This window comes from Patiria miniata, unplaced genomic scaffold (genome assembly GCF_015706575.1).
Source record: "Patiria miniata isolate m_02_andy unplaced genomic scaffold, ASM1570657v1 HiC_scaffold_2, whole genome shotgun sequence".
In the NCBI taxonomy this organism is placed as follows: Eukaryota; Metazoa; Echinodermata; class Asteroidea; order Valvatida; family Asterinidae; genus Patiria; species Patiria miniata.
The window spans coordinates 2661230-2805408 of record NW_024037058.1 but is presented as its reverse complement, the minus strand read 5'-3'; the positions used below and the strand labels follow the sequence as shown (position 1 = coordinate 2805408).

General features: G+C 39.5%; 5 protein-coding genes across 13 annotated transcripts in view; 2 read left to right on the top strand and 3 right to left on the bottom strand.

Moving 5' to 3' along the window:
* LOC119727006 (mitochondrial RNA pseudouridine synthase Rpusd4-like) overlaps positions 1-969 on the bottom strand; it is a 10859-nt gene extending 9890 nt beyond the window's left edge. The window contains exon 1 of one of the 2 annotated variants that reach the window (XM_038198881.1): positions 503-969. In XM_038198881.1, the coding sequence (XP_038054809.1) occupies positions 503-950 (448 nt within the window). In that variant the 5' untranslated portion in view covers positions 951-969. The remainder of the gene's footprint in view (positions 1-502) is intronic. The other variant, XM_038198882.1, reaches the window with a different exon arrangement.
* A 77-nt stretch (positions 970-1046) lies between these two features.
* LOC119727007 (developmentally-regulated GTP-binding protein 1) lies at positions 1047-9879 on the top strand. Of its 2 annotated transcripts, XM_038198883.1 has the most exons (11): positions 1047-1151; positions 2548-2668; positions 2812-2856; positions 3596-3726; positions 3900-3969; positions 4269-4368; positions 5193-5448; positions 6185-6297; positions 7015-7137; positions 7757-7852; positions 8367-9879. In XM_038198883.1, the coding sequence occupies exons 1-11, from the start codon at positions 1113-1115 to the stop codon at positions 8371-8373; spliced, it is 1101 nt and encodes a 366-aa protein (XP_038054811.1). In that variant the 5' UTR covers positions 1047-1112; the 3' UTR covers positions 8374-9879. The 2 variants fall into 2 exon arrangements, with proteins under 2 accessions (XP_038054811.1, XP_038054812.1); XM_038198884.1 differs by having other exon boundaries at positions 7757-9879.
* A 3706-nt stretch (positions 9880-13585) lies between these two features.
* On the bottom strand, positions 13586-36673 carry LOC119727005 (eukaryotic translation initiation factor 4E transporter-like). 6 transcript variants are annotated; one of them, XM_038198877.1, is made up of 18 exons: positions 36351-36673; positions 32300-32426; positions 30963-31036; positions 29331-29446; positions 28116-28460; positions 27562-27696; positions 26475-26641; positions 25938-26091; positions 24875-25072; positions 23309-23574; positions 22252-22577; positions 20346-20653; positions 19307-19559; positions 17996-18149; positions 17208-17352; positions 15757-16481; positions 15257-15473; positions 13586-14910 (listed from the first exon to the last, which is right to left on the bottom strand). In XM_038198877.1, the coding sequence occupies exons 2-18, from the start codon at positions 32420-32422 to the stop codon at positions 14558-14560; spliced, it is 4059 nt and encodes a 1352-aa protein (XP_038054805.1). In that variant the 5' UTR covers positions 32423-32426; positions 36351-36673; the 3' UTR covers positions 13586-14557. The 6 variants fall into 6 exon arrangements, with proteins under 6 accessions (XP_038054805.1, XP_038054808.1, XP_038054806.1 ...); XM_038198880.1 differs by lacking the exon at positions 36351-36673 and adding an exon at positions 36272-36344; XM_038198878.1 differs by lacking the exon at positions 36351-36673 and adding an exon at positions 36184-36332.
* An 18501-nt stretch (positions 36674-55174) lies between these two features.
* On the top strand, positions 55175-115299 carry LOC119727004 (beta-adrenergic receptor kinase 2-like). 2 transcript variants are annotated; one of them, XM_038198873.1, is made up of 20 exons: positions 55175-55903; positions 63379-63455; positions 65805-65878; positions 79919-80020; positions 81847-81921; positions 82541-82602; positions 85630-85681; positions 88772-88863; positions 89530-89626; positions 91341-91422; positions 91962-92187; positions 93152-93259; positions 94007-94073; positions 94782-94949; positions 95154-95249; positions 96081-96234; positions 97085-97230; positions 98277-98390; positions 100097-100196; positions 111201-115299. In XM_038198873.1, the coding sequence occupies exons 1-20, from the start codon at positions 55791-55793 to the stop codon at positions 111251-111253; spliced, it is 2058 nt and encodes a 685-aa protein (XP_038054801.1). In that variant the 5' UTR covers positions 55175-55790; the 3' UTR covers positions 111254-115299. The 2 variants fall into 2 exon arrangements, with proteins under 2 accessions (XP_038054801.1, XP_038054800.1); XM_038198872.1 differs by lacking the exon at positions 111201-115299 and having other exon boundaries at positions 100097-100906.
* A 474-nt stretch (positions 115300-115773) lies between these two features.
* LOC119727002 (SEC14-like protein 2) lies at positions 115774-141553 on the bottom strand. The gene is made up of 14 exons (XM_038198871.1): positions 141345-141553; positions 138387-138491; positions 137614-137720; positions 134870-134939; positions 134272-134315; positions 133702-133761; positions 132578-132671; positions 130599-130693; positions 129508-129603; positions 127455-127599; positions 125360-125466; positions 122849-122991; positions 121997-122148; positions 115774-117882 (listed from the first exon to the last, which is right to left on the bottom strand). The coding sequence occupies exons 3-14, from the start codon at positions 137665-137667 to the stop codon at positions 117734-117736; spliced, it is 1209 nt and encodes a 402-aa protein (XP_038054799.1). The 5' UTR covers positions 137668-137720; positions 138387-138491; positions 141345-141553; the 3' UTR covers positions 115774-117733.
* Between the last annotated feature and the right edge of the window lie 2626 nt (positions 141554-144179).

The following is a 144179-nucleotide window of genomic DNA, read 5'->3' as shown; positions in this document are numbered from 1 at the left end:
AAATTTTGATTTTCACATTTAGGCTTAGTTTGTAGTTTATTTTTGCTTTAGAAGCATGCTCACCCTCTTTATACAGTAGGCTAATCAGAAAGTGCTGCCTTTTTCAGATGTCTAATTTTCGTGAAATTTCATCTTAAAATTTTGATACGCAAATGTGTGCAAACGAATCTGGAAATTTCACGAAAAATAGACATCTGAAAAAGGCAGCGCTTTCTGATTAGCCTATAAAGAGGGTGAGCATGCCTCTAAAGCAAAAGTAAAATACAAAATGTACAAACTAAGCCTAAATGTGAAAAAATAAATTTGACAAAGTTCGACATGTTTTTGTACATGGTGGAATTGTGGCCTTTATTTACGGAGGTAGTCCAGTATATTGGCCACATTTATGGGGCTAATACAATACCAACCAACAGGTATCTCATTCATGTCATTGCTGTACATTTCACTAATGTAGTTTAATTACCTAATGAAAAATTGAAAGAAAGAAATACAGGCTTTATACCATGATTGATTTGTTCAGGTTTTTCGGATGAATTTGAACTCGATGTTTCCTCCGTTTTTCTGTTTAACATCTGTTCCTTCCTGATTTTCATTGCCACTGTTTTGGCTGTGACTGGTGCATCATCTGGCGCACTCCACACCTCTTTTTCCACTCGCCTCCTGAATGGCACACTCGCCCCTGTACTGTCACCGTGAATTCGAACATCGTCCGTTGGGCCCGCCGCGGCACGTTCACGTTGCAGTTTCCCGCCACTAGAAACGTCATTGTGGGCGTAAGTTCTTGGAGACATAAGGCGCCACTTGCTTACAAATGTTCGAAATGGAGGACAGAAAGTTGGATCATTTTCTTGACTTATTTTTCTTGGTGGAATCTGCTTCGAATATTTAATGTTTTTGAGGAATACACTGCAGCAATTTAAGACCGACATGCGTGTCATGGGCGCTGCCATTTTGAAACAATGGAATTATGGGAAATAAAAAAGCAGGTACCCCCACGTACGGCCGGATGGCTTAAATAATGATCCTATACATCGTCTGGGAACTAGATCATACTCGTGGTGTGAAGAAATTTCACAGCTTTCTGTTGTTTGCGTCAATAATTCCCATTAAATATGGGGATTCTCGAGAAAATTTCGGAGATCGAAGCCGAGGTTTGTATCAACTAACACTTCTGCAATATATTATTGTAACATTTGTTGTAGAAATCGTATAAATGGCAGTAAATATAAAGTTAATCAACGACACTTCAACTTCAATCCTGATCAGCCTGTGCCAAGTGTGGTTGGAGCATTGCTGGAATGAACTGGAATTACGCACAAACTTATGCTGCGCGCTAGCCTAAAAAAACCCGCTATACTGCGTGAGAGACAATAATAAGAAAACAGTTAAGAAAGTATTGTCAGATGATGTAGGATATAATTAACATAATGAATTAAATTGGAAACTGTCCACTATGTATGGACATTTTGCTTTTATTTCAATGAAATCTCAAGAAACACTGATTTCTTTTTATATTGATTGATGTGTAGGACACCTCCATGGTCATGATGGTAGGACTAGGACAGTCATTAGCATGAATAATTAATAGGCATGTTAGGGTGGGGTTTATTTTTTGGGGGGGGGGGGACAGCTAGAACCCCCCCCCCCCCGAAAAAAAAATAGCAAACATAGAAAGATGTGTCTGAATATTCAGGGAACCTTTGAATATTTGGTATGTTTATGGGGGAAAAAAGAACTAGAGATAGTCCAACTAGTATTAATGATAGTAATTTATAGTATGAAGACCAAAGCACTTGGAATGTAAATGGATGCAAAAAAGTAATGTAGGCCCTAACTGTGGAATTGCCCTCATATTTTTTCTCTTAATCTGGCTCAGTCATATCAAAGCTTTTTGGGGCAATTTTAATTGTCATTGGCTTCATCAAAATTAACCCTCCTATGGAAACGTGCATTCTGAGCCATGCTGTTACTTGGGTTAAAATTGGTCAAGTGACCATTGGTGTTAAAAGTATACCAGGGGAAGTGGAAGGAAACTTTGACTGTTGGTGACCTTTTAAACAGCAGGAGGGTGTCTTTAACAAATGACCTCTGATGGGTTTTTGTAAATTGAGCAAGGTTAATTATTTATATCAGGTTAAACTTAGAAGATGATTTGAATTATGTCCAATCTAGTCAACTTGTGTTTAGCATATTTATATTAATATCAATGAAGCCAGTACGTTTCCTTTTTGTGGTTTAACCCTGCTACTGTTTGAACAGTCACAGACAGTCAAAATAACAATACACTTCCCCTGCCATGCCTTTTACACAGGCTAGTCACCAACAGTCGGATAATATTTGTAGCAAGCACTGTGACAAGTCAAATTCAGTCAACAGACAAAAGCAGAATAAATCCCTGCCTTTTTTTAGCAAACCCCCCCCCCCCCAAAAAAAAATTAAAAATAAAATGGTGCATTGAAAGTGTCCACATTTTTCTAGTCATTCCATGTTTCATTCCCTTGCATTCATATGATTGGTATTTATTATATGCATGTATTGTCTTGATAGATGGCTCGTACCCAGAAGAACAAGGCCACTAGTTCACATCTTGGTCTTCTCAAGGCTCGTCTTGCTAAGCTGAGACGAGAGTTAATCACACCCAAGGGAGGAGGTGGTCCAGCAGGGGAAGGTGAGTTGCTGGATTCAGCTCACTCAATCAAGCGCTGGTGTAGCGGTCCCAACAAACTACATGTACACATGAAAAACTTGTTTATCCGTGCTGCCAAAGGTTAAAAAAATCCTCATTGTTTTTGTGTTTTTTTTGTTTGTTAGGTTTTGATGTTGCAAAGACAGGAGATGCAAGAATTGGTTTTGTTGGTGAGTATAAAACATAACAAATATGATGCGAAGTGTTTGCTCTGTACATGGAATCAAACCCAGTGGTTGCTAATACATTTTTACCTACCTAAAAAAAATCTGTCAAACCATCTGGAAATATTTAACCCTAACCACCCCAACTCTTCAAAATCCAACTGCATGTTTTGTTGGAATCTGTTGGATTGAGTACTGCACTAGTAAACTGATTATGGGGTTAGGCATACCGCCATAATCAGAGTCCAACAGTTTGGGTGTTGAGTTACCATATGGTATTGGATTTTGCAAGATTAAGGAGGGTAAATCACTCAAGGGGTTAAGATTAATCAGGGGTGTGAAATCTCAGCTTTAAAGCTGATTTCAGCTTTTTTGTTTTGGATTTCAGCTTTTTTCCGTCACTTGCTGTGTGCAAAAGTATAGGAGATTTCCAAAGTTCAGCTTTTTTACAATGTACACCTTTTTCAGCTGTTTTCAGCTACTTTTATCAGTGGTCACTCACACCCATGATTGATCTTCTGTGTTGTTCATTGAAAAAGAGGCCCCAATGTCGGAGGCCAGAAATCAAGATTTCTGTATTTGACAGATTTTATCATTCATGTTGAATTTTCAAAGTTTCATTTTTTGAACAGTGGGAGATATTGTCACATATTCTCCAACAAAAAGGTTTTCAAGATAAAACAGGAGTCTATTGTCGAACTGCTTTGTTGATGTCTGAGGAGATTGTCTGTTGTATATTTTGTAGGCTTTCCTTCTGTGGGTAAATCCACACTACTGAGTAACCTAGCCGGAGTGTACTCTGAAGTAGCTGCCTATGAGTTTACTACACTCACCACTGTGCCTGGTGTTATCCGATACAAGGGAGCTAAGATACAGGTAGGTGTGGTATTGCCCTGGTGTGGATATCAGCTTGTCAGGAACTCTTGAGGGTGCCATGTTGCTTTTTCACTTGAGCAAAATAAGGACACTTTTGTTTTATGATCAAGGACCGATTTCATAACGTTGACCCTTATCACTTTGATAATTGGAATTGTTTGTTTTCTCGATAGCTCCTGGATCTTCCTGGAATCATAGAGGGCGCTAAAGACGGAAAGGGCAGAGGTCGTCAGGTCATTGCTGGTCAGTTAGTACATTCTCTTTTGTTATTTAAATTATGAGATTTATACCAGGCTTTGCGTACTTGAAAAAAGTTATGCATCAGTTCATGTTACTGCAGTCTTTGCCAGAATGTTGATGGAAAATTATGTTTAGACTTCAAATTTCAATAAGCTTGATTACACATACAGCAAGCGCAACCTTTCAAAATGTTCTAGATACACTAGAAAGCATAGCACAAGCTTTCTATAACTGTGTGTATACATTCTTGCAATATGTATGGTTCTGTAACGATATCCATTTTATTTCTTTGTACTTGACAGTTGCCAGGACGTGCAGTATTATCTTCATGGTTCTAGATGTCCTCAAACCCCTCAAACACAAGAAACTATTGGAGCATGAACTGGAAGGCTTCGGTATCAGGTAAGGTCTGATGGTCCACCAATCATAGAAGAGAAATATCCAAACTCATCCTGAATATGATCCTGATTGGCTCAAATGTGTGGCTGTACAAATGTATCCAGCAAGCACAATCACAAGCCATCGTTGAGATGTATGGTGGTGGCACACACGTTGTATCAGCACACTCGATGCTTCATTGACCATTAGGATATTGACAACTTGTCAAGAACATCGGGATCCCAAATTTAAGAATGTGTGTTACCTGTATATGAGCATGTACCACCACACTAATGTCTTTTAACCATGGTCGCTGAGTTAGCATTGAATTAAATAAGCCGTTAAGTAATACCTATGTGACTAGTCAGCCACATTGCCTTGTCTATTTGTTGTTAGTTTACTGTGGCCATTTAGACAAGATATCCTAACTGCAACTCCCCCAAGTTTAAAATAGTTGGAAATCAACGTAGAACTAAGTTAAACTTGTCAATCAAACAAGCTCAGCCATGTGCACCCTTTTTTATTAAAAAAAATATTTCACTGAAATGAATTTCAAATGCAATCATCTGGTAGGAACCTTCTGTATTCAACACTGAATTCCACATCCATCTAGCCTGAGATATCCTAGGTGTGGGATCTGAATGTTTGAAACAGAACCCAGGATATCCGAGGTGTGGAACCGAAAGAGTAAAACTGCATTAAAATATAAAACTCCAGCAACTTGGAAACAACATTCAAATGCTGACTAAAGTCCTGACCTTTGCATGCTTCGATACCTAACCGATTTGAATCGCTTTCATTTGTCTTTTGTCCCATCCTGATTCAATGGCTTGAAACGAAACCCACAGGTTGAACAAGAGTCCCCCAAACATTGGCTTCCGCAAGAAGGAGAAAGGAGGCATCAACCTGACCACCACCTGTCCCCAGTCCACGCTAGACTCAGACATGGTCCGTACTATCCTGGCTGAATATAAGATCCATAATGCGGACGTGGTCCTACGTAGTGATTCTACCACCGATGATCTAATTGATGTAGTAGAAGGCAATCGTGTCTTTATCCCTTGCATCTATGTGCTCAACAAGATTGATCAGATCTCAATAGAGGTGGGTTAACGACAGAAATTCATTACATTTAAAAACAGGAACGACTCTTCAGTATTCCACACTCTTTTAATCATTGACCTTTTCATTCAGCATTCATTAACTTGATTTTACCCATTTTAACTTGCATTTGGATGCATGGAAATCACAAGCAGAACATTATTGTGTTGCACATTCTTACATTTTATTAAAATATGAATAAAGAAGGATAACTATTAGTTCTATATATTTATAGTTTTTGAAGTTTCGGTACTGTTTCTACTATTTAAAATTAACATGGTATTTCCTAACATCAAAGTACACTGTTGCTATGGTGTCACTTTAGACAATGTCTATACAGTTTAAGGAGTTGCTGAACAAATTATGAACCTATTAAAATGGAGTACATTCAAAGAGGTTTGTTCAGAAATGAATGAAAATGTTGTGGTAAGTGTTCTGAAGCAGGTGTAACACTGAAACATCTGCTTAAGATAGTTTCAATGTTTTCCCAATAAATACTGAAATTCACATTGGCATAAAACCAAAAGGCCCTCAAAATTGGCAAGACAACTTCAAAATTGGCAAGACAAGAAGTAAAAAAGGGGTAAATTGCACAATTTCAGGTAGTTCATTGCAAACTATTACTTAAATACTGTGAGACCGACATGTAAGTTATAATTTATGATCAAAGTTTTTGTGTGTGCCAATTTAAGTTGACAAATTCAACACGTAGTTGATGCGACATCTTTTGGTCTTTTAGGAGCTGGACGTCATCTACAAGATACCTCACTGTGTGCCCATCTCAGCTCACCACAAGTGGAACTTTGATGATCTACTGGAGAAGATGTGGGAGTACCTGCAGCTAGTCAGAATGTAAGGCACTGTGCTTAACATGAATCGTTGTGACAGGGCTACAAACGTATGAGTTGGAAAAGCAGTAGAAAGCTTTTAGAGTTTTGAGAAAATTGTGATGAAAATTGGTCAGTTTTTCAAATCGTGATTTGTGTACATTTCTCCAAATAATTTTTTTTTTAAGATATAACTGATGCAATAGCCCAGTTGTTAGATAGTCCTTATGTGTCTCCATTTTCACAAAAGCATGTTTGATTAAGGAGTTATTGATTAGTAAACAGATTTACCGCCGCAACTAGGCTGCATCGATTGTTTGTGGTCCAGTTAGTAAAAATGCCAAAATTCGTGGGGGTAGGATAAAGTAAAATTGGGGTTAAGGGTCAATAAAGTTGGGAAAAAAATTGTGTACAAGTCTATGAGAATGTCTCCCTAGTGACCCATTATCAGTAATTATTATAATTTTTTTTATTATTTGAGCACCATTTGTATTATGTTTGCACTCTTTAGTACAGTCATTGTTCACACTGATGCTATGTGTTTTGTACATTACATTGTAACCTGATGTTTACATTGTAACCATTCATTTCAAAAACACAAACCAATGTGCAGTGTGTCATTCATTGAGTAGACCCTACAGTTCCTTGTATGGTTCTGCAACAAGAAGGCAGCATTCAAAGGGCATATAGTAGACAACTAGAAGTAATGGATGTTGTTAATCCCCATTTCTCTGTGTACTAGATATACCAAACCCAAGGGTCAGTTACCAGACTATGAGGCACCGGTCATCTTGAAGCTAGGTCATCTGGCCGTAGAGGATTTCTGCAACAACCTGCACAAAAGCATTATGAAGGACTTCAAATAGTGAGTCATTTCATCAACAACATTGAGGCTGATCACAGTTAAACAAAGTCTAGGTTACAGTTCAAAGGTCAATGCATGTATGGTCGGTTAGAAATAAAAAAAAAGAATTGTGACATACTTTGTAAAATAATCTAGATGTCAAACAATAAATTTGTCGTAGTATGAACCACGCAAACTGAACTCTTTGTAGGTCATGGCCTACCACCTTTCTCGAGGATTCAGTCAGTTGAAAGGGGTTAGGTATGAGATTTTTCAAACGCTTGTCAAAAATCAGAGTTTTTGGATCTGAGACAAAGACATTGTAATCCAGTTTTCAGCCTTTTTTTTTTAAATTTGACAATATCGTCCCTAATGCTGTGTGTCTCAATTGGAACTCAATGGGAATAGCGTGGGGGAACCAAGTCTACCCATTTTGAAATGGCCAATGCATGTATACGGTTGCTAGGAATGGCTGGTTCTATCTGTGAATATTACTTGTACCCACAGGGAACACACTATGCTTGTGATGTCCCGTGCCGAGGGTTGGCAAGTTATCAAACATAAGGTAGCAATCCCAAAGTCTTTTAGTTTTGTCGTGACTGGATCTGACATATATGTATTTTGTACTCTTTCTCTCCAGTGCATTGGTGTGGGGATCATCAGTCAAGCACAACCCTCAGAAAGTAGGCAAAGAACATGTACTGAACGATGAAGACGTCATCCAGATAGTCAAAAAGTGAGCCTATGTGTTTGCATATAGTCTTGCACATTTGCAGTCACATTGCTTGATAAACAATAAGCCTACAAGATCCTCCACAGTTCACTCAGCGGTATGGGAGGATGAGTCAGGCAAGCTATGGAAAGATTTGCCGAGAGCGCATCACATGTTATTGGCTATTTTTACTCTCTTGCTGTGCATGTCCACACTGACCAAACAATGAACAAAAAGACTCTTTCAATGGCTGAAAAAGTACCGTGCTCATAGATAGTGCTTGAAAGAACATTCCTGTTGAAGTAGCTTAAATATAGACCATTCCGAGTACACTATCACTATACAGTCAGCACTGTGCCTGCTATTGTACAAAGCAACTGCCTGACTATCTGAACACTAACTTGCACAATGCCACCTCCATTGAATGGGGCCTTCGTGAGAGTACAATGCTAGTGTGCTCGCAATGGTCTATACATGAAATATGAGGATATCATGAAACTGATCATTAAAATCTGTTTCTGTCTTCATCTTTTCGCAGAATTTAATATCACAATTCGGACTTTGCTGGCTTCAAATGGTTCTGCAAATGCTCCAATCCTCACAGCACCACAAAGAGTTTTGTCCTCTCAACTCTCTCATAAGCATAGAACATGGTGTAGATATTAAGAGGTTTTAGACCAGGAAGGTAGACATGTCTGTGAATGTAGATAGGAAGACATTCACATCTACATTTTGATGAATTTAGGTTACTGAATCATGGTGTGCTATAGCACACTAAAGTGGCTCAAAGCACTTTCTAGCAACCATCCAAAACCCATAATATTGCAGCATTTCACATATTTATTACTGTGTACTGTTGGAGCAATGTTGCCATGGATTTTCATTCTGGCTTGTATTCAAACACATCTATCACAAGTCATCCGTCTTATAGTTTTCTTTTGGAATATTTCTGTGCTTGTTTATTATATTCAAACCCCCGGAATACATTGATCCATGCCATGGCTGAGTTTAAGTCAAGTTGTTTTTTTCCTGTGTTAATATTCTAAATTGTACATTCAATTTGTAAATTAAAAATTTATTGAACTTAAAAGGACAGGAGTTAAGGCCTGTTACTTCACACAATTGTGATTGATCATGATGCGACATGTCATTTGCAAAGAAATAAACCAGAGTTGAAGTGCACATAATTACCATGATGTCACAAAGTTGCATTTGCATTGACATTCAAGCGAATACTAACCAACCATTAGATATATGACTGGCAGTGCTGAAACTAGACCAATTTAAGAATTTGAATTCTGATTTTGACATCAGCAGACTGCATACCTGACAGACTTCAGAAAATGGGGAAATTGTACGAGGAACTGTCTACTGATAAAAAGTTGAATGGCAATATCCATAATGCTGATTGTTTGGGTCCTATAGACTACATGTTTGCCACAATGCCCACAGGCAGCTGACAGGCAACCCAAACATTTGTGACCCATCACCACAAAATGAGCCTAAAGTTACACTTTTGAAGAACTGAGATATTTATATATCTGGATTATGCAGAACACAAGCTTTCTAATGGTATACAACATTATGGGGTACTGAATTCAGTAATGAAAATATAGACCAACTTACTTGAAGTTGTAAAACTGATTCTCAAGAAAATGGCACTTAAAAATCCTGCAGTTGTGTTACAGTGAATGTTACAGTGAACATAATAAAATTGGGAGCTTATATTTTAAGGGATACATGTAGCGTAGAAGAGAATGGTTTACTGAAATTTGGGATCACGTGACCACAGCATCCAATTTTGTAATCACAGGTGACATGGTGTTTCATGCTAGAGCCATGACTGACTACCCATATCATACAGTGCATATTGTGCTACCTCTCCCAGCACGTCAAATGATTTCATGACCCCATGTGTTACACACCAAGTGTTTGAAGGCCCCAAAGTAAAATGTTTCAAGTATTGTCACTGCAAATTAATAATTAAGGGAAGATGCTGATGAACAAGTGTACATTGCAAATGCTAATAAAGACTACTAGATATTGACAAATTGCTGTAGCTAGAGTCATTTTTATTGACTTATATTGGGCGCTTTTGGAAGAATAGTAAGTTGCGGATTACTGCATCTGTAGTGGCTTCTAGGGCTTTTAACTTGCAAATGAAAACGCAGCCAAGTCGAACAAAATGTCTTGGTCTACCGACTTCCCAAATCTTGGCAAAATGTCCCAAGACATACCGAATCAGTCACGTGATGCTTTGTTTACATGTGTGCTTTCTTAAGGGATCCAGGTGGGGACAAGATCCACCAAGCTCCGGTAAGAAAGCACACATGTAAACAAAGCATGACACCATTGTGTCTCGGGTCTATTCACCTGAGTTGAATATGTCCAAGAATGCAAATTTGCAGCTAAGAAGTCACAACTTTGCACTCGCATTTGCTGCTATCAAGCCGCTTTTACTGTAACAAATGCCAAATATTGTGCATCAAGTTTGCTTTCAATGATCACTGATTGCTTTCAAAACATTATTTGAATAAACTATAATGGCAAATGGTTCCGAATACAAAAGGCAAAACAGCATTCAAAGAAGAATTGCTGATCAAATGTTATGTCCTTTTATTCTTGAAATGTCCAGAAAGCATGATAAATACACACAAGTCCAAAGACAAGGGTAAGATGTACGCTTACCCATTCCAAATGCCTGTGAATCTGTAAGCTACAAAATTCATCAAGATACCTTAAGACACATGTATTTTTCAAGATTTTTTACACTTGCTGTTATACAAGAAATAGTGTATCCTTCAAAAGAAGCTTAGAACTGGAAAGTTATACAAGATGGAGTTCAACGTTTACTGGACAGTTCCACATGCAGTCAAAACAAAGCGCATGAAAAAAGGTTCATTTTCCCCCCACAGTAAGATATGAAGATTCTCATGCTTCGCTTTTTGATACAAAAATGCAAACTTGACCTATGACTTTGTCTTGAAGGGACAATTGAACATTTAACTTTACAAGAGGATGCACTTACTCAAAAGAAACGACTTTTCAATCAATTGGCTATTTCCTAGTATTTCATGCCATAGATACTGCATAAGAGTACGAGATACAGTGTCAACAAACTACAGTTTAATACCTGATATTCACTGATTCAAAACAAAGAACTCAACGATAGACCTGACCTGAGAACTAAACAGCAGATGAACCAAATACCACAAATTACTAAAAAGCAAAACAGATAATGGCATTATATACTCTATGCAGCATGCCAAAATAGGACAATCATTTGCGGCGCCTTGTTCTGATGTTTCCATTTTTTGACAAAGGCGTCATTTTTTTCTTTGTAATTCAAAGATGTACATTTACATTTGTTCTTTTTATTCCTAAGATATATCCCCTTTAATTTCCAACGAATATTACATGTGTAGCCTGTCTCACAGACCCTACAAACAGACAAACAAACAAAAGTCAAAAATAATGCACAACCACAATGTTTGACAACAAACAACACTTAGAGCAGTGTGTTCCAAATGTCAATTACACACAGGAGCCACTGATAAAGCAATTGTTCTCAAGACAACATACAAAGTAACAAAGACGTGACCTACAACTTCAAACGTCACCATTGATCAACTGGAAATATCTATTTCCATTCAGTTTTTGTGATTTGAGGAGATTAAGTGGGGACAAAAGGAATTTCGGGGACGATGACTTTTTGCCAGCCATCCACTCCCATTTTATTATTTATTTTTATACTACTTTTTTTTGGCAGTGCAATGTGTTGTAATAAGTTACTAGTAGAAATGCCTTTTTGTAAAAAGTGTCTCATTTCTTAATGCATGTAGATAAAATAATGCTGAAATAAGAAAGAATCAATTCAAAAGGAGAACTACAAGTGATGTCATTTAGACTAAAGTTAGACAATCTGATTTAGGTCACATGGGACAAAAATAACACAACAAAATACCACAGGGAAACTTTGTTAACTTATTTTTCAAACAAAGTCAACTAGCACAAGTCAGCCCAATACAAAGAACACATGAGCCAACCTTAGGTACAAAAACAAGTGATACCACTAAGCTTTTCACATTATTACACTAATAATCATTCAAAATGAAACAACTTATTAGCACATCAACTCAATCAGGCTTTGTTCTTTTCTTGTCCTTCATAAAGCCATTACAAAAACAATAACTGTATTTCTTTTGTACAACCTTCTTTTAATGACGAAAACATAATGAGACAAAGAATATAAATGGTGAACCTATGCAAAGTTCACTATAATTACTGAATAGAATTTTTAAGCGGAAAACATGTTGAACAATACAAAACGTGATTTATATCACGGAAATACTTTCAATATTTAAGTTTCCACAAACACGTTTTTCCATTCTTTGTTAAATACACAGAGCTGCATATGTGTCTTGGCAAATTGTGAAGAAGTTCAGAGAGTTTCATAGCAAAATGTTCTGGGACATCATATATTACACGTTGATAACAATCATTTCCTTTGGTACAAACTTCAAAATAGTATGGCACACATTCATGATGGCAATAACAACTACTGAAAAAGACGATTCAATGAATATCCGAACAGTAATGTCGGAGTGACATCTTGGTGAAAGTATTTCAATAAAAGCTTTGACTCCTTTATCTTTTATTTGTGTATGCTTAACCCTAACCATCCCCAACCAGCCAAACTCCAACACCATGCTTTGTTGGAATCTGTTAGGATGAGTACTGCACTAGTAAAATGACTCTGCTTTGAGTGGGATTAGGCATACCACAAATAAACAGAGTCCAATTGTTTTATGTGCACAGTTTACCATATGGTGTTGGGATTTGCAAGGATGAGGAAGGTTCCTAGTAAATCACCCCAGGGAGTTAAAGTTAACTCATATTATGTGAACCCATCTCCCAATACATTTTGTTCTAAACATGGTGCGATTGCCATGCTGTACTCAATTGTATTGAGCTCTTGGCATAAGCACAGTAGTTGCTCTAAATGGCAAGCTTTATTAGTTAAACAAAATGCATCCAGAGTAGCCTGCAATTGTTCAAATATTTTCAAGCAGTTCAATTCACTTTCCGCGCCATCAAGTATCTGCACGTCATTCACTCCCCATGATGCGGATGGGAGAGAAGTTAAAATGTTTTGCAGATGTATTTCAAGGTGTGAATGGCATATATTTATCCATTTTCAATTGGCTACCTTTTTTCATAATGTGCAAATGACGTTCTCATCCACAAACGCATATCTACATCCATACCTCCATGCATTCCATGTGGTTCATGATGGCTCCTGGTACATTCATCACTATGACGCTACCATGTACAAGAATTTACAACCAAATGAACGCAACAAAAGTTAACAGTAATTGAAATCTAACTTACCTCTGCATACCTTCCCTGGATTGTTTAAATTAAAAGTTTGACATTTCCACAATGTGTTGAAAAAGAACCACGAATACAAATGAACCATCACTTTGTGATACAAAAAGCAAGGGCCCAAACAAAATGTATCGTTATGCAATCATTTCAGTAAGACAATCACATACTTAGTGTTGAGATAACCACTTTAAACAAAACAAACCTAAACAGCATTACAGATTGCAAGAAATAAACATCAAGTTCAACTTAACAAACACATACAACTACTTTGACTACATTCATTCTTTCCCCCTTTAAGAGAGGAATTAATCTTTCACTTGTCTTCTTCAAGGTACAGCTTCTTTTGTAATTATTTCTCTCTTTCAAAAAAAAGAAGACAAAAGTAATACAATATTTACAACTGTTTGAACATTGAAATCTTTTTGCTGTTTATATACATTAATGTTCACTTTTTTTTCTTTGTATAAACAAATTGAAGTTATAACGGCAATGACCAATCTCACATACAAAACTATCTGATCTTGCTTGGACATCAGGAAACTTACTCAACTTTTGCGGATTTTCCGTAGTAAAGCAACTTTTCTCTTCTCAAAAATTCTTTTTGGAGTTTCAACACACTTTTCAATAAACGATAGAAACTACACATAACTGAACATAAAGGTGCTACTAGTACACACTGAACATCAATCTAAACTACTGCACTACAGGAACACTACACTTTGATTTCAATGCAAACATTCAGTGAAGAATTTCTTCTGCATTAACGAAAACAATCTTCTTATTTTCAGCGAAAATTATCATCATCTTAAAAAAACAAGGACATCCTTTCTTGAGAATCACATCATTTCACTTTTAACATCAAAGATAAAGAAAACAATTTGATGCTTCAACTATTTTTATTTGTGTCGACAATGAATATCAACATTTCCATCAACAACACCAAAAAAATGGAAAAAAATCCACCAACATGGAAATAAGGGGGGGGGGGGACTTGCACAAATACAATAATTTACATATTTTACAAATGTGTACATGTTATGTTTGTCCAACAGTGAAAATCGAATGAGTGAAAGATCATTGTCCTAAAATGCAATAAATGTCCAAGTCACTACTGGAGTGACTGCACCTGTGCATGCAAACACTTGTATTCTGTCATTTCAGACTACACCAGATATTAATGACTCCTGACTTCAGGTAACCTTTAACCAGATGACCTTTAACTCCCAGCTGTATCAGGAACTGAAATATTTTTTACACAACTGAAATACTCTCTTGATTGACCCTCACCTCTTAAACTAGCCTACTACCCTGACCTAACCGCTGACCTCTGATCTCTAACCTTCAACCAACCACCTGCTGTTGGCGTTCCAGCTCCTCTACCGACATGACCTTCTGTCCCTGAGGCAGCACGGCACCCATCTGGGGCAGGGGTTTGTTCAGCACGTCAGCTCCAAACCACTTGGCAAGTTGGTTGACTGGGGAGTGTCTGCCAGCGTTGCCGTTCATACCAATACCGCTGTCATCAATGTGGTTGTGGGACTGGGGTGGGGAGGCAAACTGTGTGCGATGCTGGGAAGGGTGGGGCTGATGCTGCTGTTGTTGCTGCTGATGATGCTGCTGCTGCTGCTGCTGTTGTTGGAATTGATGAGACTGGTGCTGTCCTGTTGACATCTCTGACATGTGCTTGAACATATCTGAAAGAGATATAGAAATCAGCTCATCAAAGGATCCAAGTATAAAAATGCACAACATACTGTGTCCAAGCTCTTCCATGCTCAAAACTCAGTCCACAAGCGGGTAAAGATACCTATTACAGTTTTCTTTTCCTTTGATATCATGTCACTGAAATCTTTGAAATATATAAACTGTTATCTTAATCTTATGGTTAAGATGACCACAGGCTTTGTGACAGGAAGCTTCCCGAATCCTCCAAAATCCTCCACTGTGCAGAGTCACTGGCTAGACTGCAAATCTAATAAAATATACTTCCTGGTGAATGTGGAATGATCTTGAAGGGTTGTTCACTGAATTGTCACAAACCTTGTTGGTTGAACTGCTGCTGGTTACTATGTGGCGGTCTGTGTTGAGGCTGCTGCTGCTGCTGTTGCTGCTGCTGCTGCTGCTGCTGTTGCTGTTTCTGCTGCATGCCAGCTGCTACTAACGCAGCCATCTGGTTGGCTCCTGGGAAGGCATTCATCTGATTCAGCAGCATCTGCATGGAGGCCATTGGGGGAGGGACGTTGGGACGGGACTGAGCCTAGAAGGAAAAAAGAAGCAAACCGCTGGAATGAATCCATGGATGGACATGATACCGCAAGATTCATCTTTTCAATATGTGAGTGCATTTCAGTTTTCCAGGTGATCACATATACAGTGATGTGGATGTGACACTGTCTTGTTTCTTGCAGGTTCATAGGTCAAAACAATTAAAATACATCGTCAAGAGCACTGTGAACAAAAACCTCCAACTGCCTGTAATGTTTGTTGCTAGCATGATTGATTATTCAAGTTTGGAAGTCTAGAGATGTTAGAGTATGTACCTGTTGTTGCATTTGTGGGAATGGTGCTGCACCTCTCATAGGTGGGGGCATACCACTAGCTTGTTGGAACAGCGCTCCACGAAGCAACGTGGCTTGAGCCAGGGCTGCCGCCTGGGCATGGGCTTGAGCTTGGGCAGCAGCAGGCGATGCCATCATGTTAGGATTCATCCGAGGGGGTAAGCCCCCAGGGCCAAATGGTGGTCGAGGGGAGACCCCACGATGGCCACCCATGCCTGGAGGGATTGGGGAGTGACTGTTAGGTCTGGCCGGCTGACGTAGGGGCCGGTTTCTATCCCCAGTGAAGTTATGGTCTGATGTTGGTTGTTGGTTAGTCTGGTGTTGGTGTTGCTGTTCTGGGTGCTTGATAGCATGTCTAGATGGAGAGGAATGGGGCATGGGCTGCTGCGGTTGCTGCATTCTCTGCTGTTGCTGCTGTTGACTTGTCAGGTTCTCCCCTTGCTGCATTGGCGGTCTTGGTGGGGTGCCATGCTGCTCTCCTCCTTGCTCACCACTATGCAGCACTCTGGCCTTGTGCATGGGTGATAAGCCACCATCGTGCTTCATAGCATTGCCGTCCATGCTTGAGGAATCCCCACCGACTGTAAGTTCTGAGGATGCCGATGATCGTGGGGGCGTAGCAGTGGTCAGAGTTACCGTTGGGGTCAGGATGCTGGGCGTTGTTTTGTCTCTGGAAGGGGTACGCTGAGGTGACCCTGGCATCATGTCTACGAAAAGGATTCAAAAGAATGGGCAGTGCTTTAGATCAGTGCTTTAATGAATACAGTGAGATAAAATAAGCAACAGATTATTTCCTAAGAATCCATCAACTTGTCTGTTTCATGAAAGAACTGCACATAAATCCTCCATAGCAAACATAACACTATTAAGTCATCCAAGAAAGAAATCCAAAACTTTTAGAAGATGAGAAGTTATCAGAGAGCAGGTCTTTTAAAATGACATAGTCCAATTCAAATTATGAAAAGTTGATGTCATGTCCCCCCTGAATGCTTTGCCAATTATAGTATACCAATACAGATACTTGACAGTTTCAACTTGGGAATGTATACATAGTATAGATACCAATTGAGACCATGCATGGACAGTTCATGAAGCTGTGTGGCTGAGTCATGATAGGCAAAGGTCACATCTGATGCTCAAAACCTTTGCACTTGTGGACAGAGATTAGCATCTTGCCAATTTCAGACTAAACGTGTTCAACGTGCAGTGTATTAGCTTGAAAGCCACCTGTGCAGTCCATGTTGTGTCAGCTGCATATACTGGCCTGTATTACACTATCAACGTAACTATGCAGTGGAAAAAAATGAACTGACAACATGCACAACAGAAGTAGCACCAAATTAGTCAGTAACAATACTGATATACACACTGATTTACTGCTGAAGACATAGTTATGCACAGAATCCACCAGAATCTCAAATGTGTAGACTCACCATTGGATTTGCCCTCAGCATCCTTCTGTTCACTATCTGTCTTAGCTTCAGGATTGCCAGCCATCTTAGCCTCAGCCCGTGTCTCATGCCACTTGCGAATCACTGACGTGGGCGTGAACGCAGTGGCATTCATCTTCGGCATTGACTACACAAACAACAAAATACAAACATGTTTCTTTTGAATTGCATATACACTTCTATTACACCAACTACTACCTCCTTGGCACTTTTGCTAGGCACCTTCCCCCCCCCCCCCAAAAAAAAAAAAAATCCTCCACTGTGTGAAAACCCAAATAGCACATACTAAATACTTGTAACTTTTACAGAGCATTGAGTTATGTGTAACTTTACAGTGGCTCAGCTATGTTATTAAGTAGCTTATATAACAATCAATCATTTCCTAGTGAAAACTTTCAAGAAAATGGGGTCCTTTTAAATGGTTTTGTCTTTATATTCAATGTGCAATCACAATTCACAGCCAGTGCATGGACATACCAATACATGAGAACACAAAGAGCCCAACTTCACTACTCCCTTCTCTTGTGACAAAGGTCTCAAATGCTTGTACTTATTTAATTGCCTGCACTGTTTGATTGTTTCATGCGTATGCTGGTTAAATGCCTGAGAAAAGATTGTATGGAGAATGGTTTCAAGCCTTTCTTTTCGACAGAAGGAAGCCGGAAGCCCTTTGTGTCAGTTGTAACATTTGATCACAGGTCACAACATGGTGAAGTTGGGCCCATCTTGAATGATACAGTATCCAATAGATTAGATTGTCTAGGCCTTACCTTTGTTGGTGTCTGTGGAGGGTTGACGTTGCTAGCAGGTATCTGATGTTGTCTATCAGACCCAAGTCCTTGACCCATGGAGCTGGGTGGCATCTGGCCTGGGAAGGCTGGTATAGGACCCTGGTTAGCTGGTCCTGGAGACTTGGATCTGTAACTAACAACCAAACTGTAAATGTTACCACTTGTGTAATCTTCAATTTTATCTATTTATAATTTTATCTATTTTTACGATCCAACTTCGGCCGATTACGCACGGAAAACGAACCTGTGAGTACTTGCAGTAGTCACTGGTTCCGGTCCTTCTTCATAGCATTGATTCTGTTAGCACGCGAAGGGTACCAGTGTACCATGCTGCACTCGTCTGCACACCTGACCAGCGCAACACGTGCATCTCAAGTACCGACACAGGAACTAGACCTACATAACCACAACCTCGGGCCCGAGCGAAAAATCACATAATCGCACTAATGGCAACGCATGGTCTTCAACTTCGTTCTCACATTGGGTGTTCAATATGTGCGTGCGGCATACATATCGATCAACAAAGTTTATGTCCGTAAGTAAATTTCGGATATTTCGGCAAGCAAAACTCATTATGAATAATTAACTAGCACATTCTACCCCCCTATTTTCTCAACGGATTCACATGATTCACGTTGGTGGACTTTTGAGGCCCAAAAACCCGGATTTCCGGAAAAAAACGGAGAAATCACATCCCTGTTTCTCGCTTCCCATGAGAGCTCCATGTGTACGCGAGCACGCGAGCATCCAACCACCTGCATATGGCGCGAAGTACGCACAACTAATTTTTATTCCGAATGTGCACAAAACCATAGCATCTTCACAACCAAGCATTCCCCATTACTCTCTTTATAAATGTTGAATGAGTATTTGTACCCAGACTCTGTACAGATCAGGAACCTCCTCAGAATGGCTTAGAAGGATCATATAATTTCTTACACCTTAAAAAAGTAAGTAGCGAGCTTTGACATATGTGGAGTGGACACAAAGTCAGAGGTAGATGAGCTGTACATCAAAGGAATGCATTCACTTGTCTCTACTGCCCTTCCCAAGGGCACTCCTGAAATTGAATTTCATAGATCTTATAAATTTTAATGGTCAGCAATGCCATGTGCACATGACCCATGTGCATGAAATGTAGACATGTACATTGTTTATGACAAGTGACCTACGCACAATGCTTTGTGGAAGTGATTCAAACTGTTGTGGAAGGGATTAGCAGTCATCAGCACCTTGGATAGGGCATTGGAAAGTGAATGAAGTGCACATGTGTAATTGAAAGCTTCTAACCTTGCCGACTCTCTGGCCATGAATTTCTCCTTCTGTAACTCCAGTTGTCTCTTGATCAATGCCTGCTGCAGGATGTTCTGGGTGTGCTTAGCCAGCTCCTGTGGGGAGGGTACACGTGGGCGGATCGGGGTGGCTGTGGGGCTAGATGGTATGACCGGGGAACGGGCGTTGGGTAAGAGGGGTGATGTGGCCCCGGGCAGGCCAAAGGGAATGGGGCTACGGCCACCAGGGAGGGGTGACTGCTGTCCAAAAGCTGTAGGGGGGTTTCAAAATGAAGATATGTGGTGAATAATTACTTGAGGGAAAATACGCTTACCACATAATGTCTGGATTAAGATCATTGAGCTGCTCAACACATAAATTTGTTAAAAGCAACTAAAAGGCACAAACTTTATTGATCTACTAACCACAGAATTCTGCTCTAATGAACATCATTCTGTGCTTACAGTAGTAACACAGTAATTCCATAGAGGCCATAAGCATCGAATCCTAAATAATACAATGTATGCAAAGACAAAAGCGAATATTCCTAGCAAAATTCTAAGAAACATTCTTACCATTAGCGAAGATTTTCTACTGTAGCAGAGATTCTCTGCTTATTGTAAGTAGAGTCATCAAATAAGACCCAATTGTGCTAAGCCAAATTGGGTTGCCAAATAAGGGCATATGACTGATTCTTTAATGCTATTTCTAAGCCCATTTATTGCATCATGTCGCCCTAAAATAATAAGGATCTTAACCACTATCAAGTCAAGGCTGCTGCATGAGACATCAACTTTTAAATGCAATGAAACTACACAGACATTAACCATTACTCCATTGAATATTTCCTTGAACCCTACCTGAATCTTTCCATATCTTCCACCATGCAAGAACCTAAACTCTACATTCTTGATACTTTAATTTTCGTGGGGCATCAAGCCTCATAGAGAGTAACAGTAGCTGGGCTCTACCTCCCTCAATCCTACACAAATTCCAGCAAGAAACTGTTGATGATTTGGAAGGTTCTAGAAGGATTGGGGTTAGTTAACTGACTGACCTATCGGTGAGGGGGTTCTAGGCGTGTGTTGCTGCTGAAGTAACGCCTGATGCAACAAATCCTGAGGGACTGCCGGTGACGGAACCCGACCCACAGGGCTGATGACCCCCTGGGGTGTGACCCCACCAGGGGGGCGTAATGCAGCGGCCAGGGTGGGGTTTGTAGTGGCTTGCTGCAGGAGGGCATTCATGACCTCTTGCTGGTTGGTTGGTGTAGGCTTCAGGAGATGAGGCTGGCGGTCATGGGAGGAGGGAGGGGCTTGGGACATGAAGGTGGCCATGACTTCCTGGTCAATGGGGGAAGGGACTCTGCAGGCAAAGATTTCACAAATCAAACAATTTTTAAAACCAAACTCCACTTTTAAAAACATTTTGCCAAATAACAGATATTTTTTTTTGTAAAGGGAGAATCTTGTTTTTAATGTTACAATTTAATTAGGCCCCTTTAACTAATAAATCACTCCAAATGTGTATTTTAGTATTCTGTAAAAGTCAGTGTTGTAGTCGAGTCACCAATGTCGAGTCCGAGTCTGAGTCACAAGCCTCGAGTCTGAGTCTCGAGTCACAAGCCTCGAGTCGGAGTCCGAGTCACGAGTCACTTGTTCTTAGTTGTTCACCAAACTAATCAATTTTTTAAAATTATTTTTTAATCATCCATTCTGTCTTTTAAGTAAATCCCAGTGTATATAGTTTACCTTATGTGTGTACATGTGGTTGTACACTTTTTGGCATGACACCGGGCCCTGGTGCTTGTCGTGCAGGCGCAAGGCGTGCATGCGCAGCCCCTGGATATGATTTTCCGTGTTTTGTCAATGGAGTAGAAAAGAATGCTACGTTCGTCGCACAAATACGTAATATTATGTTTTTTCTTTTGATGAAAATCATGACTCGAGTCACGAGTCACCAAGTTCGAGTCCAAATCATCATGGTCGAGTCGGAGTTCGAGTCAGAATCATTTTCCAATGTGACTCGAGTCGAGTCCGAGTCACGAAAAATGTGACTCGAGTCCGACTCGAGTCCGAGTCCTGGACTCGAGTCCTACAACACTGGTAAAAGTGTTATCTTTAGATCACCATTATTTTTTCATTTGAATATAAATAATTGATATGCAGCCTCAAGTTTGATTAAGGCCTATTTATAAGAGTAAATGCACTATCTTTGTTTTAGAAAATGAAAATAAACCAAAGATAAACACAAAAAGGCATGCTCTGAACCATGTTAATCCTAGCAGGATCATGTACTTTGGGTCTCCTCAGGACCAGTGAGGGGCACGCTGTGCCCCATTCCCCCTCAGAATTTCCTTTTTTGGGGCCGGATTTTTCTTAAATTTGACAGAAATGTTCATTTGGCTGGCACTTTATGATACAACTTCATGTGGTAGAGCTGTGGCCACCACAAGAGGGTGCTTTACCAAAACCAGTGTTTTTGGCATAATAATAAATTCTTTTATTCAAATGCTTGGAAATATGGCAAAGATGTTGAGTATTTATCCATCAATTATGTCCACAATTGGCTCTCAAGGCCACCGCTAGGGGGCTGTATTACCCTTTTTAGGGGTGGCATGTTTTTGAGTGACAAAAATGCGTAATTCCCTTATTTTATAAAATAACTACAATTTATGATGCTAAGTTTAGTTAATCAGTTACCATGGCATGGGAAACCAAATGACTTTGATACCAAATGCAACCCCAATAAAAAAAATAGGAAATTGTTACTAAATTTCATGTCAATCTGCTGAGACATTCCAGAGATATTACATAAAGTTTCCTTGTTGGCCACCCCCCCACCCCCTCCAGTCCTGATAGGATTAAGGGTGAATCAGTGATACTAAGTCAATGTTATTGTCATATTAAATCTTGATGTACACAGAATAGAAGTTTTATAAGAAGAACATAATATCTGTATACCTGTTGACAATATCAGGCACCAGTAGGGTCGGGGGTAGCCCCTGCGCTGGTGGCCGTCTTGCCTGGTTTCCCATCACCATCCCATGCTGTTGTTGCATCTGTTGTTGTTGTTGCTGATGCTGTTGGCTTTCAGCCATCATGGCCACCATGCTAGCAGCTGCAGCAGCAGCGCCAGGGTCCCGGGGGCTACTGATGCCATGATGAGGGGAGGGCTGGTGGGAGGGGCCATAGAGCATCTGGGAGGGGGGCTGAGGGGAGGGGGTCAATTGCTGACGTAGGAGTTGTACCTCGATGGGGGATAGGGAACGACCCTCTACTGGGTGTGGCTACAAGGACAGAAATGGAACCAAAGGATGGGAGATTTAATAACAGGGGCATAGTGACAATCTAGCTGTTTTGAAAGATTGATTCACTCTGTAGGCTATTCAATTCAATCTGACGGGTGCAAAAGCTTTTTGTAGCAACAATTAGTATGTCTTTCAAGTCACTCAAGTGCAATGGAAAAAAAGATAATGCAGAATTAGATGCTACTAGCAAAGATTAAGAAATATTTTGGGCTTAGTTAATTGTAAAACTCAACTGTATTATTATGCCAAACTTTGAACTTGGATCTGCTTGGATATAGTCACATACTGACAATTTGTTTCACATTTTTAAATCTCCTTTAACCAGTTCACGTTGGATGACAGATAAACATGCAACGAGCAAGGCCAGAAATATCTGTCTGCGACCCGCTCGCAGCGAGCAAGACCGGAAATATCAGGATGTGCTACCCGCAGATGACGGCCTGGGTCTGGTCATGTCAAAATAATCCTAGCGCAAACTGGTTATATAGTGCAAGGATTTGTTGTGTTAAGCCTATAAAAGATCCACCCAAAAGGCAGAGCAAAAATCACCACAATTTAAGTAAAGGTGTTAAAATGCTCACTTTAAAAAGAAACAATCTTCAACAGATCCAACATGAGGGAATTTGTTTAAATGTCTTTCAAAGATAAACAGAGATTTCAGGAAGGATGCAAATGTTGCAATGCCACCATATGATAACCTGTCTACTTACCATCTTGCCTGCAGGCAGGTTACCTGAGGCTCTCATGCTAGACACCAATCGATTGAATGCTGTCTGATCCTCCTTAGCTTGGCCTCCCATCATGGCAAACAGTCCCCCCACACCTCCACCACCAGCTCCACTGATAGGGGGCCTTGAGGGCTGTACCAGGGGCACATTGGGCGGGGTTGACCTGCCACGGGCTGGCTGTGGTGTGATTGAGGTCTGCTTTAGACTGGCCTCAATCTCAGCCAGGCTCTTCACATGGCCTGCAGGGGCTGTCAAGAGAAAAGACAGTTGATTATATGTAAATACTAGCAGGATGCCATGCTTAGCGTGTCACCCGCTAGCTGGGTGTCTTACAAATGATCAGTGTAATATCAAATCACGGTTTTTTGAGTCAGGTTTCAAAATGCATATTTAAATCGTACAAATTTGTATGATCGATAATAAAGGATCAACGTTATGTTTTACGTAATAGCAAAAGTGTAATAGTGAAATCGGAGCATATGTATACAACCATGGAGATTTATGATAAAACTAAGCCTCTCCATAAACCCTTGCATTTTGCCTTTTACAAAAAAATATGTGACACACAGACATCAGACAGACATCAGACAGACAGACATTAGACAGCGTAGGATCTTTTAATATAGGAGTTTGACCAATTCATTCCAAATGACACGTGTGATTCACATGACCACATAGACAAAATAATGTTAAATGTGTATTGATGTTTGGAGTATGTGTTATGAAATAGGTCAAATGCACAAAAGACACATGACAACATTCTACATGACATCAACTTCTTATGCAAGGCGAAAGAGTCACAGAGCAGACAAGTTGTCAAGGCAGTGCAAATCCTACTTATCATAGTTACTTTTATTAAGACTCTTTCAGTCTCAAGTGAATAGCTGTTCAAATAAAATGTAATCCAATGATGACCTGTAACCTGACGTGTGATGGTACTTGAGATTGATTCAAATACAACTCTACTCACAATGCGTCCTGGACAAATTGACATCCATTTTAAGGTGTTGTCCAACTGTATTCCTTTGACATAAGGCATCAAGGACTCTGCAGGGTTTTTTTTAGTGTTTTTGTTTTGATGCACACAAGTTTAATTGGAATTTATTTGTTGACATTGTTTTAGGTACACAGCTCCATGGCACATCTGTGATTTACTGAACACCAACATAAGCAGGACGTTAATTATTGAGATTATAGTGGCTTCATTGGGTTAAGCACTTGTTGGTACATTGCGTTGTCAATCTCTTCTATAGAATTGAAGATTGATGTACATTCTCTCATTCCTACCACCTCCTAGCCTTCAGTACATCCAACCAAGACAAAATCCCATGGTGAGAAACAGTGCTGTAGTCCAATCCAGCACAAGTAAATCACTAGTCTGGTTACAAGTACATCACAAGTCACATCATGGGTATTAGGAATGGAATGCTATTGTCGAAATTCCTTTGGATAGTTTTTGGCTTGAATTTAGACTAGATGACTTGTGATGGCCTTGTGAGGCATTGTGATGCACTGGACTACAACACTGGTGAGTAATTGATGACTTACCAGGGTGACTCTGCTGCATGGTTCGTCCCTGGCCACTCTGTAGAATATGTAGCAGAGAATGCTGTGTCTGGCCAGACATGTCTTGTTGATGGTTGTGTTGGCGGTGATGACGGTGGGGGGTGTGGTCACCCATAGGCTTGATAGGAGTGAAGACAGAGGCAGGGGACATCAATGCTGGACTACTACGACCAGTCAACTCTGTCAAAGAAAACAAATAGGAATGGTCCTGGATATTACACACGCCATTTGCATGCACAACATAATCGTTTACACGATATTATTTCATCTTGACACGCTAAATCTTGACGAAAAGGCCTATAATTCTGACCCATTTGTGATGCACGTCGTCGAAGCCATGCCGCTGTACGATGTTCCGTGCGGCAGCAGTGCCATCAGTATTCGTTGGTTCCCATCGCATGCTTACAGAATCGAAGCTATGATGTGGGCCAGGAACCAGTGACTACGGCCTACGTACGGTACCGGACCATGATGTTCCGTGCATGACTCAGTAGCGTAACAGGACGAATTTGGATCGTAGAAAATAACATACATCGGTGGAGAAAGAGACTTTCCGCAATTTAATTCTCAGAACATGATCTCTCTTCTCTGTGTATGTATTTGTCCGTTGAAATATATATTTTAACGAGATTTTACCGCTCGGACTTGATGATACACCGCAGCGTGTTTCTACAAAATTTTCGGCCACTGCACGTGCAGGTTCGTGCGGTCTCTGTATGCATAACAGGGCGCTCGGGCCGGATGTACGCTTTCCTGAGCCGCTTTTACCGATACTGTCCGCACTGGACTTATCGTCTCGGGAAAAGTGACCTGGTCAGTTTTCCTGGGCGCGTGGGAAGTTTTCCTGGGCAGCAGTTGGCCAGTAAAAGTAACCGCTGGACTCAGGAAAAGTAACTGAGAGGAAAACGTCCCAGGCTGTCCGCACTGGACTTAAAATGGGAAAAGTACCCATTGTCTCGGTTAGTTTGACCAAAAAAAGTCCAGTGCGGACAGGGCTTTAGAGTGTCTCACAACATCATGAACATGAACAATCTCAAACCCTCACCATTCAAGAAGTCCAACTCATCCTCATGCAGTGAGGATTTCCTGCTATTACTGCGGCTGTTGCTGTTGCTCCTGCTGCGATTGACCGTGGATGTGAAGAGATGGCTGAAACGGCTCTTGCCTGATCGCTCGGTCTCCTCAGGGCTTGCTACCATCTGTGACCAGCAGCAGGAAAAGTGCCGTTACAAACATGAGACAAATTTACCCTTACTCTCTCAGGCTTGAAGTTTACTTGTAGAGTTGTTTGGCAGGCAGGGATTAAGTGGGCTTTGACGGAAACTTGAGGGGCACAAGAAAATACAGCACAAATATGTCGTCTGCAGGGGAAATCCAGTAATTGCAAGTGGGCGTACAACCCTGGGCATGCCTGCTTAACTGTGTGTGTGTGATAAATTACAAGTCATGTGGTAGTATAGGATATAAAATAGATTAAGGGTCTGTGAGTAATATTCAACTCAGATGCATGTTTGCTTGTGTTCTTTGTATCTTGAATACAATGATAGATGCATCTCAGTATGATAAACCAAGACATACTAACCGGCATGGGGATCTGATCTGCAAACTTGAAGAAGTCATTGATGTCAAACTCTTTGCTAGGTGTGGTGGCCCTAGCGTTGGGCTTGTTCTCTGATCTCTCACGGGACAGGTCTGGGGAGCTGGAGCTTGCAGTCTCTGTGCTGCCTTTACGTTTCTGAACCGATGGTCCTGGTGAGGAAGACGAACATCATTAAATGTGTGTTCGGGAGGTATTATAACACTCTGTTTAAGACCGGTGGGAGTCTGGATGGGTAATTATCACCCATCCAGACTCCCACTGGTCTTAAACAGAGTGTTTAATACTGACCAAACACATATTTATTCACATTCACAAATACCTTTTCGGTAAAAAAAAAAATCTTTTCGGTCCAAAAATCAAAAAAGGCAAAAACTAAATGCTGCCAACCATTTTGTTCAACAATTTTACTTCATGTTTTACAAAACACCCCTCTGACTATAATATAGAATGCCCCTCCACAACTCGTTACCTTATAAGGACATTGGCGTGCGCGTCGAGCGTACTTCATGCAAAACGCAGCTGGGCTTGGTGTAGTGTGAATTTCTGACTATGAAATACTGATTCACATGGTGGTATTGCGCATGCATATGTGAGGAATGTGAACGTTCAACCAATGAAACGTTAAAAGGAACCGGATTTCATGGGAGTCCAAATTTCATGTGACACTGGAAAAGTGTTTAAGACCAGCTAGCCATGTCTTTATCATCCGTTTAAGACCGGCCATGTGACGGGCTCTCGACCAATAGGAATGCGTAAACTGTCTTAGGTATTTATGAATAATGGGTTTAAGATTGAGACCTGTGCGATATATGAGCAGAGTCATGTAACCAAATACTTCAAAACATTAGGAGATACAGCTTATTAGGTGAATCAAACTTGAGAACTAAGACTATATTCACCGAGTACAACTATTAGTACAGGAAATAGCACTCAATAGAATTGTGTACTACAATATATACATTGGGGTTTGGGTTAAAATAGGCATTCTTATGTGTCAAGCATGATTTAGTACAAGGACCTAAATGTGTCATAAAGCTTTCTTGTTTGAATTTGTTCCTGTGCAACCCACCTGCTTCCTTGGCCTCTGTGTCACTACCACTGTCATCCATGAGTTTACTGCTGAAGCCACGAAGCACAATGGTATCTGATTGGCTCTCAGGACCCTCTGTGAACCACTCAGGCTCCTCTTGCCTTGAGCTTCTCCCTGGGTTATAATAATAATAATAATGATAATTTGGGGGCTAATCATCCTTACTCACAGCTGAGAAGCTGAATTGCGAAGGACACGGCTACAACGTGGTTGAGCCGAAGACATGTAAAAGGCGCCTTTGACAGATCTTACTGTGAATCAGGAGGCTATTCAATTTTTGCAAATGATGGAAAAGCAGACTAAGCTAAGTTAGACTGTCAAACATGGGCATATTTGTTTGTGGCTATGGTTTTTCAATACATCAATGTCAACAACCAAAGCTGTAATCCCAAAACTGGATGACCTTTGACATTTAATCGCATTAGAATCATGACAGCATATGAATGTATGACTAGCTAGGCTCTCTTGGCTCACCTGTATGCCTTTACCTGGGTCGACCCAGGGAAGCTACTCACAAAGATGGAAATACTCACATGAGCGGTCTGCATTGCCATAGCTCCCACGTCTACTATACATCCTCTCTCTTCCTCTGTCCTCATATCTCCCACTGTCCCTCCGATCCCTGGGCTCTGCCTCCTCCTGGTCCAGGGAGCGGTTACGCGTGATGATCCTACCACTCCCGATACGTCGGGCGGGGACGCTGCGAGGCATGGCATCTTTGCTGCCCGCATCCCCGCGCTCAGTAAAGTTGGGTCCCAGGTGGGCTGGGAGGGAGGTGTTGAGTGGGGTGGTGACGCTACAACCGTGGCCAAAGCTGCGCCGCTGGGGGCTGAGGATGATGCCATCCTTGTCATCTTTCAGACGATCTTTGACATCACCTGTGGTATGGAAAGCACCAAAGAATCTTCATGTCATGAGCCCGTTTGGTACTCCAACAGCGCTTGCTTGCTTTTGCTTTCAGGCTAAACCATTTGTCATTTCATGCAAAAATCATACCAAAAAAACAGCCAAGTTGGAAGAAAAAGATGAAGTCTGAATGTAAGAAATCTTCAGAATGCACAATATTTGACACTATATTTTATGATCCAGCATGGCTATATTATCTGCAAGGTCAAGTCCAATCACTTACTTTACATAAGGCTTGATTCTTCTTAGAAGAAAAGAACAAAAATGTTGGTTCCTTCACAGTGGCATATCTTTATCATGTTCACACAGTATTTAAGTGTTTGCATGTCTTTGATTTGAAGACTTGAGTTTAACCCTAACTCCCTGGGTTTTTTGCTAGGATGCAACCTCAATCCTGCAAAATCCTGCAACTGCCTACATGTAAAAATTGCATACAGCCTCAATCCTGCAAAATCCTTCATTATTTAATGAGTGTTGTCCTTGCAGGGGTGACCACAGCCTCAATCCTACAAAATCCTCCGGCAATCACTGTGAATGTGTTGAGGTAGAGCCAGTGACATCCTGGAGCAGTGCGGAGGATTTCAAGTATAATCTAGGCTTAACTTTACGCACTGCTGAGCATAAACAACACAAGGTCCGGCCTAAGACCTTGATGCAGTGCATCCTCCAAACTCAGCTATACATTTTTGCCATATAGCCTCAATCCTGCAAAATCCTCCATTTTGCAAAGAGGATTTTGGAGGATTTGGGAAGATTAGGTTTAAGGAAAATGTTGATTCCTTGTGCCTTGAGAGGAAAGAGACATTAAAAAAAAATATCGAAATTTGTTGAGACTATCAAACCTGGAAATTTCTTTCTGTCCCTGCCGCCTTCCTGTAGGGTCAAAGGTGAAGGTCCCCGTGACCTCTTGCCTGATAACGCACCATGCCACTTCTCCGGATCCCATGTACCACTCTCACTATACAAAAAAAAATTAGACATATTTATCAATAAATAAGGTTCATCAATTCGCCTCGGGAATCCAGTCTGTTCTTTACTCAAAAGAAGTGAGTTCATTGTAAATCTCCAACATTCAAATAAAGGAGGCACAAGTAGCCCCTCAATGCTGACATTATGGGGAGTGGTACATATGGAAAGACCATGGCATGACAAATGCCTAATGCATGCAGGTATACATGGACAAGGATTAGAACAAGAATAGGCCTGCCTAGACGAGATGAAGCCCAATGTCTTACCTAAGGACATTACCTGTATTAATACTCAATTACTCAGTCAGTCACAAGACAAAAGGCTGGCTCTTGGGGCCAGCATGTCAAGCAGTAAACTGGCTTTCTTTCTATCTAAATGTCAGGTTACATAGCACCCTGTTTTCTTCACACACTTTTGTTCACACACTTGGCTCTCTCATGTATTAACCATAACCCTCCCAGATCTCAACGTCCAGCAGGAGGGTCTGGCTGGATTTTGGAGGATTGGGGAATGTAGAAGCAGCCCACTATGACTTTACACGCAGTTTCGTGACTAGCCTTGGTCAAGGCGCTAGTTGTTATTCATCCGGCCGTAGCGCGGTAAACGATATCTTCACTAGCACTATGCATGCAGTCATTATGTCTATGCATGCAGTGCATTAAAAATACAGCAAAAAACGACCTCACGCGGCCACTATTTTTATGCAAATCAGTTGGACCCAATCTAGCGCCTTGGTTCAATCGTCCATGTGAGATTTGGGGGAGGTGCTCATTATGTTAATAGCCTTAGCTGACCTTAAATGTCGTTTTCTTATTGGTCGATCGTTGCGTGGAAACTTGCACAGTGAAACGTGGCACCGTACATAAATCCATACACGTACACGTTGTGTGTCTCTGCACACGGCACCAATGCACAAAAACTGTGGTTCCTGTCACGTCCGCAAAAGGCGAATAGCTGCAAATAATTTTATGACGTCCGGATTTACCAAGGTGTGATTGGACACTCCACATATTAGCCCCGCCTACACTTATCTGTATTCGCATACGAGGTCGAGCGCTAGAAATCCAGCACAAAATAAAGAAAAACATAAGCTTTTGCCGACGATTGAACTAAGGCGCTAGATTGGGTCCAACTGATTTGCATAGAAATGGTGGCCGCGTGAGGTCGCTGTTCGCGCTGTATTTGTAATGCACCACATGCATAGCGCTAGCGAGGATATCGTTTACCGCGCTACGGCTGGATGAATAACAACTAGCGCCTTGACCAAGGCTACTTCGTGACCTAAAGGTATGGTGTAGAGATTGTGTCAATGGTTCCTGCAGAGTGGAGGATTTTGGAGGATCGAAGAACGTTCCAGAGAGACTTTGCTTCAGGGAGCAACAGTTAAGGTGTGAATGGTAAGGCAATGGGATCCATGGCAGATGTAAGACTGTAATTGCCCCAGACATGATCAACAATGACTGCAATGGACTATTAATCATGCAGTGTATCAGCACTATACTCACTCGCAATATTCCTCTGCTAAGCACAGTGGTCTCCTCTTGCTGGCTGGGCTGTCTCGTAGATTGTACAGTGTCTCCTGTCAATGACATCACAGAAAAGCTTGACATAGTACAAATTGTGATTTGTCATTATTGGGGGCAGAAAGCCACACCTGTAATTGATAGACATGTTAATTGATTGAATTCTTATTTAAGAGAGCCTTGCAGAGTGCAAATTGGATGTGCACTACCCAAAAAGATAATAATGACTTTTATTTAACAATGTTAAAGGATTCCTACATGAGTTTATTTGGGTACTGAATGCACTCTCTTTTTAATGAGAACACCACATCCTAATTTAGGCAAAGCAGTTAGCATTGACACGAGATGCAATTGTTTATTAACTTATAGAAATGGTTTCCTCATAGTTTTCAGGAATTTCTTCTTGCAAAGTTGACATGACAAATACATCATTCTTGATTTGCATGGAATTACACACTCCAATGATATTGGCTATTGCTGTTCTTTGTAAAATGTGTTTTTATTCTTGTTATATGAGACATTCTACAGATTCCAACAACTGTTTCTTTATATTCCACATTTTTAACACCTGGAAGATTATGAAAGTGTCTCACAGCCATCATATGAATGATCAAGTAGAATTACCAGGGAGTAATGATAGACAAGATAAAAGAAAGCAACTATGTGATATAAATATCAAAATCTGCATCACAATACTAGATGATGAATACAGTTAGACAAATGCAAAAGGGCAATCGTATTTTGACATTCTTCAACATTCTGAGTGCCGTTGTCTTCATACTGGTTGAACTATCGATTTCCTTTTTTGCATACATATATACATGTATACTTAAACCCAATATGCAGGTTTTGTTTTTTTACAAATACACACCACTCAAACAAAAGGTCTTTTATTGTGATGCTTGTACATGTAGTTCGGAAGATTTCATAAATTGTTCAATATTCAGCCATGTCCACTTTTGTGTGGAATTGCCTAAAACTATTTCAGGTAACAAAAGTCAGAATTTTTGAACAACAAGTCTCTGAATTGTGAACACTTCATATACATGTACCTCTAAAGTGAGGTTGATAACAAATTAACAACATCTATAGCAGCTGCAAACATCAGGAAAACAAAAGCCAAATCTAAAGGGCATGTGAGGAACTTGTTGACGAGTACAAGTTGTACAGCGCATACATACATGTATGTCAAACAGCTTACATATTTGGATGCTTGTTTTATAACCTTGGTATTGACATACTGATCAACTACAGAAAGAAGCAGCATAATGTTGGACATGTGTGACTTTTCTCTAATAGTATACATGTAGATAACTTACAGCATCATATTGCCACTTGACTATCTTAGCCTTGGCAGGGGTCTCAGGTCCTCTCTTGCTCTTGTCTCCACCTTCTTCCTCCTTCTCTCCACTCTCCCCGTCAGGCTCTGACTTCTTAATCATCCTCCTGACAGATGTGATAAGAAGCAAAACAAAGGCATGACTGAGGCGGTAAGATTAGGCCTGTGTGGGAGTTGTTGACCCAATCAAACTTTACTCCTGGTCAATCATTTCAAGTTGATGGAGACACCCCTCAAACTGGAAACCTCCCACAGCCTTCATAATCCACATGGTTGTTGGGAAGTTTTTGAAGGGTTTAGGAAAGAATATGACGAGCTAAGCCACTATGGGGCTTGATGCCCACTATAATATAAAGCTCAAATTTAACCCTCCTTTGCAAACATACATGTACACTCTGTACCAAGTAGTTCTTTCAGTCAAAATTAAACAAGAAAATGTTTTCAACAGTTAAGAATTCCCAGCCTACATAAGGTAGGATTGAATGGTTGGGACTGTTTGAGTAGCTTGATTCAGCTATGCTTTGACTCCCGGTGAGTGCTAATTAAAACAGCTGTTACCACAACTTGCCTGCTTTGTCTGTTGACCCAGTTTGACTAGTCACAGTGCTTGCTTGACATATGATCTGACTGCTGGTGACTAGCCTTTGTTAAAAGTGTAGCAGGGGAAGTGTAAGGGAATTTTGACTGTCTGTGACTGTTTAAGTAGCAGGAGGGCTACAGAATGTGCCTTTCTTTGAAGGTACATGTACATTTAGCATACATGTACATGTACATAAGAAGTTGTATTCATTTACTACATGCATTTTACTGCATAATTGCGTAAAATTATACCAGGCCCATATATGATCAATACATTACAAAAGTGCATAAAATAAAGGCTGAATTGTTATAAGTCGAAGTAATAACCATGACAAATTAGCAACTAAATAAAACATGATATATTTAGAACATTACTTTGCACATATTGCTGAGACGGCAAGTCACGCTACATGTAAAGCAAGTAGTGATAACGTTCATCACACAAATCATAGGCCTATTAGGTTACATGTCCAAATCATGAACAAAATGACTAAATGTACATACATGATGTGTTAAATTACACTAAACATGGATGGTGTAATAAATACAATACATGCAACTGTACAGTGTGCATAAGTGACACAATGTGCAACTGCATTCAAATGGTGTGAAACTACCAGTAATCCTTATCCATGAATACACATGGACACATACATGAACTTACATACATGTTATGAGAACACAAATTTAAAAAACAAGTTCATGGATGCCTGTACATGTACATGTACAAAGTACATGTACACTGCTGCCAACCTCGTTCCCATGGGTAATATCTTGCTGCACCGTGTTGGTTTCAATCATGTATTGCGCAATCTTAACCCCTGGAATTGTGTTATTTAAATCTCCCACTATTGTGTAATTTAAATCTCCCACTTGGAGATTTAAATTAAGACTGCAGTCGAAGCGTTTAACGCCCGACGCAGTGCTTTCAATTTTGAAGGATTTTCTTGGGGTAGAAACAATACTATTGTTTATCTATAAAGTGCAGGCATCACGCAGTCTTGAAAATAATGTTCGAACAGTACGTAATGTGACGTGCAAGACATAACGTGAGCGCATATACATGTAGGGCGCGCAGCCTTCCCAATATGTGTGCAGTACGCTCTGAATCGTCAATCAGCCTCGGTTTCAAACTCTACAAGGCCACGATAGTGAAGGAATGCACACACAGTCTATGGAGACGAGGCTGTACTGCTACTTGATGTATACAACGTGGGTACAACCTGTACAAAGATTATATTTGTACTGCTGTGATACATTCACTGCCCAAAAGCCTGAAACTGCCACAGAATTCAGTCACATGCATTGCTGCCAGGAGGGCGTGGTGTGTGACACCCCCACCTCTTAAATTGTTTCTTTTGTCATCAAACTGTCATTCTTTTCAGCCAAATCATGTCACCATGAAAAAGTGCCACCTAGTGTCAGGTGGTGTCAATTTCCATGTGTTACTGCATTCAGTGGGCCGTCTGCAACTCAATCTTTCTTTCTTTCTTTTTTTGCTTGGAGCCATCTTGAATTTTTCAAAGTCCACCATTTTGCAGGCAACCAATTGTTCATTTAAAGTACGCCAAGTTCCGTCCAAAGCAATGGAGCCATGGATGTACATACATGTACATGTACCTTCCTAAAATACTGTAAAATCCTCCAGAATTCCCCTTGTAGAATTAGAAGGATCTAGATTTGAGAGGGCGATCATTAAAGAGGCAACCTGTAGGATTTCTGATGTACACGTAAGCATGCAAAACTATGTGGAATTCAACAGCCGAGTTAACATGGGTGCTGCACTCTATTTAAACTGGTAAAACATGCAGTTCAAAATGTTTGACTATGTCGATTGTCCAGAGAATCTCAGGTTGTAAGTAAGGGGATCTCAGGATTAGACTAGTCCAAAAATTTGGGACTCTCAATACTGTGTATGAGAGTCCCAAATCTTAAGGTATTGAAAACATGCAACACAAAACAATAGACTGGCACCTGAAACAACCAGTCCAACAACTCTTCAGTACTGCATCAATCAACTGTGCCAAAAGAAACATGTGGCATGAACCGGGAACTAGTCCCTATTTACTACACATTTTTCCATAGTCAGCCACCAGACTAATGACACTGAATTAAGGCTTCAGTGGAAATTGGAATTACAAATGGTGGTGGTTAGGTTTACATACCTTTGGGAAGAAAAGAGGAATTTCGCCTTCAATTCGGGAAACATCCTTGTCACAAACGCCTTGTTTGAAGCTGCCATTTTGAATTCAGAAAAAGTAGACTTGTCCATGGCTCTGGCTAGACCATGTAGACCGTTTCTTGGCAAGCATCAGACAGACCAATCACAGGGCACTTTGACTGGTCACCTGACCAATTAAAATGCCCTGTGATTGATCAGGTGACCAATCAAAGTGTCCTGTGATTGGTCTGTCTGATGCTTGCCAGGATACAGTGTAGCCAGAGCCATATATACAAGTCTACTTTTCGTGAATTCAAAATGGCAGCCTCAAACAAGGCGTTTATGACAATTGAAGGTGAAATTCCTCTTTTCTTCCCAAAGGTATGTGAACCTAACCACCACCATTTGTATTTCCAATTTCCACTGAAACCTACAGGGGCGCATCAGGCAGTTTGAGGACTGTTTTTGGGGTGAAATCTGAAGATTTTGATTGGGGGTACGAGTGAAAATGGCAACAAAACATTATTGGTAACGCAATACGGCTATGCACCTAGGACTCTACCATCACCCGACCATGTCCAAATGTAATTTTAAAAAGGTGATTCGTAGAGTCCTAGTTACTTGGACTAAGTACGCATGAGCATGAGGGCTTCCAACTTAATCCAAGTTCCATACCAAATATCACGTGAACAAAAAAAAACACTCTAGATTTCAATCAACTTCCGAAAAACACAACTTTCATGACTGTTCAGGTAATTCAGCATGTATTGCTGTGTGGCTGTAAAAGTTCAGACACATTTATGGGGCTATGAAAGCAAAAAAATCATGAATGTAAAAGAGGTGTCTTAACTTAAAACAATTCAATTAATTTTAGGCCCAAGCATGCCAAGTCAATTAGGCCTAGTTGCCATACTCTTCTTACAAGAAAAGCATGTGAATTGTTTACATTTACCACAAAAACATCTTCAATTGCTTGCAGGCAGAGGCAGCAGCCATTTTGGTTCACCCATGCAACCAAGGCTGTAATCACTCATACACATGCACTACCCAATTACCTTTCCTAGACCGAATACAATGACAAAACCAAACGGTGAACAGTTACTGGTTAGTTAAGGCCAACTCACAGAAAAGGCTGCCTGCAAGCATCAAAATTCTAATCATGATGCCCCATAGAAAGCGAACCACTCAACGAGAACTGTCTATTATCTTCACCCGTTAGTCCTGACTATTACAATGCCAGGAATTTGGAAGGAGACGGCCACAAACAAAGAACAGACGACAAGTGAATTACCAGCTCTAGGAAAGACAGCCACGCACTTCGTTGTGGTGAGTGCACGCACAACACTCAGGAGCGCCGTTCCCTGCCACGTCGCGAAGCTAGTCAACTTTCACTCGTATTTTTGTACCGTTGTGTTGCACTTCTTGAACACTTACAGTCGACAAATACAAAAAGGATAAAATAAAACTGTCACAGGATCAGAGCGTAGGGGGAACGGACGGTTATATATCTAAGGGACATGACATTTTGACGGAATTTAAAGGGTTTAAACGACAACAGTTCACCAGTCTAAATCAAACTTATTCACGCACAATTGTAAGTGCCCGGATGTAAACAAGTTACCACAGGCGCATGACCTTTAACCTTCCTTGCCTCGTCAGTCTGGTTCTCGTAAATTGATTATTACTAATTTACAGGCGTAGAGGCTGGGATGAGCTCTTACTTTAAAGGTACAAGCGATGGTTCGCTACAAAATCTCAAATTGCTTGAAACTTTCACATCATTATTTTAAATTTCAAATAACATGCTTGGAAAAAGGCCTGCATTTAACATTTTATTATATTTAGAACTAAAAGTGGTGGGCAGCCGTGTTAGTCAGGCCATGGAGGCACAAAATCAAATAGATAATACTATCACTTTAAATGACTAACTAGAGTGAAGTGTGCATAAGCTTTCGTAGCTTGTAACTACTTAATCAGATGCAACGAAGAGGGGCATCATCATGCAAGGTTTATAAGGGTACATGTACAGCATATTCAGAGAATAAAATACAAACGCGGATGCAAGCTTTAAAAAAAGGAGCAAATTTCGAGGTATATATAAGAAGAGGGTCGATCTTGACGGGGGCGTGTGAACGTGTTTGAACTACGTTGCTCTAACTAACCAACCAACCGACCATGGACCAACCAACAAATCACGCAAGCTCCCCGGCCCTCGGCCCTCCCTCCCCAAATTGCCCCAGCTTAAAATTATATATGTAAGGCCAAAAAAAAAAGTCTCCGGTTTCTGGTATGCGCGCGCGTCACCGTAGTCATATATATGCGCGTCGGCAAAATGAAAAAGTTTTTTTTTAATGAAAGATGATGTCTCAAAACCGCCAAACTCACTGGTTTGACTGGAATCCTGCTGCTGCACAATTTTAACGTGTTTTTAGATTAGGTTATGGTCGAGAATAAGCTTTATGTGGCCTCTCTGGACTCCCATATAATTTGCACTAGTTTATTCGGGCACCATTTGCAGTCATCAGCCGACATTTGAAGCAAAAAAGTCAGGATAAAAAAAAAAAAAAAAGCTGCGTCGCCGCACCACTTTTTGGGCAAGCTCCATACCAGAAACCGGAGACTTTTTTTTTTGGCCTTATAACTGCCTTTTCGGTGGCATAATAACTGGGGTCAGTGGGATGGGGTTGGGCACGGGCCTCTAGTCTGGTTCCCCGACCTGACAATTTCCCCCGACGTCTACACGTCTAAATTGTAGGTCAGGCAGCCTCCGTGGCTAAAAATAAACATGACGACATTGACGGCCCTTTTTCAAAGCTCGACTTCGTTTCCGAATTCGCTTTATCACATAAAGCTTTTAATGTTCCGATAATTTTTTTTTTAAATAAATCACTTGCTTCATATATCATAGTTATGATATACAGTTTAATACTTCTGTAAAAAAAACATTGACTAATTTTAACCTGGAATCTTCAAAGTTGGACACCCAAACAGCACTGTTAGCAGGCGGAGCCGAATTGAGACCACGCCGCGTTTTGGAAAATGCCGGTAACGGTCGTCAAATTCAAACTAGTGCATGACGCAGCAAAAAGTTCGCCCCTCGTATACGATCCGAGTGCAAAATCGTCGTTGAATTTCAAGTTTTCTAAATAAAAGCAATGGATATTAATTATCAACTAGTTTTTTTTAAGTTTTTAATAAGCAATTAGCAATTAATAAAACCTATATTATACTCGGAAATACTCGGACACTATCCGAGTGATTGTCGACGAAATGAATTCGGCAAACTTCGGACAGTTTCGGAAAAAGGAGGAATTCCTCCCGTTTTAGTCACGTGATGTAAATTGTAATACATTGTATTAACGGAGGCTACCTGACCTAAGATTCATCAGGAATAGTCGGAATCTTTTGGTCTGGGAACCAGTCTAACGGGCCTCCGGAAATGGGAGGCCTGTTTCGCGGCATCCCCCGCCCACGCACAGAAGTGTATATAATTGCCTGCAATCAGTGACCCCTATTGTCCCTCTTTTGTTTGTACCTAACAGTTAGGAAGACCTCCCATATGTTTTGTACACGATCGTAAATTGGGGACCTTCGGGAATTGGGGACCCTATTGTCCTCTATTGTTCAACGTCCCTATTGAATGCAGAAACAAACTCACACACCCACACAGTGTGTATATTTGGCTGCATTCGGGCATTACTGACACATATGCCGTGAAGGTTGGTCCTAGTCATTCTAAACAAAAAACACAAGCCACATCATCAAGAATGAGTTTTGGGTCCTCTACTATTTCTTCTTTATATTAATGATATATGTAATACTTCAGACACTGTAACATTTTGTTTATTTGCAGATGATACAAGTTTGTTGTACACTCACGATAATGTAGATGAAGCAATTAGTAACCTAAATATGGAACTTGAAAAGATCAATACATGGCTTCTCGCAAATAAATTATCTATTAATGTCGTCAAGTCAAATTATATGATTTTTTGTGCCAATCAGTACAAGTACACACAATCTGTTCCTCTGAATTTAAAGGGAATATACATCATTTGCTTTTGCTGTAATTTTCAGAAATGGATGGAATTGGGGGTTGGAAATATAAAGCAAATATAGTTACACTAACTTTTTTGAGGTTTTGGGTTCGAAAATGCTATAAAAACCAAGAAAAACAATCATTTTCCTGTATCTGGTTCCCTGACTCCATATAAGAAGAAACAGAGCAGTTTACATACATTGGGGAATTGTGAGGTCAGGGAACCAGTCTAGCTGGCTCGTACCCGTTCATAGGTTTGTAATCGATTGCAAACAAGTGCGATGGTCAATTGGGGCCAGTATTTGAAAAAAAAAACCAGTTTTTTCCAACGCTGATCGGCCGATCAGCGTTGGAAATTGATACAAAAATACCACTTTTCTTGAAAATGACAGTATACCAGGTGCCATGATTTTACAGGATGCTTTACACTGTCATTCACTAACAGTCCAGCAAGGTATTTCAAAACGATTTGGTAGTTTTATTTTTTGATGTTTGCAAATGTTGTATTTTCCCTTTAAATAACTCAAGGCTTAATCAGGTTAAGATAACTAAATTCCTGGGTGTAACTATTGATGAAAATCTCACTTGGAAACATCATATTGATGAAGTAGCGACAAAAATATCAAAGAACGTTGGAATAATGAATCGTTTGAAATATTATCTTCCGAGTAAGATTTTATTAACATTGTATAATTCATTTGTTTTACCATACTTAAATTACTCAATCTTGACCTGGGGCAGTTTGCCATCTAAGTGTAACAAATTACTTACTTTACAGAAGCGAGCAGTTCGTTTAATTGCAAATGCTGGCTATCGTGATCATTCTGCTCCGTTATTTGCTAAATTAAATATATTACAATGTAATGACTTATATTACCTTAATTTAGGTAAATTAATGTTTAAATTTAAGCATAATCTACTCCCGTCCTGTTTTGATTCTTGTTTTACCTTAGCATCTAATGTTCATGTATATAACACCCGAAGTAGTGCTAAGGGAAATCTGTTTGTCCAATTTAACAGGACGTCAATGTCAAAAAACAGTGTGATTCATCAAGGCACCTTGTACTGGAATAGTTTAGATGATTCTCTTAAACTGTTACCCTCACTATCTGTCTTTGTCAAAAATTTAAAAACTCATTTTATCGAATCATATTCATAAATTGAAATGTTATATGTGCATTAATATTTAGGCCTTGTCTCACACACGTGTCCTGTCTGTCTACCGTTGTGTTTTGTTTGTCCCTTGTTACAGTACTTTGGTTGTATGGCTGTCCATAGGTAAGGGCACAAAAGCGTCTGCTCAACCTTATACCTAACTGTTGTCATTTAATTTTATACTTATTAGTAATCACTGTGTACATAACTGTCATATATATTACTACTGACCTTTCTTAATTTATACATGATTGTACATAATTGTAATGAATGACATCATTGAAATAAATGTTTCCAAGTAAATGTTTCCAAGACAGAAGTACAGGACCAACTTTTTACGAGAATGTGTTCAGATCGCCAACTGGGGACCCTCTATTGTTCAACGTCCCCTATTATGAATGCAGAAACAAACTCTAGGGTTTGGGTTGCCGAAGTCAATTGAGCGTGATAGGCCGACTGATATGGTTTGTGCACAAACCCCAGACGCTTGGGGTTTTGTGCAGAATGATTGGAGGACCATTTTTACGGCGATGTACTAGTAATGTGTTTAAAGCCCAGTGGACCCGGACCATAGTTTAAACTAGAGGTATATTGCGCTCCGAGAGCACGAACCTTAGTCGTCGATATCCGACGTGGGGTTATGGAAAAAGGCAGCAAAATTGTGATTTTTTTTAATTAAATCTGCATTCAACATCAAATCACAGCAATAGTGTTGTTTATTGGCCTCGGAACTTTTTAATCCACGGCGGAGTATCGGGCCGAATACGCGGCTAGCTTTACGCAGGTGGCACTGCCCCTGTAACAAATCGAAAGAACACCAGACGCCTCTTCAGCGGTTGTGCACAAAGTCTAAGGTAGCAGACCAGTAAATAAACTTCTATAGACCCCAATGGTAAATGCTCCCACTTCAAAAATTCGGGAAAAATACTCACAACTCTCCAAGGTGTTCGATTTTTATGAAAAATGTAAGGCCAACCCCTTGGAATTTTTGTCAATTTTCTTCCAAAAATGAAAATGCTCCAAACTTCCTGGAAAGACTCGTAAAAGACCCTGGAACACATTCCAACTCGATTTAGGGACAGATATATCATTAAAAAGAAATTCATATTTTGGCCAATTTTAATGAAAAACCCCTGCCCCCCTCTTTAACTGATAAATCGAGAATTTGTTAAGAAAGAAAACAAAAATTTGGGAAACATTTTTTTACTGTCCGAGAGAGTCCATGAGTGTCCGCTTTTGACAGTGCCCCTATGGTAGCAGACCAGTAAATAAACTTCCATAGACCCCAATGGTAAGTGCTCCCACTTCAAAAAATTCGGGGAAAATACTCACAACTCTCCAAGGTGTTCGAGACACACATCAAATTAAAGCGTATTTCAATTTTGGGGGGTCAACTGATGACTTTTAGGAGAAATTTCCATCTGAAGATGATCACCCCTGAAAATAGTCCTGAAGCCCATCGCCATTTTGAAAAACGATGCCTACACTCCATTGCAAAATAGAGCACTTTTAGGGTCCAAATTACATCCAAATTACACAGAACTGCAAGCTCCCAGTCCTGTGCACGGCTTCCACCCATATTTTTACAAACCCTCAAGTTCATGGCCCACAGCATGCTCAAATACTGAAGAATTTGAGGGCATGCAAATCGTGATTTGGCCGGCCTCAGCAATTTCGGACCGATTTACTGGCCTGCTGCACCTCGACTGTTTCCCGGCCCATGATGCACCTAAATATATATTTTTTTTAAGTCCAAAGGACAATGGGGTCTGGGGAAACGGACTAGTAGCCTGCACCCTTTTAAACAGCTATACAGCAGCTTTAATTATGTCTTTAGGTATAGGCCATGATAAGTTACCCCACTTTTGACACTTTCATTCGAGAACTTTATTGGAGAGCTAAATTACAGAAGAAAAACAAAGTCTTCTGAAATAAGTTTTTGTAACATGTTATTTTAATTAATGTAATATAATGTAACTATGTATTAAGTACGTATGTTTTTCTAAAAAATGTAAACAATGTTGCGAGAAATAAAAGCGCTAGACGCAATAAATGGAAAAAAAAATTTAAAAAAAATGATAAGTTACCCAGAATGCCATCCCCACATTCCTTTACAATATTCTGTGAAGCTCGCCAGCCCTTCCCGGCCCAGCGTCCTGGGCCCAAGCTGCACGGGGCGGGGGTACGAGCGAAGCGCTGTGCACATCGGTGTCATGAACAGCGCACCTAGTGTAATGCGGTGCATGTCCTGGTGTACATTTTAATAGTCGTTTTTTTTTTTTTTTTAATTAAGGATGAGAACTTCTAGTTCATATTATTTTTTACGAAAATAATGTTTGATAACAGGCTGACGAAGGACTGTTTGGAACAGCGAATGGAATATGCATATAGGCCTGATAAACAGTGTTAACAAACAAATCCGTAAAAAAAAAATCCTTTTCTTTTTAAAGACGTCCGTACGATTTTAAAATAGTAGTAGGGGAGTTGAGAATCTATGTATGTCCAAATACAAAGAGTAGAAGTCAGGCGCGGAACCCCTGAGAGAGGATTGAACCCCCCCCCCCGCCAACCCCCCACCCATGTTCTGACGCACACAAAAAATGTACATCTATCACAATTATAATAATTATAAGGTCTACCTGTCCGCAACAATCGAATATAAACATATATCCTTAACGGGCCTGAACCCTCCCCCCCCCCCGCCAAAATTCCTGGATCCGCCTCTGCACTCCTGATGTCTTTTTCAAAAAAGGCCTGCATGATAATAGTTTCCATTGTTGCGTAACGAGAGGTACGTTTAGCACACGTAGGCCTACGACTAACGAGGCTGCCGTATACAATTTTCCAAAGAAATGAAAACAGTGGGCTCATTATTGCCCGAAATGTCAACTTCTTTTCGTCCATGGAGCCCAAACAGAATGGACCCACCAATGTGCCACGTTTCTCCACCTATTATTTTTGAGAAGAACTCTAAGAAAGCCGAATGGCCTAGTGGTTAGATTCGCCTTTAACACATCGCGCGGGGCACGGGTTCGAATCCCGTCGGTGTCGTTTTGGTTTTAATCGCACCCGTTCAGTCATTATATAAGATGTTTAATTTCCCGTCGTAAATTACCAACGGTACCTTAGCTTAACCGGTAAGCACTGCTGCTAGTACTGTCCGTGAGTTCCAGGTTGGCGCCTTCGTACAGGTTCAGGGCATTTGGTCCACTCGGAGGATCAGGTTTAGGGGCCGCCCTGTTCCTCCCTTAGCTCTTTGCTTTTACATGGTGCCTGGCCCTCCGGGGTTATATGGATGGACAGAGAAGGAAGTGTGTATTGGTCGGGGACGCCGAGACCCCGGAAGAGAACTAAGGGATCGGCTGGGGCATTGTTATGGCTCAGACCGATCCCTGAAAGCTTGACTAGCACATAACTTTTTGATTTTTTTTTTATCCTCTATCTTTTATACTTTGGTTTAGTTTGATATTTGCATTTGCTCGGCAGATGTACGGTAGTTTTGAAAACGAAGCAGAGGTCTATGTCATGAATCAATGAATCATACTTGACTATCATTAAAACGGAGTTTCGTTCGATCAATACGACTACCATTATTAATGGCGCAATTTCCAATTGGACGTAAATACGCTATATTATACCGGGAAAAAATAAAGATGTACATTGTAATATGAACATTATTTACATCTTTCAAATAACGTTTCTTTATTTGTGAACATTCCCAACAAATATAGTAATTCGCAAAATAGGGGGGGGGGGGGAACGCGAGATAACAAAGTCCATCACCCTTACAACTGGAAATTCAAAATGAAAAACAAAGTCAAGTGGAATACAAGAATGTACATAAAATCCATTGCATGGGGCTTTTACGGACTTGCTGTTTTACAGTCAGAAACATGCAGCAGCGGATCCTGAGCAATTTTTTTTTTTTTTTGGGGGGGGGCTTGGGTTTGAACCCCTCCCCTGCTCTGACACAAAAAGTAAACCTATTCTACAGCGGTTATTATTTAACACTAGGCCTATATCACAGAATATCCATATACCCCCTAACAAAGCTGCCGATGTCCGTATTTTTGTGCAAAGTGGACATTATTACCAGTAAACAGTTTAAGCGTGTCAGAAAGGGGGGAGGGGGTGTTTCGCATTTTTTTTTCACGGAATTCTATGATTTTTTGGGGGACAGAACTGGGCATGGGTATCGCAAGGGGTGCAAGGAGGGGGGCGCTTGTCCCCTCCCCCCCCCCCCCCGAGAAAGGCCAAAAAAAAAATTAAAAAATAAAAAAGAGACGCGAAGTCATAGTGTAAATTTAATGAGCTGGGGGGGGGTGCAAAATGTCCTTGCCACCCCCTTTAACTGATAAATCGAGAATTTGTTGGGAAATACAAGCATTTTGGGGGAAATGTTTTTTGGCCCCCTCTAGAAAAAGTCCTGGCGACGCCCATGGAGGTGGGGGGACCCCCCTCCCGCAGATCCGCGCCTGCACCTCTTCGATCGTTTTGCGCAACACATGATCGAGTAGTGTGCAATGACATCGGGGATGACCCTGCATTTCTTCAGAAGCTTTCGGCAGCAGCACGTGCCTTCCGCTGCCGTCTCCTGCAAGGCTAACCCCTTGCAATTTTTGTCAATATTGGTCCAAAAATTAAAATGCTCCTAACTTCCTGAAAAAAATTGTAAGGAACCCTCGAACCCATTCCAACTCGATTTAGGGAAAGATATATCATTAAAAAGAAATTCATATTTTGGCCAATTTTAATGAAAAACCCCTGCCCCCCTCTTTAACTGATAAATCGAGAATTAATTTGTTAAGAAAGACAAGAATTTTTTGGGAAACACTTTTTTGCCCCCCGTTAGAAAAAGTCCTGGCGACGCCCACGGAGGTGGGGGACCCCCCCCCCTCCCCCAGATCAGGGAGAATCTTGAGAGATAGATTTTCAAATTGAGTTGATAATTTTCTAGCATTACATTACTTTAATGCACTTTCCTCCCCCCGCCAAAATTCCTGGATCCGCCCCTGCACGCCTGATGTTACATCTGTTGCAGGGTGGCAAATTGCAACGGGCTAAAGATTTTAAGAGCCAGCCAGGCGGGGAGGCTGAATGATAGCAGCAAAATCAGGGCGGCGACATCGGCCTGTCGGAAAAAAATCGTGCACGTCAGACCGCAGGGATGAAGAGCGCCGCCTACTGTCCGAGAGAGTCCATGAGTGTCCGCTTTTGACAGTGCCCCTATGGTAGCAGACCAGTAAATAAACTTCCATAGACCCCAATTGTAAATGCTCCCACTTCAAAAAATTCGGGGAAAATACTCACAACTCTCCAAGGTGTTCGAGACACACATCCAATTAAAGCTTATTTCATCATCTTTCATTTTCTTTTCAATATTCGGGGGGTCAACTGATGACTTTTAAGAGAAATTTCCATCTGAAGATGATCACCCCTGAAAATAGTCCTGAAGCCCATCGCCATTTTGAAAAACGATGCCTACACTCCATTGCAAAATAGAGCACTTTTAGGGTCCAAATTACATCCAAATTACACAGAACTGCAAGCTCTCAGTCCTGTGCACGGCTTTCACCCATATTTTTTACAAACCCTCAAGTTCATGGCCCACAGCATTCTCAAATATACTGAAGAATTTGAGGGCATGCAAATCGTGATTTGGCCGGCCTCAGCAATTTCGGACCGATTTACTGGCCCGCTGCACCCCTATGTACAGTGCGGCACTGTGCGTGCAGTTTGCCTGTCAAACAACGTGGTCAGCCGCGCGCAGGGTGACCAAATGCCCAAATTCTGCTAAATTTGCTTCAAAAATCTGTCAGATTTATCCAAATTCTGCCTAATTCCCCAGAATCACTCGAAATACACTTAAAATCACATGCAGATGTTGTTGTATTGTTTTAATTAAGGTTCAAATTACATTATAAACAATTCATAGTCACATAAAGATGTCATGAAATTGCATAAAAAGTGTTAATTGAGGATGCGATGAATCAATATCCCGGCTCTAAGTGAAGCTAAGCACTACACCAGGAAACCTGTCCATTATGCAAGTGTTTGTTTGGAAAGATTAAAGCTTTTTTACGGACTTGCGTTACTCGAACTCGAAATGAATACACATCTATAACTGAAACAACCAATCTCCATTGGGGTTCAGGAGTCCTTAATATTTTATTTTTAATTTAACACATTGTATATTATTTATATTTTATATTTAATTTAGTATTTGCAGTTTTACGTAAATTAATAAATACATTGCAAGAAAATGTTCATTGAAATCTTTAGATTGTTTCCATGGCGATATTACATTTTTCAAAGTAAAGTATAGTTGCCATAAAACATTAACCAGTAATACTACTTCCCACTCAGAATCAGATTCAAAACGTTTGGGATGTAAGTAGATACATACATATAATTTCCTTTTACTTTACCAACAATTAAAAAACTTCCTTTGAAGTGCGAGAAAAATCACAATATTAATATTACATATTTAAATATAACCTTGTTAACAATTCAGAACACAATATAAAACTGTTTGATAGAATCATATGACATTTCGAGGAATAAGCTGAGATAATTGCGGTAATAGACAGATAGAACCAGTGTTTGTGTGGGGAAAACACGCCACAAGTCGTCCAAGCAGATCGGGTTGCCAAGCAGCATCTGTGTAGGACGGCTCCCCACAAAACACTCGGAGAAAAAACGCCAACAGGTTAATGACGAAAGCCCAAAAGCAAAGAATACCCGGAATAGCTTACCATAAATGGTTCAAATTGAAACAAATCATTTCATATGACGACATGTAAACGCATGATAGGATGTACATCTACCATATCAGCCGTACTTAAAGAACGTAATTCTTGTAATCATTTCACATATAATCGTAATGTGCGAGGAAGAACAGCAATTAACACTATCTAACCAAACACACGAATGATGTTTTGAGCATGTCGAGAAAACTGTTGGATGTAGTTCAAGAAATTCAACTTTGAATCAAATAGGAATGGTCGTGCGTCATTAGTGAATTTTTCATAGTTCCTATAACAGTTCCTTGTCTTAGTACATTTGGCAAATTGCCTGTTGAAAATAACAACATAATTTAAAAACAATAATATAAGCCAAGGAAATGTTTGTGTCAATGGCACACATGTTCATGTACATTATTCACTGAGTTATATCTTAACCTAGCTGAAGCACAGTGTAGCCCATGCAAGTTTTGGCTTGGCAGACTGACGTGAATGTGAGTTAACAGTTATTTACTAAATTAAAATGTTATAACAAGAAATTAAATCGTTTTAATACCATAAAGCAATGGCCAGCCTAATCTAGACTGGCAAAGAAGCAATTGATAAAATACAAAGAAAAACAAGTTTAGGTCACAATGCTGAACTTGCTAAGAACTTGGCCATACAGATGCCTTCAAATGGGAAATTAGGGCGACTCACAGCTTCACACAGTTGTGTTGTATGATAGTTAATTAATTCGTTCACAATAAACAGGTAGTCTGGGATCCTAATTTTCCCAGGAGCTAGAACAAATGCAAACGGCCCACCAAAAAATAAACATACAACATTACATATAGGAGAACAATTTCAATCGAGATCAAGCGTCTGAAAAAAATGACAATTTTTCTGTTATAAGTGCACTATCATGAGAAACAAGAAAGTGACGCCCTCCTTAAGTTGTAACTGCTCCCAGGAAAGGCGAAAAACCCACGAAAAACCCTCATTAGTGGGGGCAAAAATGGGAAACTTCCCTTCCGTCGGACGACTAAGGTAAAGAATTATCATCCCAGTCAAAAACGTATTACAAGTTTAGGTTAGACATTATCTTGTGTGTTTTCCGTCACCCGCATGATGAGGAGTACGTGGGCGAGGCACATTGAAACCATGCACTTGAAACCTGCTGGAGAACCGGAGAGCGTGGTAATGTACTGTACCGCCCTCGTGCGTCATGTCATTTCTCCCACGATCCAATATAATTTGGTCATTCGCTCCTACTAATTTCTCCACATGCTGGCCCGACGCCCGTCCGGTGCAAATTAGTATACAGTCTTGAATCTTGGCATGCATACTATGTTAGTGACGAACAAACCTGATAATAATATGGGGTCACTTCGTCCCTACTCAATCATTAACTAGGCTATTAGCCTAATTGTTACCCAACACATCGAAATGACAAGTCGCCTGAACTACTTTTAATAGAATTTGCCTTCTAAAGATCTAAATGTTAAGGAATAGTCACACTTGTCTACACAGTAAGATGCCACCTCGTGATATATCAAAATGAAGTGACGTGAAAAGCAACAAAGTTGAAATGTATGACTTATTTCAATGTATAATTTAGGTATGAAAATTGAAGACCATGCATTATAAATTACCTAGGGTTCTACTTGACTGATTTCGATCAATTTTTGTAGCATCTTTCTGTACTATTAATCGTAATGTTTATGCTATTTATATTGATATGATGGAATTGTTCGGTTCAGATTCGAACCAGCCAGCGACCCTGACAATTAGCTCGGTGATTCAGTGGGAAGACGTCTGCACTAGTAAGCAGGAGGTTGTGGGTTCATACTTCGCGCGAAGGCGCGGCATTATATTTATAGCGAGGCAAACTTCATGACAAAATGCAAGTTACTTTGCTAACTGAAGTTCCATTGTGTGATATTTGCCGCTCGCCGTTCGTTTGGAGTTCGCCCTCATACGATACGGTGGCCCACAACTGTCACGGCAAAAGCAAAAGCGCCGCGGCAAGCGCAAAAGCGCCGCGGCAAGCGCAACAGCGCCGCGGCAAGCGCAACAGCGCCGCGGCAAGCGCAACAGCGCCGCGGCAAGCGCAAAAGCGCCACGGCAAATGTGACAATTAGCTGCACACTATTCTCGTCCAGGAAGCAACCCTGCAAATACATTCCCATAGACACTAGTGCTTAACGCCCATACTTCAAAATTCTTTAAAAAAAAATCAGAACTCTCACAGGTATTCAAGCTGCACAGAAAAATGATGATCAACATGTCATCTTTCATTTTCTTTTCATTTTTTTGTCGGTTGACCAGTGACTTTTCGAGATATTCTCACTCAAAGAGATGACCCTTATTTCCCCAAAGCGGAAAAGTATGCGATTCCTCCTCAACATGGCAAAATAGCGCCACTTTCTAGCCCAATTGCATCCAAAATGTTCAGAATTGGAAGCCCAAGTCCGGGCCAGAGGTTCATTACCATATCTCTTCAATTCCCCAATTTTATGGCTCTCAGAACTCTCTAACTTTTATTCATAAGCTCGGCGGATGGGTTTAAACCTATTTACCGGTGTGCACCCTTGTGTGCCAGAGCCACAGACGTCATGACGTCCTGGGCGAGAGCCCGCATGGGTCACCGCAAACATCTTTTCACCTTTAATTCTGTCTAACACCTCTCCGTCTCTTCCTGTCAACAGTTCCCCGGAGGATGGTTTTCGCTAAGCCAGTGGGTCTTGTATAGCAAGGCCAACATCATTCCAGCTTCATTTTCTATACAGGGTGACCCCCAAAAAAGGCAACCTAAAACATTTGCCTTTTAAACAAAAAAGGGATCGGTGGATTTTTATGTTTTGGGTATCAGATTAAAGCTTCTGTAAATACTGGATTAAAGCTCTTGTAAATACTGAAACAATCATGAAAATAGCACTTTGGGTTGCTGAGAAAATGCCGATCGTGTAAAAGTAGTCATTTTTCATCCTGTACGCAGAAAATTACCACAGTAGGCCTAAGGGATTTTCACTGTACCTATTTGTGCATGCCCTAATCCTTACAAAGAACACGGCACATAATATGACAAGAGTACAAATGAATTTGATGGAAATACCTTTTATTTTCCACCTGAACAAGTATCTCATCCTTTTTAATCATATTTTAAACCTTTTCAGCATCATCATAAATATATATCAAAATATCACAGACATTGCACAACAGCACAAAATGAAGGATAATTGCATAGTAGGCTTACGTAAAATGTTTCACTGTTTGAAGTATTTGTGTACAGGATGAAAAATGACTACTTTTACATAATTGGCATTTTCTCAGCAACCCAAAGTGCTATCTTTATGATGTTTTCAGTATTTGAAAGAAAAAGCTCTCAGCTTTAATCTAATACCCAAAACATACAAATTCACATATCCCTGCCTTTTTTTTTTAAAGGCAAACTTTTTTGGGTCACCCTGTCTATACTGGGTCCTCATAATGGATCCAGGTGACTCTGGTAGTCTTCCAGACCTGCTCAATTGTAATGTAGCAATGTAGAAGATACCAAGGATGTTGAGGTAGCACCTCATTTCCATCGCTTGTATCCTCTTGTATTCTCTTCTGTGTGAGGGTCCATGTCTCCATGCAGACAGGAAGATGGAAAAGCCCAATGTACGCACGGGAATCTGATCTTGTACTTCAGTAGAATGGTGTTATCTGTGCACCACTTGTGAGGGTTTTAGGTCTTAATCCCATGTCGCTGATGACTCCCAGGACACTCTCACTCTGTCCATTGACATCGGTGTTTGTTGTGAATATTGTCGTTCGTCATCAGCTTTTTTTTCTTCAAAACTCTTTCTTCTTCTCTTCTTCTTCCATAAAGTATACGTCCCTCTTTGGAGCAAAATATCTCCCGAGGATTATCATACTGGATACAGTACAAAGGGTGCGATGCGGGGACAAAATTTCACGAAGATTAGTGCAGACAAAGTAATGACGAAGTGCGAGTAAAAAGGGGAACTGAACTGTGTGACCTCTGGTAAAACCGATGAACAGAGACTGAGTACATCAGTTCATCAGTTCAGCTGACATGTTGTGGCTTTTCACGCATTTCAGTGATCTTATTACGGCTTCAATTTCCTCACGCAGAAAAGTCATGATCCGCATTTGACGAGTCTTGGTTTGTATGTATATACACGGCGCGCGGCGGGTGATGGCAAATTGCAACTCGGTTCACCCCCCGTCTCCTCCAAAAGGCACCAAAAAGCATGACTTTGCTCGAGTTTGAATGAATCAGTCTCTGTAAGTGAGGAGTCAAATGGATTGATTTGTGCCAATGCTTGCCTTTTTCTCCATTCAAATGACTCATTATCGCATTCTAAAATATCCGACTCTACTGTGCCGTGTGATGCTGCAATCGGGCCGTGAAGGGATTTGTTTTAAAGAACCATCTTGGGAAGCGAACTTGAATGCGGAAGCTTGGCAAACAAACCTTGAATAGACGCAATCACAAACTTTTAGATTAACTTCGATAAACCTGATCACAGTATAGTTAAATCATGGAGCTTTAAGGTTGAATAGATTTCTCGGAGTGATTCCATTTGACACCGCACTTGTAAAGATGATAGTACAGTCAAACTCGAGTGGCGATATAGTTAAGGGCCAATGTTTGGCTTTTTTATGCCAGTCTGGTGACCCGCTGCAGTGGGCGAGGTGAAGCCCCGTCGACACTAAGTATGACAACGTTTATAATTAGGACTAGGTGATTACAGTAGATACAGCAGAGTAATGATTCTTTCTGGGTGATTTCTACGCTGTAGCTGAGATGGCCCGCATTATTAAAGGGTTCATGAAGTTAATTTTTCTTAGGAACATATTTTGTGCAACTTTCTTAGGAACATATTTTGTGCAACTTTCTACTCCTCTTAAAATGTAAGAAAACTATTTGACATCCCTTTTGGTTAATTTTATTGAAAAGTGCACTTATTTCAACATTAAAAAAAAAGTCCATGCTTTTCCGGACAGCAGAGGGCGCTGTTGCTGTGAAGTCATTTCAGGAAGACACTGTTCCAACCTCGACCCCAGAAAGTCGAACAGTACGCGCCCATCAATAAAGTGAGCACTGGGGACGAGGTTGGACACTGTTCATGTTCAGTTCAGGGGTTTTCTGTTCAACTTGTAAACCCAAACATTGGCTTATTGAAAACATCTGTGAGTAATGTTTGCTCACTGGCTTACTGCCATGTACTGACACCACAGCGAATCACCAAAGAACAGAAAATGAAGACGGCAAAACATCCAAAATTCTGGCAACTTTTGGTGCTGAAGTAACTGTTACATTGAGGTGTTATGCCTGAAATGACATCACACTGTTGCTCAGGAATGTTGAAATTTGCATTTAGCATAAAAACCGAAAAGGCACCAAAATACCATTGAAAAAGTGGCCAAACAAAAATGGAAAATTAGGTTAAATGGGATACAAAGGCGCATTTTGAAGGACTGCATTAAAAAATACATTGCACGAGCCCTTTAAACCCAAGGGCGGATCGGGGGGGGGGGGGCAACGGGGGCCCTGCCGCCCCCTCCCCCAACAAAAAAAAAACAAGCCCATTTTTTTTTTTTAAGTGACGTCGCAATAAAGATAGGCACTGCGTAAACCACCATCTTTTCCTCCAAAGAAAAAATGGTCTAAGTGGTCAGATATTGCCTCAGATCGCACCACAGAGCATCTAGAATCCCCCCCCCCCAAAAAAACGGGACCCTCAAGTGGGCCCCGAACCCCACGCCATAATTTTTGGACCCACTTTTTGGGGACACAATTTGTTTTGCCCCCCCCCCCCAAAATTGTGTTTTGGATCCGCCCTTGATTAAACCCACAAACGAAAATATAATACCGCTAGTGCTATGACAAAAAAATATATTCAGACTTATTGAGTGGTACTCTATCCGTCTTCCGTATAATGACAATGAGAATCAACTCTGATAAGCCATTGCGTCAATGGGAAAACATTCTGTCATGGTATGCAGGAGTTTTAATCGTATGTTCCAACATAAAGGTCGAAAATTAGGGACAACTGTAACTGTGTGCCAAAGTCTCACTACGCCATTAATAGCATATTGAGGACTTTTCCTTCTCCATGGTTAAGCGTAATAACTACACTATGTCTGCATTGGTAGTGGTACGCCCTCTCCCATCGCCAGCATCACATTTTTGTTTTATTTTTTTTTTCCATTTGCGAGCGAATCCTTGGGCTCCTTGATGTAAACCGTGCAATCGTTACGCGTTACTGTTTCCAGGATTATTATTGACCCCATGAAAGGACTCTGGCTCATAGGCCCATCTTCTAAGGCCCTTTTCCTGTGAGGCTCAGCCGTCGACACGTATTATTTCGCCGACTTTACATTTATTTGAATGAACACTATTTACTCAGTGTTGTTTACTATTTACTCAAGGATGTTTCGGTATTTTCCCACTCATTCACAAAGGCCTGTGTAGTCTGAGTATCACCCGTTGTCCAACGGGTCCCTCTCCGTAACAAACTTCTGATCTTATGCGAGCAATGCAAATTGTATGCGACCCCGCGCGCCAGCCAATCGGAGTCGACTTAAGAAACTGTGACGTCATTTCGATCAAAAAATGTGGACTAAGCTGTTGATTGGTCAGTTTGGCTGCCGTGTTTTTGTAAGATAACAACGAGTGACAGAAGACCCTATAGAAGGCACCCGCTGAATGGTCAGTACTCAAGGTCAAGACACAGTCTTGTTTTCCATAATCAATCGCCGAATCTGCTTGCACAATATAGACATTTTTGAAAATGATCCCTCTTAATTACATTCCATTGCAAAATAAAGCTAGTTTTGGGTCAAATTTCACCCCAAATGTCTCAAATCCGTTCAGCGACAAATACCGCGGGATCAAGGGCGGATCCAGAACCCTGGGGAGGGGGGGGGGCATGCCGTCGCTGATATCGAAAAACTGGGGGTGGGTGAAGAAAGGATGGTGTATTTTATTCATCACAATCCTTTCAGGAAAAGGGGACGAGTAGAACAACCGCCTGCACTCCTAATTCTGCGGTAAAAAGACACTTGTTGGGGTAGGGGTGGGGTGGGGGGGGGGGGTGTCCCACCGCCCGGAAGGGACAGGGCCGAACACGGCAGATCAAGAACCCATTCAGGCTTTAGGTTTAGTTTTGTTTTGTGTTGTTGGTTTGGTTGTGTTGTTGTTATTGTTGTTGTTGGTTGGTTTGGTGGTTTTGTTTTTGTTTTGTTATTGTTGTTGTTGGTTTTTTTTTTTTTTTTGGGGGGGGGGGGGAAATGCGACACACTGACTGACCGGCCGTTGCACAATTCGCAAAGCCGGGGTCGGGGACTTAATTGACCTTATTTGACGCTGTTGGCTCCTTTCACCTTTTTTTCTTGTCATTTTATTAAAGTTGTAAATTCCGTGAATTTTCAATTTGTATTTTTTTTAATGAAAAAGCTACTTAATTTCGATTTTGGGCGTCTGTAACCCTCTGAAAAAATGTCAAATTTGGTGATAATTCAATCAACGTTGGTGGATTTTTGTTGTTGAATGTCTCGTGAATAATTTTTACATTGCTAGGAAAATAGCAATAAAAAAAACAAATCTTCTTCTTTTTCCGAGATGAAACTCGAAAATTAAAAAAACAAAACAATTAAAACATTAACGCTGCGCTTCTTCACGCCTTTTTGAGTTTAATAATAAATTAATATTATTATTATTTATTATTAGTATTATTACATTTTTTTTTTGGGGGGGGGGCTGGATCCGCCAGTGCATGCCCTTGAATTACCCACTACGAGTTCAAATGTACACCCTGTATTGCTTAAATCGTTTTTGGATCACTGCCCATTGTGAAGACCTTTTGCAAAATGTTGGTAATGATGTACAATTAAGATAACAAGTTCACCATGACGACTGAAATCGCTTTTATTTTCGCGATCGCGTTCATCGCTTTCGTAGTCAGAAATGCCAGTGCTTCATCCTGGGGTGAATTTCTTCAGACGAAAAACCATGTAGTTTGATAATTAATTTGCTGGGATGAGAAAAGACGACGGGTTCTGTGTCTTATCACCCTTGACAATGCCCATCGTAATTTGATGAACATAATAAATGCTAAGCAGTGAATGACGTCATTGACCGTGGTCTTAGCGACACATGCACACCAATCATTTAACAGAAGGGGAAAAAGGCAGGTCGCCTATGTTTTCCGGTCGTGTACGTCCTGTCTCTGTGGTGGGTATGCGTACATGGCTTGTACATGTACATGTACTGGTACTGGCATGGCACACTCGCACAGCAGCAGCAACTATGAGCAATTTGCAATGCAGACGTACGTAGGCTAGGCTATACGGGTTACACACATCGTTTTTATGGGTAGAGATGGCTCTGTACGTACGCCTCCATGATTAGGATTTTCTACCTCAGCCCGCCGTACAGATATTTAATACTAGTCTTTTCTCCATGGTCTGAGCTTTTGGGAAATGAGCCCGTTCTTCGGCGAATATTCAGATAACCACACCACGGCTGTTTGGGTTTTTCGTTGTGCTCTTGGAAAGCTGTTCGGATGCTGCAGCGTTTTTCCATTCGCAGTTGATCGTGGAACCAAATGCCATTGATGTGCTTCTCTTGAATTCCCGAGTTCCTCTGCAGCGATCATGACGATAGCGTGGCGATGTGCACATAAGGAATAGACGTAGGCTGGTTAGCTGCCATTATTTGGCTTCGGAGCTTTGCAAATTTATTAATTGTCATTGTCAACGTGTGACTGATAAGTCAAAAGGACACCAAGGAATAAAAATGGCGGATCTTGAAGCCGTGCTCGCTGATGTGAGCTATTTGATGGCGATGGAGAAGAGTAAATCAACTCCGGCTGCCAGAGCTAGCAAAAAGATAGTGCTCCCTGACCCTAGGTGAGTACAAATGAAAACATGCATGGACTCATTATTACTAAAGTAATACCACTAACAAACAATGATAAGGCGTATCTCAAATAAAAATGAACATGATGAAGGACTAGGCCTACTTCTAAGTCATAAGTTCTATAAATAAAAGGCACCTTTGTGTTTTGTGTCTTCTAATTCGAGAAGTAATGAAGGACCACCACAAAATAACGATACCAATAACATGAATGGAAAGATGGAAAGAATGTTGCATTCTGACGCCAGAATATTATCTCAGTGAATGTCAGTCATTGCAAAAATGTTAAAAAGACATGAATCTGGGACTGAGAAACATTTCTAATTTTGTTAGAAAATAGTCTGAAATAGAAATACCAAAAATGCACTCTACTCTCCACACAACCAAAAGTCCAAAGGAGTGGTGTCTGGATACTACATTCTTTCCGAAAAGGTTTAAGTATTGGAAAGATTTAATGTGGTTGTGTACTAACAAATAACCAAATGCAAAATGTTCTTCACTCAAGAGCAGACTGTCAGAGCAATAAGAGATGCCCGCTGAATGGTCAGAATCTGGAGGTCCAGACGCAGTCTTGTTTTGCATAATCGCCAAATCTGCCCATTTGCTTTGCAAGCAGCTATTCCATAGACAAGGACTTGTGATGGATTTTAACAACATGTACATCCCTGATATTATAGGGATACATGTCTGACTAATTCAGCTTAACTAACTCCCTAGCGGCCTAGGGGGTGTGCAAAATCATATTAAAATTGGGGGATTCAGGACTGTTGGTGTTAATTAGCCCAACAGTCTTGAATCTTGCAATTTTCATACGATTTGTGTTTCATACAATTTATGGTTTTGACTTATTGGCACGATATAAGGAAATAATTGTTGACTGCTGCTGCTGTGATGTGGGATATGCCGTTTTCAACCCCCTCGGGGTGCATACAGCCTTGGCTTTAGCTTGGATGCTATGAGCCTTCGGTTGTAAACCAGTTCGCATGGGATGAAGTGTATACCCAGAAAGGTTTGCGGTATTCAGAACGGATGACGGATAAACACGTAGGGAGCAATGCCAGAAAATATCTGTCAGGGACCCGCTCGCAGTGAGTGAGGCCGGAAATAGGAGTGTGCTACCAGCGGGCCATGGTTGTGATTGGCTTCACCCTGCCTGGCTTAGTGTTTTTTTTGCGTTGTTTCTATGCACATGTGGCATGCGCAAGCAGACGTCTTGACCTAAGGTCTTGACCTAAGGTCAGCGGGTAAATTTAGAAGTGAAATCTGTCCAACAAGAGCTCAAAGAAACTGAAGGTCACCACACAATTGGATTATGAATAAAGATCTTTCATTTCCTCATCATGTTCCTCATACATCATTTGTATCACCCTAGCAAACAATGCTGGTGTCTGATGTCTCATTTATTTGAGTTCGCATGGGATGGCTCAATTTTAATCAGGCTTAAAATAGTTACACTTAAAAAGTGTACACAGGGTATTGATCGTGGTAGGAAGTTATCCACAATGTCTTACACTTCCTTTACAAAACAAAACAAATGGTCAATAGGGCCATTGGGCAGGGTCTTTATTGTTCGGTTGCACAGCACTAAACTCAAAAGAGTAAAATAACTTGTACAAGCTTGCTTGTAATCCCGATAAGGCCAATTAACATTAATTTTTAGGTTTCATCACTCAGATTGAACAAAAAGAATGGTGGAGAGTTTGTATTTTATATTTCATAAATTCTACTTCTTCACATCCAAAGTGAATTGAGGGTGGAAGTCCGATACTAAACCTATTGTAGGAGAGGTCACAACAAACATAAAAAACAAAGTCAGTTTGGCTAGCATGGACCATGCTGGCTTATCATACCTGCTTATTATGTTTGAAAAATGGAGTCACCTGTGGATTTGGTGAGAAATTTGTTTGAAAAATACACTTTGTTGGAGGAAAAAAACCCCAGACTTTCGAAAAAAATATAAAATATACATGTAACAAAAATATCAGGGCAGTTATAAATATTATCTGTTTTCCTTGCAAAGGTATGTAAGGACATACATGTAGAGCGAATGGGCCAAATACTAGTTAAAAAATTTGTGACCGTTATATAACTTGTCCATAACTAAAACATCTGGCACCATTATTATTATTATTATTATTAATCATTTCTGGTAATGAAACCAAGGATTCCTCAAAAGCGCCCTAGGCACTGTACATTTAGCTCGCAAGCCTGAAGAAACCTGTGGAGAGAAGACAATGAGAAGAAGTTACAGTTTTAGAGGCGGGAGGAAAAGCCCAGAAGAATATTCTAGGGAAAAACCCACGGAATCAGGCAGGGACTGAAAACCAAATCCACATATTGACCCAGGCGGGATTCGAACCCGGGTCACAGCGGTGGAAGGCGACGAAAGTACCGCTACGCCAACCTGACTCTATCTGCACACATACTCTCCACAGTCATGCCACCAGACTTTTAAATAGGATTGCCCCAATTGATGTCATAGATGAATACAGATATCTGACAGTAGTCTTGTGTTTCGAGCAACGCTATGAAATCGGGCCTTGCAGGTCCTTGACTCTCAGGTACTCAATTTTAAGTCCAATTTTAGGCTTGGATATCAGATACATTGAATTTTAGTTCCTTAGTATGAAACCAGATTCTCCCTTATTTTTTTTATGGTATAGTGGGTGTAAACATTGTAAACATTATTGTAGACAGCATGTGCGATAATGATTTTAAAAGCTGGCATGTCAACCAAACAGGTTCTCACAGTGTGGAACATTATTATTACCCCTTTTCATCGAGCATACCTTCCAATCTCAGTTCACTGGAGGATTTACAGCGGACAAAAAATAAATCTTTTGTTAAAGTGAACATTTTAAAACACTGACAGTTTTCACTGTCTTTTCTTTGGAATGCTTTGGGTATACCAGGTACAATGTACATATGCAGATCCACCTGTATGTAAACAATGAAAACCACTAGCATCCATGGTAGTTGGGGGTCATAGGAGTATATCATTCCATCCGTGACATCATTGACACAAAATACCAGCACAAATAATTATTGGACCTTAACAGATTCAAATTATGCACAAAAAGGCTCCAACGTACACGTACGTATCTAGCACTTTTATTATACACAAGCTGATTTACCTGATCATAGATTGGGTAGTGCGTAGTGTTGGGGATGAAAATGTGGGGAGTTAAATGTAAATGGGGGATATAGTTGGGGAGACATGCAGTTATAGAAAAGCAATTTCTGTGGTGTGATCTGAGACAATTTCTGAGCACTAAAACCAATTTGAGCAAAAGATCATCTTTTAAAGTTTAAATACCGGTAGATGACGTCATTTTATATATGTGCATCAAATGTCATTTGTGTATTTGCAAACATCACAAAACGAAATGATAATATTATCACGAAATACATGTACCTTACTGGATTGTTAGGAAATGACTGTCTAAAGCATCCTGTAAAATTGTGGCTCCTAGTGTGCTGACGTTTTCAAGAAAAATTGTATTTTGGCCGACCACAGCATTGGAGAAGTCAGGCTTTTTTTTTCAAAAACTGCTCCTAATTTTTTATAATTAGTTATTCGGAATTTTGTTTGTAATTGATTACACACCTGTGAAGGGGTCCAAGCCTGCTAGACTGATTCTCTGACCTTCAATTCCCCAAAGTCTATAAATTGCTCCGTTTCAAGTGGGGTCAAGGAACCAGACTACAAGAATACGATTAGTTTTCTTGGATTTTTCAGCATCTTTAAGCCCAAAACGTGAAGCCAGTCAGTTTGCTTTATATTACTGATCCTCCAAATTCATTTATTTCTGAAAATTGTAACAAAAGCAAATGTGCATTCCCTTTATAAACTTCAAATATCTTGGAACATCCATCAGCATGAGCATGGTTGATCAACACAACCTCTTAACATTTCTTCGTCAATTCAACTAATTGTCACACAGTTAATAAAACGTCTCTAAATGTTCATGTAATTTATACTGGTAAAGCTTTAAAATAGCATTAAGGGTCTAAAAACATTAAAGAATCTAATTATAAAGAAATCTTTTGTTCTAGATTTTGTGTCACAACAAAAAATCAATGTCATAAAAATATTTGCTAGATAGACACGAAGACATACATACATACATACTGTCCTTGACTCTTGAAATGAAATAGAATTACACGTATAATGCAGTATTTATGAATGGAGCATTGATTCCACAGTCTGGCAGTAACCAATTGTTAGTTGCCACTAGTTTTGTATGTTTTACTGTTTTACTGTCCAGTGCTGATGTAAAATGTACTATGGTATATTTTCAGATTAGCTAGCAAAAGTCTCTCCACTTCAGAGAGCAATGAATGTGCATTCTGGCTTCCTCCTGGTTTGCTTACAAAATACACATGACATATATTTGGTTGTTTTGGAGATGGGTGCATTTCACAACCAGGAACCATCTGCTCAGAAAATACCGACACTTGTTTTTATTAATGTTGATATATGCAGTAGGCCTACATTGTACATCCATTAGAATGCAGCCGCATACAGGTACGTGCTGAAATACCGATACATGCTGAAATGCCGGTACATAATCTTCTTATAATGATGGACGAATGCACATCGGTTCATTTTGCATAATTAATACTAATTGAAATTTAGTTTAAAAGCAGTGGCGTAAATCTGTACCACGGACTTGGGGATGGGGGATGACATACATGTACATGTAAATAAAAAAAATTCCGGCCGTGGAAATTGAAAAGTGGGGGGGGGGGGGGACCTTGGGGGCTTGCTGGACACCACATGACACTAAGGGGCACTGTTCATGATGTACATGTAGATGTGCATGTTATGTACATTTGTATTTACGCACTTAACCTTACATCAAAACGGGGCATTGAAAGCTTTTGTACTTTTTCTCCCATTTTCTGTACATTTGCTTGCATTTTGGTTGTTGGGAAGTTTGAAAAATAACTCAAAATCCGCCTTTTTTTGTTACTCACCACGAAAAAAGTGGGGTCAAAAATGGGAGGGGGGAGAGATACATATACACCCCCCCCCCCCCCCGGGATTTACGCCCCTGTTGAAAAGATAACAATAAACCCCACATTTATGACTAAAACAGTTAAAGCCAGCATGTATAATATATACTTTTGCTTCTGATTACATGCCTTTCAAAAATAGGGTAGGTAGGTGGGAATTTTTTTTTGGGGGGGGGCAAATTTTTGTGTGCTGATTGAATGACGTATTCAATTATATGCAAATTTCGCCTGAACTATTTCTAGTTGCGCTACGAAAGCTTTAAAAAAAAGGCCATAAAAAGTGATAAAAAGTTGCCTTAATTAATGTAAACAAATATTTTCGTTTGATAATTCTTAGAAATATAAAAAGGAGAATTCAGGTGGTGCACACTAATATGCGCAACGCTAGTCACAACAGCAAGCTGTCCATTTACCTTGCGGTATTGCGTAACCACTGTGTTGCTGCCAACGAACCATGTGCTGTGGTGCCAGGTAGGAAATTCCGGGGAAACACGCTGCGCTGTAAAAAAATGAATACTAATAATACCAGAGTCTTACATAGCGCATGTATCTACCAACAATTAGGTACTCAAGGCACTGGAAATTATGTCTATTTAAAGAAAGGTAAATACAGTTTATGAGAAATATGAGACCCATTATGTAGCACCTTATATTGGTTTACAAGATGCTGTGGCGCATATTGCAGCCCATCTGAAGGACGAAGCAATAATGGTAAAGTGCCTTGCTCAAGAGCACAAGCACCATGTTCCCACGGTCAGGATTTGAACCCATGTACCTCGGCACACAAGTCGAACACCGTAACCATTGGACCACAGCACCCCAGATGACCTCAAAATAAATTCATGAACACGGAAAATACATGTATGTACGGACAAGAGAGATCACGTTCTGTGAATTAATTAACTTGCAGAAATTATTGCATAAAAATGATAAAATACACAGAGCAACTTTTGATTCGCATGCCAGAGTAGTCTGAATCACACGTCAACCATTCAAGTGAATACGATAAACTTTGAAAGTGAACAAAGAAAACTGGCACTGGCAGGTGCGAGATTGAACCTGCGATCTCTGGCATAACGATGTTGGCTTCAGTGTAGCCTAAAATTCAAATTTAGAATTTGTCTAAGGCCCCAGTTACACATCCAATACCAAAGACTAAGACCCCGCTAAGACCATGAGATTAAAAAAAATCCTTGAAAATCATACCAAATACGTAGGAAATTAACATTTTGTCTTCCGAGTCTGCAGACCATTAATCAGAATGTGCTGCGATGTCGTCCGGAATACTAAACAACTCCGATACAACCTCGAACCGAATATTACAACTTCGCTACAACTTGGATCCGTTCAATTGAATTTGTTTCACTACTGAGTCCCGATCTCGTTACGACATTACCTGACAGAGTACCGACACAACCGATTGAGTACCGACACAAAAGACCGAGAACCAATGCCGAAACGACTCCGGAACGACAGAGTGATGTCAACTTCGGAATTTCACGTCGTAATGGTGGTATCAAAGTCGGCTACAAACATTTGGCCGACCATGTACAACCACTGCCGATCTCGTATAATTGCGATTGCGTTACGATTTTGTTACGACTTCGTTACAACACAACTGTTTGAGTACAGACAGAGAACAGATCTGATCCGTTTTGGATTTTTTTGCTGACCAAAAAATCGTGGCTCCACTGCTGACCATGCACGAACTGTAGGATGCCAAAACGACACTCAAGCAGATTTATAAATCGGTGAAGGGCAAAACCTAATATGACTCAAGAAGAAGTCGTTCCGATAAAGTTCAGATGACGTTCTGAGTTTCATGATGTCATTGAGTCTTGAGTCTCAGCACTGTCTTATTGTGATCGGGAGGCTACATCGTAGCACTAGCAGTGTGACAGGGGCTTAACCATAGAGCTATTTACTAGAGCGCTAACTCCTCATTCCAGTGATTTAAAATGGCTGCCAAAAAAACAGACGATTTTGTTACGGACATTTGCGGACCATCAGGTTATTTTACGCGGCTCTCACGATGGTGACTTCGGTCGTGTTTTTCTATTTTTCCATTGTTCCACAAATAGAAAAATGACATCATCGCGATAACATTGGATATGATATCGCGATTTAATAACAAATGGATATCGAACAGACTTATTATGCGAATAACCGTTTGGATGTTAATCTGTATATTGTGCATACCGGTACATGTACACATGTACCGGTATGATTAAAGTGAAAGAAAGTATTTCATGACATACAGTTGTATATGTTCCCTCTGTTGATTTGAATGTACTCGTTTATCTTGCGTTTATCTTGCACATAAGTAAAATGCATCATTGATTACAAACTCCTAACCATACATGCACATGATGTACATTAGTTTTGATTTTGTCTTGCCTGCTGATCAGACTTACACTATTGCTAATTTGTATATTTATTTCATTTGCAGCATACGGAGTGTTATGTACAAATACCTGGAGGAAAGAAATGAAATAACCTTTGAGAAGATTTTCAAGCAAAAACTTGGTGAGTTTTTTATTCATTTTTCAAGAACAGTGTACATTTGGTACCGGTTCATGTTATTAAGTGTGTGTATAGATCAGTTGTATTTGAACAAGCTCTAAACAAACCTGAACAAATCTTTGAATTGCTCAAACCATGACAACAAACACAATGAATGTGTGATTGTGACTATTTTATGAAATTCAATTGCATTCCTGCGCTATTTTTGTCTAGAAAAATAGATTTGGTTTCCTCAATTGCTATTTTCCTAGAAATATCAAAGTTATTCGCTTTTGACTGAGACATCAAACGAAAAAATCCAGCGACATTTTGTTATTAAATTATTTCTTAAAAAAAACTTGAATTATTGGCTGCCAGACAATAACTCAGCTCTCACAGGGCGGGTCATTTGTGTGTAAATTGAAATTCCTTTCTCAGAGGGTTGCACACGTCCAATCAGAATAAGGTAGTTTTTTCATGAAAACAAAAGATACAGATTAAAAATTTGTTTCGAGAACAAAAGTTATTTGTTGAAGAGCACTGGCAATGAAAATAAATTCAAAGTTTGAAAACAAAATGGAAGAACTTATCTTGTTGGCAGGTGTTTTGAGCCATATTGCTTAATTTATTCAGTACGTCTGGTTAAATTCAGTTTGCAATAACAGTTTAAAAAAATGGTTTTTAAACTCTTAAAATCACCATCCTGCAAGTCAAAACAAACATACATTGTAACAGAGACCAATTTATATTAAGTGAAATGTAAATTCTCAGAAAGTACTCAATAAATGTGTTAATAAGACATTGTGTATTTCACAAATTCTTCCCATATTGACATGTACGTACAGACTACAGACATCAGACATTTACTGACCATTTACTCCCGATCAAAACAAACAATGATGTATCGTAAGTTGTTAGGGTATTGTAACTATGTAGCGGTAGGCATGGTAGGGTGTAGATCAAATAGTACATACGTATTTGTGTCTTATCGGTGTTTCTTGCCTCTTAAGTACCGGTACATGTATGTAAAACAGATGATATAGAGAGCATGATTTTTAATTCATCTATTAGAGTATTAATTTACAAGTAAACTGTATTTTAAAGCAATTTTAAAATTCAATGTAGATCCGTGTCTCATGTCTCATGTCTGTGTACATGTACGTACTACAGTGTATGCATACATGTACATCATGTACAATTTGTGTAAAAAATGTATTTCTTTGTAGGAGGTGCATGTCCGGTACAAATGTTCCATTATAATCTGCATGCACATGAGTTGTGTACAGAATTCAGTTTGCAGGCATCAATTATGAAGATGAGGGCACCTTTAGTTCTGCACAATATAACATGGCCCATTTGAATAGTTACAGTGTATTGTACACGTACAATACACATACATGTGTATTGTACACGTGCCCATTCCAGAATCACAAAATCAGAAAGTCTGTTGAAATACATACTGTACATGTACATACATGTACATGTACAATGTACATAAAAATAGTGGTATTTTGTTTCAATTTGGAAATATCAGATTTAGTAAATTGTATGCATTATTTGGTCAAGGGTCTACTTATGGAAAAGAAAAATTACATGAATGCATTGAATAACATTTAGTAAAATACATCTTTCTGTCAGTGTCATTCATTTCATGCAGTCATTACTGATGCTGGGGCCTCTTTCGCTCTGGCCATCCAATAACAGTTTCTGTAGTAATACATGTATGTATGTACTAGCTTGTGAAGATGCCTATGATGTAATGCATAAACATGTATGCAAAAGAGTAGGCCTACAAAAGAGTGAAATTGTTGGCTGTTTACTGTCTACAATGTACAATGTATCATGTACCAGTATCTGTCCAAAAAACCCCATCAAAACAAACAAACAAACACGAAATGAGCTCAGCCCAATTTTAAGTGCATAATTAATACATGAGGTTTCCCATCACCTCCAAATAGGCAGCTAGCAGTGTCCATACTGCAACTCAGTGTGCACGACTACATGTACATGTACTTGTAGGCCTACACATGTACTTGTGCTGTTTGTTTGGTCTATCGAGAACAGCCAGTGAACAGAACACTGGTTGATGGCAACAAATGATGCAGAGTGAATGTTCTCGATATGATAGTGGAATGGTAACAATTTTGATGACTCGAACATTTTGTTGTTGTTACAAACTTCCATGGAGCAGACTGTGAGCCCTCTTCCATCTGTCTGCCTTTCTAGCATTGCAGAGAGCTTGCAGTATAAAGACATGGTTATAATAGTGCAATAACAGGCTGTTGATAACATGGAGTATTGCCAAAGTAATCATGCATACATTGTAAATTAATAAGGAATCAATTTTTATCTGTGATTTTGTTGTTGTTGCAGGTTTTCTACTCTTCAAGGATTTTTGCGAGAACGTCTCGGAGGTTCCAGTACCACAATTGGAATTTTACGAGGAGGTGAGCCATGGGAGACCGCCAGCATTATTCGTTTTATTTCTAACACTGGACACTGATTATAATTGATCAAAATTCAAGTTAAGAAGACAAGTGTATAGGTACTGGTAAAGCAAACTGGCAGTGATAAGCAAACTGGCTGAGTCTGAACTTTTGCAGCTGATGAAGGATGTTGCTACAGAAGTACAATATGGATAGAAATACAATATAATCATGTACTGAATCAATGTACATGTACCGTAGGCCTATAGTACAGTGTCAAATTTGTCCTTAACCCTAACCTCCTAGGCACTTTTGCTGGCAACCTTCCTGAATCCGGCACAATATTCAACATCCTGCATCAGCTGAAATCAGTTCACACAGAGCTGAACTTGTACTGTACAGTGGCAATACATGTATTTCAGGTTGGATATACATTACTTTTGACTCCATGCACACGTCCCCCCTCAATGGTTACAAAGGAAGAGCAGGGTACATTGCTGCCATGCCTGGAACTCACTAAAAAGACAGGTTTACCGGTACATACAATACGCACATTAAAATCAGTCTTGCGTACTTGATGCCATATGTAAAGCAGTATGTGCATGCAGTATTTCTCACATCGATGGACTTCACACAACATTTGTGCACAGTTTCAGTATAACCTCTTTGTTCTGATTCTGCTTCTGCTATCTCTGTTGTTGTCGTTTGCCTGACAGAAGTCAGTTGACAGGGCTCACCATGTGGAGGTCAACAACTTGAACCCTAAAACATGGCTTAGACAACTGGACGAAATAGCTTGACTTTCTGCTGCCTCAAACGAAAGCAGAAAAACCTCGTTTGTCCTTTTCAACATGAAAATCAAATATCTGAATCATTCCCATTTCCAATTTTATAGACATTCCAATCTGTACTGGTAGTTCTATACATGTACATGTACATGTAGCTGCAGACAAAATTTGTAATGCTTCCAAAAAAATCCTGAAAACCCCCCAAACCCCCCCCCCCCAAAAAAAACCCCAAAGCACTGAGCCTTTTGGGTTGTAACATCAATGCCACTACATGGTAGATTTTATATAATGTAGAGGTGCGTCCTCCCATGACTGACTATGACCATTTTATTTCCTCCCACACACATGCTCAGAATCCTGCATGGACGGGGCGTGGCCGTTGCATGAAAATATATCTGTCAGGGTGAATTTTTATGCCCCGCGGCGAAGCCGAAGGGGCATACTGTTTCCGCCTTGTCCTTCCGTGGGTGGGTGGGTGTGTGGGTGTGTGTGTGGGTGGGTGGGTGTGTGGGTGTGTGTGTCCGGACAAATCTTGTCAGCACAATAACTTGAGAAATACTTAACATATGAACTTCAAATTTGGTCTGTGTATTGTTCTTGGTAATCCTAAGAGGCCTATTGCATTTGGGGCCGAAAGGTCAAGGGTCAAGGTCACAGTGGCTGAAACAATAGAAATTTTGTCAGCGTGATAACTTGAGAAATACTTTACATATGAACTTCAAATTTGGTTTGTGGATTGTCCTTGGCAATCCTGAGAAGCCTTTTGCATTTGGGGCCGAAAGGTCAAGGGTCAAGGTCACAGTGGCTAAAACAAAAGAAATTTTGTCAGCGTGATAAGTTGAGATATACTTTACATATGAACTTCAAATTTGGTTTGTGGATTGTCCTTGGCAATCCTAAGAAGCCTATTGCATTTGGGGCCGAAAGGTCAAGGGTCAAGGTCACAGTGGCTAAAACAAAAGAAATGTTGTCAGCGCGATAACTTGAGAAATACTTTACATATGAATTTCAAATTTGGTTTGTGTATTGTTCTTGGTAATCCTAAGAAGCCTATTGCATTTGGGGCCGAAAGGTCAAGGGTCAAGGTCACAGTGGCTGAAACAATAGAAATTTTGTCAGCGCGATAACTTGAGAAATACTTTACATATGAACTTCAAATTTGGTTTGTGGATTGTCCTTGGTAATCATAAGAAGCCTTTTGCATTTGGGGCCAAAAGGTCAAGGGTCAAGGTCACAGTGGCTAAAACAATCGAAACCTTGTATTTATTCTGAGATCATAGGGATTAGGGATTAATTCATATAAAACCTACAGAAGACACTAATGCTGTCAATTAATGAACGTTCCATGTGACCAAGGTACATGTAAGTTGATGTTAAAAGAGTGGTGTTATGTCATGGGAACAATCACGGTTGCGGGGCATTTGTGTTTGTAAACACACCTGACTTGTTAATATTGGAACAGCACAGTGGCTTGAACTTGAAGCATGCAAATGATATGCAAATCTATGCTTTGAAAATTAAAATGTGAAATTGCTAAACATGTGTCATGATTGTACATTGTAATTGATAATTTGATATTAGCACTGGTTAATCTGGTCAAATTTATGACTCCTACCAAAGTTAAGTTTAAAAATTTCAATCAGTACGCTCATAAATTAAGCAGGAGATACCCAGACAATGTACCGTTTGATGTAGGGCACGATCTACACCATTTGTACATGTATTCCTGTGTGGATCTACGCCCGATTGATTATCAGTGCAGTACGCATTACATGTACACCTTTTCTACATACAAATCAAAATGTGCAGTTGTTGATTGGTTTGGGGGAAAAAATAAAGAAAAAGTTAAACTTCCCATGCTTGATTCATGGTGCCCATATGTGCTACATGTGTATTGTAAAATCTCACAGGCTTTTGAGGTCATCTTACACGTACCGGTACTTGCTCTATTCATGAGATTGTACAGTATGTAGCTGCACATGGGAGGAAGCAGACAACGTCTTCACTGCAACTTTTTAGCCCTGGACTTCGAGACGTTTTGTGCCACCGAGCTGCTGTCGTCTTTCCTTCCTTTGTGGCCTCTTCCCTAGCAGGACATGAACACTTCCGTCACTTGATCGGAAGTCAGCGGCCATCACAAAGGAGCTGCCTGAGTACAGGTATAGGAGTAGAGACATCCAGTGGAGTAGGTTAGGAGTAGAAGACATCCTAAATTTTTCTCAATCGCCACAGGGCTTGAAATTTTCAGAGACGGTGGCAAAGTCCTCCTGCATTGCATTGGATTATACTGAGAGTGAAACGTATTACTTCAACCTCACTCTGTCATCTACCACAGCCAACAGGCCCAGGTCTGGAAGCCCAGAACGTGGGCACAGCATATGATAGATGTAGCACACCAACTGGAACAAGGTGCTAGGTAGGCCTCCTGCCTGCCCTTAACGCATGTGCACTAGCATCTTGGTGCCTGGACACTGTGGTCGGAATAAGCCTGGTTCCCTCTGTCAGATAATACCCAGTATACATTCAGCAATGCTGACTTTTCAAGATGTTCCTCCACTGTTATGCGATGCGATGCAAGGGTGCAGCCAAGCCTACAGCAGAAACCCTGCCCCGCTGCGAATGATGGCCCCCGCCCTGCCGTCTACCCATAAACCACAGGGACAGTTGCAAGGGGTCTGGCCACCTAGAAATTCTACGGTGCCAACACATGCTTCACCGAAGGTTGGAAGTCTCGGCTACCCGCAATGGTGGTTAAGCTACCCCCAAAAGGAGCATGACTGTCCCCCGCCAGAGGCACCGGTACTACATGTACCCCTCCCTGAACACCCCCAAAAATGAACAGATATTTCCTTGGCTGTCTAGTCTAGTGAGGATGGACGAATATACAATGTACTTAAGCATATCATTTAATGGACAAAACATGCACATTTGATGGACATGTAGTGTGCATGTACAATATAAGTGGTTCATAATGTTAGTGTGAATCAGGCAGTGACAAAAGATTGACATGTTAATGATCTTTTCACTCAGGACATACCTATGCATGTTTATGGTCATATCAGGCTGAACCAGATCATGCCAATGTGTGCAAATTTTACATTTGACTTTGGAAACTATACCTACCCCTGGGACAAGCTGACCCTGAGAGTGCTGCAGGTTCAGGGTCAACCCTTCCCTACCTGAACCTCATGGAATCCTTACCATGGGGTTTATCACCGACCCTGGAGAAAAGTGGTAGTAAACAAACAAGGGCGAGTTCACCCTGGAGGTAATATAAGCATACATATACATTGTACATGTACATTGTACAGATACTGTAGGTACATACACTGTACATACATGTGGTTTGGATAGGCATTGCATACATGTACATGTACAATGTATGTAAAGCAGTACAGTATGTTTTGGGTTGGGTTTGCCCTCTGTTGAGAGACAAAGCCATAGGCCCAGTCATTTATCATCAGCAGAGTTTCCAGCCACTCTGGAAATCAGGGAAAACATTGAAAAGGAGTTTCCATTTTTCCAGTTAGGGAAAACTCCGGGAATTTTGAAAAACACACCAAAAAAAACAGGGAAAACTCAGGGAATTTGACAGTGACCCAGAAGGGAATGGTTTTTGCCAGTTTGGCGTGTGTGCGTCTTGCGCCATGTGTCCAGGGTGCGTCCATTGACTGACTGGCAATATGGTAATTTGGAGGTTGCAGGTTCAAGCCAAGCTCCATTCAAATTGTTTGTTCAACTTTATAATAATTAAATTGTTGGATTGATTCAGACATTTAGCTGAATGACAACAGTGTATCATGTACATGTATACATACAGACATTACTGGACCTTAAATGTATGTACATGTACATGTAGCATTTTGGATCCACACTGCACATGAGAAGCACAAATATGCAATGTATACCGGTAGGTACCGGTACATATTATAGAAAATGTGTTTCATGTACACAAGTATTACTGCTGGTTCATACATGTACCGGTAGTCAGTCTCCAATAATGTTAAAATCATTGAAAACTGTTTATCTTCAGATCAGTTGTTACATAATACTACATAGTGGTGGGTATGCATCATGAAGACATCATGAATACCTGCAGTGCTAAGATTCTACAATGTACATGTACCTGTATCCGCTGTCCATGTACATGTACATGTACATGTATGAATGTATACCGACATGTAATGTGTCCTATTGAGTGTTTACTTTGCAGCTATACCCTTTTTCATAATTCACTCAAATTCTGATACTGCTACAAGTGTTGAAAAGGCGTATTTTGACAATAAATTTAAATAAATCATGTACTTTCCCTACATAGCTAGTCTATATGTAATAGACCATGGCGAAAGCCATGGTCTATTACGCGTGAACAGATTTGCTGATTACATGTACATGTAAAATTTGAGGCAAGATCCCTCCTCTAATTGACCTCCTAGATTTTGACCACCTAGATTTTGACCAATCAGCGGGCGCTTTCTATATCGGGTCTTCGGTCTTTCACCCGTTGCGCGTCATAGACATGGATAAAAAAAGTGTCACGGTGCTCTGTATCGTGTTACACGAATGCGTGCCTGGCTGTTGTATTACAAAACACTGCATTTGAATTGACCAATCTCAGTTTTAGTCCTGATTTGGGAATGAAATGACGTCACGATTTAGTAAAGTCGACTCCGATTGGCTGGCGCGCGGCTTGCATAAATTTGCATGTCTGGACATACCAGACGTTATACAGGATTTGCCTCCGTGGATAACGGGTGATACTCAGACTAACATACATGTAGCTTGCCCCTTCTTCTTCTTGATGAAATGTCAAATTTTCAAATAGCTTTGATCACATTGTACATGCTGTGACATTTGCATTTTAATCAGATGTGTATGTTGGGAATGCTGCTCCTTTTCTGTAATTAAGGACTCGATGAGATCATGAGAGTGATCATTATGCATGATCTGTCCATGTTATTGAGTGACCCACACATTGTGTACATGTATTTGGAAGCTATGTATTTACGTGGATGTGGATGCCTGAAACAATTGATGATCATATATTGTTTTCTTGGTCGCATTTTCAGTATCCTAGTTCCATCTTGTCAACCAATTGATTCATAACAGAAAGGCAAGACACAAATGAATAGATTTAAGCGTTATATCATGTCTTGGATACTGTAATATATCATTGGTCTAGATCACGGGCATGAAGGGGTGTGTATGTAGGGCCGGTGCCCTTTGTAAGGTCTGTTCTGCAACCTCTCATGTCTGGTAGGAAAGCTCACAGTAATTAAAAGATTACACTGCAGTGATTTCATTTATTTCCTCAATAGTGAGTTTTTTGACATTGATCGGGTTGGCATAGCAGTACTTTCCCTGCCTTCCACCGCTGTGATCCGGGCTCGAATTCTGCCTGGGCCAACATGTGGATCAGGTTTTCAGTCCCTGCCTGATTCTGTGGTTTTTCCCTAGAATATCATTCTGGGGTTTTCCTCCCACCACTAAAACTGTTATTTTTTTCCATATATATTCTATCAAGGGATACCGCTGGAAATAAGTCAAAATACTTTTGTGAGCTATCCCGGCCAATTGACGAATAATCATAAAGGAATTAATTGGCACGACATAACAAAACAATAGATGACTGCTGTGATGTGAGATATGGCATTGTAACCCCTCAGGGCACATGGGTCATGCTATAAATTAGGGCTCCAAGAGGAAATATTGTCTCTTTTTGTTTAATTTAACCAAGTAGGAAATGTATTAAAGTTAATGATACTTTACTTTTCCTTGATATTTTACATATTCTGTCCATTAAATAAAAGGATAAGAAAACAACAAGACAGCAATGTTAAGAAACAAAAAAATATATGAGCATTTGTAATATTTCACATGTACATGTACATGTAGCATGGTGTCTTGTGGTGTCCCAGTTACGTGTAAAACCTAGTGTTTTTAATATTCCAGATGACGTGAAGTTGTTAAGGATCTCCTGTCTGTCCATCCTCATGGAAGTAAATACATCTCATATTATGATAAGCCAGATTGACCATAAATAAAATAACTTCAAGTTTTCGAGCCCGTTTAATTAATGCAATGTCCCACTTTGGACCCCTAATTTATAGAAAAACCCACATAGCACCCTAGGCTTGGCCTGCCGCGGCGGTGCTGTGCTCCCCACTGGTGTTAAAAACGCCATATCTCACATCACAGCAGTCAAAATTGTTAAATGGACTGCTTTTGGGAAATAAATTAAATACTGATAAAAATCACATTCTTCTCCACTCCAACAAAATATTAAAAGTATAATTTCATGAGATTGTAATGACATGTATTAAACTGATTTTCCCTTTTCATGTTATGCTGCTTAACGTCATATTACTACATGTTCATGTATTGTGTGGCATAGCATGTACAATGTACGTGAGCAGTACATGAATGTACATGTAAATCAAGGTGTATGGCTTATTGGTTAAACAGCTTGTGAGAGTAATGCAGCTACTACATGTACATGCACAGACTCATCCTGTGTGTGTGTGACCTTTGGTATTTTCTGTAGTAGTGACCTCTTCTATCCCAGCATCTGGGGTAGTGGCACACAGCAGACTCAGGAATATGTTCCCTATAAGCAGATGTACATGTACATGTACTAATACATACATTGGCATCTACATTACACACAGGAAAGATGATGTTTATTGCAATTATATACCGTGCATGTACATGTGCTTGAACAGGGTATGCCATGTACACATGAAAATGTTTGACACAGTACTGATGCATAACATGTACAAGTACAAGTACCGGGTTTTGTGCATTAAATTAAACAACTAAATCTTGCACAAATATGTTAATGATCATCTTGGTTCAATGAGCACACATACAATACTGTATACAAGGTACATGAAGACAGTTTTTGTACATCGAAATTAAAGTACGGGTACATGTACATTGTAATTTTGTGGCCTCTAATGTTATTTACATGTGTTCTGATAAAGAATTACTGTGATTGTAACCATCACATTCCATCTGGGAGTTGTCAGAAAAGACATGACGCTTGGCCAACTCGTACATGTACCACCTCATATACTAAATGGTATATGTACGCCAATTTGTACATGTGACAACTCAGTCTTACCATGGAGCATGGTCTTACACATACCATCCCGTATGCCTATTTAACTTAAGAGAAAAGGTACGGTTTCTACTACTTGATTTCATCCTTTTTTAAATTTGTGGTTGGAGATAACATTCTTGATGGGATTTAATAAAACATTTTGTGTCATTTATTGTGACCAGATTTGACTTGACTTGAGAAGAAAAAAAATGACGTCAAATAATTACCGCTGTCAGCCTTTCTTCTTTATAACTAATTCACAAATCGATGGAGTGCTGTCAGTCGGTTAGAGATTGAGGTCATTGGAAATGTCTAATATTAGTTGGAGAACACAAGGTAGCGAAACTCCATTAATAATCATCCAGTCAAACAGTTCTGTTAAAATTTAAAACAATTGTAAAAGTTGCTTTTTTAAACCTCATTTTGAAAAATGAAATCATTCAATCTTCCAATTGTGCTTTTTCGATCAAAAACACACGCAGTTAAATTTAAACAAATCAGCCTTATAACGGCAATCATCACTAGATGCAGTCATGGAGGAAGGTTCAACCATACCAACTTTGTTGGCACACTTGAGTGCAGTAGGCCCCCCCCCCAACCCAATGAGCGATAACAAGTACATGTATGCCTCTCCAATGCCACCCTGCATGTTCCAACCACACGCATCACGCATTAGGCAGACTTTTATTGGGAATTTGCTTGCTCATTCAGGGCTGTGATAGGTCCAGATGTCAGGGGGCGGGGCCCAGTGCTTCAGTCTATTGCAGAGCATCCAGGATAGGGCTGTGCATTCCTTAGCCAAGACTTCGTGAATTTCTGCCCATTCAGATGAAAACATGATCATGCATACATGTACCCTGCACAATACATTCATGTATACATGCACATACGCACAACATGTACCATATACCAGTATACGCAAACATGTATGCAAACATGTACCAGTGTGCACTTACATGTACACTGAGTCTTGTGACTACATGTACATGTAGATCAGACAGTACCATCAACTTTTCCACATCCTGTCAAAACCTCTGTGTGTCAAAATCATTTTGATAAATAGTTGTTGCCACATATTAAATTACAGTGAACACATAACATTACGTGTACATGCACAATATACATGAACATGTCTATGACTATCCAATGAAAAAAACAGGTAGTCTGCATGCACTCATACCTAACTACCTAGCTCTATGGTTGAGACGTGTTCATTATTGACAATCTGACGGGCTCCATGGGACAGCGTTTATCCCCCTTATATATATGCACAGGGCTATCAAGACAGTTAAAAAATATCTTGTCTTATATGAATTAGACATTGAATTTATCATATTAATAATTCGTGAAGACTAGAAAAAGTTAAAACAAATACCATAAATGCATGGTATAACAAAACAATTGTTTGTTGTGAAATAATCCATGGGTGTTGTAGGTCCTCAGGGGCAAACATGAAATAGCACCCTCAGCTTTGCCTCAGGTACCATTTACACCCCTCTGGCATGCAAAACCCCATGGACTATATCACAGCAGACAACAATGTTCATGTAATATACACTTGCCAAATTTAATCACAACACTGTCAATAAACTGTTGAAATGTGATAAAGGATGCATACTGGATCACCCTAAACCCAGCCTCGACTCCATGGGTGCGTGCAGGTTCCTTCACTAACCCCTGGCCGTGATGTATGCGTAAACGATGCTGACTTGCTATTCAGAGCGTACTGCGCGGGCATTTCGAAGATTGCACACCGAGCGCGCCCATAATGCGCTCGTGTGCTTTGCATGTCACGTCACCTACAAAACTTGTTCTGTTATTCAAAACTCGCGATGCCTGTACAATATGGATTATGGCAGCCTCGTTTTTCGCTAAAAAAACCCTGTATCTTCGGTTGTAAAGGGATGACAGGGGTAGGTACATTTAATACAAATCTTTTGCTAAATAACGCAACATCCAAACCTTATGTTTGAAAGGATTGATTCTTCAAAATCACAACTTTAAAGATGGCGTCGGCACGTAAAACAGAAAAACTGCAGCCTAATGATAATGTGCCATATTTTGACACATTTAAATTACACAATTCCAGGGGTTGAGATCGCGCAAGGCATGATGGGAAACAACATGGCGCAGCAAGATCTCGTACCCATGGAAACGAAGTTGCCCTAAATGCAACAGAAAGCAACAAAGGTAAAAAGTTGTTGCATACTGTTGCATTTAGCAGGCAACTCAAGTCCCCATGTAGACTTGGCCAAGTCTTGGTTGCGCTCGGTCTGTATCTAATAGCGCATACGTACATGTATACGCCGTACCATAATGCACCCTCATGCGTTAAATACATACCAACATGTTAAAAAGTACATTTACAGTATGCGTGTTGTACAATGTACAGTGTGCGCGCATTGTTACACCGCACCCAAGTGGAACGCTCGCTGAAGTGTACATTGTTGTGCTTCTGGAAAGATGTAAACTAAGTGATTTTTGTGATTTCTTGATTTTTTTTTAAGGTACCGACTTCAAGCTATTCCGACTTGAGTCAAGTCTAGTCCCCATGCTTTGTTGCATCTTGTTGCATTTAGCAGGGAAACTGCTCATAGTGCCAAGACAATACAAGAGAATCAACTTTTGCAGTTTGTTGCATTTAGCAGGGCTCTCTTTTCAGCCAAGCTGCATTTTGTTGCATTTGTTGCAACAACAACAAAAATCCTCACTGACTCTACGTATGGCCAATTCCTTTTATGGTCGGTCGGGTTACCGGAAACACAGCATTGTTTTTGTCTTATGTTTATGTATAGTTTCAATTGTAAAGCGCCTTGAGCGTCTTTTTAGATGGATTTTGGCGCTATATACGTACATGTAAATGTTCACTATTATTATTATTATTAAGCACAATATTGGTAATGGTTTAAGGTATTCTGATGAAGATATTTTAGTTTGATCAGGCAAACCTAGCCCTGTCAGCTCTAGTGGATCAGACTACTAGGCATTGGAGTCTACCCGAGTCTGTTATTGTTTCCCCAGCTCTTGGAAAGCACTTAGTTTCAGGGCTGGTTGATGGGCTGAACATTCATAAAACATATCTTGTTATGCATTCTAAATTTGGCACTGAAGAAATTCTTTAAAAACAGCTTTGCATGAAAAAAAGTAGAATCTAAAGATGTTTACACGATGTGCCCTATGAAACTACTTACATGTATTTGAGTTTATCAAGGTAGAATGGACCATTTGTCGTTAGTGCATTTGTTTCCTCGTTTGAAGTGCAACAAAAGTGCTCAAAATCTAAAAATGGATGCTTAACAACTAACGCGATGAAGTTTTAGCTCTGTGAATGCTGTATATTCCGAGAAAATACAATATTCTGGATCTCAATTTCAGTTCAAAAGTTGCCGAGTCATATTTTGAATTGTGCCATCTCGTGACACAATCCCGAAATCAGCATTAGGGATATGATTCTCATGCAGCTGATTGTAGCCCTGTGATGTCAAATGCTGAACTGATGAATAATAGCAGCCGTGCACACATGTGCATCATGTCAATGCTTGCGCCCAATTACAAACCAACTACAAACAGTACCACAAAATGTGTCACTTTACACATCTTTGGAAATTGCCTTCTTTTATGGTTTGCTCAAAATGACAGGATGCTAGAAGGAATAATTTCACAGGGAGTTTAGTGTCGTTACTATCTTTAAACCAAGTAAGCTTATTAACAATAATTTGGTCAGTTACTTTTTGGATAGCTGCAAATGGTCAACTCTATGTATATGTACCTTTACAGATGAATACTAAAAATATTTTGTAACTAACTGATGCACATTGTTTCTTATTGCAGTTTAATTTTTCACAGTCACAGAAACATTGTTGACATGCATCAATACTTCAAGGCAATGTAGGATCATTTGCATTTATCCCAAAAGCAATGAACCAAATTATTATCAAAAAGATTACTTGTATTAAAGGTCTGGTACTAAACATAAAATTATCGTGAGATTATTCCGCCTGGTTTCTGTCATTTAGAAGAAATCATGAAATGTAGGCCATTTCCATCGATCAGCCAATTGACTGACTGAATAATGAGTAATATTGACCAAACAGTGTATTGTGATCAAAGGATTGTGCATGGGTTTTCAGGTTTTTCTCGAGAAATGTAATATCCACTGAGCTGAAACTTCTACAGGTTAGGTTGTGAACTTTCTCTTAATTTGGATAGAAATTGTCACAGTTCTTTGTAGGAATTGTTTACAACCAGTACTTGGAATTAATCAGTAGGCAACTGTTAATTTATCCATTGATTCATTAGTTTGATACAAAGCCTAAATAAATTACCGTCATCTGATTGGTAGGTCATTGATCATGTCATTGAATTATTCGTCCCAACTCATGGGGCGGCCGCTCGGCAAAAATAGAAGTTCCATTCCACGGTAAATACAAGTTCTATTGCACAGTCACAGTCTTTTGGCGGCTCTGACCAATCAGATGACGAGGATTTATTAACATTGTATAAAACAAATAATGAATGTTTCACATTCATGCAGTGGAAAGAATAATTTCATTCGGTGACAAATCGAATGTTCCATACCATCAGTCACCTCATAAAATTATTCTGACCATGGCACTCAAAAATATTCATTATTTGTATACATGTACAACATGTATTTTCCTGATTGAAAAGCTTAAGTACACAAAAAAATTAGTAAGATAATATCTAATCAACAGGTAGAACAATTGATAATAGATCACGCAATCAGCTCACCCTGGGCATAACCAGGGGCTAGTATATCAAAGTGGTCAATGGATTTGTATACTGTGAAATGAAAGTTAATGCCGTGCTTTTAAGAGTTCATCACACAGAACAAAAGGTTTTGACTGCAACTGTCTTCTAGTATTGTCAATTGCTGTAATTTTAAGGATTTTAGGGGTTTTTTTTGCTTTGTCTCATTTGACTCTTCACATGGTTTGACCAATGGGGATGCCAGCTTACATGTGGTTTGTAGGGCTAATGATTTTCCGTTTCAGAAAAGTGCAAATTCCGTTTTCAAAAATCCTGAATTCCGTTTCAGGCTGAAAAATTCCGTTTCACATTTGTTCAATACATAAAAAGGCATTTAAACATATACATTGTACCATGTACACAGTAAATACTTCCAAGACGATAATGAAATAGTCGTTTGGTTGGAGCGCGGGAAAACTGCCCCAAAAAGATTTTTATTTTATCAACGGCCGATCAATGTACAGGCCAATCCCATCAGCTGGCCGAAGCGAAATTCATGTCCGCCATTTTGTTTTCGGGCTAACGTTAGCGACAAAATAGGATAGTTTACGCATGGAGGAATAAGAACACACGGTAGATTTTGGACCTAAGCACAACATGCATTTCAATAGAGCCAAAGTTAGATGTTAAACGAATGGTTGATTGATTGAACAGAAAAATAAACCTGCCGGTTGCGCTAACCGACAGCTACGGCATGCGTCGGGACTGTCACTCCCATGACTACGCGTACTACGGTAATGATCTCGTAACATTTATTGCTCTGATCTTGAACGTTTTTGTCCCCCCAAAATCGTGATATAAACACCGCTCATTTGTTGTATGGCTCGTCTGTTCAATCAATCATCAATAATTCATTTTGTACTCAATAAATATAACGAAATTATGTTTTTTATCGATAAAATTGCAGAAATTATTTTCTTCAGATTCAAATTCTGTTTTCTGTTTCGAGGAGCAGATTCCGCGAATTCCGTCCGTTTTCCGGGGGGGGGGCGGTATTTGCACACTATTGTCCGATACTGTACATGATCACCCAGCCCCCCCCCCCCCCCTCCTGACCCTGCATTTTGATGTTATGGAGTCAAGTGTACAGAGAAAAAAAAAATGCCTGCATTTCAGGCTTGAACCCCCCCCCCCCCCCCCCCCGGAAAAAATCCTGAATCTGCCCCTGAACTGGCTCATAATAAAGTACATCAATTTGTCTCACTTTCACTCTACATGTACCTTAAATACTGTCCCGGTATGTTGTATTGCACAACATTCCCTAATTGACATACATGTACGTAAGAACTTTGAGATGTGCATTGGCTTTTCATGACTTGTACGCATTGCCCAATGACCAAGTGTACATAGGTTCTGAATACTTTGCCAAATGTAATATAATATCCTTTTTTTCTATTATAGATAATGGAGTATGAAAAATTGGACTCTGAAGATGAGCGACTGAAGCGAGCTAGGAAAATATTTGACAATTATGTCATGAAAGACCTTCTTTCAAGTTCACATGTAAGTATTTATGAAATATTGGATGGGTTTGAGGGGAATACAAGAATAAACTTCACAACCAGAACAATATTGCATGAGTTCAAGATGAGTGCAATATTGCTATAGTGAGTGCAATATATTCTTGTGTCCCCGAAAAAAAGCCATCCAATATTTTATAATTATTTATATCAGGGTGACTTGATCCGACAGAAATGAATTCAGGGACTCTGTATGCTTTCCTCACTTCTACATTAATGTTAACTTAGAACGTTGACAAAATACCCGCTAGCATAAGCTTTTCCAGCATCTCACAATCCATCGATCAATTCTTCTTGGCCAGATATGCTCACAGAATATTTACTGTCTTCTTGGTCATTTCAAGGTATTGTCAGCGTCTTTATTTCTCAAATTTTATCGAATTGTTCTTGGCTTACTGAGGTGAATCTTGCACAACTTGAAGCTGTTATTTTTTGTCGTTGACAAACAGTTGGTACCCTGCATGTGAATGTACCACGCACTACGCTCTGTTGACTTGTTGACAACTGTGAGTTCCTGTGCTCTCAACTAAGCGGGAACCAGCGATGTGCGTGTCAGTACCATAAAATGCCAGGATGTCTATAGATGCATTACAAAAACGATACTGTATAGTCATCCGGGTACCGGTACTTCTCAGAAAGTATGCAATGCAATACACTGTTTTCTACTTGGAAGCCTGATATAAATAATACAATATTTTACTTCGTGAGTTGGAGTTCTGAGTGGGAAGAGTACTGCCAATGCTGTGACAGTATTCAATATCATGAATCCTAACCCACTGTGTAGGTTTATTTGGAAGCTTATTGATGCATCCTTCCAAATCCAACGATTAAAGTTCTTCATACTGCACATGGTTACATAAAATTGGGAGTTCAAGCCCCATGTAATTTGAAAGTAGCTGGCCTCTAAAGTACTCAATCCTCTGAAATCAAACACAAGCAATCGACACTTACTAGGAAATTTGGACTGGTAAGGTTCATCTTCTCATGCTGAATTATCATTATCATTTTTATATTATACCTCATTCATATTTACAAGAGAAAGTAAAACACAAGCACACATTTGACTTTTATCTTTTCAACTTCATAATAGTTAAATTATATATCACAATCAAGTCAAGCAACGAGGTGTTACCTTAAGAACTTTATCCTGGCATAATTCAGTTCCAAAGAGTGCAAAGAGAACTCACTGTGGAAACACCACAAGCGTTGTAAGGAAACGTTTTGCTCATCTGCATGTATATGATGGTGTATATGACGGTCTACATGGCGATTCAAACTCAAACAACGATGGTTTTCTGAAGTGTAAATCTTGACTGCTCAGCACTTTGACTTGCGTACCCCAAGTTTAGCTCCTAGTCTCCTAGCATGTAACAGTTGCGATCGCAAGTGAAGTTTCTGGTGGTAACATACTAAACTGTGCCACAGACATGATACATGTCATACATAATCTGTGTTAGGGATTTCCTGCCGAATTTTTCCACTTTTAAATAAGGAAACTAAATATGTATGAGGTATAACAGAACAAATACAACGTAGATTATTGTGGGGAAGAAGTGGGAAATTACTGTGCTTTGGTGTTTGCTGATTTTGACTATAATACCCCCCTCTGCTCGCATTAGGAGTTATTCAAAGCAGCCAACACCTCAGACCAGTCATGTGGCACTATTTCCCTCAAAGCATGTTGTATAAATAAGAGTTATTACCAAAAAGGATATTTGTCCCACATGTATGTTTCCTCTGTAGGTAAAACATAATGGGTAAAAGTCACTAGGTATTGTACTAAAAGAAATGTTTCTTATTTTGTTCTAGCCATTTTCAAATGAGGCTGTTGAGACAGTCAGACAGAATTTGACCAAACGAGAAGTGTCAACGGACCTCTTCAAGGTAAATATGAAAACCTAAACTGGATCAACGTGCTGTACTTGATGTATTTGTAGATGGAATTGAAGCTATTGAATTACATGCACATGTACTCCTCAGTTCTTCTGCAATTGTACTCAGCATCTAGTGGGGATGTACAATATGTGTGCACTGCACATGGAGCCTATGATGTCTGAGCAGATCCATGTATACAAAGTAAATAAAACATGGAATGAATATCCAATGAACATTGCCAGACATGTTTGGATTATGTCTGGATTGTCAGTACTTGTAACATTTTCATGATTCTATCACACACACCTACCCGGTAGACCTCTTTCTGTGAGCAAGCAACATCCTTGAGGTGGTAAAGTAGTCCATTGCAGTGGTGTACATGTAATGTGTGTTCAGCATATTTTATGTCAATCAGTGACCAATGATTTTGGTGTATTAACAATGAATCTATTAAGCAGTATGATCGTTGCATAAGGAAGACATGTTGCAGGGAATTTCTGTAATTTGGATAGTGAAATACATTTCTGTAAGTTTCTGCAGAGCCAGTGGGGGATATATTGTGTGAGTCTGTATTTTTTAACCCGGTATGTTTTGTTCTATTCTTCCCCGTAATTTCTAAATATTGTAGCCTTACATCAAGGAGATCATGAACTCGCTAAGTGGAGAAATATTCCAGAAGCTTTTAGAGAGGTAAGGAAGCTGATGTGTTGTATAGTGCCATGGTAAACCATTAGCTACATGTACATGTACTATCATAATCAGTACTTAAGGCTAAACAAACACTCATCTCATCTCAATGCGGTGATCGTTATGGAAATTCAACCTGTAGCAGATACCGGTAGAATATACCTGTAGTTTAGACTACATTGAAAAAAAAAATTGAAATATGTATTATGAAAAAAACACCTGTCATTAATTGACTAGCAATGTTATGACAGCTGTTGTTGTAGTTTGCTGACGTATTTCTTTAATTGGTTTGTTGTTGGTAAGTCGCATGAAGTGGACATGAATGATGATTCCTGCATGGAAGTATTGCTGGAAAATTAAACCATTTGACATAAAACTCCCTCAATACACGTTCCTGATGGAAAATATAAACATGTCGTTGAATATTGAATGTCTTCACGCTATTGTTAAGTTTTGTTTTGTAACTGCTTTTAGCATTCTTTAATCTGACATACAAGTATTACCCCAAAAGAGGCCGTCAAATTCAAAGAGCATGGCCATAGGCAATGATAGCCAGTTATTCACCATACACAATGCACATGTACTGCAGTTATCGCTGCAGTTATACATGAGTGTAGTCATGTTCTGAATTTAAACATGCTTAGATGATATGCACGTGTGCATGTAACACCAACAAATGGGATAGTACGTGTCAAAAAGACAGTGGCCATTAATCCAGTTACATGTACATGTAGAATCAACTAGACAGTTATTGGCCAATGCTACAGATGCTAAAAAAATATCTCTCTGTCTTTTGCCCTTTCCAGGCCTTTTATAATTTGCATTCCTCCAACATTAAAAATATTTAACAAAAATATCACTCAATTACACATTGAAACAATACTTTACAAACTTTAATCCCAATAGACAGGTACATTAAAATTTGGTGAGGGACTCAGTAAATTTAAGTTCATTTACAAATGTCATCCAAAGAAACCAGAGGTTAACAATTTTCTTAGAATTGTGTGAGTTGATGGCCCTACATTTGAAAATAGTAAAAGAGGCAATTATTATAAAACGATTGACATTATAGAAACTTGTGTCACTAGTTCTGTTTCCTAGCACAATCTCTTTGAAACTGATGTCTTTCTTAAAGTTAGAATTAACAGATAAAATAATGTGATTGACACGTTTCCAAAATTGAACCAGATGTTTACATGAAAACAGAAAATGGTTTAGATCGTCATACCCATTACAAATGTCGCAGTTGCATGAGTTGCTGCGATTCCACCCGGATAAATTCGATTTAGTAGGAAGTATGCTGTACAGTTCCTTAAAACAAAAATGTTTATATTTATTTATCGGCACTTTTTCAATTTGAAAAGTCCAGACCTGTTGCCAGTTAAAGTTATGGGGAAGCTGGAAAATAGTTTTCCAGTAAATTTCACTTTTGCTCACCATACACTTTTTCTGCACAAAAATGTTGTAAACTACCTTGGTTTTCAGCTTATTAAGGATGGTAGTGCTACAGATGCTAAATAACTTTTGAAACAAATTTAAAAAATGGGGCACACATTGAGCGATTTGACAACAAAACTTGCATGGACAAACTGCCAAAAATATATGCCAAACAGGAGGCTGAAAAGGAAGATGGCAAAAAGCAAAGAGATACAGGAGAAAAACAAATACTATGAAAGGGAAACAACAGCCAAGGAACAATGGTTTATTCAGCAGGATATTGGCACATCACAAAGCTTTCCATTTCTTCACTTCCTTCTTTAATTTCAAATAATATTTTTTTTTATGAGAACAGTAGGTTTGCATGGTGGACATGAACAATGTATGGAAGGTTTGCGGTCACACCGTGTGAATTGGATCTCTTATGAGTTGTGTGGTTCCGAGAAGAACCACTTGATTTAACTCTGAGTTAAAACATACATGTACATCACATGATGCAGGCTGAGTGCATATCCCATGCCTATTTGTTGTGTAGCCTTTTACATAGTTCAGGATTCTGTGAAAATGTGTTTTGAATGCAGTATCAACAAGGAATACGATTTAGAAGGCTATGATATCATATCATATGTTCGGATGAATTCAAGTTCTGTTGGTGAACAGGTCTGACTTTTAAGATTTGATGAACAGTAGAAATCCCAAGACATTCTTTTTCTCCAGACATTTTTTTCCCAAGACATTTTTGTTATTCTCCTGGCAACAGGCAGAGCATACTGTCCGAAACGTTGAGTACCCTCTGGTTCTTTTTAGAACCACACATACGCACAAAAGAGATTTTGCCACATGGTGCTACCGCAACTTATCTTATTATTACCCTTTCACCATGCAAACCTTCAAATCTCATTTTTTGTCCTGTTCAGTGACCAGAGTTTGCTTTCATGGATGTTTTGTCTCATGTAACTACATGTTTAACATGAAATAATAACAGTGTTGTAGGACTTGAGTCCATGACTCAGACTCAAGTACGTCTCGAGTCGCAATTTCTGTGGCTCGGACTCAACTGGAGTTACATTGGCAAAAGACTTGGACTAGGACTCGACCAGCTTGACTCAGACTTGAAGCAAGTGACTTGTGACTCGTCACATATTTTTTTTACCAAAACAATTATCTTTTAAAAACATTATTCTGATGTTTATTTTCTGAAAGTTTTCTGAAAGTATATGTAACATTAAAGCAGTGCTAAAGAGTGTTAAGCACACAAACTGTAATAACGCACCACTCTTCAGGTGGTGTTGCAAATAATAATGTTTGTTATGCACCCATCCCTATATTTCATGACAGCATATCACCCTACGTATCGCTTATACATGTATGTGTGTCCACATCCATGCACTTGTGACTCGTGAGTCAGACTTGGACTCAAACCAAATGATACGAGACTCGGACTCAAACTCGACCTAAGTGTCTCGAGACTCAGACTCGACCCAAGTGACTCAAGACCAGACTCGAGTACAACACTGAACAATACTTTCATGTTTATTTTTTCAGCATTTGTTGCAGTTAAAATAGTTTATTGAATGTTTCTTTTATTTGCAGTGAGAAATTTACTAGGTTTTGCCAGTGGAAAAATGTAGAGCTAAACATAAATGTGAGTAACTTACGTGTTGCTATTACATTACATATTTAACTTAATCATGTTCTTTTTGTATTTATTTCCCGTCCTCTTTCACTAAATTTTGTTTTCTTATGGACATTGCTGTACCTCAGTCTTCCCCACACTGCCCCACCCTGTTTTACTGCATACTACCAAACCTGCTTTACTCCATACTACGGTACCCCACCCTGCTTTGCTCCATACTATGGTACCCCACCCTGCTTTGCTCCATACTACGGTACCCCACCCTGCTTTGCTCCATACTACGGTACCCCACCCTTCCTGCTTTGCTCCATACTACCGTACCCCACCCTCCCTGCTTTGCTCCATACTACGGTACCCCATCCTGCTTTGCTCCATACTACGGTACCCCATCCTGATGAATGAAAGTTTTGTGGAGACACCATGTGGGAATAATAATTCTCAAACAAAGACAATGGTTCTGGAAAACCAATTACTCGACGTTCTGGTCAGCATGCTCTGACCGTCTTCAGGAGACTGTCCTGAAGACGGTCAGAGCTTTTATACATGTACCTCTGGTTCTTTTCAGAACCATTCTCTTTGTTTGAGAAAATATTCCCACATGGAGTTCCTGCAAACCTTTCATTCATCAGTATCTCCACTATGCAAAGTCTCAAATCTTACTTACCCCATCCTGCTTTGCTAGATACAATCCCACACTGCTTTGCTACATACTACGGTACCCCACACTGCTTGGCTCCATACTTCAGCAACCTTCTTTGCCCCATACTTCAGCAGCCGGCTTTGCTGCACACTGCGCCACCCTGTTTTGCTCCACACTGTCCCACCTTGCTTTGTTCTGCCCTGCTCCATCTGCTCTTGCCCTGCCCGACCCCAGCCTACCTTATTCTGCTGCACGCTGCCCCACCCTGTTTTGCTCCACACTAACCTACCTTGCTTTGTTCTGCCCTGCTGCATCTGCTCTTGCCCTGCCTGACCCCAGCCTACCTTATTCTGCTGCATGCTGCCCCACCCTGTTTTGCTCCACACTGTCCCACCTTGCTTTGTTCTGCCCTGCTTCATCTGCTCTTGCCCTGCCCGACCCCAGCCTACCTTATTCTGCTGCATGCTGCCCCACCCTGTTTTGCTCCACACTAACCTTCCTTGCTTTGTTCTGCCCTGCTCCATCTGCTCTTGCCCCGCCCGACCCCAGCCTACCTTATTCTGCTGCATGCTGCCCCACCCTGTTTTGCTCCACACTAACCTTCCTTGCTTTGTTCTGCCCTGCTTCATCTGCTCTTGCCCCGCCCGACCCCAGCCTACCTTATTCTGCTGCACGCTGCCCCACCCTGTTTTGCTCCACACTAACCTACCTTGCTTTGTTCTGCCCTGCTGCATCTGCTCTTGCCCTGCCCGACCCCAGCCTACCTTATTCTGCTGCACGCTGCCCCACCCTGTTTTGCTCAACACTAACCTACCTTGCTTTGTTCTGCCCTGCTCCATCTGCTCTTGCCCCGCCCGACCACAGCCTACCTTATTCTGCTGCACGCTGCCCCACCCTGTTTTGCTCCACACTAACCTACCTTGCTTTGTTCTGCCCTGCTTCATCTGCTCTTGCCCTGCCCGACCCCAGCCTACCTTATTCTGCTGCATGCTGCCCCACCCTGTTTTGCTCCACACTAACCTTCCTTGCTTTGTTCTGCCCTGCTCCATCTGCTCTTGCCCTGCCCGACCCCAGCCTACCTTATTCTGCTGCACGCTGCCCCACCCTGTTTTGCTCCACACTAACCTACCTTGCTTTGTTCTGCCCTGCTCCATCTGCTCTTGCCCTGCCCGACCCCAGCCTACCTTATTCTGCTGCACACTGCCCCACCCTGTTTTGCTCCACACTAACCTACCTTGCTTTGTTCTGCCCTGCTCCATCTGCTCTTGCCCTGCCCGACCCCAGCCTACCTTATTCTGCTGCACGCTGCCCCACCCTGTTTTGCTCCACACTAACCTACCTTGCTTTGTTCTGCCCTGCTCCATCTGCTCTTGCCCTGCCCGACCCCAGCCCACCTTATTCTGCTGCACGCTGCCCCACCCTGTTTTGCTCCACACTAACCTACCTTGCTTTGTTCTGCCCTGCTCCATCTGCTCTTGCCCCGCCTGACCCCAGCCTACCTTATTCTGCTGCACACTGCCCCACCCTGTTTTGCTCCACACTGTCCCACCTTGCTTTGTTCTGCCCTGCTCCATCTGCTCTTGCCCTGCCCGACCCCAGCCTACCGTATTCTGCTGCACGCTGCCCCACCCTGCTTTGCTCCACACTGTCCCACCTTGCTTTGTTCTGCCCTGCTCCATCTGCTCTTGCCCCGCCCGACCCCAGCCTACCTTATTCTGCTGCACACTGCCCCACCCTGTTTTGCTCCACACTAACCTACCTTGCTTTGTTCTGCCCTGCTCCATCTGCTCTTGCCCTGCCCGACCCCAGTCTACCTTATTCTGCTGCACACTGCCCCACCCTGTTTTGCTCCACACAGCCCCACCTCGCTTTGTTCTGCTTCATTCGGGTCTTGCCCACTTTACCCTGTCTATCCTTTTTTAAGTGTCTTTATATCACAAAGGTTGTTAAAATAGAACATGGTTGATAATGATTTCATGTAGTACACAACTGTATTGCACCAGTGGTCAGTTTTGATCCTGTTACCCTTAAAAGAATTGTCAAAGTATGGTAACATTTAAGGCATGTTGCTTTCATTTGTAAATCTGATAGTTTGTATCAGAATGATTTTGTGAAAGTAACGTAACTTACTGTTAAAATCAAAAGGATTTATGGGAAAAAACGGATTTATGCATCAAATTTTACCCTGTCTCTCTTGTGATGAATGCATTGGTAAGACTACATTGAAAATCAGTTCCTTTGTTATGAAGTGTTTTCATGTGGAAAGTGAATTAGAATTGTGCCACATGATCATGTGGGAAATCTATATGTATGTATACTATTTGGTCTTATTTGTTGTATACCATGCCCATTCATGTATGCTTTCTAATGCGTGTATCATGGATATATACCCAGTACGTGTATATATGTACATTTAGTACTCTGATTATTAGTACTTCTATTTATGTTCTTTATTTTAGCTAACAATGAATGACTTCAGTGTACACAGAATAATCGGCAGAGGTGGATTTGGGGAGGTGTACGGTTGTCGGAAAGCAGACACAGGCAAAATGTAAGGGGTTTAGAGTCTTTGTAATTAAGTGAACCCGAAAGTGTCTGAAATCGCTTTAGCACAAAACTGTCTGACATTTACACATTAGGGCCATTCATGGGAAGGTCTGAAATTGTAAAAACCATAGGGTGAATATCAGACATGTTGTCCCGGACAAAGAGATTTTAGACATTTTCAGGCTCACAGTGAGAAGTCACATTTTTAATTTATTTTTTGATACAAATGTCATTGGTTTCATTATCATTTTGTTGATGATCCTTCAAACAAACATTCTGAAATGACAAGTCATATCTGACCTGACCAATGTTCCATTGTTAACCCTAACTCCCTAGTGTCTTACATTAAGTGCTGGACCAATTCCGCCAAAATCAATCACTGACCCTGCTTCACATAATGCTTAAGGACCGAATCCACTGAAATCCACCACAAGACCACCACTACTATAGGTGCATTTTGATGGACTTGGTACTCATTGCTTGTCTATCAAAATCCCCAAAATGGCAGGGGGGGGGGGGGCATGGATTTTGATGGATTTGGGAAGGTTAGGGTTAATACATAGATTTCTTGACTAATAATAATGCCAACTTACTACCTATTGAACTTGTACATGTACATTTAGCATGGTTATAGCCTTTGGTATGAAGGTAATGCTCTTTCCCTTTTCAGGTATGCAATGAAATGCCTGGATAAGAAGCGGATCAAGATGAAGCAGGGAGAGTCTCTGGCCCTCAATGAGCGCATCATGCTCTCCTTAGTCAGTGAGGTCAGTACAGCATTTCATTGCACACCATGTTGCATAGCTGCCAACTGTTACGAATTTTTCGTAATTATTACGAATTGTTTGTTAAATTACGAAAATACGATATGCCACTAAAACATTACGAATTTCCCATTTTCTACCTAACGAAAAAAAAATACTTGTATAAAAGTATCGTTTTTGACCGAAAACTTCTGGCGAAATGTCGCGATAATGGATGGACTGGTGACAAGTCTAATAAGAATGCAGTCAAGCACCTGATAGACATCAATGCAGTGTGCGCAGTGGAGTACTTGAGGACCAGACTAAAACTATTTTTCAATGGTGTGTCATTTGTGTGCTGCATCTCGTGGATGTGTGGTTGTGCGTACTGTATGTGAATTGTGAGTACTTTTCAGTGACGATCGTGAGCACATTTGGTCGCTTTTTGCTGGGATGAGTCTATCAGTGCGAGATTTTAATCATGGAATTTAATAAGATTATGGTTGGAATAATTGGTAATAGAGTTTGAGTTTGTCACAACGTCCAGAAAAGATAAATCAGCATGCGTTTGCAAGGTATGTTGACGGGATATTTCTATTGCATACGGTGGCCCTAAATCAACGTGTGTAAAAACATTGATACGAACTCGAAACTCCACATCGATAGCATGCATCTCAAAAAAAAAAATGCGCACGTTATTATTGTTATTATTTATTTGACTTCAACAAACAAATACAGACATTGAAACAAAATTAATTTAAAAAAAAATAATAATAATTTTTTTTAAATTTTTTAAATTATTTTTTTTTAATTATCTTTTGGCCTACAGTACATTATTATTCACAACAAGAAGGGTATGCACATGTATGTGTACATGTAAACCATGTATCTGTACTCGATGTTGGTAAAGCTTTTGATAAAACGAGCAGTTGAAAATGACCGCGCGGGTTGATTACTAATTGGGATTTTGAAAAGTTGGCAGCTATGATGTTGTGTGTATTTGTTCATTAACAATGTGCTTTTCAGAGTCGTCACTAAATAAACAAACACAAAATAGTAGGATGAACTTCAGACAAAAATAACATTTACTTTTGTGCCAAAAAGAACAAATTTTGCACAACATTTTCTCAAGTTTCTAAAAAGTAATTATTATTATTATTATTAATCATTTCTGGTAATGAAACCAAGGATTCCTCAAAAGCGCCCTAGGCACTGTAGCTTGCAAGCCTGAAGAAACCAAACCTGTAGAGAGAATACAATGAGAAGAAGTTACAGTTTTAGAGGTGGGAGGAAAAGCCCAGAAGAATATTCTGGGGAAAACCCAAGGAATCAGGCAGGGACTGAAAACCCAATCCACATATTGGCCCAGGCAGGATTCGAACCCGGGTCACAGCAGTTTGTTGCTATTTCCAGCTTTTTTGTCACGACTTACTATGGCCCCCCAAAAATTGTTTTTCTCTGGTCAGCGCGCGTTGATTTTGATCATGCGCGTCAATGTTATTTTTCTCCAAAATTGTCAGCGGTAGCTACAACAGCACCCTCTATTACCGCACCCCCTCAAATTTTCAAAAAAATGCATCGCCGCATCAATTCCGGAACTTTGATCTGACCAGAGACCGACTATTTTATTTTTATTTGGCCTAATGACAAGTTTCTGAACTGTTTTAGTATTGTGTTACAAGCTTTATGTCAAGTCTTAGTGCTGATGACTTTTTCCATGTTTCTTTTTGTTTTGCAGAATGATAGTCCATTCATTGTGTGCATGACATATGCATTCCAGACACCAGACAAGTTGTGCTTTATTCTGGATCTCATGAATGGTATGTTGATTGTAAAGACTCCCAAGTTTCTTTGATGAGTGATATGCCCAGCACAGATTTAATATGTCAATGACATCAGAAAATCCTCTTCCTTCAATGACAATTTTAAGCAAAATGTGGTAACCTACTCACATGGAAGTATCCTACTGATCGTTGTGCACACTAGTACATTGTGGGACTACATGCATTTGCTTGCACATATGCCTGTGCCATGTTTAAGGAATATCTCCAAGTACTCAATAATATTCCAAATCTCCAAACTTTAAAGCTGTTGAACTCTTTGCATGCAGTGAATGGATATATCGGCTCACTGTCATTCCCTCTAAAGATGGCAAGCTAAATCACTCCATTTATTTATGTATTTAATTGGTTTAGTCTGAAACAATTATGAAATGTACTAAACATGAACAATGCCTATAGCAAGTATATTGGATGATAAACATGTAAAGATTTCTGTGTTTAGACATGATGATGTTGTTGATGTAGACTCTATACATTTTGTACATGATGTACTCAATGAGTAATTGCCTTGATTGTAGGTGGTGATCTACACTACCATCTGTCCCAGCATGGAGTGTTTTCAGAGAAAGAAGTTCAGTTCTATGCAACTGAGATCATCCTTGGCTTGGAGCACATGCACAATCGCAGTGTGGTCTATCGCGACCTCAAACCAGCCAACATTCTCTTAGATGAGAATGGTCATGTAAGAATCTCGGATCTTGGTCTAGCCTGTGACTTCTCCAAGAAGAAACCACACGCAAGTGTGTAAGTTATTGGGATCTTCTACAGCTTACTATTCCTAACATGTAGCATTGCCTAGTGTTTGTATGTATATGAATACACAGTGGCTAGAGTTACTGTTGCCAATCCTATTACATGCATCAGTTGTCAGTGAAATTATTCCCATTAAAAAAAGAATCCAGACCCATGAATCAGAAAGAAAAGAAGATACTTATTTCAATGAAAAGTAATGTTTGATTAAGAGAATAGGGAATTGAGGAAATGAGAGTATGGAGCCTTGATCATTGGCATGCGAAACACTCACCTATCCTGCTGAGCTAACAAACTACTTAAAATTGAATGATGAATTCACAACATCATACTATAGATCCACAATGCCATGTAACTTTAGCCATTGAAAAGGTATGTTGACTTACGGTAATTATAGCCATTTCGATCGTACTTGCAAAAGGATCTTTGAAATCAATTTAAATTGTGTAGTGTCTAACTGATAATACACAATGGACACATTGTATACCTTGTTAAAAAGACTTCTGTTATTGATTATGTAGATTGACATGCTATTTAGCAGAGTCAGTTGCATTAGCCAGTATAGTAAACAAACCAGGGACATTACTGAATTGAGTTGGGTCAAGTACATGTATGCTTGTATAGGCCTCATGCCCATTGGAATATTTTTGAGTATACATGTAGTTGAATTTGTTTGTAATGTTTTGATGGAGATGAATGTAAGAAAGAGATACATGATGAAGTCATTTAGAAACTGTTTGTAAATGTACAAACGTAACAATTCTTCAGCGTTTCAGTGATCCCAATACAAGAATGTCACAGTATATTAAAGTGACTCAGAAAACAAACTGTTTCAGGTATCAGAAGTCCAAGTTGATTTTCCAATCAAGAAGGGGAATTTGACATGACCTGCTATGTCTCCCTTGCTTGGACTGCAAATCTGACCTTGTTTGAATTCATATTGGATATTATTCTTCAGAGGAACTCATGGCTACATGGCTCCAGAGGTTCTATCCAAGGGAACTGCCTATGACTCCAGTGCAGACTGGTTTTCATTCGGCTGCATGTTATACAAGTTGTTGAAAGGGTAAGTAGTCAAAGTAACCTAGAAATGTAAATGGGGTTTGAAGCTGTGAAGTTATACAAGATTGTCTGAAGGTCATGATATGATGCCAAACAATGGGTCTAAGATAATTAAAGCTCTGGTGTATGTGTTCTCAAATGAACGTTCATAATTTCCAAAGTCTCTATGTTTTGTGAAGATGTCCTTTCACATTTGCCTTAAAAAGTGGAAATTATGCTCAGAAACAGCAAATTTGTGTAAGTGTTGCACATACCTCTGAGTGATACAAGAGTTACATGAACATTGTCTGCATCAGACTGTGGAACTAACTGACGAAGTCAGTATAGAGATCCAAACACTCAGCTGTACTATGAAGGCCATGCAGACCCAAGGTGTTACAACAAATGCCACAATTTTGTAGTATCCTGCCAACTGGTCAAACCAATGAAAATGTGACCTTATGAGCAAACAAATGAATAAAATCCTCCCAGGGTAACTTGTGAAAAGTGTGAGCTTTATTGTCAGACATGAAATGCTCCTGATGTGCTGCACTTTCCTGATATGAATGATATTCCAGACAGTATTTGAGTGATGCAAACATTTGTATTGACACCTTTGACTCATGACCATGCTAGTCTTGTATTCAAAACAACAGTGTACAACATGGCAAGCATTCATCTGCATGGAGTGGTATGAGCTAAATACTGTAGCATGCTATTTGATACTACACATGGTTGGGTAAGGCAGTGTTCTGATATTTCACCTGTATAGGCACAGTCCATTCAGGCAGCACAAGACAAAGGACAAGCATGAGATAGACAGAATGACACTTACTATGGTAAGCTTGATTTTCATAAGTTTAAAGTTGGACAAAAAAATTGACTGGAGCAGGATTTGAACCTGTGACCTTTAAAAAACAAATTCACTGTCATTCCTTGTTGTAACTTACATGACTAATAAAACATGAATCTGAATCTGAATCTAATACTTTTTTTAATATTGTATTTGTAATATTGCAATCTTGAAAAAAAGTTGTGAATCCAGATGTTCCAAGCACAATTTTCAATAGGTAAATGTTTGTGTTTCTTGTAACCATTTTCAACCAATAATCAAGCCTTTTATATTTCAAACATGCATTGGCGTCTGGGTCACGTTAAGTCCAATTGTGCATGTACTTCTACTAGTAATCATGAAAAACTAGTCAACTACAGTGCTGTGCAATGACATTACATAGAGACATACAAATATTTGGAGGAATGTTGCTCAAAATCAAGCAATGAACCAATCTGACCTTATTCTACAGTTCTTTTGTATATTATTTTAAAGCGGCCAACTAGTCATCATAATTTGGGCAGTAGTTCCACACATGGTACCATGTGACTTTCATGACGTATCTTTTCAACTTTTGTTCCCATGATTTCAGCTTTGCAATATTTATGTTCTCACACCATGTAGTGTAGTCTAGGGTCTCGATAAAACGTTTGAAAGACTATTAAAGTATAGTCTGTAGATGATTATATAATGAGTATTTTTTCTTTGTTCTTAGGATGTGGAGTTCCCTGATTCTATGACAGATGAGATGCGGTCTTTATTGGAAGGCTTGTTGCGTCGTGATGTGCCCGATAGGTTAGGCTGTATGGGCAGAGGAGCTCTGGAGGTCAAGGAACATCCATTCTTTAAGGGTATTGATTGGATACAGGTTTCATATCAGAAGGTAGGTGGATATACATACAGCAGTCAGTGCATTGGAATGACATTTTTACAAACTTGATAGTTGATCTATTTTTGTGTACTTTTTTTAGTATTTTAAAATTCAGATTTTGAGGCTGAGTAGAGAATGATATATGACTGTTAATGAGCATGATACATGAGAATGTATTTGAAGACACATTGTTTGATATGTTTCTACACTGTACAGTACACACCGCCATTAATTCCCCCACGAGGTGAAGTCAATGCTGCTGATGCCTTTGATATTGGTTCCTTTGATGAAGATGATGTCAAAGGGATCAAGGTGAGAACAAGCTTGTCATTATTCGCTCTCTTCACACTTCCGCCATAAGCATGCAGAGCCTGGATCAGGCAACTTTACACAATGAATATAGCCAGTTCTGTGATTCCCGTGTCGGGGTTCAGTGATACCCGTGTATTCCCGGGAATCACTGAACCGGCTATATTCATTGTGTAAAGTTGCCAGATCGGGGCTCTGCATGCTTATGGCCGAGCGTGCAAAGAGCGAATTGTGGTCATTATAAGTCTTATGCATTCAAATTAGCAACATGTGAATATTAATAAGTCACTCAAATTGTGAATATCTCTGAAAACAGGGGAATCTTGTACGGGTATATTATGTAAATAGTGTATGTTAGCCTCTCTACATGATCCATGGAGCATTCCAGTTTCCTGAGGTGAAGCTGAGGGAAAATAGAAAGCTCGATAGATCACTTTTGGAGGATAGGTTTACTGAACCATATATTGAAGCAGTCAGTATTTGTTTTACAACACCTCACCCACAGATTCTGCTTATTTGCTGTAGAGATATCTCATTAATTAAACCAAAATCCAAAACAAATGCACTTCTGTTTCAATTTTAAATTAATTGAAGGTTTACTTGCACTTTTTCCAAATACCCCATGTATTTGAATACAAATACAAATATTGAACCCAACTCTGTAGCGTGCAAATGCAATATGTGCAACATGGGCTCACAAACCTGGTACATTGGTTGCTATGCATATACTACTTTTCGGCGTGAGGCTGCGTTGTGTAAACCCTTTGGCCATGCATGTTTGAAAGTCACAATGAGAGAGATTGAGAGTAAGCTGGTGTCTGTTGCATCACACAGCTAGCAGAATCAGACCAGGAGTTGTACAAAGACTTCCCACTGACTATCTCGGAGAGATGGCAAGAGGAGATTGCTGAGACCGTCTTTGAAGCAGTCAACTTGGATGCAGACAAACAAGAAGCTAAGAAGAGGGCCAAGAAGATGGATGAAGGAGGTCAGAAACCAATGGAAATAAGAAATTCAGGTTGAAATACACCTAAGACCTAATGATGTAATGGCATTGTTTACATATGCGCTTTCCTATGGGAGTGAAGTCAGGACGCCAGATGAAGTAGGGACCGTCTACTACATAGGAAAGCGCACATGTAAACAAAGTGTGACGTCATTAGGTCTCGGGCCTAGTGGAACCACCGAAGAAGTCAGATTTGAATGACAGAATGATTGTACACAGATCTTTGGACTGCATTTAATTCATTTATGCAAACATACACCAACTGCTTTTTTTGCATATCATTTTTTGATAATTAAGTGTGTGCCTTGAATATACAAGAACTTAAACGGGGAACCCTGTAGCTCTGCAGCACTCATGAGGGTAAGGAGATAAAGGAACAAAGCAGTATGGCCAACAGAAGCATTTTTCACCTCTTTGTTACAAAAGAAGACAGAATGGTCAGAAAATGGACATTCAAAAACAGCAACTCAAGTGTGGTTAGGCATTAACTTTTCAATGGATCACCCATTTTATCTGACAACATCAAAGCTGTACTTCTGAAATGAATATGTATTATCCAAATAAAAATGGTTGAAATTACCGTACAACTGCTTCCAGAGTTAAAAAAATAAATTCAATTAAAATAAATGATATTTTGATTTTAAATCTAAAACAAATGAGGTATTTCAGTAACATACTTATTGAAATTGCAACATGTGATTCAAAAGGTTTAGAATTCCTAGATATACAGGATGACAACACAGTAACTGATCCTATGAGTGGGTTTGGGTCATTTCATGCTAGTTGCAATGAGAATCGTTGCCTGTCTGAATGTCTTATTTGTCTGATACAGAGTATGCCATGGGCAAGGATTGCATCATGCATGGCCATATTTTCAAGCTTGGTGGGCCTTTCTTGAACTCATGGCAGCGACGCTATTTCTACTTGTTCCCCAACCGACTAGAGTGGCAAGGAGATGGTGAAAAGGGAGTCAGTTCGGTGAGTCTGTCTTCTCAGATCATGTGCGGAAAATATCCTCTGAAGAATTTAACTTTGGTTCTGTTGTTTTCTCAGAGATGCACATCTTTTGATCAATGTACTTGAGATTTCACAAGTGCAACATAGTGGTTTTATGTGAATTGTTTCTGTCTATAATTGTTACCATAACGTCTGAGGTACTGCACTTTACACAGCAGTCATTTTGACACTGTATTACCAGCTAAGTTGATAACTTGTATCTATTCATGAGCGCAAACCAGCAGCCGATTTCACAAAACTTTAAGCAATGGCGTAAGTCCAGTTGCGCCATAACTTATTGTTTGAGTTGCGCAACATTTCACGCTGTGCAACATTTCAGTTATGACAATTGCACGAAAGTTTCATGGAGCGTAGTTCCACGACTTGCAAAACAAAATATAGTGTAACTTGCGCAATCAATTTAGATGGCGTAAGTTGTGGCGTATCGACTGAAAATGACCTATTTTACCAGCAAATTGTGATCGTCGTGAAGCCTGTTATTGCAGAACTTATCAAGGTTGATACAAGACAAAGCTTTGTGTTTGAAGTAAAAGAATTGCTATTTTACTTGTGACAGAGTTTTTAGAGTTGTCACATGATCCCGAAGAGAGTCGGACAAAACTATTTTCAAAATGGCAGGCAGAGGTGATTCAACAACTGTTTCATGAATGAACAAAATCATATACAAACAGCCGTCGTAAATGCTGTTATTATCCTCATCCAAGATGTTTAGATTATGTAAAACGTTCACATTTCGTGGAATCAATTGTCAGTTTATTGCGCAGCTGCGCTATAAATTTGTTGCCCAAGTCCTACACCTGGTGTAGGCTACGCACTGTTTTGTGATATTGGCTGCAGTGTGCACATGTTGTGTAGCCCACATATTGGAGCTGTTGTGAGTGGTCACAATGTGCCATTTACAGTTCATATCATATCAAGTCTTACCCTAACATTCTCTTGCTAGGGTGCAGAACGTAAGAATGAATGTAATTTTCTTGATCTTTTTTTTTTCTCATTCACTTTAACAGCAAAATGTTCTGGTGATGGAGCATGTATTGAGTGTTGAGGAGACAATGGTCAAAGGCTGCAAATGCATACAGTTGAAACTGAAGGCAGGCAAGAACTGTATCCTAAGGACAGAGGTAAGGTTGATTAGCAAGACTTCAAGCAACACATTCAAAGGGACCAGGAGAGGATTTTTTTGCTTACAGTTTTACTCATATATATGGAAATTTGCGTTAGCGGAAATGGCAGCATGATGATTGAAAACAAATGGGACACAAAGGTGCATTTTCAAGATCGCATTAAAAGAAATTCTCTCATGGGCCCTTGAATAGAAGAGTAGATGTGACAAATCTTAAGTTTCTAAGAGGGCATGCATGTCAGGATTGTTTGTTCATTCAAAGCATTCTTAAACTTTGGTTGTTGTTGTTAATAATAGAATTTTGTGAACAAGAACATGTGAATTAGTGAAGACTATTCAGCATGGATTACTCAGTGCAATGTGTCTACTTTCGGCCTGCGGCAGACATATGATTGAATGCTGAGCTTAGTTAGAATCAGTGATGTAGTGCCTTGATGCTGGGCCTTGGCCTTAAGGCTGCCTTAAGGCTGGATTTAAGGGCCTTGGCCTTGGCCTCGAGGCTTGAGGGCAAAAGCCTTGGCCTTGAGGGTTCAGGGCCTTGCAATTTTGAGTCAAGGCTCTTCAAGGCCCATAGATTTTTGCATTTTCCAGATAAATCTGTTCCAAATTTTGCTGTTACCATTTTAATCGTATTAACATGGAGGAGGGAATTAAGCACCCTATAGATTTGTGTGTTGGGCACACTTCCACTTTTGTAGCATCACATTTTGTTACCATTGTAGTAGATTTGCTGCAAAAATATTCCGTACACTTGTGGGGCTAATGAGATGATCACTTTAATTGCATATGACTATGGAATAGATCTGATTGGTTGTATAATTTTATGTCTCCCTGATAAGTGCTAAAGATTTGCATGTATCTGTTTTAGATAATGCTGATATTTCTGACCATGTTGGGCCAGCAAATAAAAATTTCCCAAATCAGTTTCTTGGATCCCCCTTTTGTTACACTTGGGAGAACTGTGTGTCAATATAGAAGTAAATCATTATTTTGTTTAGTTAACCCATATTGAAGACCTGAACTTATACTTTAATAGATACAGTGCAGTCATAAAACGGTGTAGGCCTATGCGAGCATGTTGATTGCAATTAAAGAAATGTTGTTCTTCGTAACGAGCTATTCGTGATGATAAGGGCGGATCCAGGGGGGCCAAAAGGGGCCATGCCCCCCCCCCCCAAAAAAAGAAACCATTTTTTTTTATGTGACGTCGTAATAAAGGCAGGCAATGAGTACACCACCATCTTTTCCTCAAAAAACATTGGTTAAAATGGTCAGAAATTGCCTCAAATGGCACCACAGAGCATCTCGAATCCAAACATTTTTCGGGGCCCTTAAGTGATCCGAAGCCCAAGCCGTAAATTTTTGACCCACTTTTTTTGGGGGGACCAAAATGTCTTTGCCCCCCCCCCCCCCCAAATTGTGTTCTGGATCTGCCCTTGCGTGATGATGTGTCACTCATGTGACTATAATTAGTTCTATATCAGTGGTCATTTCATAAAACAGGGCCTTGGCCTTGAGGGTTAAGCCTTGGCCGTGGCCTCAGGGCTTGAGGGTCAAAGCCTTGGCCTTGGCCTTGAGGGTCAAAGCCTTGGCCTTGAGGGTCAAAGCCTTGGCCTTGAGGGTCAAAGCCTTTGCTCCAACACTGGTTAGAATGTCTGTTACTTGTGGATGATGCAAGTCATGGTTTTGCTTTTTGTATGGCAGAGTGATCCAGAGTACATCCAATGGAGAAAGGAGATCAAGGAAGCCTTTGATAAGGCTCAACAGATGTTACGTCATGGTCCTAAGATGCTGGCTACACAAGGTTCGTCTTCTGATATGATGAGACATCAACCACTGGGCCAACGTAACAGTAATGGTGCCCACTAACACTAACCTACAACATGGCCCAGCAAACCAATCCTAGACATGTTGTCATGCAATTAGCTATGAGCTCAAGAAGCAAGAGAATGGAGACTTGTCTTAACTGCTTTTCATTGCCACTAACCTACTGACATACTAACAAAGATTGACATTGGACGTTAATTGGGACCAGTACAACGCAAGCATCTTTGACGTGGTTTAACCAAATTCTTCTTAACACATGCACACATCTTTATGTCACTGAATATCATTGTGAAATGATGGTATCTTATGGCTCATTCATTGGTACATACAGCTCTGTAATGACTTCCCTCATGATTCAACCGTATATAACTTGGCAGATATCATTAATGTACTCTCCATGGTCACTCACTGTGTAGGGATGTTGCCTAGATCCATTGCAATGAATCTTTCTTCGGTGTTGGTTCTGAATTTCCAATCCCTTCTACATTTTCGTGACTTGATGTGAAGATGCACTTCATGAATAGAGATGCCATGTCATCTTAATACCATGTGTCCATTACAAACACACTGGTCCTAATGTGTGACTGAGTAGAACACATTGGATTTCATGCTGCTCCTGTGCTGATTCTTTTTAAAGATATAGTCCATCATTTGTAATTTGTGCATTTTGTTCGTTTGAAGCCACACTAGTGTTCAAAATCTAATGAAGGATACTGAACAACTAACCTGATGAAGTTTCAGCTCAGCTTCAGCTGTAAATTCCGAGAAAAACAGCATTCTAGGATCTCAATTTTAAATCAAAAGTTGCTGAATCATGTTTTGAATTGTTTTGAATTGCAGTTACATGCGATGTCGCTCACTGATCCGACGAATTATAGCAACCACGCGCGCCTGTGCGTCGTGCCAATGCTTGCACGCGCTGCGCCGAATAACAAAACGAACTACTAATTTAAATTTTCCTACAGTGCGTCTTAAGACGCACCATTGGAAAGGCCTTCTTTCGTTGATTACTTCAAAATGATAGCTTGCCAGAAAGATTGATTTCACAGGGAGTTTAGTCCACTTACTATTTTTCAACCAAGTATGTTTTTCAACAATAATACGCCAGTTACATCGGATGGCTGCAATGATGGACTATAGCTTTAAGAGACATGACGCAGTTTGAGCCACATCCATAACACACATTAAGTCCTAATTGAAGTGGATCCAGGTCACATGATTCTTGCATAGTGGTATTATGGAAGGAATAGGAACTGAGATGATATCAGCTGAATCTATGTTGAGTGATGAATGTACCATTTGCTTTGGAGTGACAAGCTTTCTACCATTGGACCTACGGTGTGTCCTGCTAGCTAGCAAGCAGACCAATCACTGCTAGACACCTAATCAAAGGATATCTGGTCATGCATACATTGAACAACAATAGAAGAAGCTCTGTGTGTATATTTCTTGAATTCTTGTTACAGGAAGTTAGCTATGTATGCATGATAAGGCTGAATAGCTTCAACGTTAAATCCCTCAAATGCAGAGTAAATTTCATTTGAACCCACCCTGATTAAAAAGCCCACCCTTAAAATCTCCAAGCAATGCATGTTTGATATTGAGTGCGTGGTTCATATTGAAACCGTTCATGCTCATGATTATTACCATGCCATACACACACAAAGTCTAACAAGACAACACAAACCCAAGTCATTGGATTGGAAAGGGATTTTTTGTTTTACTTACCAAAAGTGAGGTCTGTAAGGGGTTGTGTTGGGCAGCAACACGTATTAAATTCATCATCTACCAATTTGTGTTTCTTGTAGATTCTGCAAGTCAAATTTGTGCAGCATTCAGAACTTTTACTCCTCTGCGTCTGTTCATGATATTGACATGTTAGTGAACAGGTTTGTGTCATGATTAACTTCATGATTAACCACTATTTGAAAGATGGAATTTTTGCATTGGAGAGATGTATCTCCCCAGTGCAAAAATGACATCATTCGTACCGGCTACTATATCAGATTCGAACCCTCAATGGTCGAGTGGTTAGACATCTGCCTAGTAAGCAGGAGGTCGTGGGTTTGAGGCCCATCTTAGTAAGCTTGGGAATATTTGTCTTGCAAGCCTTACGACAAGACTGAACATAAAGCGTTTAGGAATAATCATGTTGGTTTAGGGTAAAATACAATATCAAAATTCATGACTTGCCTTAGTTACGTCAAATTTGACCATAAATAGTCGGAGGGAAAAATCCCACATCTGTATTTTCCAACATATTCCCCCAAAATAATGTGAATAGTTTTGACCTACATGGTACAATTATCGCATGTAGGTAATAATGCCTCCGATCTACAGAAGTACTGTCAACATCCAGTTTGTGCTCATTCCTTCTTTGTGGTCATTCCTTTGTTTATTGGCAATACTACCACTGATCTGTAGTGTCTTACCACTTGTGTCTCAATCTGCCATTCAAATATGAACTGTGACTACTCAAACTGAAAAAGAATGCTTAAAACAAATCCAGACGCTGGGTATGTATGAAGAAACTACTGAGTATTACCAAACATTGGTGTTATAAAGACTTGTGCGTGTAATTCTCTGACTATCTTTGCCAAGAATGACTGACAATAATGAAATTTAATAAGTGTGATATTGATTGTTATTATATACTGTTGTAGGTTATATTATCTGAAAAAAAATGCACAAAATCTATTTAAAAAAATAATATAGATCTAGATAGACAATAGTACCATGTATACGCTGAGTTTCTTAACTACTACATGTACCTTACAACATGTATTGTCACTTTGATTTTTTTGAATATTCTTAATGTTGTTTTCAAATTACACTAATAGTGGATTTTTGCAGTCTTAATAGAAAACTGCTGGTGCAAAGAATTGGACTAATGTAGGCCACGGTGCTGCTGCAATGATTGGCTTGTCCATTGGCTGGGCCAATGCAGACAGGGGCCAATCAGAAGCACACCAGTTATTGAATGCACTCACATAATACAGGCGTTTTTCACCGTAGATGGTTGCACTGTATTGATGCATTCATGCAAAGCAGGCATACATATTTCATTCATAAAAAAAACAAATCACTTTTAAAGTTAAGGTGAATGCTCAACTAGCTTTGGCGATTTCTGGGTCTTCAATGGTCTGAATGATATTTAAGAGTACTGTTGAAAGCCAGCAATGTACATGTACATGGCAAGTCAATAACAAACTGTATATTCTTTGTTGGTGATGGTAGTGCATTTAGAATGTCTGGGTATCTGTACTGTAGTTAGGGAACATGTGCAATGTATGTACAAAGTCAATGAACATTTTGATAATTTTTATCTGTTGGGCCAGTGTAATGGGATGACATTGATGTTAAATGTAGATAAATGATAGCGTTGCAGGAGTTCCTCCAACCTTTTATTGTACATGTACATGTGCTTGTTATCAATTACTGTTCTCAAGACCTTAGGCTTTATTTTTTTGCACTTTATATCTGTGTAGTCTGCAAGTCTGCATTATACTCCCTAGGAGTAAGATGGACACAATTCACACTCTCACAGTCATTCATCAACTAGCACACATAATCATGTAGTCATGATTATGATTGATGTGCGTTATTTATTTCTTTGCAAATAGTGCCACTAGACACTACCTTTACACTTGATGTAGCAAGGTTGATCCAAGATTGAGAGATGTCGGAAGGTCATTCTAAGACTGGTCAAGTCCAATCAGGATGGGATGCAGCCTATGTATTCATATTTCAAAGAGATCCTAGCATGGGGGGGGGGGGGGGTTGAATTACATCCATGTCAGTGAATGTCACTGCACTTTATTATCATATTATGCTCATACTGTCACTTGTACTCCTTGAGTGACCACAAGAGGGCCTGCTTCATGATGCCCTACGGCTGACCAGGCACTGCCATTTAAAATACTTTGGCTATTTCATGCATACGATACTGGACACTCAAAAGCACTATTTTTGGTGCACAGGGCGTTTGCTTATAGGTTACAACCTGTGCACCAAAGGGTTAATGCACTAGCCTGTAATAGTGAACCTCACATGGCTACAAATGTAAATAGCAATGCAAATGAGCAGAACAGAAATCCAACATGTCAGGTATGCAAAGTACTTCAACCATGCATCCTAGCATTAGGTCCCTTCACATGTTGCATTGGTACTTTCTCTGTTACATTGCCTGCTAGTATTTAGGATTTCAGGTCAAGTGCGCTTCGATTGATTTCAATCAGATTCTGCAAGAATGTTTCAAATTCTATGTAAATTTTTTAGTACATTTTGAAATTAAAACCACGTTTCACTGACAGCAAAGAAAGAAATTCACTGCACTCACTTCATCTCAAGGAATTTCTTACTGAAAATCACATTGCCATTCCTGTAAAGTAGAGTGTTGAGAACAGATTTGTACCCTGTGACACAGTAACTTGATTTGGCTTTGTAAAGTCTAATTAAAATCCAAGCCATGCTTACATAGCATAGGTTTTAATGGTAAAATAGAAACTCTCAACAGATTTGAAAGAAACTCACAAAACATAATCAGAGTTACATATACCATCTGTTCATTGTGTTTGACATTTACGATATTTGAAAATTAAGTTATTACAATAATATGCTGCAATATTGAATGACTTTTCTCTGTTTAAAATAAATGAACAGCTGGGCTTATTGGATATAGGGTCTTTGTTAAATGTAACAGTGAATGTCTGTCCCATTGTGAATGGACTTCTTTTGCCAAATCTAAACATCCTTTCATTTGCTAGATCAGGTGTAAATGTAGCAGGGATTTGACCCAACTGATTATCATGGACATGATAGTGAAAGTCAACATAATCCATCTAGAATCCTGTAGGGCTAGAACCCATGTACACACAACTGCATTAGTTGTAGATTCCACTCTCCTAGCATAAGCAATGGTGTGGGATGATGTGCACAGTCAAGCATGTAATTGTAGCAGACACAAATGATGTGGATGGCATGTGTGCACATGGCAAGTGCATCACAACGTTTGCAAGTATAGTTATGTACTGTGTTTTCAGCAAAGATTCATTCAGCACTCATTTAGTTCCAGTGATTTCAGAAATAATTAAGAACCATAAACACCTTTTATATTTCCTCTCAATAACTCATGGCCATGTGTTACATCATGGCATTCATGAAACAATGATAAATCTGCTACACTCTTTATAGGACAGATGTTCTTAGACAGAGATACATACCACTGCACAATGATACCCAATGTCATGAACGCCCTGCTTTTCATCTGGGAATACATTGCAGGATTTTAGAAGGGGAGTACATGTTGGTTTCTGCATAAATAGGAGTTACATGTATATTCAGGTTTCTGATACAAGTACATGCAATGATTTCATCCTGTAAACTTTAAATACAAGATTGTATGACTTTATTTGTACATGTATACAACATAATAGTACAAACCAACTTATTTGAGTAAGTATGCTTTTCTGTTTTTGCTTAACTACATATAATGACTGCTTGTAGGGTGAACCATTTGATTTGATGTGGATTTTATTTCCATTTTCATAGCTGCACATTTGTGTTGACATTACAATTGCTCCTGTGATTGGTATTAGTGTATGGGCAGGGGGTAGGTTTCCTATACTATTAACTAGACCAGTACTAGTCTTTGTTGTAGTCTGTAGTCTGTAGTCAGCAGCAATTTTCAAGCTTCTTGATGTCATTGTGTTACTCAGACTCGATGGCAATTTTTTTATGGGTTAAAATTATTTAAATCTTTAAAATATAAATTTGATATTTTTATTTGAGAGCATAAATAGTGTCCATGGACTGATTTAGAATCCATGCGACTGTCATTTCTTGTGAGCATTTTTATACCAAGACACTTACGTTGCGTCTTAGTCAATGTGAAAGCCTATGAAGGTGAGTCTATATACAACTCTCTGTGTATGTTATTTGTTACAGGCAGTTGTAACATTTAGTAGTAGAATGTACCAATCATTTGAATGATCAGACTTATCACCACACGTGCTGTATAAATATGAGTGCATTAGCAGAATCACCTGTATTATATCCAACTAAAGACTTGGTCCCATATTGTTTGAAATGATGTCACCATTCTAATTGCACCCACTGACCATTGTCAGTTCTCTGAGCATTATTCAGAGGATTCCAGATTGGATTTGAACGTTCCACGTGAAGCAGGTTTGTAATTGTAGCTGGGCTAGCGGGTAGATTCTAGTTGCGTGGATCTATATTTTGTTTGATTTTGCCTGCTTTTTATCATGATGATATATTTATTTCAAGAAGTAAACATCTCTAGCATTAACTGTGATTTATGATCAACTTGATTCAACTTAAAGGGTCCTTCATTTGACTACACAACATGGATGCATGCACTTGATATCTGAGTGTGATATGTTGTACAGGTTGATTCTACTTGTACATACCTAGCTTGTACGCTAAGGCTTTACTTTCTAAGACACATTGCTAGTGTAGTAGTATGCTCTCATCACTATCAATAAAAGAAGATTGGAAGAAAAACTGTCCATTCTGACGGCATGTAACTTGCAATCACGTGATGGTTACATGTTCTGAATAAAATGTAAAGTAACAGTTCATCTGTAATGCCTAAGACTTGAATGTTGATACAGATTGACTGTATGTTTGTCTATTGTCAGCCCTGGTGGTTCAAAGTTAAAGGCCAATCGGTCACACTTGGAACGCCCACGTATTCAAATTTGCACCTACTGCTTGAAGTTTCAAACGAATACTGAATTTCAGTATTGGTTTAGTAGATCTGATTGCAAAACAAAGTATGATGTATGCTTGAATGTACTTTTCTAATTCCTTCACTAGCACTATACCACACAGCAAGCCTTGCTAGGCAAAGCTTTTCAAGCTGTCCAATTCTGAAATTTGTAAGTAAATTACTGGAAATAGTCACATGTGTTAAAATAGTAATGCTGTCTTCTGTTTGGAATCTAAGGAAATATCATTATAAAAAGGGATTGAAGTAGACATGGAAATGCTAGATTCTTATTACGATATTAGTCTGTTTGGGAGAGGGCTTTTAAAATATCCTGTAGATGAGCATAATAAATTAATAGGAGTTGATTTTGCTGGGTTAGATTGGAGATTTGTCATTACATACATGTCTAGTGTGCACTGAAATAACGATACAATGGTACTTGGCAAGGTATGATAAGGGATATTTATTGCCCATTCATAAGTGTGTATTATCTCATGATCACAATTAGCAAGTGTGCATATATATATTGCCGAGAGTTCTTTTGATAGTATATGTACAAGTTGAATGCACCGCCGCCTTTATGTATATATATCTTTGATTTGGCCAGTATAAACCAATCAATTATGGTAACCCACCTGTTATTGATGCTGTTATTGAATAGCAAACAGCCAGCTTTTCTTTGTATCATCAATTGGTTGAACAGACGCTGACATTCTGATACTATCGCATTGCACCATTATTCATTCAGTAATTTCTCTCTTTTTTTGGTGTACGGTGCCCATATTTCCCTTTTTGTTGGCAGAAGACGTTATTCCAAATCTTTAGTCCAAGATCACAAAAGGATATTGGATGAAACTGTTGACGCTGTAGCATTGAACTGTAGGGAGGAGGTAGCATCAAATGCTTGCTCAATATTTAATCATCTAAATGGATAAGATTGAACTGTGGTTTATCTGGTCATGAGGGTATGGATTCTAATTTTGGAGCACTTTCTATTTTGTGGTTTTGAACTAATCAACATTGATGTTTCTTATCGTGTGTATTTTTAATATATAGAGATTCATTAGGAAAAGCTAAATTACTGTGAAGGAAGAATTTTTCATTTTTATTGCGTACACATAAATTACAAACTTTTTTTCTAAGAATAAAGCAGCATTCGGTTCTAAGATGTGAAATGCATCAATAATTTGAAATACGTTTGTCTTTAAATTTAATGTATAATAGATTCTTACATGAAACAACGTTGCCTCCATATTTTTTGCAAAACAGTTTGATAGCTAGAACTAAACTTTTTAAGTCTTTTTTTTACATTTAATCTATTTGTGGTAAAAGGTTTATCATACAATGTTTATGATCTTATAAGGTGTTTGTGAAAGTTAAACACGTACAAATTTAGCAACACATTTTAAGAACACAAATCTTTGGTTTAACCCTAACAGTCCTGAATCCTCCAAATTCAATACGATGTTGCACACCCCCTAGGGAGTTAGGGTGACAAGTAATGCTCAATAGGCCCTTGCATATACATTAATGTACAACCATGATAAGAAGAGTTCAGTTAAAACAACATCCTGCTTATAACAAACACAATGTTAGGTCCCAAGTCTTTGTTTTCCAATACTGTTCATACAAGGTACCTGTTATAACAAGGTAATTGGTGAAGTCCCAAGGACCTTGCTATAAAGATGTTGGACTGTATTCATCGGTTTAATTGAGGGAAAATCATGAAACGTTTGGAGGCCCCCCCCCCCAAAAAAAAATGGACATGCGAAAATGGGGGAAAATCTGCTTGAGAAATATAAATATCAATGTTTGGATGGCTGTTCATCTCATCTGAGCATGAACATATCTGTCAAGCAGATACAGCAGGGACTGAGGTATAGTGGCACTGAAGTCTAGCTCCACAAGGATCTTTACCTAGATGTTGTTACAAGCAATATGGTGTATATTATACGTGTACCTCACAATATGAGGTTGGGTGTCTTCAAACCACACCCCCCCCCCCCCATTACACATCTTAATGGAAGATAGTGAGTCTGCAGTATAGACAAAGTCTGCAGGATTATCAAATTGTCTCTAGAAATGACTTCAGTGTAGTCCATGAGTAAACAAGCGTACTATGTCATGAGCAAAGACTGAGTTTGGATATATCTTCTGCACATTGATCAGGTCCAATTTAATGCCAGCACATACTTTAAGGAATGCAAGCCCACTGGCCTCTGCAATTTATTGAGCTTTGTGGTTGCACTTATTTTTTTCAATTTGTATTTAATTTTTGCTTGTAACCTTTTATCGAACGAGAAAATAAGACTTTGAACAGCTTTGTGATACACATTCATCAATCTTGCTGACACTATAGTAGTATGACTGGTTGATTGTTCAAGACTGGTACCAGTGCCACCTGCGATTTAGCTTCTCACTCTAACATGAAAATAAGTATTTATTATCCAATATTTCTTAACTGGAATGGGTTTTTGTTACTATTGTTTTAATTGTGACATAGAACCTAATTAGTCGGTAACTGTTGTTTATATATTGCAATTATAAATATGCTGTATTGTTTATCTATTGGCTTTGCTTTTTGTGTAGTTCTATTAAACTCTACACTGGTTAGGGATATACATGACATGTTGGCCTGCTTGCTGTTTACTGGTTGCAGTCCTAGGATTTGCTTTGTGTCTCATCTTTATATGACCGCTTCTACCAATACATAAACCTTAGGACTTGCACACGATCTGACCAACGTACGCGACAACCAGAAGATGGTATTTGAACGAGGTTGAACAGAAATACACAAATACATTTGTGATGGTATCTGTTCTTTCAATGCAGTTCAGTGGAATGATTGACAAACAACATTCAATGTTACTTTGCAAGTTTGCTCATAGGCCTACTATGTCTAACAGAAACACTAAAAGAGTGTATACAACAGGTTTGAATAGAGTGATCATTTGTGTGACCAGGATACCAGGATTTGATCCTTGGTTTCATGCCAGCTCTACCACACATCATTCTTGATCCGTTCCTCTATTCACATCCAGACTCGGTCTCTTTTTTTCGCAGCTGTCCAATACTTGACCTATTTCTGTTCTTGTACAAAGTTGTAAAACGTACAGTGTAGTTTATACAGATTTCTAGCCTTTTACAGACAACTTGGAATGTTAAATGAAAACCAAGTTACTGTGAGTAAATTTGAACATTTTGATGGATGCACTTTCTAGTTATGGTTTGAATGTGTACTACATGATGTATATAGGCTGTTGCATGTCAGTGTGTTATGGTACTACATTTGTTCTGCATGAATTTCATCCAGTGAGGTTTTAGCTTGGTTTGTAGTGTAGCTCATTGTGCAGTTACAGTAATTATGTTCTTCATCTTATCCTGGACACTGATCCGAGTCAATGAACCTATACCCCAAGTTTAACAAAACTGAGATTGAATGCATTGGATCAGGTGAAGCAACATTTATGTATAGCCTTACTGATGGATGATTGTATACCATAACCTCAGACTTTTCATAGTCAGTCTTTGTTCTCATTAAATCCTTCTCACCATCTGACATGTTAATAGTACGAATCTTACTTTAATTCACGGTACTTGTCCTTTTTATGACCCTGCTGATTTCTCTTTTGTGGTATTCTGGCCAAAAGAACATCAAGTTCTTTGTCCTCCATCCACTGATCCACAATGCATATCATTGATAGTCCATTGACCCCATACAGATAAGACCTATATTTCTTGATCTTACACTGACTATTGCATTCTTACACTGACTGTCTTTCATTCTACATTCATTCATTTGCATTGTTTTAGTCATCTTGATTTAACTGCTGTTTATTCAAATGTTTTATGCATGGCTTGCATGAAGTTTGGTTTTATCCCTTGTGGTTTGATTTGTTTTGTTCCAATTTTGTTGACATATTTAGCTTGTGTTGTGTTATTCTGTGTTTTTGTGCATTTGCAATTTACCAAATAATGTTATACTAAGACATTCAATTATGCACTGCACTGTGTACTTTTGGTGCTGGAACATTCAACATTGAGTGTTTAACTGTATGACATGCAAACTGTTGTCATCTGTATGCGTTCTAGATAAGCAGGAGTTCATTACGTTTCGTTTAAAAAGTGCTTGATTTAGCACTTGTTGATGATCCATTGTAATTTCATTTGGATGATAGCTGATGTCTTGCTTGAGTAAACCATTAACCATCATCTTTTGCCCCTTGTCTTTGCTCCCTGGTGCACTAGGTACGTACAATGTGAACAGAAAAAGTGCAGTACTCCATGCGCAAGTCAGCTAACACCAAGATGCATCAACTCTGTCTTGACATACACGTCCAGGTGATCTTCACAAGATGAAGTGAGTTCCTTGCTATGCCTGGGCTGGTGATGATCCAGCAAGATTGGATGTTGCTCCTTGAAGCGTTGTGTCACAGACTCATCATCACTACTCTCCTTTGTTGGAGGAAGAGGTAGTCCTCAATTATATTTTAAATTTAAGAAATATTTTAAATATAAGGAATAATCCCACCATACATACTTATTGATTCAACTACACTATTTTTTCAGCACATTTTTCAAGCATACCACCAATAGCGTAGTGACAAAATTGGGGGATAGGGGGACCAATGTTTTTGTTTAGACGACGCCAGCGGTGAAAAGGCTCATATTGAAATTTCAGCAAAGATAGACAATCTTTAGTTCACAAGCCTTTTTTGGGCCTTATTGGGGATTTCGATTGGGTAAGGTCAATTCAGTTTAAACCTTAAAATAATAATAATGACAATAAATAAATAAATTAATGAATATTATAAATAAATAAATAAAGCAAATAAAAAGTAAGAAATCCAAACTTGATGTACATTTCACTTTGCCTTGACATGTATTTCTGTAAGGCACCACCATATATAAAAGTACTGTTAGCCAGTAATGTTTCATGTGAAAATAGTATCATCCGTGTTTGGCTGGAAATTGATTGTCTTATAATAGAATCACAATCATAGTTTGCACATGCTAGGAATACATATTATTTACTTAAGTGTGTTATGTTTACTGTAAGGAGAAATGATTTAAGAAATATTATAAATGCAACCAACAACAGCCCATCAGTCCAATGAAACCTGTGAAACACAAGCAATTAGAATGAGGGATGTTTAGTGTGTCTGGGTAGGCTGGTTGGTATTATTTCAGTCAAGATTCTTTTGAATATTATTCCAATTTAAAGTGTAAAACAGCTGGTCATTATCGTCAGGCTTTCATGTTGGCATAGATGAAATTGAGCTGAATTGTGATTTTTATACTGGATCATCTATTCATCTTGAAAACAAAATCAAATCACAAACTGCAATAAAAGCAGATAAGGTCAAGATGAACCTGCTTGGAGAACATTTCTTTGAATATTAGCTACTGAGATAACTGAATCACATGTATGTGGGATACGTTCATCCACTGCGTATTCCACATTAATAATTAAAAGCATTAAACAAAGAAGGAAAAAAGGATGCATTAATTAATTGAAATATACATAAATCCTATTTATTTTTTAGAAAATATTATATTAAATAGTACAAAGAAAGTGAGGTTATTGAAATGAAATTTACTAACTAGGAAGGCGCCAACATCTAGAACATGTTCCATGTGACTCAGCTACTGGTCAGTCATGTATGTCCTTCCATTGCACACTGTTATGTCACTTGTCTGTATAAATTATGCACAGGGTAGTTAATGTAGTGAATGACACATATTTGAGACTTGTGTGGATACAATTTGCTTGCCCTTTTTTAGTTATACTACTCAAAAATAAATAATAAATAAAATGAAGTGTACCATAAAATTGGTATTTTTCAGTATTTTGTAAAATAGAATTTATTACTGTATAAAGAGTAATATATTGCTCACTTTATAATGCTTGAATATCAAATGGTGGTAATGAGATCTAAGGTTGCTAGCCCACCTGATTCACATGCTGTCGTGTGTGTGTATTGGTTAGGATGTTCATCCATAGCTAATATCCCACCTCCTTATATAGTTCATCCAACTCACTCAGCAGTTGCTGGCTGCTTTTTAAAAACTTCCTTCTTGCTACATAAATACATTTATCTGCAAGCAAACTTGAATCCTTGACCCTGATTGGTTGATCCATGGCAGCAAGTGTGATATACTGCTCAGCGTGTCACACTATTCCAAGATGAATGTGCCATTCCCGGCTGCACGCACATGTAATAAGATAACCACTGAAACATTCATCGTTCACACAGCGTGCGTGTTCCATCTTTACTGTGCTTCAAGTTTGCTTGTAGATAAATTTGGTTAATACCCCACTCTCTCTCGTGGAACATGGAAAATGTAGTGCGTCTGTGTCCCACATACATGTACCACTTGGCCTTCGGCCACGTGGTACGTAGGACACAGACGCACTACATTATACATGTACCATGTTCCACTCGTGCTTGTGAGATCATTTTTGGGAAGGGATAATATATTATTAGGCCAAGTGTTAGCCAGAAATATACTTTTCATACTTTTAATGAGTGTGTACAATGCTGAATATTTGGTGACAGGATAGATGCCCTTGTACAGTATGCAGGCACTGTGTTCTTGGGAAGTTTGCTGTTGGGAATATTTGGGCCGACTGTAAGTTCGTTGTCATCTGACTATTTCTGGTTGTACCTGTATGTGTTGACTAGTTCATAATTCTGCCCAAAATATATTTGATGGGGTAGGGAGGAAAGAAGGGTCTTGGGCCCTCTCTTTGCTTGAGGATCATCCTCCAACGGCATCCAGTGAATCAGTCAAGAGTTACCTCCTGATTGTATCAGTTATAGTCTCCTCATTTTGTTGGAGGAATACATCGCATTAAACAAAATATAAGGTTTGTTAGTTGTTTCGGTGATCATTTTCTCAGAAAATGCAATTGTTCATTTCCTGTGTACATTGTTTGCCATCCACGTTAGAAAATGAAGTGAGCATGTAGTTACAGGCCTGGTTTCCTATAAGAGAACATTATCCACTTTTGATGTATTTCACTTACCAATCTAGTTGGCAACATGAAGAACGTGCAGGTGTGTCATAGATAGAGGGCAGGGTTTTGCATTTTTGAGGGAAATTTGGGAGTAAAATGATGATGAAAACAACAAAATGCAAACGAAAATGAAGTTCACCGCGCGATGTACTGTGAACGCGCAAGGCATGCTGAATCGCACGGTTGGCATAAACCGCATATGAAAATCTTAATTTCTACCCCAAGAAACTGTTCAAAATTACAAAAAAAACAGTGCCGTAAGAAATGAAAGAAGTTAACTTTAGATCGGAAAGGTCATTTTTGTATGATAAAAAACACCCTTGACTCTAATTTGGTCGAAACTAAAGAGGGGCCCGTAACTACACGATCGCTGAAAATGAGGTGGTTACAGCAAGGCAGGTCTTGTATCTAAATCAGTAGGCTCTATATATTACGAAGAGAAACACACAAATGTATACTAGTGGTGCTAGCGGCAAATCAGTGATTTGTATATACTTCTAGTTATTCTGGCTTTTCAAGGCAGAATCTGTATGTAATAAAACTTTATTATTAAAATATTATTTGAAAGAAAGATGTTCTCTATTTTGCACATCCATGTAAATTCTATGTAACTGTAGTGGGTACAGAAGACCAGACAGCCACAATAGATATATCTTCATACTAAATAAAGCGCCAGCGCCTTGAGCACCTAATTGTTGGTAGATATGTGTGCTATATAAGACTCCGTATTAAATCAAGCCACAAAGACCGACTGTAAACCACTTGGTGCTGAAACTTGTTTTGTGTGTAGGTTATGGTCAAACAATTGGCATTTGTCAAATGGGATTTTCTTATTTCATTGGGTGTAATTATTATAGTGCTTAGTCGGTGGAAATGTGTCTTCACTTGGTTCTATATAAATTGTGTGAAAATATTCAAAATTAACAGCTACCATTTGTGCATTCATAGATTATAACTAGTGAATAGACAAGGAAATACATGTAATTTATGTGGTTTGGAAGGCAATGCATTGTTGAAATACTGACATGTACAAAATATTGAAGATTAAGTTTAATTATGAATCAACTTAAAAGTTGACTACCATGTTAATGTCTTGATAATTTACACACAGAAACATACATAATATTGAAGACAGACTCACAACCCAATGGACCAATCTGTTTGATATAACCCGAACCACACCTCCTCCGCATATACGGAGAAATGCTTTCCCATAGCATAATAAACACGATGTCTTTTATTAGGAGCAATATGGAAGTTATGTAACTTGATATTTTAATAAAATAGCAAGACTAAGTTGGCAGTGAGCCATCTTGAGTTATACAAGTTTGAGCATTTGTGAGTTATTGCAGCTGAATTCAATTTGTGATATTTTGTACCCATGCAAATCATGTTTCAGATTGTGTAAGCACCACTTTTCATCAAGCTTGCAGTTATCCTCCCGTAGCCCACTCTTAATAATATACCTCATTGCATATAGATTTTAACCAAACTAACAAACTTAAACATTTTTGTCCCTGTAATAATGGCTCTATTATAAGATAATGCTCCCTACTATTTACGTAAATACAACCATGCATACAGCAGGACAGGGGCATAAACATGGATGTTTATGTATATTATACATACAATCATGAATGAACAGTGCCATCCTTGCAGTCAGTTAGCGCTGCTCCCACCCCCCTCACCTTTTTAATATACATTTTCCAAGCTGCCAGTTCCCCCCCCCCACCCCGAATGTTGACAAGAAATTGCTTCTCCTGCACATCACATAAAACACAAAATGGAACCTACCAACACTGTTCTAAGCTTTGGACAAAATTTTGTTTTATTGCATTTGTACCTTTCAGTCTTGATTAGTGAACAATAAGCTTTACACAGCATATGGCTGGCCTTATGAAAAGTAAGAGAACAATCAAGGCAAGGTAAATCATATCAGGAGGATAGTATGTAAATCATTTTGAAACTAGAGATTCGCGTTTGTTGAGTTACAAACGCAGAGTGGTTGGGCAGACAACTATTTCATTAAACACTGCCCAGTGAAGTTATGAATATTTTTATGTCAGAAGAAAGGATTCGAAATGTAATCTTTCCAGTATAACCAATTATTAGTTTGTTTTTAAAAAAATGCATCTTTTGGGGTATGATGCATTTCAGTAAACATTTTATGCACATGTCCAAGTTATTTCTGGTTTGATGACGTCATCAGTCAAAAAGGGGAAGTGAATACTGATTTACTTCGGAGAGGATACATGTTCATAGTGAAGTTAAAATTATTGGCTCTAGAACCGCTGTTTTTTGTGCCTGGCATTTCTCACTAAACACTTGTCTAAAGTAAAATGCTTCTACTTTCGAGTTACATATTCAATTTTATTGCACTTCCGGTAACACTGGAAGTCAAGGTCCAGCGGTTTTGTGCCAGGGAATTTAAAATGTTGCTAAAGGCACCTTCTACAACCTCACGAAAAACGCACACAATACTCGATTTAGTTCAAACGATATAGCTGTACTTCTATAATAATTGACAGAGAGCAGATACAAATGATTCTTATTAACATTCAAATCATAGCAAAACAGTCCATTTATATTGCAGGTTTCTGACACTTTAAAGGAAAACACACAAAAAGAGTCATTATTCAATTTAACGAACAAGTCAGTTTGTTATGTAAGTCTCCAAAAAGGAGTTATCATGTGATATAAGGCAGCCACCCAACTTGCTTAGAACATTAAAGGAATTGTACTTTACTGAATTCATTTATTGAATCAATATATCATGAAAGGCAATTTGTTTCAAATTTTACAACATGAATACATACAATAATAACAATTTCAAAATACCTCAAGTATTAAATAATTCAACATCAAAAGTAAGAGAAAGCATTAAATTATTTAACATCTTAAAATAATATATCTATCATTTACTTCAAAAATATTATTTTATAACTCTAAATATATTAGAACTTTATTATTCCAAAGCTTTGCTTATATATAAGTGTTCCTCAAACATCCAAAGTATCAAAAATTACATGATTTCTTGATCATTTTGCCACGTCAGCTCGGCTGTTTAAAAACGATATGTGCTTAAAGCTGCCCTCAGGTCGACCTTGCAACGACAGAGAACAGTCAGAGACTGACTTTCAGGATCAAGCTGTGCCTGAGCTACGACCGTCGGGAACAAATCAGTTGCCGATTCCAGTTTGCGCTCAAAATAATTGACAGTCAAAAGAGTAGAAAAATTCTTCCCGACGAGCATTCCCGACGAGCTGGAATCAATCGCAGTCGACCTGTGTGAAGTTATGACATCATGCGCGCACCCGAAATCATCTAATTGTATTGTGATTTGCCGTCGCGTCGTGCGTGACGTGAGCATGGTTGCAATTATTCCGTGACCAGATGATGCTTGTTCTACAATAATCGCAGGATTTCTGAGTTTTGTGAGCTGTACCTTTCTGCTTGATACCGACGGTTCCGTTGCAGGGCAAGCAACTCACAGGTTGACCTGAGGGTGGCTTTAAATCAGCAGGTAGATTGCTTCATCAACAGATACTATAGAATTTAAATGATCAATGTGAAATCTTTTTTAATCTTCTCTCTTTGGAAATGGCAACATGAAGATTGAAAAGAAATTAAATGGGACACAAAGGTGCATTTTCATGGCTTACATTTTCTGACAAGGATTACTACCATATATTAACAAACATACCTTTGGTTTTGATTGCGAGTACTGTTTACACATACCCAAATGAAAGTGATAGATGGGTCATATATCTTGCATATCATGACTGATTGCTGGCATGAATTCTAGCGCGTCCTCCTCCTGTGGCGCATCCACTGGTTCTAGTAGCTCCACCCAGTACAGCAATGTCTTGGCCTTGGTCCAACTGTAGCCATTGTCAAACCTGACCACATCTAAAAGTCAGACAAAATTCACTATCACACCAAGCACAGATAACAACAGTCTACATTATGATGTAGTGAAAGTAAATACAGTCAAACGAATACAGGTCAACTCGTACGCGAACCAACTCGTACGCGACCAACTCGTACGCGGGTCAATTCGTACGCGAACCGACTCGTACGCGGACCGACTCGTACGCGGACCGACTCGTACGCGGACCAACTCGTACGCGGACCAACTCGTACGCGTGAGTTTAGACGATTGGTTTAGCTCACATGGACAGATGAAATTAGGTTCGGTACGGTAGGTCGGCATAATTTTACCTTTTCTGAAAGGTTGAGATTTTCAAATTAAATGTAGTTGATTTTTGAATCCGCCAGTGCTACTTACATTTGCGATTTTTTAGAGAAGAATTCTGCGTTTTTTTTGTTTTTTTACAAGTCCGCTTGATTGATTGGGAAGTTGTCTTCGCGATAACCAGTATGATTGGTTCCCGCCGCACCGCGCACTGTACAAAGAATGCATGATTGAATCGCTGTAACCTGTGTATGCCGCGGTACAATTGCTGGTTGGTTAGACAAGTAAAATGACAAGAAAACACCGATATTTGCGAGGTCTATTGTATAAAAAGGAGCTACTATAAAAAAAGGAATATAGCATCACGCATGCTTATACAGTTGTACGGACAGTGTCCGCCAGTTTTTTTGCTTGGGTCAAATAGTTTTTTAGCCCTAATTATTATATATCCAAAGAATATTTTGTAAAAAAAGAAAAAATGGGGAGTTGATTTTTATTTTTTGTTAAAATCAGAATTTTATATAATTTCACCGGAAATGCGAGGTTTCTTGGGTCAAATGCGATTTTCTTGGGTCAGAAAATTAATTTTTTGCTTGGGTCCGATAATTTTTTAGTCCTAATTATTATGTATCCAAATTATATTTTGTAAATTAAAACGATGGGGAGGTGAATTTCATTGATTGGGGCGGAATGTGCAGGGTTCGACCTCAACTTCTTTTGTTCACTAGCCAGCCGGGCTACTGGCCGGACCCACGGGCATTTCTACTAGCCCGCATTTTTTTCTTATCTCAGATACAAAATGGCGTATTTTCAAGCGCAATTCTGAGGGAATTTTGTTTGTGTTTTTGATTAACAGATCAGATAATTTAATCCTTTAAAACAGTTGATAATTAGACACAAATTAAAGGGGTTTCTTTTGATCTTCTAAACCCGCCGGTTCTTTTAGGACACCGAACCGCGAGAACAGATCCATGGTAGTCCAGAGCGTTGCAATTGGGTCAGTTTGACAATGGTGACAATTAATTGACTAACAGGTACATTGATTAAAAAAACACGAAAAATGCAACTTGTACATCGTTGCATTCATATATGGAATTAAATTTGACGTGACAAGGCTAAAGGTATGCACAAAACGATACAACACTCGTCTAACTACAAAAATCAGTTACTTTATTATCATCATTCACGGGTTCACTCCCAATCACACACAACGGTCACACATTGAACTACGGACTACCCGTCACACTATTCCCAAATTCTTCCCAACCATGCCAACCCAATCCTCGAAACCACTCCTAAAACGGCCCGAGTACGAGTTGGTTCGCGTACGAGTTGGCTCGCGTACGAGTTGGCTCGCGTACGAGTTGGCACGCGTACGAGTTGGCTCGCGTACGAGTTGTCTCGCGTACGAGTTGACCAATCCGCGTACGAGTTGACTCGCGTACGAGTTGGTTCGCGTACGAGTTGACCTGTTTCCAGTCAAACCTGCCTTAGCGACCCACTGTACACAAAGACCACCTGTCCGTAACGACCATTTAAAAATCCCCCGCTGACAAATCCCGTTACTTAAGTCCTGTATAGAAAGACCACCTGCTTAACGCGACCAGCGACCGCACATTTTGCTTCCGTAGGAATGCTAAAGTCTGTACAGAACGACCGCAAGCCATGAAAAGCGACCACAAAATGCCCTCTTGTTTCTGTACAATGGTTGATTCCTTACTCAAAAGAAAAAGCAAGAGCCACATAAACCACTTCAGAGGATTAGTAACTCAACCGCAGGATTTCCAGGACATTTTCAAGCTTAATCTGGGGCCGTGGTCGCATCAACAATGCCCCTATTGTCAGTGCAGCAGTTTGGATAGCTGAGCTCCATTCAACAAAATGCACTAGGCATGTGCATGACTTGTGACCTGTCAGTCTCGTCCACTCACATACTTTTGTTATCATTAAAATAAATTAAATTAAAATTCGTTTACATGTTTTCTAAAAATCAAAAACACACAACATACTCAAGGATTTTTGTTGTCAAGTTTATTGATCAACTTTATTTTTAAATCGTGAAAAAAAAGGTTTAAATTTTTTTGGTGCTCTTAATCGACCTTTGAGCTTTTCAGCAAGTTTGCTAGCATGTGCAATTTTGCACATTGTGTTTACACAACATCGCGTAGATTACATCTGCCCTGTAATGCCAGTTTGTTCCAATATTGCTTTTGAAAAAGAAAGAATGTGGCTCCATATTCTTCAAGCCCGAATCCTGGAAGGAATTATTGAAGTTAGCTTTCACTTCAAATGAAAATGGAGGTCATAACTTAAGTTGATCGTGTGATCGTCAAGAATCTTGGAAAGAGAAACTTCCCCTTCGTTGTACTTGTAGGACCCTACTTTTACTTGTGGTTGTGCAGGTATTGCTGCTCCAGTACAGCTAATTCTCACATAATATTAACATAAAATAATAAACACTTTTTGAAATCATTCACATTTATGACTTTTAATTTCATTTTTTTTTTTTAAGGAATAGTTATGTTTTAAACAAATAACTAAAAGAAAGAAGAACATACATGTACGTTTGGATAAGGCAGGTTTAGACTGTAATGACCCCCCGCATTAAGTTAGGGAAGCCAAAGGGAGGGCAAATATTTCCAACCTGTACAGAGAGACCACCTGTCTATAAAGACCGCTTTTATTGTTTCCCTTGAGCGGTCTTTCTGTACAGGTTTGACTGTATCTCAAAACCACGGACATATTGCTGGGAACTTTCTCAGTACTGAATGGTATGAAATTGCTGAATCTTGCTATAGGTAACACCCTGCAAGCATTGCTATTCCTCAAGTTGATTAGCTAACCCCCTCTTAATCTTGCCACATATAATGCAAGAAATGGATTTAAGATAAACACACATCCCTAGTTCTAAACTTCATTCATCACATTATGCATTATGCAACTGCCTGCATACTTTATTGCAGATGTGTAAGTTCAGCTTTAATCACATTGTTCAAACCAAAAAGGGATTAGTTTGAAAAAGTTCAAGAAAGCATGTAAAGGATTACATCATTTCTAAAACACACTAAGGTTGAAACAGAATGCATGGGAAATACACAAAATGCATCGAGTGAGTTACTTGCAGACTTTCTGTAAAACATTGAATATGAACCTCTACAAATACTTTCATGTTCAACAAAGCTAGCACAAATGAATGGCAAGGTTTCTGACAGTTCACAGTGTCAATGGTGGATGAGGGTTTCATCACTGCTTAAAAAGTGAAGTCAATAAGAATAGTCTGATAGACTGAGTAGAAATTGACACATAAAGCTTGTACGGCCAAAAAAAAAAAGTCTCCGGTTTCTGGTATGCGCGCGCGTCGTCGTAGCCATGCACGTCTGTAAACTGAAAAAGTTTTTTTTCAATGAAAGATAATGTCTCAAAACCGCCAAACTCACTGGTTTGACTGGAATCCTGCTGCTGCACAATTTTAACGAGTTTTTAGATGGGGTTATGATCGAGTATAAGCTTTATGTGGCCTCTCTGGACTCCCATATATTTGCACTAAGTTTAGTCGGGCACCATTTGCAGTCATCAGCTGACATTTGAAGAAAAAAAAAAGCCTCGTCGCCGGACTACTTTGGGGGCAAGCTCCATACCAGAATCCGGAGACCTTTTTTTGTTTTGGCCTAATGTCTGGATTTTGTTGCATCTGGCATACATGGACATCTTATTACAAAAATTTCACACTTTGAACAACTAGTTCTTGTTCGTTTGTTAGAGATTGCCTGGAGTGCAATTCCCACTGTTTGTCAGTCAGGATGAGAGAGAAGAAATGACTATTCTTACATGTTCCTGTTTCTTGTAAGCTGATTTCTCCATCCTCTGGCACCAGGTGACAGTTATATCGCTGCTTTGTCAAGACATCAAGTTTCTCACCATCATCAGCAATTCGTCTGATGCCAAACGCAAGGTCGTAATTTTCTGTCTTAAACTCGTATCTATACATGAAGGTAGGGTTTTCAAATGATCATCACATGACACTGGACTGACTCTCTAGGCTCATATGAGCAGCTGAAGCATGAGACATTTATGTTCATCACCCAACTGGACATTGAGCATATTGCCTGTCCATACATACTAAGGGGTTTCATCACTGCTTAAAAAGTGAAGTCGGCCATATTGAATTGAAAGTGAGGTAAAATCTTAATTTTTGGAACTTGCGAAGAGAAATGAAAGCAAGTTAACATATAATAAATTCCAGTCTGCTTCAATTTATAATTTAACATTCCTTAATGTTTCAAGCCATATTTCAAAACAAAAAAATGACAGTAAATGAAGGCTGCATTGTGCCTGCATAAAAAATCCGGCGCCCTCCCATTCAACAGTTTACAATTAATGAAATACATTTCGGGAACTCGACAAAAATGGCCAACTCGTGAATAAGGCCCATGGCCGATTCAAATAAGGCTCTGGGAGAAAATGACAAGATAGTTTTGAAAACTTATATATCACAATGCTGAAACTTGAAATGAGCAAAAGGTGACCCTTATAACTGAAAATGTGGCAATTGTGTGGAATGTTCACAGAGTATATGAGATGTGAAGACCTAGACATCAGATCAGATCCAAAAGCCAATCCCTGTAAATTGGTCAGTTATACACTTGTTACTGGGTGGTGATTAGTTGGGGCCCCACTTACCTTAGTATGCTAGCAGGCTTGCTAACCTGATACTTGAGTTCTAAGCAGCTAGCTCTAGACAGCTCATATCTCATCAAGTCCTGGCTGGATACATCTCTACCTTTAATGTAATAACTCTCAGGAACTTTACCACCCATGACAATCTGTAGACAAATAATCACAGGATAGAATGCATACAATCTGCAGTATTATCTAGTTACTTGAGTACACACTCCATGCTCTATAGTTTAGTCGGAAAAGGGGGTATCGTGCACCCTCGGAAATCAACTTCTAATCAACGTCTCTAGGTCTGAAAGAATGTTGCTATGTTAAAAAATTCAAAAAATGTCCCACGTATTGTTTTTATGCAAATTAGTAACGCCATTACCGAAAAATCTATTTTTCACTATATCTCAGCCAATATTGCAGATAACTGAACAAAGTAGGTGTCTAAACCCATGTTTTCAAGGTCAGAGATCACAATAAAACTATTCTGGAAGTAACCACATGTGTCTGTGGCATAGGAATATGCAAATTTGTTCCGCTAATAACAGAAAATCATGTTTTTGGTAAATCTCGGCCAATATAGCACATAACTACACAAGTAAGGTGTCTAAATCCATGTTTTGAGGGTCACGTATCATTAGAAGAACATTCACGAAGTAACCATGTGTGTCTTTGGCATGAAAATATGTAAATTATAAAGTGTCGATTTATAAGAAATTTGATTTTAAGCCAATATCTCGGCCAATATTGCACATAACTACACAAGTAAGGTGTCCAAACCCATGTTTTGAGGGTCAGGTATCCTTAGAAGACCATTCACGAAGTAACTATGTGTGTCTTTGGCATAAAAATATGTAAATTCTAAATTGCCGGTTTATCAGATATATGCGGCACTAATTTGCATATTCCTATGCCACAGACACATGTGGTTACTTCCAGAATAGTTTTATTGTGATCTCTGACCTTCAAAACATGGGTTTAGACACCTTATTCGTTCAGTTATCTGCAATATTGGCTGAGATATAGTGAAAAATAGGTTTTTCGGTAATGGCGGCACTAATTTGCATAAAAACAATACGTGGGACATTTTTTGATTTCTTTAACATAGCAAATCGTTTTCTGCATTTTTTCTGATCTAGAGACGTTGATTAGGAGTTGATTTCCAAGGGTGCATGATACCCCCTTCTTCCTACCCAACTACTATTCTTGTTTTGGCCAACAGCAGTGCCATAAAAGCAACTTAAAAAATATTTCATGTTCTTACAAAACCCATCAGCCTTTCAAAGATATGGCAGACACAATAGACAGACACTATTAGCTTGGTAAATTTGGGTAATACAAAAGAATTAACCCAACCCAAATAGCGCCCTCAAACTGCGTCCATCAAGGCTAAAAAAAAATGGGACAAAAGCGAACTGTTCGACTTTACATATACCATACATGTGTAAATAGAAAATACAGTCATCAGCCAAAAGAAAGACGGAGAGAGAACAAAAGGAACCAATAAAGAAAAACAATAGGAACATTTGGAATCCTTAAACTCATTAAAGGATGTGTTGCACTGAGTTCGCCAGATGTCAACAACTGACCAAGATTTCCAGCTGTCTCAACTCTAAGAAAAATCATTGGGACGGTTTCACATTACAAAGTAATAATTCTCCAGCATCCGTTGAGACCTGGACGCTGGTTAGCGTGATAATGCTGTCAGTGGATATTTGCAGACATAGGTGATGAGCATTCAGCACGTGAATCATACTACAACATCGATGAGACTTCACATCAATCAGATCACTTTGGCACAAGGAATACCATAATTCCGGTGAAGGGTGTCATGTTGATCCTTTATCACATTATTGAATTTTGCTTTGAGGTCAACCTGAAACTCTGGCACTTGCAGGAATTGAGATGAATTCACGAGGGATGTTGGTCATTTTCTAGCATGGGTGTCCCTTCCCACGACTGCATTTTGGTAAGATTTCTCAAGCTTGAGCAAAATGTTCAAGAGGGCTCAAAAGTCCTTTATTTTACAGCAAATCTTACTTTCATGGGAAAGAAAGGGTCAAGATGTTCATTGTGTAAGTAGGAGCAAAAATGACACCAGAAGTTGAATAAGGTCAGAAGCATTGCAGGAGTAATGACAATCACAAGAGCGAATAGCAACTACAATACACAGAACTCAACTAGTAACAGTTATGCGAATTGCATCATGCAATGTATGTACATGCACAAAACAGAAGTTACAAGAACTAAACAGAGAGCAAAATCCACAGTAATCATTTGTAAAACATTAATAAGAACTAGATTTGCAACAGAAATAGTCATAAGAACAGAAACAGGGAACTGTAACAGAAGCAATACTGGATATGAGAAATGACAAGGAAAGGATAGTAGAACCATTGCAATTAGAGGGGATATGAGTTGAAGCACAGAAAAGGAATGTAATGCTAATGTACTGCCAAAAGACTGACCTAAAATATATACCAGGGACAGCAACATGAATCAGTAGTAGTCTGCACACATTCTTACTTGATGTTGACAGTATGGATCCCCATCTGGCCCTGTTGCCGTGCCTCCATAATGGACTGGTAGATTGTCAGCATCTATGTATCTCAGCAGTACTTCCTTCCAATTACCTGCACATACAAATCAAACCGAAGATTCATGTGTTAACCTGTCTGACAATTGTCACTACATAAAAAACTCTCATCACATTTAAGCTTGTAAATAATGTGACCTCACGATAAGTACATAGAGTACTGAAGTGTGACGTCATTTAGAACCAGAAAGTGCAAAAATGAATGGAGTACACGCGCGTGTTGGTTCACAGGATGAATCATGCACTAATGTTTTTCACACACATTTTGTGTACGTGATGTATTCACTTCAGTATTCTATACAGAGTGTCCCCCCCCCCCCCACCAAAAAAAAATGTTACCTGTGACATTTTTCAGGATTGCTATTCATTTGATATGGTGACGTAGTTGTTAGCTTACAGCTCTGTGTATATAATCCTGATGCCTAACTATCTGGTCTGATCATGCCTGACCTGAGGTGGCTGCTGTATATGAGGTTTACTGAGTAGACTTCACCAGTATACCAATGCACATTTTTCCTGTCACGTTACATAAACTGTTTATGACTACTGTACACATTATCTTTCCTAAATTCCACAATGGACTTATTTAACAGTTTATGGATAACTTGAAAGATTTGACAGTTATGGAAGGCATTTTAAGCACAGTCACTTTTTTTTACATAAGTGGTTACTTTACTTGACTTGTGGAAATTACACCAAAATTGTCCAATAGAAACACAGCTCATTGTGTCTTTAGGGAGATTAACTCAGAATTCATCCACATTGAAGTGTGTTAAAAATAGTTAGGGAAAAAAAGGGGAAAAGAGAAAAACAAAACAAATGCAGTAAATTAGGCCACAACAGTCGATTAATTAAAGGTTGTACAAGGAAATATTTAACTAATGGAATTCTGCCCATCATCTTGGTCAAACTTTAATCAAGTCCAAACATGCCTTTTGTTGTTTTGACAGTCACCATTTTGCATGTGATCGTTCCTCTCAAGTCTTTATGCCTTGTAGTTTATGCTTATACCCAATGAAAAACTTGGTGACACAGTTTCAACAATCCACATTTTGTTTATGACACTAAATGATGTAGTATAGTTCCTACAAGCCGAGAAGAGCGAATTAAAGGGAATATACAACATTTGCAAACATCGAAAAATAAAACTACCAAGTTTTTGCGAAATACCTTAATAGGATGTTGGTAAATGACAGTCTAAAGCATCCTGTAAAATTATGGCACCTGGTATACTGTCATTTTCAAGAAAAGTGGTATTTTTGTATCAATTTCCAACGCTGATCGGCCGATCAGCGTTGGAAACAACTGGCTTTTTTTTTCAAATACTGGCCCCAATTGACCATTGCACTTGTTTGCAATCGATTACAAACCTATGAACGGGTACGAGCCAGCTAGACTGGTTCCCTGACCTTACAATTCCCCAATGTATGTAAACTGCTCTGTTTCTTCTTATATGGAGTCAGGGAACCAGAATACAGGAAAATGATCGTTTTTCTTGGTTTTTATAGCATTTTCGAACCCAAAACCTCAAAAAAGTCAGTGTAACTATATTTGCTTTATATTTCCAACCCCCCAATTCCATCCATTTCTGAAAATTACAGCAAAAGCAAATGATGTATATTCCCTTTAAGTATGGGCTCCGTGCACAAGTACCCCCTCAATGGTAAGAAAGGGAGAGTTGGGAGAGACTACTGGGAGAGACATTGGAATGCATTGCTGATGGTGCCTGATGCTCACGTGGAGATACAATGGCTTCGTGTCTTGAGATTGTACATATCAGTACTATCACCGCTATATTATAAAGAAGGGTATGCGTGTTTTATTATATGTATGGGTGTGTTCACGCGTTGCTTGACCGTGAAGCGGGCGGCAGGCGGCGAGGCAAAGCCTCATTCAAAATTGTGCTATACCCGCACAACCAGTACATGCAAATGATGTGTCCCGTCCCTTGACTCTCGAAAGTGGTAAAAGAGCGCCCTCTCTTGTTTGCTCACAGAGCCCATCAATCACGAACCATAAACTTACTTCCTACGACGTTGACTTTCCTCCTTGTATATTCCTGAAGGAATGGCTTGACAAGAGAATAGGCTAGTGGGAAAAACTTGGGTGCATTGATAACAAAAATCATCTTTAGCGTCTCAGGATAATGCTGTTCAAAAAGTGCTGCACACTGAAAGAGAAAAGAAACATGACATTCTTTAGTGCCTTGTCTGTTCATTCTGGTATAGTGTACATGCAATATAAATATCACTCAGTTAAGATGAACTCCTGGCTATATATATGAATTATGCACATTTCTAAAGGAAAACAAAAAAACTCAAAATGAACACAAACAGGAGAAACTTTGGATAAAGATATTCTATACTTGCTTTTATGACTGTGGCAACCCAAAAAAATTGATTTTCAAATTGAATTGATAATTTTCTAGCATTACATTTGTTATGAGTTTTCCTGTTAGTTATCGAACAAATTCAACAAAGTGTACATGAGGTGTTCACATATATGCGAAGCAGTGTAGCTTGTGTAAACAGTTTGTATGAAGTATGGTAAACAGTCATTTTTCAGAGATGCCACAAGGTCTGCTTGAAAAACTGGAACTGGGTCTGCTTGAAAAAACTGGAATAGTTGCTTGAAAAAAAACCGGAACTTTATTTTTCATGAAAAAGCCACTCCGACACAAAGTCCCCGTTTCTCCAAGCCTTTCCATTTATTTTTGCTTCTATGGCCTTTAAGCTGTTGGTTCATTCAATCACTTTGAATTTGTCCATATTCCTAATATTTATTCTGCCTACCCGAATTTCCAGCGTAATAATATAATATTCGACACGAAACATGCACGATTCCACAACACTGTCGGTGTACATGCCCTTTGCACTACGTGATGTGCGCGATGAAAACATGGTTGGTACCCGTTTTTTTTTTGTATTCACATATATCACTGCGATCGGGAACCACCGATAACTGAAAAGATAGACTTTATTTCCACGCTGAATGCGTTGTGTGCTTAGCACGCAACACGCCCACAGGCAGTGCAGCATGAGAGGCGCCGTTGTATACTGCGTGGAAGTACGTTGGCCGCCTGTATAGCATGCAGGCTCGGCAACAACAAAGACTTGTTTTGTAAGGTTACTTCAACAAACAACGTTGTGCTGTGCGTGCGCAATTCTTACAACCATAGTGTAAACCTGGAAGCGCTAATGAGGTAAAAATCAACGCATTTCCACAGTTTTTCTTCTCTTTTTCCATTTTTTTTTACGGTGGGAAAAACCGGAATTTTATGAGATTTAAAAAGACCTGGAATTCTGGTTAAAACCGGAAAAGTGGCATCTCTGATTTTATAGACGGGACATGTGGTCATTCTAGACCAATGAAATTACAGTATTCAAGACACAATAAAACTAGGCCGAAAGAAAGAAATGTTGTGTTTATTTAATTAGGAGCCACGATAAAACAAAAATTGTCTTACATAGAGTCGGCAATGATTTTTTTTAAAGTAAGTTTGCGAGAAGTCCCACCACAATAGCAAAAGTAGATAATAAAGCAGGACAAGTTCTTTTTGAGCTAAGCAAGACAGTTCTTATCAGAACTAAATCTACTGAGTGCCAGTAGTTACATGTTTTACCACATGTTGTTAACCCAAACCGAAACTATATCTTTATATTAATATTTTAAAACATACCCCATTGGAAAAATGTATACAAAGACTGCCATGATGCACAGGAACATACATTTTAAAAAAATCTATAAAAAAAATAACAAATCCCGATCGACCAACCCTTCATTTTTCAGATTGTCATTACAGTGACACCATTGACAAGATTGCTATGGGTTTTGCAGTTTGGCTTTTCATGGGTACATGATATGGCTGAGTTTGGATTCTCTTGTTATATTATGACAAGTATTTTGCTGATGACAGAGTACACTGTTTGAAAGGTTGAGTTAAATTACTTTATCTGAACCACATTCAACCAAAAGTAGGTACACACTGCTATTGCCAAACTCTGGCAACCCTGATGGTTGATTGCAGTCCAGAGTGTCTGATACGTACATGCTGCTTAGGGATTGCATTTACACGTACCTGATTGAATACATCAACTCCTGGCTTCCACAGATGATGTAATCCTAGATTCTCCAGGTCTGCTATGTAAATAATGCCATCAACATGTCTGCCAAGCTGAAAGGTCAAACATGCAAGCAAAGTATCATGGGGTCAAATCATGGGATCATGATCATCATCATCAAATAAATAACAAACAATAACTAGAAAGCACTGAGAGAGCGCAAACCTCCGCCAAGGCTAAACAATTCCCCGCCATATTGTCAGTACACCCAAAAGAAATACTCGCATATCCACTGCACTTGTATATGTTAGTATACAGGCTGGTCACCAACTACCAGAAAGCACTATGGATTACACCGTATAACTGCCAAAGCTTGTTGAAGTGGTTTGATAGATAGGTTGACCTGACAATGCACCAACATGAGGCCAGTTTACAGACCTGTTATAACAGATTTGCATCAATTGCCTGTGTATTTCATTGTCTGTGTATTGGCGTGGGCGGTGTACTGCAGTGCGTTGTATTGGCATGGGCGGTCTGAACAACTCGTGAACGCAGCACATACACACACATAATGGTGAAGAATCCTTTAGAAAAACCTGGATCCAGACCCACATCCGGATCACTTCCAAATCTGATCAATTTGTACAAATTTTCATGAAAATCTGTGCATAACTTTTTGAGTTATCCTGTTGTTATAACCAACCAACCAAGACACAAACCAACACCAAAACATAACCTCCTTGGCGGAGGTTATAACAATAAAACTGATGGAACTTCTACCAACATCCCCAAAATGCTTGGGTGTAACCTTGGCTAAAAATCACGTTTCCATTTATGGTTATCTTAAAAATGATACCATGCTTGTTTCAATGTTTGGACTACAGCATATGTTTCAACCAGGAAATGAACAATCACATAGACATATAAAAATGTTATGGGCGTTAAGCACTGAAATGCAAACTCATAGAAAGATTACTATGTGATTATGCTTCAGCAATTTTGGTAAATATGAACATTGATTGTTACCAGAAAGTGAGTATTAACTTATCTAAGAGCAGCTGCAAACCTTAGTCTGAGAGGTGAGTTTGGAGCCCTGCCACACTCTTACCTTGAGTGTCTGTTCCTCCATCAATCTATACAGCCTTTCAACAATAATTATATTGTGCTTAATGATGTCACTTGTTTTGGCCGAGTACAGCAAACCTGCAACAAAAACATACAAGGCAGAATGGTTTGCTTTTGGTTATTACATTAGCAAGCTAAAACCCTGCTTTGCTAATTGAACATGGTTTATAAAGTGTTTTTATGTCTTCTACTCTAGCCAGAAGCAGCATGAAATACAGGCCATTGATGCAATACAGAATGCAAACACAATCAATGAAAGAACTACACATGGTTCTTACCCATGTCTACAGCGATTCATATATTGTAAAATTTCATCAACGTAACTCCATGTGGATTTGTACATGTAATGATAATGTCTATGCCAAGACTGGTCAACTCTATTGTCACATCGACATGCCCAGACATGTCCAGACATGCCCAGACCTTTTTTTCAGTCTAAAGTTGATTGGTTGCTTATGGGCTCTGTTGAGAAAAGCGCCACCGCTAATTAAAAAGGGCATGTAAACGGTCAAGCGTTGGCAAGCCAAATTGGGGGAAAAACCATGGCCGGATAAGGATGGTGAGGGCATCTTTTTCGCTTAATAATAGCTGTTTATGATTGTTTATAGTATAATTCCAATAATTAGATGATTGATTCTTATAATGAGAGATTATTCAGTTGTTAATTCGGGTTCAAATCCTTCAATCACAAAGTGTCGGAAATACACGCATGTAACGAACATCGATCCACCATATATATTAGTGAATGTACATGTGCATGTCTTTAGGTTTTCGACATCGTGTTTCTTGCCCTTGTTTAATTGTTTCATTTTTTCCTTGTTATCCTTCAGAACGGGCTTACCAGTGCCAGGGTTAATGGGCTTACGGGCTTATGATGAGCACTCCTCAGTGTTTAACAAGGGCTACCACGGTGCTTACCAGGGCTTTTCATCTACATGTACTGTGTACTTTCCATGCCAACAAGAACTTGATAATAAATACACCGTTTTCTGCTACGCCCAGTCTCTCCACCGGTCATTTCCTTTCCCCCTTTGCCATTCCATAACAGGCTCCGTGGGCCAACAAAGAGGGCGCCCTTTTACCTAGCAACGACATCCCATGGGTGGGACATTTAGCTGGTTGACGTGCACCGTTCCTTGTGCGTGACGCACGTACACCAGGGGATTTGTATTATGTACACGCAGTGGTACAGCCGCGCATCATGGCAAAATTACAGTCAGGCAACTGAGGCAAGATGGTGTTGGTCGGTCACCCCCAACTGTACTTTCTTTCCCAGTGAGGGGGTACTTGTGAACGGAGCTGATAGTCTAATGATACTGCTGTTTGTATCAAATTAACTTGTGTTCAATAACACCAAAAAAAAGGAAAAGAAGAGAACATATTGCAGCAAAGTATTGTCCCGTCACCGATTCTCTGCATATTCATCATGAGATAAATAGTTTGGAAAATTTCATCCAACTTTGTCCCATGACAAAGGCAGGGCTTTTGGCCACGAGTCTTTAACCGTGGCAAGGTGGCATTGGTTCAAAATTGATTGACAGACAACATAAGGTCTTATGCAGCAAAACGGCAATTGGAAATGAAGTGGAGACAGCATACTATCATTACATACAATTTTTAACCCCAACTCCCCAGCATGATTTACTAGGAACCATATCCATCCTGGCAAATTCCAATCCCATATGGGAAACTGAACACACATATTTCTGACTTCGTTTCTGGAGGTGTGCCAACCCAATGTAAAAGACTGTCAGTTTAGGGGTACTGTACCCATCCTGACAGATTCCAACAAAACATGCTGTTGGGGTTTGATGGGTTGAGTTCTGTTAGGGTTAAGAGACTACAGAAATTAACAAAGAGTTCTAAAAATAGAGAGGTAGATGGATGGCTGGTGAATCCTGATTTGAGTGTAATCGCCCACTCATCAGCTGGCTAGAGCATTATGAACCCTAGTCAGCATACCTTTGGTATCACTTCGGCCTATAGCATCTATACATACTGGGCTGCCTTCCTTATCATATCCACACATACCACCTGGCCAATACTTCTTCAAAACCTGAGGGATAAAGACCACAATTGAGAAAAAGGATAAATACCAAAAAGAAACCACTAAAAAGATGCACACCTCATAGTACTATAAAAACAACTACATGACATGTAGTTGTTTTTATGTACTTGGTGCCAATATGGTCAGCGGCAGTTAGCCTCTTAAGACAGAACAGAAATCCCAAGTTTTTATGTTGCATTGTACATGGACAATAATAATAATAATATTAATATAAACAATAATACCAGAGTCTTATATAGCGCAGGTGTCTACCAACAATTAGGTACTCAAGGCGCTGGAAATACAATGAACTAGATGTAATATAAAACATCCAGGACATAAACTCTATCTTGACACATGCAGGTACCTAAGATACCCTGATAATATTCAGGGGAGTCAACAGCCTAACAGATGTCATATTGTAGCGCAATGCATGCAAGATATAGCATGGCTGTGAGGGTGTAATCCCTTACTGATTGCCAGCAATGCCTGTGCTTTCACACAGGGTGCGGGGACACCAGCTTGCAGTGCACGCCCTAAGATGGCTGAGATTGTTAGGTGGAGAAACATGGGCCAAGGTTCCATAACCTGAAACCAAATTTTGAAACCAGGGTTCAATTTCAAGGATCTGCAGAAAATACAGATGAGTAAATTTGCAAGTAAGCTGGGAAGCAGCTACAAGCAAGCTGTGTGTGCTAGTAAACCGTGTCTGTGCTTAGGAAACATTGCTCGCAGAGCTGCAGCTCAATGAATTAGCCCCAGGCAACAGCACACCAACTACAAATACTATGTGATAATCAGCAGAGGTTATTAGAGCTCTGTATAGAATCCAATTATCAATCACAGTCTTTGTTTACAATAGCAGTCAGAAGTCGCTAATGTGTCGGAATCTGGCTTTTTAACTCTTGCAGCTTATGGTGCATGTGGTTCTCTTGTAGTCAATCACATATCGTAGCAACCTCATAAATTGGAGCAAATACAGTCCATGAAGATGAGGATGAGTGAGAAGAAAGCTGCAATACATTCATGTATGGCTCACCTCAGGAATATCCTCACTGGACAATTTGGATGTCTGCATCTTGCTCTTCCATTTCACATCCTGTTCAAGTAATGACACAGACCTCATGGCGTTATGCTAGGAATACAACATGGTGGGAGGACAAGTACCAGTAGTGTGAAATAACCTTTGCTGAGGCTATAACTGATTTGACTGCCTCCGGACGTGAAGTGGGGGGAAAAAGTCAAAATGAAAAAATTGTAAAAAGCTCTAAATCCTTACAAATAAAAAGTGTACCTATCTATGGATTTGCAGATTAGTATAATAATGAGGCTTGGCCTCGCCGACTGTTGCCACTTTGCAGGCATGTCACCCACTATTTTTAGGCGATCAATATACACATACAAATACAGGTACACCCAAATACACGCATGTTCACCTTTTGCGCTTTATAGTATAGAAGTGATTAATAAAAGCCTTAATGAACATTGGTTGTGAAAGTGGATGTCATGTCTTCTATGAATGACCCTATACCGGTATGTGTTCCAAGAGGATAGAATGAAACAGAACTCCAGCTTTACCTTAACTAAAAGAGAAAACCATTATACTCACACTCCTGAAAAGAGTCTCGCTAGATTTCAGGTCAAACTTTCTAGCTGAAATAAAGCAAACAAGTTCTTTCAAACCTCTGTTGTCGTGTCATTGTACAGCATGATCAATTAAAAGTGATACTGTGCTCACAAGTCCCCGGAAAAAAGAAATCATGTGTTTCAATTTTGTTATTTTTTACTAAAGATCAAATTGGTATTTCAAGCCTAGATGCATGTTACATGCAAGTCTGAATCGTGTTTTCTGAAATGCAATAAGACTCAAGTGTGATTTGAAAAGATTACAATAAAATTACAGAATGATCAGAAAATAGGCCATGATGTTTAATGTCAAACTCTGAAGTAAATAAATTTCAAAAGATATTTTCAATACAAATGAAATTTCAAAAGAATACCACATTAAGTGTTATATCCTCCTACATAATAACCAAATATGAAGTACAATTAGAATTTCGAGAACTTTGTAAAAAGAACAGGTTTACAAATATTCCAGGAAAAAAATGCCCAGTCCATATCATTGGTTCTTCTAATGGTTGATGTACTAAACTCAAGAAGCTAGATATGTGACACAGAAATGTTCCCGATACTTTGTCATGACAAACCTCTAAGGAATCGAAGTAACACGTGATCATCATGGTAGTCCTGCACAACATCCCCAACGTTGAGTCTGAACTAATAAAAGAAGACAAACAAATACACTTGAACAGTTTGCTTGTCTGAAACAGAATGATACAAATAGCTGTTGCATTGATGAACTGAACCGTATGGGTGTGACATTTACACATCAATGTACATTTTCCAAAATGTTTAAACAGAAGCAAAATTTGATAATTGAACACAGTTGTGTTCGGCATTTCTGTTGAATTTTACCAACACCACCTGGGTACTTGATCACATCCCCGGATGTTTAGGCTTGTACAGTTTAGGAATGGCTGACATACAGGTACACTATCTAATTTAGAATGTGTTTGGCTGTTTTGATAGACTGTTCAGTGTCTCTCCTACATGCGAATTCATAACCTCTCACTCTGTCAGGAAGAAGCCTTGGTAAAATGCAGGCCTAACATTGAAACGTTTCAATAGTGCATAGTGCAATAGTGCGTGAAAGATTTGTCAAATTGAAATAGATTCACATGACACGTATATATACCGGTATGTACATTCAGTGCGTCAGCACAAACATTTCTTTTGCATATATAAAACATGTTTAAGTACATGTCCATGGTTTATGCATTAACTTTGTGAAGGGATACAGGAATACATGGATATGTTAATGGCTAAACTAATAGCCCCACTTTCTTTCAAGTTGTCCATACATGTGGGCTGTAGTGTACACATGTCGATACCTAAATTAGACCCGACTGCACCATTTAATATAGGTCTTTAGCTCTTCAGTGTAAACAGTTTTGTGTTTGTGTAGTGCTGGTCATGATTAAAATAACTGCCATGACTCTCTTTGCACTGCAATAAAAAAAAACAAATGGGAGAAATATGAGGGTAGCTATCATACGTTGAATTGTTACAGTTTCATTTTGTCATGAAGAGGAAACAGATATTTAGAAGAAAAATAAAATGAAGCTTAAAACATCTTGTTCATTTTAAATAGGACGATCTGCACAAAAATAATGTCTCTTATAGTCAGGCAGATTGGCGCACAATATGATGGAATTGTTCATTAGATGATAAAAGCATGACATTTGGCACACAGTCAGAGTATGTCATGGGAAAGATATTTGGCTATAAGGCCATCGCAGACTTGTCCTTTGAAAAAATATATCACAGAATAACATGCAGTGGCAGCCATTTTGAATCTTTTGGCGATGGCCCTAAAGCCAAATATCTTTTCCATGACATACATGTACTCTGACTGGGTGCCAAATTTCATGCCTTTATTATCAAACTGAACAATCTTATCACCAATCTGATGTACTATGTATATACATGTATGTGTGTCCTAACCAAACAAACATTAAAGTTAATTCATATCAATTTGTTTAAAAACATGATCATTTAAGTTCTAAAATCATCCAGAAACTAGTTATTGCAGTAAACAATGACGTGATACAGTTACTGGGGGACAAGCTACATGTACAGCATTTACAGGTCGATTCACACTGTACATGGTAACAGGACTCCGCTCAGTGAATACAAAATGAGAAGTGTACACTGTGCATGCACATACCGCAGGGTCAAGCGATCAACTGATGTGCACCATGCATGACTACATAGTGTAACAGGATGAATTTGGATCGTAGAAAATACCAAACAAACATCGATGGAGAAAGAGAATTTCTGCAAATTAATTCCCAGAATGTGATCGCTCTTCTCTGTGTTTGTATTTTCCGTTAAGTATAACGAGATTTTACCACTCGGACTTGATACACCGCAGCGTTTTTCTACAAAATGGTCGGCCACACTGAGCACGTGCTTTTCGAGTCCCACCTTGCACTCAGACTGCATGTACACTTTCCTGAGCCGCTTTTACCGACTCGCACTGGACTTATCGTCTTGCGAAAAGTGGCCTGCTCAGTTTTCCTGGGCACCTGGTCAGTTTTCCTGGGCAGCAGTTGGCCAGTAGAAGTAACTGCTGGACTCAGGAAAAGTAACTGAGTGGAAAACGTCCCAGGCTGTCCGCACAGGACTTAAAATGGGAAAAGTACCCATTGTTTTGGTAAGCTTTACCAAAATAAGTCCAGTGCGGACAGGGCTTTAGAAACCAGAGTGATTTTTTTTTAAATTCTCTGCCCCGCATTTGACCCATCAACACATGGGTAGTTATGAAATGATGGAGCTTTGTTACAACTGATAATGTAATAACCAACGGATAACGTATCACCAACCAAGAATGTAACAACAATTGACTGATAGTGTAGTACATTCTACTACACTATCGGTCAATATCAGTTAGTGCTACAGTATTCGGTCAATTGTTGTTATATTATCAGTTGGTGATACATTACCCGTTGATTGTTACATAATCAGTTGTGACAAGCTGGTCATGACATCGCCCTCAAAACCTTAACAAAACTTCAAATAATTCTGCATAGTTTATCACCCATGTGTCAATGTCTACTACAGTGCAACATGCTGCTTTTCATTTCTGATAAATTGCCACACTTCTGTGTAAACACATGTAGACCCTAAAGCACCACTTAGCATTGAAGCAAAGTCAATGCCAGGTGGAATATACTTCTCATTCAAACAATTATCAAACCAGGAAGGAATGAGGAACAGTGTAGCACACTGCATCCCATACAGAAACAATAAGTATGACTGCAACATATCTAATTAGGACCCAATGTTCAGCTGCAATATGGTCAAAGGTATCGGTATTACCGGTCTTTACCTTTCTTAGTTTTTCTTGTTGTTTGCAGCTCAAGTTATCTAAAGTTCCACTCATAGCGGTAAAGCAATGATAGCCGGAGATACAGCCAGAATCACACCTAATACAGCCTAAACAATAAACACAAGGAAACAAGTCGGTTTGAAACAGCTCACACAAACAGTCAAGAAATATCATCAAAACAATATCAGTTGATTTCCATGTGAATCTATTAAAGTATTTATAAACATATCTGTTTAATATTGAAATGCTTACATGAGTGATCATTTCTCTCATCTGGTTAAAGTTAGCAGTTTCTTTTCCAAAAGCTAAAATAAGAAGCAAACTTTAATTGCTATAATTCTATCATTCATACTTTAACCCAAATATAACTCCCTAGGCCTTTTTGCTAGGAGGTAGCCTCAATCCTGCAAGATCCTCCAATTGGCCACACGGAAAAATAGCATACATGTATCTGGGTGATCACTGCCTGAATCCTGCAAAATCGTGCGGCCGTGACTGTCAATATGTTGGCCAATGACATCCTGGAGCAGTGCGGAAGATTTCAAGCATAATCCAGGCCTATATTTATGCACGGCCGAGCAAAAACAACACAAGGTCCGGCCAAAAACCATGACAAAGTGCATCCTACTATTAACTCAGTAACGCACTTTTGCCATGTAACCTCAATCCTCCAAATTCCTCCACTTTGGCAAAGAGCACTTTGAAGGATTCAGGGCGGTTAGGGTTAACGTTCAGCAACATTGAAGTTGGGCATTTGAAGGTAATCCATGTACCTTGTTGATGGTTCCTTGCTTTGTAGGACTCAGTGAGTAATGCCTAGCATACACAGAAGATTCCCACTCATACAAGCTGGTCATGAGATGCAGTCATGTGATGTACTGAAATCAACCAGAACATGGTAAGAACTTTATATTGATTTGTTTCTTGTAATCAATCGACTGAAACTATGCATTTACATCTACTTCATGTAATATAACACATTATTACATGGTTAATAATGGCGTCTGTAAAAGAATATCAAAGCAGAAAGATACATTGTACAATCATAAGATGTGTTACATCAGATAAAAAAGTTCCTCTATCAACAAAACAAATTCCGTATAAACAGGTGACGACATTTTTTGGCCAGTAATAAGGATTGAAAATACAAGGAAAGTAACAAAGGAAGTCCAAATTTTGCACAAAAAAGCTTATTTTACAGGATAAGATGAAAAAGCGCCAGATAGATGATCAAGTGATCAAGGAAATAACACACAAATCCAAGGAAACAACACACATATTCGGATACTGTATTAATTACAATGCTGATGATAGAAAAGTAAAGTAATAATGCTGATAATGATGGAAATGAAACATAACATCACTGTCAAAACAATATATTACATATACCGGTAGCAATGCAGGTGGCAGGTGGATAAATACATGTACATATGGAAGCCATATTAGTTACTCCCAACAGCGGTGGAAAGGTAATATATACAGTACTAAGTACTATCGCCAGACGATGTCCGAATGTTAAAAAAGGTGATAAGTTGGGTCCAAGTTACTTGGACCATGGAGCTTTATAGCTCCATGCCCGGACTAAGGTACGGAAGCTTGAATTGCCTTCCGGGATAGCGCGTTACCGTGATAATTTATCACAGAAATCCTGAATTCAAAGATAAATCCTTCCGCGATACCGCGTTACTGTGATAATTTATCACAGAAATCCTGAATTCAGAGATAATTCCTTCCTTGATACAGCGTTACCGCGATAACTTATCACAGAAATCCTGAATTCAGAGATAATTCCTTCCTCGATACCGCGTTACCGCGATAACTTATCACAGAAATCCGGAATTCAAAGATAATTCCTTCCTCGTTACCGATTTGTCTTTGAATTCCGGATTTCTGCGATAAGTTATCACGGTAACGCGGTATTGAGGAATAGGTATCTCTGAACTCCGGATTGCTGTGATAAATTATCACAGTAACGCGGTATCGAGGAAGTGATTATCTTTGAATTCAGGATTTCTGCGATAAGTTATCACGGTAACGCGGTATCGAGGAAAAGGTATCTCTGAATTCCGGATTTCTGTGATAAATTATCACGGTAACGCGGTATCGAGGAAGGGATTATCTTTGAATTCCGGATTTCTGTGATAAGTTATCACGGTAACGCGGTATCGAGGAAAAGGTATCTCTGAATTCCGGATTTCTGTGATAAATTATCACGGTAACGCGGTATCGAGGAAGGGATTATCTTTGAATTCCGGATTTCTGTGATAAGTTATCGCGGTAACGCGGTATCGAGGAAAAGGTATCTCTGAATTCCGGATTTCTGTGATAAATTATCACGGTAACGCGGTATCGAGGAAGGGATTATCTTTGAATTCCGGATTTCTGTGATAAATTATCACGGTAACGCGGTATCGAGGAAAAGGTATCTCTGAATTCCGGATTTCTGTGATAAATTATCACGGTAACGCGGTATCGAGGAAGGGAGTATCTTTGAATTCTGGATTTCTGTGATAAGTTATCACGGTAACGCGGTATTGAGGAATAGGTATCTTTGAATTCCGGATTGCTGTGATAAATTATCACAGTAACGCGGTATCGAGGAAGTGATTATCTTTGAATTCCGGATTTCTGTGATAAGTTATCGCGGTAACGCGGTATCGAGGAAGGAATTATCTCTGAATTCAGGATTTCTGTGATAAATTATCACGGTAACGCGGTATCGAGGAATACGGGGGTCAGACAAGTCGACCGTTGAGACAACTCGACTCGGGACAAGTCGACCGTTGAGACAACTCGACCGTTGAGACAACTCGACCGTATGTGCGATAAATGGAAAGACAAGTCGACCGTTGAGACAAGTCGCCTCGCATGTTTTGGGCCTAGTTTCAGGGATAGTACCGGGGATTTTTGACGGCGGCTGATCGCCGTTTGGGAGTGATGACACATGAGGTTTTTTTGTTGCATATAACAGAGCCGATATAGCGCAGCGTGATTGTTTTTGCCGGGCCTGTGCGCCCACTTGCCGCGCCGGTTGACATGCCCGCGTGCCGGGCCGGGCCCGGTCCTCGCGGGCAGGGCACGCCGGCCCAACGCGACGGCCACCGGATCGGATCGCCCTCTGTGCATCGAGTATGCCCGCGCCACGCCCGGGACCGGTCCTGCCACAGATTTTTGCAACTTTTTTCGCTCCACGTGTATACATTTCCATTAAGTCGAGCTGTCTCAACGGTCGAGTTGTCCCGAGTCGAATTGTCTCAACGGTCGACTTGTCTCAACGGTCGACTTGTCCTGAGTCGAGTTGTCTCAACCGTCGACTTGTCTGACATTCAGGAATACGTATCTTTGAATTCCGGATTTCTGTGATAAATTATCACGGTAACGCGGTATCGAGGAATACGTATCTTTGATTTCTGGATTTCTGTGATAAATTATCACAGTAACGCGGTATCGAGGAAGGATTTATCTTTGAATTCCGGATTTCTGTGATAAAATATCACGGTAACGCGGTATCGAGGAAGGATTTATCTTTGAATTCCGGACTTCTGCGATAAATTATCACAGTAACGCAGTATCGAGGAAGGATTTATCTTTAAATTCCGGATTTCTGTGATAAATTATCACGGTAACGCGGTATGGCGCGATGGCGGAAGGCAATTCAAGCTTCCGTACTAAGGCTAACCATGGAGAAATAAATGGGCTTAACCACTGACCATGCTGACTTTTTTACTCACCGACACCATTCACTCACGTCCATTCGGCTAACCATCGCCCACTCAACAAGTACCTCTAAATATTATAGTAGTTATGGCTAAAAGCGTATCCCCTGCGAACTTTGGGATCTTCTAGTCAGTTTGAAGAATTGTTGAAAGGATCGTAATTCGTGTGCTGCTAGCTTGCTGGCAAAAACGTAAACATGGGCCCGGCTAAAATAACATAGCGCCCTCTATTGGAAATATGCATTATTCGTGCGCGGATGTGACACAAGAGGGCGCTGTTTCACTGTTACAGCAATTTTGCGACGGGGAGCGCTATCTGGGCGCCTGCCGGGTACGGTCATGAATATACAACATATGACGTATGCGTCATGAATAAAACAACGTACACTAATGCCTGGGTCAATTGTACAGGCGCATACACGCATAGATCTATGCATACACGTATGCACACGCATGTAACCCCACTTGCGCCCGGCCGCCTGTACTCCACATGCGCCCATGATTTTGTACTTGGTTTTTTTTCTTTCAACAATGTAATGTACCCCACTTGCGCCCGCCTGTACTCCACATGCGCCCATGATTTTGTACTTGGTTGTTTTTCTTTCAACAATGTAATGTACCCCACTTGCGCCCGCCTGTACTCCACATGCGCCCATGATTTTGTACTTGTTTTTTTTCTTTCAACAATGTAATGTACCCACACAAAAAAAACAAGTACAAAATCATGGGCGCATGTGGAGTACTGGCGGGCGCAAGTGGGGTACATTACATTGTTGAAAGAAAAAAAACAAGTACAAAACTAGAAATGTGTTTGTGGACAAACACTGAGCTGTTTCGACTGTTTTATTAATGACTGCCGTAAAGGAATTTCATCCAGGTCGAATGATCATGTACATGTGTATTCTATACAAAAGTGTCTATCCTCTGTAAAAAAACAACCCATTTTTTCACGACGTCATGATGATGGCACACATTTTTGAAATTTTCTGTATCTATATACGACCTAACAAACCTTTTTCAAAAAAGAATTTCGAATTTACCATGTTCCATTGATGAAATATTAGTAAAAGGTCCAAAAATTGAATAATTCATATAAAATCACATGATGACGTCATCGTGACTATACTGCAATTTTTGTCTATAACACTTCCTAGAATATCTGCATACCGACATTGAACCCAATCGGACATCAGGTTCTTTGAGGTCGATCGGACCTTATTTTGTATAATTTTTGAAAAATTTGAAGAAAATATTAAAATTTGAAAAAGTCATAAAAATTCAGACGATGACGTCATGATGATGTCACTTCAGATTTTGAATGCTTTTATCTAGACCTACCTACCCACAAAGTTTCATAACGATCGGACATACCCTTATATGTGCATTAAAAAATCACGTTTTTGATGACGTCATCATGACGTCACACATTTTACGAAATTGTGTGCATCTATGTATGACCTAACAAACCTTTTACAAAAAGAATTTTGAATTTACCACATTCGGTTTATGAGATATGAGTAAAAGGTCCAAAAATTGAATAATTAAAATCACGCGATGACGTCATCATGACGTCACTGCAATTGTTGTCTATAACACGTCCCGGAATACTTGCATACCAAGTTTGAACCAAATCGAACTTCCGGTTCTGTAGATATAGGGCCTTAAATTATGCTCTTTTAGGATGACGTCACGTGACACCTGATGACGTCATGATGACGTCATGATTCGGCATACATCTTCAGATGGTGGTCTAAGTGTGTACCAGGTTTAAAGTCGATCGGATTTGAAAAAAGTCCAAAAGTGCCTTGTAGAACGAAAACACGTGTTATCCTATGAGAAAAAAATTATAAAAACCAAACGATGACGTCATCGTGACGTCACTTTAAACTTTGTATACTAGTACCATTATTTACCTACCCACTAAGTTTCATGACAGTCAGACCTTTCCTTATATGTATTTTGAAAAATCGTATTTTTATGACGTCATAATGATGTCAGATATTTGTTTCAAATACCTTTGTGCAAATACCTTTTACCTAACAGACCAAATACACAATGAATTTTGAATTTTGCATGTTACGTTAATGAGATATGGCTAAAAGGTCAAAAACTTCAAATATGCCTATAAAATGTCCGGATGACGTCATCATGGCGTCACCTATTTGTTTTTATACCTATAACACATCCCGTTCTAGCCACATACCAAGTTTCAACCCAATCAGACTTACAGTTCTGTAGATATAGGACTTTATAATATGCACGTAAATTTTCAAAAATCAATTAAAAAAAATAGGTGATGACGTCATCATGACGTCATATTCTTGGCATAATTTTTGTATGAGGGTCTCCCTTGGCTGTAACATTGATGACGATTCCAGATCGCCAAGTTATAGAAATGGTGACTTGAAAACGTGTACAAAGTCAATGGGCTATTGTACAAAGTTAACGGGCTAATCCCACTGCAGAAAAATTTGCACCCTTAAATTTGTAATTTGCCTTTGAACTGAAACATTTTCATGAAATATTACTTGATATTCTGACCCTTAGGAATATGTTCAATCGAATGAAAGCGCAAAAAAAATACGATTTCTCTTTTCTTCTCAAAGTATGTCTCGGCTGAAGTTCAGAACTACTCAGTAAGATATCAGTGTGGTATAGGAAAAGACTTGTGGAAAATCCCAATGCAGAAAAACTGCACCTTTAAATACGTAACATAGGGCTTTTCGGCATTATAATTTTTTATGATACGTCCCTGACTATGCGCATGCATGAACATAAAATCTGTCAAAGTTAGCCGAAAATCGGCTAAAACGGTCACTGTGATGTGGACAGGATTTGACCTCGGCAACA

Excerpts from the sequence above, each read along its gene's own strand:
- LOC119727007 (XM_038198883.1), top strand. The coding sequence starts at position 1,113 with ATGGGGATTCTCGAGAAAATTTCGGAGATCGAAGCCGAG. Across the intron at positions 3,970-4,268 it reads AGGTCGTCAGGTCATTGCTG|TTGCCAGGACGTGCAGTATT; the intron begins GTCAGTTAGTAC and ends TGTACTTGACAG. Across the intron at positions 4,369-5,192 it reads CTGGAAGGCTTCGGTATCAG|GTTGAACAAGAGTCCCCCAA; the intron begins GTAAGGTCTGAT and ends CGAAACCCACAG.
- LOC119727005 (XM_038198874.1), bottom strand. The coding sequence starts at position 36,055 with ATGGCTGCTGCCTCTGCCTGCAAGCAATTGAAGATGTTTTTGTG. Across the intron at positions 26,642-27,561 it reads CACAGAGGCCAAGGAAGCAG|GACCATCGGTTCAGAAACGT; the intron begins GTGGGTTGCACA and ends CTTCCTCACCAG. Across the intron at positions 20,654-22,251 it reads GTGCCTGATATTGTCAACAG|AGTCCCTTCCCCCATTGACC; the intron begins GTATACAGATAT and ends CTTTGCCTGCAG.
- LOC119727004 (XM_038198872.1), top strand. The coding sequence starts at position 55,791 with ATGGCGGATCTTGAAGCCGTGCTCGCTGATGTGAGCTATTTGATGGCG. Across the intron at positions 55,904-63,378 it reads ATAGTGCTCCCTGACCCTAG|CATACGGAGTGTTATGTACA; the intron begins GTGAGTACAAAT and ends TTTCATTTGCAG. Across the intron at positions 98,391-100,096 it reads ACTGTATCCTAAGGACAGAG|AGTGATCCAGAGTACATCCA; the intron begins GTAAGGTTGATT and ends TTTGTATGGCAG.
- LOC119727002 (XM_038198871.1), bottom strand. The coding sequence starts at position 137,667 with ATGAGTGGAACTTTAGATAACTTGAGCTGCAAACAACAAGAAAAACTA. Across the intron at positions 134,316-134,869 it reads GTTACTTCGATTCCTTAGAG|CTAGAAAGTTTGACCTGAAA; the intron begins GTTTGTCATGAC and ends GCTTTATTTCAG. Across the intron at positions 130,694-132,577 it reads AGGCCGAAGTGATACCAAAG|GTTTGCTGTACTCGGCCAAA; the intron begins GTATGCTGACTA and ends TTTTTGTTGCAG.